The 144,179-nt window shown below is 26.9% G+C and overlaps 31 protein-coding genes across 31 annotated transcripts; 21 read left to right on the forward strand and 10 right to left on the reverse strand.

Moving 5' to 3' along the window:
- Positions 1-1,105: 1,105 nt before the first annotated feature.
- On the forward strand, positions 1,106-1,864 carry OCT59_027410 (uncharacterized protein; the record flags this gene model as incomplete). Its single annotated transcript, XM_066136946.1, has 6 exons — positions 1,106-1,123; positions 1,339-1,372; positions 1,450-1,497; positions 1,565-1,618; positions 1,704-1,769; positions 1,851-1,864. The coding sequence occupies 6 exons, from the start codon at positions 1,106-1,108 to the stop codon at positions 1,862-1,864; spliced, it is 234 nt and encodes a 77-aa protein (XP_065993379.1).
- Positions 1,865-4,786: 2,922 nt separating this feature from the next.
- OCT59_027411 (uncharacterized protein) lies at positions 4,787-5,999 on the forward strand (the record flags this gene model as incomplete). The annotated part of the gene is made up of 4 exons (XM_066136947.1): positions 4,787-5,040; positions 5,113-5,359; positions 5,442-5,814; positions 5,953-5,999. The coding sequence occupies 4 exons, from the start codon at positions 4,787-4,789 to the stop codon at positions 5,997-5,999; spliced, it is 921 nt and encodes a 306-aa protein (XP_065993380.1).
- Positions 6,000-8,810: 2,811 nt separating this feature from the next.
- On the reverse strand, positions 8,811-10,130 carry OCT59_027412 (uncharacterized protein; the record flags this gene model as incomplete). Its single annotated transcript, XM_066136948.1, has 4 exons — positions 8,811-9,173; positions 9,290-9,540; positions 9,703-9,779; positions 9,877-10,130. 4 exons carry the CDS (start codon positions 10,128-10,130, stop codon positions 8,811-8,813), a joined length of 945 nt encoding a protein of 314 aa, XP_065993381.1.
- A 5,635-nt stretch (positions 10,131-15,765) lies between these two features.
- On the forward strand, positions 15,766-17,399 carry OCT59_027413 (uncharacterized protein; the record flags this gene model as incomplete). The annotated part of the gene is made up of 3 exons (XM_066136949.1): positions 15,766-15,980; positions 16,054-16,763; positions 16,839-17,399. 3 exons carry the CDS (start codon positions 15,766-15,768, stop codon positions 17,297-17,299), a joined length of 1,386 nt encoding a protein of 461 aa, XP_065993382.1. The 3' UTR covers positions 17,300-17,399.
- Positions 17,400-19,517: 2,118 nt separating this feature from the next.
- Positions 19,518-21,132, forward strand: OCT59_027414 (uncharacterized protein; the record flags this gene model as incomplete). The annotated part of the gene is made up of 2 exons (XM_066136950.1): positions 19,518-19,689; positions 19,841-21,132. 2 exons carry the CDS (start codon positions 19,518-19,520, stop codon positions 21,130-21,132), a joined length of 1,464 nt encoding a protein of 487 aa, XP_065993383.1.
- A 1,439-nt stretch (positions 21,133-22,571) lies between these two features.
- OCT59_027415 (uncharacterized protein) lies at positions 22,572-23,651 on the forward strand (the record flags this gene model as incomplete). The annotated part of the gene is made up of 1 exon (XM_066136951.1): positions 22,572-23,651. One exon carries the CDS (start codon positions 22,572-22,574, stop codon positions 23,649-23,651), a length of 1,080 nt encoding a protein of 359 aa, XP_065993384.1.
- A 53-nt stretch (positions 23,652-23,704) lies between these two features.
- Positions 23,705-25,694, forward strand: OCT59_027416 (uncharacterized protein; the record flags this gene model as incomplete). Its single annotated transcript, XM_066136952.1, has 2 exons — positions 23,705-25,283; positions 25,678-25,694. 2 exons carry the CDS (start codon positions 23,705-23,707, stop codon positions 25,692-25,694), a joined length of 1,596 nt encoding a protein of 531 aa, XP_065993385.1.
- A 601-nt stretch (positions 25,695-26,295) lies between these two features.
- OCT59_027417 (uncharacterized protein) lies at positions 26,296-26,571 on the forward strand (the record flags this gene model as incomplete). The annotated part of the gene is made up of 1 exon (XM_066136953.1): positions 26,296-26,571. One exon carries the CDS (start codon positions 26,296-26,298, stop codon positions 26,569-26,571), a length of 276 nt encoding a protein of 91 aa, XP_065993386.1.
- A 1,552-nt stretch (positions 26,572-28,123) lies between these two features.
- On the reverse strand, positions 28,124-29,932 carry OCT59_027418 (uncharacterized protein; the record flags this gene model as incomplete). The annotated part of the gene is made up of 7 exons (XM_066136954.1): positions 28,124-28,149; positions 28,212-28,247; positions 28,328-28,348; positions 28,422-28,490; positions 28,728-29,226; positions 29,300-29,767; positions 29,858-29,932. The coding sequence occupies 7 exons, from the start codon at positions 29,930-29,932 to the stop codon at positions 28,124-28,126; spliced, it is 1,194 nt and encodes a 397-aa protein (XP_065993387.1).
- A 1,839-nt stretch (positions 29,933-31,771) lies between these two features.
- Positions 31,772-32,748, reverse strand: OCT59_027419 (uncharacterized protein). The gene has a single exon (XM_025316557.2). It carries the CDS (start codon positions 32,676-32,678, stop codon positions 32,262-32,264), a length of 417 nt encoding a protein of 138 aa, XP_025180204.1. The 5' UTR covers positions 32,679-32,748; the 3' UTR covers positions 31,772-32,261.
- Positions 32,749-36,473: 3,725 nt separating this feature from the next.
- OCT59_027420 (uncharacterized protein) lies at positions 36,474-38,316 on the forward strand (the record flags this gene model as incomplete). Its single annotated transcript, XM_066136955.1, has 6 exons — positions 36,474-36,527; positions 36,614-37,093; positions 37,183-37,981; positions 38,057-38,077; positions 38,157-38,192; positions 38,273-38,316. The coding sequence occupies 6 exons, from the start codon at positions 36,474-36,476 to the stop codon at positions 38,314-38,316; spliced, it is 1,434 nt and encodes a 477-aa protein (XP_065993388.1).
- Positions 38,317-42,841: 4,525 nt separating this feature from the next.
- Positions 42,842-44,391, forward strand: OCT59_027421 (uncharacterized protein; the record flags this gene model as incomplete). The annotated part of the gene is made up of 2 exons (XM_066136957.1): positions 42,842-43,098; positions 43,170-44,391. 2 exons carry the CDS (start codon positions 42,842-42,844, stop codon positions 44,389-44,391), a joined length of 1,479 nt encoding a protein of 492 aa, XP_065993389.1.
- A 1,764-nt stretch (positions 44,392-46,155) lies between these two features.
- On the forward strand, positions 46,156-47,704 carry OCT59_027422 (uncharacterized protein; the record flags this gene model as incomplete). The annotated part of the gene is made up of 4 exons (XM_066136958.1): positions 46,156-46,262; positions 46,322-46,414; positions 46,482-46,696; positions 46,809-47,704. The coding sequence occupies 4 exons, from the start codon at positions 46,156-46,158 to the stop codon at positions 47,702-47,704; spliced, it is 1,311 nt and encodes a 436-aa protein (XP_065993390.1).
- A 989-nt stretch (positions 47,705-48,693) lies between these two features.
- On the forward strand, positions 48,694-49,050 carry OCT59_027423 (uncharacterized protein; the record flags this gene model as incomplete). The annotated part of the gene is made up of 2 exons (XM_025316555.2): positions 48,694-48,953; positions 49,020-49,050. 2 exons carry the CDS (start codon positions 48,694-48,696, stop codon positions 49,048-49,050), a joined length of 291 nt encoding a protein of 96 aa, XP_025180201.2.
- Positions 49,051-49,343: 293 nt separating this feature from the next.
- OCT59_027424 (uncharacterized protein) lies at positions 49,344-50,189 on the forward strand (the record flags this gene model as incomplete). The annotated part of the gene is made up of 1 exon (XM_066136959.1): positions 49,344-50,189. One exon carries the CDS (start codon positions 49,344-49,346, stop codon positions 50,187-50,189), a length of 846 nt encoding a protein of 281 aa, XP_065993391.1.
- Positions 50,190-51,014: 825 nt separating this feature from the next.
- On the forward strand, positions 51,015-52,033 carry OCT59_027425 (uncharacterized protein; the record flags this gene model as incomplete). The annotated part of the gene is made up of 3 exons (XM_066136960.1): positions 51,015-51,119; positions 51,262-51,272; positions 51,343-52,033. The coding sequence occupies 3 exons, from the start codon at positions 51,015-51,017 to the stop codon at positions 52,031-52,033; spliced, it is 807 nt and encodes a 268-aa protein (XP_065993392.1).
- Positions 52,034-52,054: 21 nt separating this feature from the next.
- OCT59_027426 (uncharacterized protein) lies at positions 52,055-52,540 on the forward strand (the record flags this gene model as incomplete). The annotated part of the gene is made up of 1 exon (XM_066136961.1): positions 52,055-52,540. The coding sequence occupies one exon, from the start codon at positions 52,055-52,057 to the stop codon at positions 52,538-52,540; it is 486 nt and encodes a 161-aa protein (XP_065993393.1).
- Positions 52,541-53,458: 918 nt separating this feature from the next.
- On the forward strand, positions 53,459-54,968 carry OCT59_027427 (uncharacterized protein; the record flags this gene model as incomplete). Its single annotated transcript, XM_025316553.2, has 2 exons — positions 53,459-53,715; positions 53,792-54,968. The coding sequence occupies 2 exons, from the start codon at positions 53,459-53,461 to the stop codon at positions 54,966-54,968; spliced, it is 1,434 nt and encodes a 477-aa protein (XP_025180199.2).
- A 2,136-nt stretch (positions 54,969-57,104) lies between these two features.
- On the reverse strand, positions 57,105-57,658 carry OCT59_027428 (uncharacterized protein; the record flags this gene model as incomplete). Its single annotated transcript, XM_066136962.1, has 3 exons — positions 57,105-57,259; positions 57,448-57,507; positions 57,583-57,658. The coding sequence occupies 3 exons, from the start codon at positions 57,656-57,658 to the stop codon at positions 57,105-57,107; spliced, it is 291 nt and encodes a 96-aa protein (XP_065993394.1).
- Positions 57,659-60,447: 2,789 nt separating this feature from the next.
- On the reverse strand, positions 60,448-60,717 carry OCT59_027429 (uncharacterized protein; the record flags this gene model as incomplete). Its single annotated transcript, XM_066136963.1, has 1 exon — positions 60,448-60,717. The coding sequence occupies one exon, from the start codon at positions 60,715-60,717 to the stop codon at positions 60,448-60,450; it is 270 nt and encodes an 89-aa protein (XP_065993395.1).
- A 2,246-nt stretch (positions 60,718-62,963) lies between these two features.
- Positions 62,964-65,777, forward strand: OCT59_027430 (uncharacterized protein; the record flags this gene model as incomplete). Its single annotated transcript, XM_066136964.1, has 6 exons — positions 62,964-63,194; positions 63,278-63,350; positions 63,429-63,595; positions 63,679-64,009; positions 64,080-65,626; positions 65,772-65,777. 6 exons carry the CDS (start codon positions 62,964-62,966, stop codon positions 65,775-65,777), a joined length of 2,355 nt encoding a protein of 784 aa, XP_065993396.1.
- Positions 65,778-70,974: 5,197 nt separating this feature from the next.
- OCT59_027431 (uncharacterized protein) lies at positions 70,975-75,568 on the forward strand (the record flags this gene model as incomplete). Its single annotated transcript, XM_066136966.1, has 6 exons — positions 70,975-71,208; positions 71,284-71,356; positions 71,597-71,778; positions 71,866-72,220; positions 72,304-72,953; positions 73,043-75,568. The coding sequence occupies 6 exons, from the start codon at positions 70,975-70,977 to the stop codon at positions 75,566-75,568; spliced, it is 4,020 nt and encodes a 1,339-aa protein (XP_065993397.1).
- Positions 75,569-75,677: 109 nt separating this feature from the next.
- On the reverse strand, positions 75,678-78,275 carry OCT59_027432 (uncharacterized protein; the record flags this gene model as incomplete). The annotated part of the gene is made up of 11 exons (XM_025316552.2): positions 75,678-76,084; positions 76,155-76,285; positions 76,353-76,424; positions 76,499-76,615; positions 76,692-76,856; positions 76,926-77,081; positions 77,173-77,583; positions 77,656-77,775; positions 77,848-77,890; positions 77,967-78,149; positions 78,222-78,275. 11 exons carry the CDS (start codon positions 78,273-78,275, stop codon positions 75,956-75,958), a joined length of 1,581 nt encoding a protein of 526 aa, XP_025180195.1. The 3' UTR covers positions 75,678-75,955.
- A 6,917-nt stretch (positions 78,276-85,192) lies between these two features.
- On the forward strand, positions 85,193-87,021 carry OCT59_027433 (uncharacterized protein; the record flags this gene model as incomplete). Its single annotated transcript, XM_025325631.1, has 3 exons — positions 85,193-86,019; positions 86,093-86,327; positions 86,410-87,021. 3 exons carry the CDS (start codon positions 85,193-85,195, stop codon positions 87,019-87,021), a joined length of 1,674 nt encoding a protein of 557 aa, XP_025180193.1.
- A 451-nt stretch (positions 87,022-87,472) lies between these two features.
- On the reverse strand, positions 87,473-88,281 carry OCT59_027434 (uncharacterized protein; the record flags this gene model as incomplete). Its single annotated transcript, XM_066136967.1, has 3 exons — positions 87,473-87,799; positions 87,871-88,011; positions 88,072-88,281. The coding sequence occupies 3 exons, from the start codon at positions 88,279-88,281 to the stop codon at positions 87,473-87,475; spliced, it is 678 nt and encodes a 225-aa protein (XP_065993398.1).
- Positions 88,282-90,959: 2,678 nt separating this feature from the next.
- Positions 90,960-92,473, reverse strand: OCT59_027435 (uncharacterized protein; the record flags this gene model as incomplete). Its single annotated transcript, XM_066136968.1, has 12 exons — positions 90,960-91,012; positions 91,095-91,148; positions 91,233-91,280; positions 91,368-91,412; positions 91,543-91,548; positions 91,634-91,669; positions 91,760-91,804; positions 91,883-91,924; positions 92,002-92,043; positions 92,132-92,179; positions 92,268-92,309; positions 92,398-92,473. The coding sequence occupies 12 exons, from the start codon at positions 92,471-92,473 to the stop codon at positions 90,960-90,962; spliced, it is 537 nt and encodes a 178-aa protein (XP_065993399.1).
- Positions 92,474-104,010: 11,537 nt separating this feature from the next.
- On the forward strand, positions 104,011-104,391 carry OCT59_027436 (uncharacterized protein; the record flags this gene model as incomplete). The annotated part of the gene is made up of 2 exons (XM_066136969.1): positions 104,011-104,244; positions 104,308-104,391. The coding sequence occupies 2 exons, from the start codon at positions 104,011-104,013 to the stop codon at positions 104,389-104,391; spliced, it is 318 nt and encodes a 105-aa protein (XP_065993400.1).
- A 1,304-nt stretch (positions 104,392-105,695) lies between these two features.
- On the forward strand, positions 105,696-108,675 carry OCT59_027437 (uncharacterized protein; the record flags this gene model as incomplete). The annotated part of the gene is made up of 4 exons (XM_066136970.1): positions 105,696-105,893; positions 105,977-106,304; positions 106,376-107,245; positions 107,831-108,675. The coding sequence occupies 4 exons, from the start codon at positions 105,696-105,698 to the stop codon at positions 108,673-108,675; spliced, it is 2,241 nt and encodes a 746-aa protein (XP_065993401.1).
- Positions 108,676-119,985: 11,310 nt separating this feature from the next.
- On the reverse strand, positions 119,986-122,501 carry OCT59_027438 (uncharacterized protein; the record flags this gene model as incomplete). Its single annotated transcript, XM_066136971.1, has 4 exons — positions 119,986-120,661; positions 120,745-120,868; positions 121,025-121,477; positions 121,547-122,501. 4 exons carry the CDS (start codon positions 122,499-122,501, stop codon positions 119,986-119,988), a joined length of 2,208 nt encoding a protein of 735 aa, XP_065993402.1.
- A 540-nt stretch (positions 122,502-123,041) lies between these two features.
- OCT59_027439 (uncharacterized protein) lies at positions 123,042-123,551 on the reverse strand (the record flags this gene model as incomplete). The annotated part of the gene is made up of 2 exons (XM_066136972.1): positions 123,042-123,130; positions 123,203-123,551. The coding sequence occupies 2 exons, from the start codon at positions 123,549-123,551 to the stop codon at positions 123,042-123,044; spliced, it is 438 nt and encodes a 145-aa protein (XP_065993403.1).
- A 1,670-nt stretch (positions 123,552-125,221) lies between these two features.
- On the forward strand, positions 125,222-126,492 carry OCT59_027440 (uncharacterized protein; the record flags this gene model as incomplete). Its single annotated transcript, XM_066136973.1, has 7 exons — positions 125,222-125,261; positions 125,331-125,408; positions 125,497-125,747; positions 125,940-125,985; positions 126,055-126,070; positions 126,145-126,418; positions 126,487-126,492. The coding sequence occupies 7 exons, from the start codon at positions 125,222-125,224 to the stop codon at positions 126,490-126,492; spliced, it is 711 nt and encodes a 236-aa protein (XP_065993404.1).
- Between the last annotated feature and the right edge of the window lie 17,687 nt (positions 126,493-144,179).

Consider the following 144,179-nt stretch of genomic DNA (forward strand, 5'->3'; position numbering starts at 1 on the left):
TAACAAAAGGTGGATATTCTGAAATTTATACGGCAGAATGGGTTGATGGATGTTATTATGAATGGGATTCTAATCAACAACAATTAAAAAGATTTGGAGGGCAGTATGTAGTGCTTAAAAGATTAGAAAATGTTGAAAGTGCAAATAAACGTTGGTTTGAAGAGGTTTGTAATCTAAAAATGGTATAGCAATTTTTCATTTAAAATTTTTATAATATTTCTTTATTTTATAGGCTAATTCGCATTTAAATATATGTAATAAATGGTCAGATGCGATTGTCAAATGTGTTGGTTTAACAAAAGATCCATTAAATGGAGATTATATGCTTGTAATGAATAAATTGGATGCAGATTTAAGAAAATATTTACAACAAAATCATAATCAACTTACATGGAAAGAAAGAATTCAAATGGCTGATAGCATAATAATGGCACTTTCACGAGTTCATAAAGAGAATGCGATTCATAGAGATTTGCATTCTGGAAATATATTATTCCAATTTGGTGGAATATTTAATATTAGTGATCTTGGATTTTGTGGACCTGCAGATAAACCATTAAAGAGTGTATATGGAAATCTTCCTTACGTTGCACCGGAAGTTATTGCAGGAAAATTAACTACTTTTAAATCTGATATTTATAGTATTGGCATACTTATGTGGGAAATTTCATCTGGACAACCACCATTTATTAATTGCGAACATGATTATAATCTTGCAATGAATATTGTTAATGGTATAAGACCAAAAATTGTATCAGGAACTCCTTTAGAATATAAAACTTTAATGATACGATGTTGGGATGCCAATCCATCGAATAGACCAGACATTAAAACACTTAGAAAAAGAATAAGAGAACTTAATTTAGACTACCAAAATAAACCAAATGAATTATTAACTCAAATAGAAGAAGATAATAGTTCGGAAATAAGTGGTTTAGAAAAATATACTAATAGTAGCAGATGCTCTACGAGTAAAGTTCATCAATTTGAAAATCTTCCTGAACCAAGAAATGCAACAGAAGGTATTATTGAAATTTGCTATTTGATTTTTAATTTATATGGTTGATATTAATAATTAAAATCTTACTTATTTAATTAAATAATAATGCAGAAGAACAAGAAGGTATGAATTAAACATTACAATTTATATATATTTTTTATTTTAAAATAATTAAATAATAAATTATTCTCTTTTATTAGCATTTCACAGTAATAAATCATATAACTTTCATATTCCCAATAATAGTAAGTATATTAGACATGTTAATAGAATAAGATTCTTTATTTGATTTATTTTATCTATCATTAGTTGATGATTTTGATAAGTTGAATAATCAGAAGAATGGTTCAAAAATAATTAGCATTTTTAAAGGTAATTTATAAACATATTTAATATTAGGTCTTTAGTGGATAATAAAAAAATTAATATTTTAATTTTAAACTTTTCAGTTGGTAGTAAAAAATTATCCAAAGTATTCAAAAAGAATTCAAAAAATGGCAAGTAGAATAATTAATATTAAATTTAATTGTTTAATATTAAACATAGCATTATTTTAATTTTTAGATATTCAAGAAACAATGCAACAACAAATAAAAAAATATCATGATAATATTGACGGTATGTAATATAATTATTTAAACTGATTATAATAATTATAATAATGATTAATTTAATACTTTCTAAATAATTATTTTATTTGTAGATGATGAAATACATAACAATCCAAATCTTCATTCGGAAGAACAAGACGAATTGGAACTTCCGGATAGTAAGAATTCTTTATTTTTAAATTTGAAATTTTAATTAATTTAAAAAATCACTACTAAAGTCTTTTTTAATAAAATTTTAGATATAGATACATGATAACGCTATCTGCTAGTATATAACATTATTATTACACATAAAGTATTTTTATATAAATTATTTAAATTCTAGGACTAGAGTAGTAAGATTAAATATTTCTTAGTTGTAATTTAAATAATTTATTTATTTTATTTATTTTGTTTTTATATTATAACTTATCGATAAATTACTTTATAAAATTATTCAATTACTTATATATTATGATTAGAATTTTAGATGATTTTACTGAGAAGAATTGACATAATGAGCCTTTAATATTTATCTGAGAAATATGTTTAAATAGCATATACTGTATATCATCAAGTCGTGAAAATCACTGAAATTTTTATGAATTATGAAATCATATTGTAATATTATCTAATAAACACCGTATTATAATATATTTAAACATATATTTTTTTGATAATTTATAATAAAATTTGGAGTTTGAAAATTTTTTTTATAGTTCACACTTTAATTTCGATATTATATTAAAATTTTATGAGTGATATAATGAATAAGCTATAACAATTTTCTTAACTGTCTGTATTTTGTTTATTTATTATTAGTTTCAAAATAGCGTTCAAAATCATATTTTTTTTGTTGCTTCATCAATTTCTAACTAAAGATTATTATTAAAAAATTGGTTATAGCGTGTTAAGAAACAGAAGGCTGCTAGCGAGCGGCAAGTAGTAAGTAACGGAAATTGGCTAAGTAAGTAACGTAAAATTACTGTTTTAGGTCAATTTACGTTACTCCCCTTATATAAGGCACGGAACGTAAAGTCAATTATATTTACTTTACGTTACTCCCTTATATAAGGTACAGAATGTAAGGCAAATTTAAAAATCGGTTTATAAACTTAAAATTTTATTGCGAAAATATTTTAAAATGTTTTTTGCAAACACATTTATTCAAAATGATCGATTTATTTAATGAAATTTTATTTGCAAAATGCAAATATTAAATTTAAGTCACACATCTTCGATTTTAACGAAAAAAATCACTGTATTTATTTTAATGTAGTGATACAAATAAAAAAAACAATAACAATAATTAAAAAAGAAATGATCAAGGAGAAAAATGCTAATAAAAAAATGAAATAACAATGGAGTAATGGAAAATAATAGAAGAAGAAAGGGAGTAAAAAAGAGTAATGAGAAGTGATAGGAAACAAAAAGGAAAAATAGGACATGATGGATGATGAAAAAGAGTGATGAGAGACGAAAAGGAGTGAGTGGAAGACAAAAAGGAGTGAGTGGAGACAAAAAGGAGTGAGTGGAGACAAAAAGGAGTGAGTGGAGACGAAGAGGAGTGAGTGGAGACGAAGAGGAGTGATGGGAGACGAAGAGGAGTGATGGGAGATGAAGAGAAGTGATGGGAGACGAAGAGGAGTGATTGGAGACGAAGAGGAGTGATGGGAGACGAAGAGGAGTGATGGGAGACGAAAAGGAGTGATGGGAGACGAAGAGGAGTGGTGAGAAACGAAAAGGAGTGATGGGAGTGATGGGAAACGAAAAGAAGTGATGAGAGACAAAAAAAAATGATGGGAAGTAAACAGGAGAGAAAAAGAAATAATGGAAAATGAAAAGATGTAATAGGAGATGAATAATGAGAAGTAATATGAGGTGAAAATGATGAGACTTTAATGTTATTTTCCAGTATGTGTTGCATTCTCAATAACAATTAATAAATCACAAGGGCAAACTCTGAGCGGTTGGTGTTTATCTACCTGAACCTGTCTTTATACATGAGCAATTATATGTTACCTTCTCAAGAGTAACTGTATATACTGTATATCAACATATTTAGGTTTTTATAGATAATGGTGAGAACTGCAAGACAAGAAACATTGAATACTGTGAAATATTTCATTCTATAAATAGAATTCACATTTAAAAATAACGTTTTGTATGTATAACAATACAACAATATTTCATATGTAATATTTTATATATAACATTCATAGACAATTCACTTTTATTAGTATAAATATGTAAATTATATAAATTTATTAGATTATTTTCTTCTAACCTTATCATACTGTAAATAATATTATTAAAATACTACGCCTATTTCTAAAATATAGCCATATCATTGTTACTTTTCTGGGCAAGTTTTATTCCCGGCGCAGCGCGACGGGTTACACCTAGTTTTAATATAATAAATTTTATAGTGAAAGGGATCATAAAAATATTTAAACAAAATTTCTTTGTATTTTTTTTTTTTATTAAAAACTATTTTTTACTTTTTTTTTCTTGTACTAAAAAAACCGTGAAAATTTTTTCCAAGATAAATGTTGTACAAAATAAATCTGACCAATAAAATTCATCAAGTCACGTAACCGGAATTTTTTTGGCAGTTTTTTTTTTTTATAAAATCATTCTCCTTCCAAAGTTATATTGAATCATTTATAATTTTTCAGTTCATTAAGAAATAATTTGAATATAATATTTTTTTAAAAGTGATCAAATAATAATTTTAAAATATTCATCATGCAATCTATTAAGCTTTGACAAATGGTTATTTAAAGTATGAATGATTTTTATATTTGTTGTGATCCCTTATCCATTATATGCTCTTTCTCATAAAGAAGCCGAATTGCTTTTATACTTTACTAGGAAACGGAAAACTGTTGTAAAGTTCGTAATGCAAATATTTATTTGTACAAAATATGGAAAACGTCATCGCGTACGAACAGGACAAACTTCGCATGTGATCTTATTAATGATTACTATGTTGTTATACTCTAAACTAATAAAATTTTAAACTTTGCATTGTGAATCAAAAAATATCTGAAGGACAAAATATTAAATTGGTAAGTCTAATTTGCAAATATGGAAATCAATTTGTCATCTGATTGTCATCCAACATTAAATTGATGCAACAATTTTAAAAAAAAAATTTTTTCTCTGTATTTGCTCACTTTCGCAATTGTTAAAAATGTCCAAGCAATTTTTTTCAAGTTTAAGCAAAAATTTTATTGAAATTTTGAAAGATGATGAATATTATGATATTACTATCGAAGTTGGCGAAGATCCGAATGTAAAAATATTTCGTGCACATATGATTGTCTTGTGTTACCGTTCTCCATTTTTACGAAGAATTTTGGCTTTCAATAAAAAAAATGATAATGGTGTCTTAGCTCACATTAAGTTGTCAAATATCTCTCCAGAAATTTTTCAGATTATTTTAAAGTAAGTTATATTTACAATAACTGAAAGTTTGTTAATGTTTTAACTTAACGTAAATTTTATGTAATATCATAGATATATTTATGGTGGTATCATTTCTTTAAATGAACAAGAACCTTCAGAAACTTTAAAAATTTTGGTTGCTGCTGATGAACTTCATCTTCAAGAACTAGTAGATTATTTACAAAAATATTTAATTGAAAATAAAGTTGAATGGATGGAACAACATTTTGGACTTGTTTATCAAACAGGGATTCAGCATAATTCGTTATTAGAACTTCAAAATTTTTGTACAAATTACATGACTAAATTACCTCATAAAGTACTCAAGTCATTTGATTTTATTTCACTTTCTGAAAAATCTTTGATTTCACTTATAAAAAGAGATGATTTACAAATGAAAGAAAGTTGAAGTTTGGGATCATGTATTAAAATGGGGTCTTGAGAAAAATCCTACACTTCTTCCGGATCCTACAACTTGGTCAGATGATGATTTTAAAATAATGGAAAATACTTTGCAACATTATTTACCTTTAATCAGGTCCTTCAGTTTATCTTCCGACGAATTTATGCAAAAACTTCATCCATATAAGAAACTTTTAAAGCATCAACTATATGAAGAATTGTTGAATTCATACTTAAATTCTAGTAGTGAACCAAATGATAATATTTTACTTCCAAGGTATAGAAATATTGATGGAATCATTGATTCAAATATTGTTAATTTAAACATCATAGCTTTAATTTCTAGATGGATTGATAAAATTGATATTAATAGTAAGTTTTCTTATACAAGAGAATTTTATTTACCATACAAATTTTAATTATTATTAAGAGGAAGTCGAAATGGATTTACTCCTGAAAGGTTTCATAAATTATATGATAATAAATTTTTTACTGTAACATTTATTAAAGTGAAAGGAACGGAAGAAATTATTGGAGGATATAATCCATCAGTATGAAAATCAGCTGGTGACTATAGTAAAGCCAAAGATAGTTTTATATTTTCTTTTAAAAGTAAAGATAACTTCAAAGATTCAATTTTAAGCTATATAAAAGATTATAATAAGGCTTTGTATTTTTGTTCTAATTATGGTCCCACATTTGATAATGATCTTGACATTTATGTGGATGATGGATGTGATAATAAAAATTATGATTATATTTGATGTAAACAACAAAATTATGAAAAAAAGATAAGAGAAACAGAAGATGAATTTTTGATAGATGATTATGAAGTATTCCAAATTTTAAAAAGAAATCATTAATATTGTAAGATATTATTTTAATGAGTCACAATAAAAAGATCTTATAATATCTATCAATACATAATATAATAAAAAAAAGTTGTCTTCAAAAATAAAAGTGGAGAGAAAATTAAAACGGATTGAAATTCATCCAGATCAGATGAAAAATCAATCCGTTTTTATTTTATTTTTTTTGTATTAAATAATGATTTTCAAATTACTAGATTGTGCATTGGGATGCAGTCTTATAATATATATAAAAAAAAAAATTTAATCTTTCATTAATCAAAATCCATGTAAGATTGCCAAAATGTGTTCATCCAGATCGTAACTCTAGTTCACTCACTCAATCATCTGCAGAAAATGGAAATCTGGCGTTGCGTCAAATGAAAGTAAAAAATTATGTGAGAATTTATTTTAGAAAACAAATTATTTGAAACTTTGGGATAAATATTATGTATCAAAATATGTTGGAGTTGAGGAATGGAAAACCGAATATCGGGAAACTGAAATCATATATGAATTTTTACAGTTGACTCACGGATCACAAAATAAATTTATTTAGTTAAAATAAAAATTAGATTAGTGAAGTTAGTCTAAACATTTCAAATTTATAGATTATAAATAAAGAATAGATTTTTTATATATGGGACTCTATAGTCATTTATGTAACTTCGAAATTAGAATTTAATTCAAAATTACTTAAAAATGATTTGTAGCTTAACATATAGAAATGGTAACACTAGGTCTTTATTGGACATTTTCAGCTGTACACTATCAATAAACGGGATCAAATAAACATAGTTAATAAAATGTTAGCTTTTAGTTAATGTATAAATTTTATAAAATTTTTATGAAAAAGTATTTGTTCGAAATATTAAAACTATGTGCATATAATTAATTATAATTAACGTCTGAAAATTTGATTTTCTGGCTCACAATTTTTTAATGTTCTGTTAATTGATAAAATATTATTATAATTACTTCATGAAAAGTCGAGATAATAATAATATTTTATTGATTAACAGAACATTAAACATTGTGAGAGCCAGAAATCAAATTTTCAAATACTTTTTTTTATTAAAAATAATGTTTTAAATTTATATATTAACTGAAAGCTAATATTCTTAATAAATTTGTCTACAAATCTAAATTATTTTTTTTTTATTCATCATTAGCCACCTTTATTTATGGTGTACAACTGAAAATGTCAAATAAAACCTAGTAATACCATTTAAATTTTAATTTCAAAGTTACATAAATGATTATGAGCCCATATATAAAATATCCATTTTTTTATTTATAATTTACACAGTGAAATTCGATAAACCGGATCTATCGGTTCCACTAAAAATATCCGGTTTATCAGGATATCCGGTATAGCGAATATATTAAAAATCTATTATACTGAATTTTTTTGAAAAATTCATGCTAATAAAATTAACACACATTATATTTTAATTTTTTATCTTAGTTTTTAGTCATAGAGGTCATGAAAATATATATAAAATATTTTAATTGAATACAGTCAACTCTCGATATACCGAAGTTGCCGTTCAAGACTAAAACTTCGGTATATAGTGATCTTCGGTATATCAAATTTTTTTATATACCGAAGTTTATATATTTTTTTAGAAAACTTCGTTATATTAAGATTAAAATCATGTGACTTTATTATGCCGTTACATATTTTACGTTTAACAAATTTTACAAATTACTTGTTGCTAACCCAATTATCTAACGATACTTATTGTTTGTGCTTTTTGTAAAAATAACCAATGTTACTTTTCATATATTTTAAAGCAGCTAAATGTTTAACTCCAAAGTAACGTTAATACTGAAAAATAAAAATGAGATCATTTGATCATATTAGATATGGTTTGATCTTCGGTATAACGAACTTTTTTTTATTATATACTATTATATACGGTAAAAATGAAAACTTCGGTATAATGTTATATAAAATTTTATAGTAAAATCGGTATATCAAAAGATTTTAATTATTAATGAAAATGGTTATATAAAAATCTTCGGTATATGGTGATCTTCGGTATATCGTGGCTTCGGTATATCGAGAGTATACTTTAATATATAACTTTGGCCGAAATAAGATTTTTATAATTCTGGCCAAAATTAAGATTTACCGCATCACGTTACTTAAATTTTATTGGTTAATGATCACGTGACCCGGTTTATCGAATCATTTTTACTATAGCTGGTTAGAAAATTGATCCATTTTATCAAATATCGAGCTTTTACTAGTAAACTCCGGTATATCGAAACTATTTTAATATACGTGATTTGGTTCCAGCAAAAAAATCCGGTTTAGGCCCAAATCCGGTTTATCGAAGATCCGGTTTATCGAATTTCACTGTGTATATATTTGAAATGTTAGGCTAATTCCACACCAATCCAATTTTTATTTTAACTAAATAAATTGAAATAATATCTTATAATATTAATAATCTCTTTTTAAAATTTGGAATACTTCATAATCATCTATCAAAAATTTGTCTTCTGTATCTCTTATTTTTTTTCATAACATTGTTGTTTACATCGAATAAAATCATAATTTTTATTAACATGTCCATCTTTCACACAAATTTCAAGATCATCATCAAATGTGGGACCATAATTGGATACACAGTATAAAGCTTGATTATAATTTTTTACATAACTTAAAATTGGATTTTTGAAGCTATCCTTATTTTTAAAAGAAAATATAAAACTATCTTTGGATTTACTACATCTACCAAATGGTTTCCATACTGATGGATTATATCCTCCAATAATTTCTTCTGTAACTTTTACTTTAATTAATGTTATAGTACAAAGTTTATCATCACATAATCTATGAAACTCATTAGGAGTAAATCCATCTCGACTTCCCTTTAATAATAATTCAAATTTGTATGGCAAATAAAATTCTCTTGTATAAGAAATTTACTATTAATATCAGTTTTATCAATCTATCTAGAAATTAAAGCTATGATGTTTAAATTAACAATTTTTGAATCAATGATTCCATCAATATTTCCATATCTTGGAAGTAAAATATTATCATTTGGTTTACTATTGGAATCCAAATAAGAACATATCAATTCTTCATAAAGCTGATCGTTTAGAAGTTTTTTATATGGACGAATTTTTTGTACAAATTCATCAGAAGATAAACTGAAAAACCTAATTAAAGGTAAACAATGTTGTAAAGTATTTTTCATCATTATGAAGTCATCATCTGACCAAGTTGTAGGATCTGAAAGAAGTGAAAAAATTTTTCAACACCCCATTTTAATACATGATCCCAAACTTCAACTTCTTTCATTTGTAAATCATCTCTTTTAATGAGGGAAACTAAAGATTCTTCAGGAAGTGAAATAAAGTCAAGTGATTTAAATACTTTCTCGGGAGATTTAACCATAAAATCTATACAAAATTTTTGAAGTTTCTGAAGGTTCTTGTTTATTTAAAGAAATGATACCACCATAGATATATCTATATTACATAAATTTACGTTAAGATAAAAAAAGTTCGTAATGACAAAAATAAATGACTTATATTATTAACAAACTTTGTTGTAAATATAACTTACTTTAAAATAATCTGAAAAGTTTCTGGAGAGATATTTGACAGCTTAATGTGAGCTAAGACATGACTATCATTTTTTTTGTTGGAAGCCAAAGTTCTTCGTAAAAATGGAGAACGATAACACAAGATAATCATATGTGCACGAAATATTTTTACATTCGGATCTTCGCCAACTTCAATAGTAATATCATAATATTCGTCATCTTTCAAAATTTCAATATAATTTTGACTTAAACTTGAAAAAAATTGCTTGGACATTTTTAATAAGTGCGGAAGTGAGCGAATAAAAAGAAAAAAATTTTTTTTTAAATTGCGCATCAATTTAATATTGGGCGATAATCAGCTGACAAACTGATTTCCATATTTGCAATTAGACTTACCATTTAACACTTTGTTAAATGATTTATTGATCACTAATAAGATCACGTGCAAAGCTAATCTGTTGACGTGATGTTTTGCATATTGGTACTTTGCACTATGGACTTTACAACAGCAGTTTTTCGTTTCTTAGCAAATTATAAAAGCAATTCGGCTTTTTATATGAAATGTACATGGTGGATAGGAGGACTTTTACAAGCACTGCAAATATAATATATTGGTTTTGACATTCAAACAATTTCTTAATGAACTAAAAATTATATTGGTTTAATGTAACTTTTGAAAGAGAATGGGTTTATAAAAAGCAAAAATTTCAATAATAATGAGGTTGAACAATGGTTGAACGTATTAATAATTTTTTAAAACATATACTGTATATTTAAATTAAATGTTCTCATGTTCTCAGTTTTTTTTAATCTTAATCTGAAAAAATTCCGGGTTTTATCCTATTTTTAATAATAGAATATAAAAGGAGTTTTGTATCATATGTCTCTTTACACCTTTCTGATAATAAAATATCAAAGAATACTTTATATCTCATGTTTCTTGCTCTTTTCTAATAATAAAATATCAAAGAAATTATATCTCATCCTTTATAATAATAAGAAAGCTATTATCTCACGGATTAAACGAAATGGAAAAAAAGGATGAGGTACGTTAAATGATGGAACGGCCTTAATCTAATTAAACACTGTTCTGATTAATGTCACTAATATTTACGTGAAATTGCATGCAAGCGTGTAAAATTATGTCACAATGTCTGCCCGAGTTATTTATGGAGTGATTAATTAAAGTATAAATAATTATTTAAAGCAATTTCCTTTAATACAATGCCAAAGCTTACGTTCATGAAAATGAATGAAAGCTGATCATGATAACATTCCAATGCCATATTGCATCATTTGATAGTAATTTGATATCCGCAGTTTACATATGCCTTGCTTATTTATGGTTTTTTTTTACGTGCAATGCAACAAAGTAATTTAAACAACTTTTGAATTGCAAATCCTGTTCAAATGGAAGATTTATGACAATGTTTAAAATAATTGAAGCATTAAACTTGTTACACGATTACTGTAACGTTGATAATAAAAGTTTATAAATAAGGAATATTTAAAAGAATTTTAGAAACACTAATAATAATTTTAACTTACGCAAACCTAATTTAAAATATTTTAATATGAATAAGAAATTTCTTTATTTGTTAAAAATGAAAAGAAAGAGCTGACAGAAAGCGTTAAATTTATAAATTCTTCATAGAAAGTCGAAACAAATATTGTTAATTAGAGATTTAAGTGAATCAATTAATTTAATGCTTCCTGTCAACTCTTCTTTTCATTTTAACAAATTAAGAAATACTTATTCATATTAAATATTTTTAAATTAAGCTTTACCTCAGTTAAAATAATTATTGATGCTTTCAAAATTATTTTAAATGTTCCCTATTTATAAACTCTTATTATCGACTTTAACAGTAATTGTGTAACAAGTTTAATATTTCAGTTATTTTAAAACATTAATAGATTAATATTATATATCTTGCTAATTATTTATCAGAAAGTTATTTGAACTAATAAATATGTTTTGGCCACTAATTCTGTTTCTTCTGCTAACGGTTCTTCTCCCGTGGTGTTCGATCCTACAGCTTTCACGATTGAACTCTATTCCTAGCATTGCTATATATATCTCCAATCCCGATATTCTCTTCCTTTCGTTTCTTGGGAGTCTGGTTTAATATTAACGGCTCTCGAGGCTTTAGAATGAGTTCTGGTTATAATTCTTTTTATTTGTTTGAAATAAATTTATATAATGGGATTAAAAAAAAACTATTTGCGCAATAAAAAACATTTTCGTAGTCACGTGAAATTGACTGTAAATAATCATTAATTATGAAGATGAAAATAAAACTCAAATATAGTATTATGAAGAGCAGGCGTCATAGTATTAATGTTAAAATTTACATATTAATCATAAATCATTTACATTTTCGTTGAATCAAACTGGAAATAGCTCAGCCTAACAAATTCTTAAAAATAAAATCTTTTGTTTAAAGAACCAGTCTTTTTCGCCAATGATACGTCGATAATTTGAAGCATGATAAATAATAAAAACGTTCATTAATTAAAAAATTCTGTTGAGAAGTATCTCAGACCAGATTTGGCATTTTCCGGATTTATTTTCGCATTTTTGTATCTTCAAACAAATGCTCTGCGGAAAAAATTCTACAAATATATCAAGTTTATTATGATGTAATAATAAACTTCATTTATAACTTTTTTATTAGTTCTAAAAACATGCAGAGTCTTACCAAAGATGAAATCATGTTATCATTGGTATAATTCGCTAACGCCAAACAAACGTGATCATCACAATCGACTTAATCGATTTCCTAATACATAAACAAATATTTGTTCTAAAACAGGTTTTTGAAACAAAAATTAATAATCGTGTAAGACATAATAAGAGTCATTGCTGCAGGGAATTATTTTGAATTACAAACATTAAAGTTGATATCATAAAACGGATCGGATTAAAGAATTAAGAGTTGATTAGATACGATTTTCTTTTTAAATTTTTTAAATAAATATTTTACGTATATGTATTTAAAAAAATGTAGAAAATGGCTATTAATTCATCAGTCAAATTTGTTTTGACTATACAAATTTCATTAATCTCTATAAAAGAGTTAAAATTTTTTTGACTCATTGTGAAAATTTGTTAATTTACTTAATGCTGGCTGAATACTTATAATGCTGACGGAGAGCTTCATAGGTTCCACAAATATATAAATTGCAACAACTTCGTGAACATTTAATTAATGATGTTATTTGCAGAAAGCAAAATTATATGAATCATACGGTGCTAAACTTTTATATATACATAACATGAATGAACTTAAGTCCCTTTTAACTCTTTGTCATTTTGGCTTGGCGTAACCGCGTAAGTAATCCACATTTAGAAATCTATATTTATGTAAATTTTTCAGATTGACTGATTATATAGAAATTTTGCGGGTATTGAAGTTTTGAGAATTTTAAACTGAAGATCATGCATGTTACTATTGTTACTTATTTACGATTTTACGCAATACGCCATAGAAAATTGGCTACTTACCGCAGCGAGATACTCAACACGTGCGATCATCTTTTTATGATTAATATAGCTGCGATATCGGTAAACGATCAATGACATCAACGTGATTAATTAAAAATCGGATAATTAATTTTTTAAAAAAATCCGTAATAATTAAAATAATTTCAGAGTTTCTTAAATTTACATTTTTAACAGGATATGTAAAATATTAAAGTAATATTAGAATTAACTTTATTATATTTTTGGATAAATTTATTAATTCTTTGAATTTTTCAATACGGCTTTATTAAATTTTAATCAGTCACTTTATTATGAAGCACAAACTTATAAATTCAAAAAAATTATCTTAAAAAAAAAATTCCACTCCCAAAATTCCAAAAAATCTCTAATTTTTAAATGTTTACACTAAAAAAAAAAAATAATAAAAAATCAATAATAATTTTAAAATAGGAACGTTCTGAACGTTACAAGAAAGAAAACCAGAAGGGTTCAATTTCTAAACAAAATTCCAGTTCAAGTCCAAAAAAAAAAGATATTAATAACTGAATGCAGAAATAGTTATTAAAAATCTATGTAAGAATTCATTAACTGTCTAACGGCTACTTTATTCCAAATTTTTAAGGATTTGTTTCAGAGAAATCCAGGAGCTGTGAGGGAAGGAAATACCTTAAAAAGGAAAATTTTAATTTACCTAAAGAATTATTAAAATCGTAGTCATTTCTAAAAAAAGAAAAAGAAAAGTACATAATAGTTATGGTTGGGGTAAAATATCGGTCACCCCGAAGGATGACACTTTTATCCACCATAACCAATAATTAGGTTATTGCGTCAGTAACGCAGCTATTATTATTGTAACTAAACTGTAAAACTTATTAAAGATTAATTTGCAGTCATATTTATTAAACCGATAAAAAAAAATATCAATTATTTAGTCCGTCAAAATCAGGATCCGCATCGAAATAGGCGTAGCACACATTATTAGTATCACGTTATTTGACAGGTGATATACATAAAAAATATTTGGACAGAGTTTTGGAGAAAAATAATTGTTTTCTGTCATATACTCATGTCTATTATATTTTTGCATGATCCTAATAGACCGACCAATAAAATAAATTATTGAACCAACCGAAAATTTTGTAGAAAATAAATGCGGCAAGCCAGAAATGTGGTCAATGTACATTAATTTTCTGTTATAAACGGTTTTAATTTTGATTTCTTTTGATTATTTTGCTTTCTTTTGTTTATTTTATTTTCTTTTGTTTATTTTGTTTTCTTAATTTTATTTTATTTTCTTTGTTTCTTTTGTTTCTTTGTAATTGATGTCGATCACAATAACATATCAGCATTACGACATTACGGGTAATGCCGTAATGCGTATAATAACGTATATATCGCTACGCCACAAAATTTTTTTGTTTAGAAAAATATGTACATAATGGCAAATTTTTTGTAGACAAATGATGAGAAATTTCAAAAATTTAACAAATTGTAGTGGTTTAACAATGGACGGAAATGATATAATGAGATATATCCTTAATCCTTAGTTTCAGACTTTTTCCAAGAATTTTCCATATAGAAAAAATCCTAATTTACCGACATAGGTGTGTAACATTCCAACCGAATTTTCAGACCTTCTTAATGGAAAGAAATAGAATTCTATAGGATCGTTTCTAAGTTTCAACCTAATCCGAATAGGTTATTTCTCGGGTGTATTAAAATGCATCACTTTCAAAAATTTCCTATTTCTATTGTCCAATTACAGTTAGTTACCATTTTTTAATGTGATCGGCAATTAACCCATTCCCATTTTAGAAATCCTAATAACAATAATAAATAACAATAACATTTTTTTTTTGTGATTGACAAAAGCGTTATAAATTTACCCATTTACCCAGAAAAAAAAAAATTAAAAGCATTATAAATAGAAAACGTTTTTTCGATTTATTTTTTCTTTTCTTTCTTTTCTTTCTTTCTATTTTAACAAACAAAAACAAACAAATAGTATGCTGTCCCTTTCAAAAATTTCCTATTTCACTTAAATTACGTATTTCTATATTTTGTCATTTTAGCTAGTTTTTGTTATAATGCCATTTTTTTTAATGTGATCGGCAAAATCATTGTTCTTTTTCTTCTATTTAACGGATACGTATGCGTCACTTTCAACATTCTCTAAATTACGTATTTCTATGATTTTTCCATTACTATAAAAATGTGATTGATAAAAACATGTATAAATAGAATGCTCGAATTGCATTTTTTTTTGTTTCCATTTTTTTTTTTATTCAATAAAGAAAAAACTAAATATATATATCGTATAAATAAATAAGTAATAATAGAATTAAATAAATAACTTACTATATACATATACCTGATGATTTATGATAAACTGTTACAAAATTTATCTCATATTTTACTTGAGATGTTGAAAGATGAAAAATATTGTGATGTTACTATTGAAGTTGGTAATAACCCTTATGTAAAAATATTTCGAGCTCATATGATCATATTATGTTATCGTTCTTCTTATTTGCAAAAAATCCTGTTAACTAATAAAAAGAAAAATGATGATGAAACTTTGTCACATAGTATTAAATTACCAGATATTTTACCTGAAATTTTTCAAATAATTTTAAAGTAAGTATACAATTGAATATTAGTCATTTTGTTTAAATCGTGTAATAATTGTTTTTTTGTTTTATATTTTTAGATATATCTATAGTGGAATAATTTCATTGGATGAATATGAACCCTCAGTTATCATTAAAATTTTAATCGCTGCTAATAAACTTTGCCTGAAAGAATTAATAATTTTTCTACAATGCTTTTTGATTGAAAAAAGATCAGATTGGATGGAATTAAATCCTAGTTATATATATAGATTAAGTTTTGAAAATAATTCTTTTACAGAACTTCAAAAATATTGTGATTATTTAATATCTAAGGATCCAGATAAAATATTCAAATCATTAGATCTCTCTTCGACTCCAGAAAAACTTTTGGTCAAACTTATTCAAAACGATAAACTTCAAATGAGTAAAATACAAGTCTGGGAATATGCGCTTAAATGGGGACATGCTCAAAATCCAGAACTTCCTTCAGATCTTAAAAATTTTTCAAAGAAAGATTTTAAAACTTTAAAGAATAGTTTACAACGATGTATTCAACTTATCAAATTTTATAATTTAACTTTAGAAGAATTTTCAGATAAAATATTACCTTATAAAAAGATCTTTCCAAAAGAATTATATGAAGATTTATCAAAATATTTTTCGAATCTTGATAAGAAATCAATTAAAGAACCGGAACCTTATGTAATTAAAGATGTTAAAGAAGATTGTTTAAAAAATATTGATTCGAAAATTATTACATTTCAACACGCCGAATTAATATTAAAATGGATTAATACGAACAACTCAAGTATGTTTACTTCAATATTTTCAAAATGGATTTATAATACTGAGGATACTAATACAACTATGAATATTAATACAGATATGAACACCAATATTAATGCATCTACTAATACTAATATGTTCAAATTATTACTTCGTGGAACTCGGGATGGATTTACACCTGAAAAATTCCATAAAATCTGTAATAACAAGTCTCATACTGTAACGATTATTAAAGTGAAAGGTAGCAATGAAATTCTTGGAGGATATAATCCTAACACATGGAAATCTAATGATATGTATGATGATACTAAAGATAGTTTTATATTCTCTTTTAAGAATAATTTAGATATTGAAAATCATATTTTAAGTCGTATAAAAATCGATCAGTTAGCTACATATAATGGTATTGATATGGGTCCATCATTCAGTGGTAGTGATCTTACTTTAAGTAATAACGTGGGTAGGAGTATTAAAATTACTTATGAAAGACCGATTAGAGAAATTACTGATGATTTTTTAGTAGAAGAGTATGAAGTATTTGAAATTATAAGAGATTGATGCTCGTAGATCTATTTTTGGCTAGTTCAGGCAAACCGTCATCCAGATCATACTTTTTTTATTATTTAATAAAATATCAATCTTTTTATACACTTTTGTTAATAAAATATGTTTTTTTATTTTTTATAATATAATAATATTTTAATATATAAATTTATATACTGTAACTAAAAAAATTCGTAAGTCGTAACATGTTTAGATTACGCTCTGTATAAATAATTTTTAATTGTGTAACGTATGAACGTCTGCGCCTAGTTAAACAATTTGATTTGATACTAATAAGCAATAGCTGATTAACTTAAATAGGTTAATAATCTTTTTTCCTCTAGCTTAGTGATGACTGGGTATTACTAATAAAATTTAGTATTAATTTGTTCAAAAAAAAAAAGATAAAAAAAATATATACCGCCAACTATATTGTTATAAAAATTATTTTAGTTTACTTTTTAAAAAAGAATCTTTTCTAACAATCAAATGATTACGTGGATTTTGTAAGTGATTGATTATAAATTTGATATACATTTGATTGTACTATTTTATCGTTTTTTGATGGATGAAATTAGCTTTGTGAATTTTATGAGAATATGAGTGGAGACCTGGATTTAAATATATAATTTTATAACTAGGATAAATATTTCTTTGATTTCTGTTAATAAATAATAAATATTATAATTATATTATTTATTTGATCGGGTGGATAATCTCTAATTATTTTGATCGACGAAAAAAATTTACGTTGTAAGTTTTTTTTTTTTCAAAATGAGAATTATCTATCATAATTGTATTTATTATATTTATTAGTAACTATAATTAAATAAAAAAAAAATAAATTTTTTGATGATAATCAACGACTTTGATTTTACGTAAAGAGAGAATTTTTTTATTATGTGATTTTTTTTAAGACAATTTCATTTTCACAAAAAAAAAAAAATTACTGTAGATCAAAAATGAAAGTGATTTCCAAATTTCATTTTGGAAATTTTTTTTTTTGAATTTTCAAGACAGTTTCATTTTTACGAAAAAGAAAAAAAAATTAGGTCAAAAATGGAAAGTGATTTCCATTTTCATTTTGTGAATTTTTTCAAGAAAACTTCATTCTTGCGAAGAGAAAAAAAAAATATTTAGATCAAAATTGGAAAGTAATTTCCATTACTAATGAAAAAAAAAAATTTTAAAAAACGTTAGCTTCACTCATAGTCTCATACTAAACTATATCCGTCCAAATTGGTAATTATGGTTAGATCAATTGCATAAACTATTCTATATAAATACTAAAAATGCGCCCAATTTTTTAATTATGATCAATTCGGTACACGAATAATTTGTTGTTTTTAAAAACCTTAATAATGATCGTGACAAATCATTTACATAAAACACATATTATTAATCATAATCATATATATTGTGAAACATATTGCATTTTTTTTTATTTTATTCTTTCAAAATTATAATGATTGATAATAAACTATTGCAAAATTTATCTTGAAATTTTGGATGACGACGAATATTACGATATTATTATTGAAATTTCTTATGTAAAAATATTTCGTACTAAAGGTCATTTTGTATTATCGTTCTCTTTATTTACAAAGAATTCTGTCAACCAATAAAAAAGAAAAGCAATAGAACTTCGATATATATTAAATTACCAAATATTTTACCTGAAATTTTTCAGAAAATCTGTACTTTCCTTAAAAGAATATGAAACTTCAGATATTATTAAAGTCTTGATTGCCGCTAACGAGCTTAGTCTTCAGAAATTTTTAATTTAAAACGAGAAATACTAGACTTTGTAAGTTGTCCACGTGATATAATTGATTATTTCAACGAAATTATTACATCGGCATGGCAACATGAAATCGTAAACGTCCAACAACACATAAATTTTATTTACTTTAATGTAAATGATTGCTGTTCAGACTTCAGAGTAAAAGTTTTTATACCAGGGTGACGCAAAGTAATACATATCCGACCGGAAATTTTTTTCTTATATATTTATATAATTGACCAATAAAAAATTATCTTATAATATCATGTGATAAACCTAATTTAATTTCTTCTTCGATTGATTTGGTGATCTCAAATGAACGAAGTGATTGACAAATTAATGATGCAGCAATATCGGAGTCCTAACTCCGAAAAAGAATTTAAATTTACCACAAATCAAACTTTAAATAAAAACCTCACCTTCTCTTTCTCTCTCTTTTCACTTAAAAATATGGCATGTTCAAAAATATTTTCAGAAGGAGGATTATCCGAATTATTGAGCGATATTATGCAATATTTTCGGAATGATTTTTCAACATTACACTCTTGTATCTTAGTCAATAGATTATGGTGTCATTTAGCAATTCCATTATTATGGGAAAATCCATTTTCAATTGTATCACGTACAAATTATAATAACATTAAATATCATAAAATTCGTTTTATTGAAACTTATTTGATTAATTTAAATGATAATGATAAAATAAAATTAAATGAATTTTGTATAAATCGTTTAATTCCTTCAAATACATTATTTAATTATCCTACATTTAGATACACTTATAATTAGTGATTGTATTGAAAAATGGGTTGCAGCTGCTGTTAATACACATAATTCAGATTTCGTAAAATTCATTCATAAATCATTAATTAAAATATTTATTGAAAATAAAGCAAAATTATATATTTTTAATGGTATATATCATAATAAATATTTTGATGAATCAATTTTACAAAGTTCACATTTCATTTATAATATCAAAATTCTTTATCTTAAAATTAATATTCCTTTATTAAAATTTTTAAGTTCTAATTGTGAATCAATTACATCACTTTACATTTTAAGTTTTGTTAAACATAATACAACTATTGAATATCATTTATCACAATTAATTAAATCACAACAAAATCTTAAAAAAATTTGCTTTATTCAAGAATTTCCTCCAATATTATTAAATTCTAATAATCGTTTAAACACTTTAAACACAATTATATTTCGTAATATTGATTTTAAAAATATACATATTTTAAATGAAGTATTTGAACAATTAAATGTTTTAGAATCTATTCATATTATTAATTGTTATTCTTTAGATTCTAATTTTATTCAACAAATAATTAATTTAACTAAACCATTTAAATTAAAATCTTTATTTATAAATAGAATATTTGAGTCAATAGAATTGTTATTACAAAAATCTGGAGATTATTTAGAAAATTTTGGTTTATCATTTGAACTTACATATTGTGAAGATTCACAGCACCTTGAATTAATTAAATTAATTACAAATTATTGTACTAAAATTAAATTCCTTGAATTAACTGGATTTAATGATAATAATCAGATTATTTATTCAACATTCAACTTAATTGAAACCATTAAACAAAACCTTAATTATCTTACTATTGATATAAATTACGATTATACGTTTGGTTTAAACAATAGATATACTGAACTTAGCTCAATTGTATTGCAAAATTTAGGTCAAATTCTTCCTTTTAAATTAGAATATTTAGATTTGATTCTTACTATGAATACAAATGATCTTGAAATATTTTTGATAAATTCTCAAAATACTTTTATCAAGAAATTATTATTTTTTAATATAACAAATGGAACAAGAAAAAAAGTTGGACAAGACAATATCTTATATAATATAGAAGATTATATCATGGATATGAAAAGAGTTAAATACTTTGCTTTTCTAAATCAATTCACTGATGAAGAAGAAAAAGAAGAATTGTTTTATATGATTGATAAAGTAGAGGAATTTAAGTTAAATAATATAGTAGTCCAAAATTATAATGATTTGAAAATTGAATTTTTCGATTTGTTAAAAGAATAGATTAATTATTAATGGAAAATATTTATATTAGATAGCAGATTTACATAATAAAGATATTTATTTGCCTGTATACCTATACATAATAAAGCTGCGGTCCATCAGAATTTTATATTATTTTAATCAGATGTGTATTTTGTTTGCCCAAAAAAAAAAAGTTTCATCCAGATAATTTAATAAAAAATTTATTTTCCTCTTAAATATAAATTAAGGCAAAAGATTATAATATTATTCAATAATGTACCGATTTATTTGTGATTGCCATAAAATTTATAATTGAATTATTATCGTAATGGTTATTATAATTTTTTTTTGATAAATAATTTTATTATATAATTATTTAAATTACAAACTATTAAGAAACTTGTAAAGCATATTTTTACTACTCTAGTCTTAGGGTTTAAATAATTCAAAATAAATCAAAATATCCAAAGCATTAGCGAAAGACTATTACCATACTGAACTAGCTAGTGTTTCAACCCGTTTACCCACAATTCGTATCTACGGACGGATATCCACCATTTACGGTTATCCAGGTAGGATTTTTTAAATGGATACGGATGATAAATGGATACGGATGAGAGGATTGGAGGATATCTGTACAGATCATCCAGATTATCTGTATCACTAACGGATTATCTTCTAATTTCGTTAGATCCTTCAATTCTTTAACCACCTGGCTTCGGAGACAATAGTAGGTTAACTTTTTTTATTTCTTTTTTTCATTACCTTTTTTTGTTTTTTTCACTAATTTTGTTTTTCTTCTTTAGATCCTTCAGTTTTTCGGCCACTTAAACTTTGGAAACACTAGAACTAGCAAAATTTGGTTTAACCTTGTTTTTGTCCCTGTTACAATGATTGACAATTTTATTTCCTTTTTTTTGAATATGTATCGTATCATGATTTATATAACTCTACCTATTTTGACCCCTGAAACATGCCAAATAAATAAATGAGTTGTAGATCACGTAACACTTGCAAGTTATTGCAACGTGAACGTTTTCCATTTTCCTAGTAATATCGTTAGTTATTACCAAAGGAATATTTAAAAATTCTTTTTTACTTTATTTATTTAATTATTTTTTTTTATAAATTACTCATTATCTCTTAATAATATTTGATTCTATATATATATAAAATTACGTATTTTGATTGGTATTACAATTGCTGATCATTTTGTGTTTAATGCAAAATTTTTATTAATCAACTTAAGTAAATCCTCAGAATCTGAAAAATAGTGTTCAGAAAATATGGTACCAAAGAAATTCAGAGTTTCGGAGTTTCAGACTGCCAATCAAAATGATTTACATCAAAGAATAGTAATACAAACCTGAAACAATATGATTTCTACTTTTGGTTAAATTATTTCTTTTTAGTGCATGATATAAAAAATAAATGGTCTTAAAAAAAATTTATTTAAAAAAATTTTTTTTTTCAGTAAAATGGAAACCAAATTTGGTAAAACAAATATCTCAAATAAAAATACTGATAATATAAATACCAAAAATTGTTCACATTGCAATAAATTTTTTACTGAAAAATTATGTTGTAAAGAATATACTAATTCTTTAGAAAAATTAGCAGAAAATGGCCATTCTAATGCAATGTTTAATTTAGCTATTAGATATTATAATGGAGAAGGAACAGAAAAGAATTTAGAAAAAGCTTTCCATTGGTATCAAAAAGCAGCAGAAAATGGTGATAAAGAAGCAATGAATAATTTAGCTACTGGATATTGTTATGGAGAAGGAACAGAAAAGAATTTAGAAAAAGCCTTTCATTGGTATCAAAAAGCAGCAGAAAATGGTCATATTATAGCAATGTATAATTTAGCTATTAGATATTATAATGGAGAAGGAACAGAAAAGAATTTAGAAAAAGCCTTCCATTGGTATCAAAATGCAGCAGAAAATGGCTATTCCAATGCAATAAATAATCTAGCTTTATGTTATAAAAATGGAGAAGGAACAGAAAAGAATTTAGGAAAAGCCTTTTATTGGTTTCAAAAAGCAGCAGAAAATGGTAATGAAGAAGCAATGAATAATTTAGCTATATGTTATTATAATGGAAAAGGAACAGAAATGAATTTAAAAAAAGCCTTTCATTGGTTTCAAAAAGCAGCAGAAAATAGTAATGAAAAAGCAATGAATAATTTAGCTATATGTTATTATAATGGAAAAGGAACAGAAATGAATTTAAAAAAAGCCTTTCATTGGTTTCAAAAAGCAGCAGAAAATGGTTATATTAATGCTATGTTTAATTTAGCTATATGTTATTATAACGGAAAAGGAACAGAAATGAATTTAGAAAAAGCCTTTCATTGGTGTCAAAAAGCAGCAGAAAATGGTTATATTAATGCTATGTTTAATTTAGCTATACATTATAAAAATGGAGAAGGAATGGAAAAGAATTTAGAAAAAGCCTTTTATTGGTTTCAAAAAGCAGCGGAAAATGGTTATATTGAAGCAATGTTTAATTTAACCATATTTTATAAAGATGAAAAAGGAACAGAAAGAATTTAGAAAAGGCCTTTTATTGGTGTCAAAAAGCAGCAGAAAATGGTCATATTAAAGCAATGTTTGGTTTAGCCACATTTTATGAAAATGGAGAAGGAACAGAAAAAAATTTAGAAAAAGCCATTCATTGGTGTCAAAAAGCAGCAGAAAATGGTCATATTAAAGCAATGTTTGGTTTAGCCACATTTTATGAAAATGGAGAAGGAACAGAAAAAAATTTAGAAAAAGCCATTCATTGGTACCAAAAAGCAGCAGAAAATGATGTTAAAGAAGCAATGTTTAATTTAGCCATACATTATGAAAATGGAACAGGAATAGAAAAGAATTTAGAAAAAACCTTTTATTGGTATCAAAAAGCAGCAGAAAATGGTGATATTAAAGCAATGTTTAATTTAGCTATTAGATATTATAATGGAGAAGGAACAGAAAAGAATTTAGAAAAAGCTTTCCATTGGCATCAAAAAGCAGCAGAAAATGGTGATAAAGAAGCAATGAATAATTTAGCTACTGGATATTGTTATGGAGAAGGAACAGAAAAGAATTTAGAAAAAGCCATTCATTGGTATCAAAAAGCAGCAGAAAATGGTGTTAAAGAAGCAATGTTTAATTTAGCCATAAGTTATAAAAATGGAGAAGAAACAGAAATGAATTTAGAAAAAGCCTTTTATTGGTATCAAAAAGCAGCAGAAAATGGTCATATTAAAGCAATGTTTGGTTTAGCCACATTTTATGAAAATGGAGAAGGAACAGAAAAAAATTTAGAAAAAGCTATTCATTGGTACCAAAAAGCAGCAGAAAATGGTATTAAAGAAGCAATGTTTAATTTAGCCATACATTATGAAAAAGAAAAAGGAATAGAGAGTAATTTAGAAAAAGCATTTTATTGGTATCAAAAAGCAGCAGAAAATGGTGTTAAAGAAGCAATGTTCAGTTTAATCACATGTTATAAAGATGAAGAAGGAACAGAAATGAATTTAGAAAAAGCCTTTTATTGGTGTCAAAAAGCAGCAGAAAATGGTCATATTAAAGCTATGTATAATTTGGTCATATATTATGAAAATGGAGAAGGAACAGAAAAGAATTTAGAAAAAGCCTTTTATTGGTGTCAAAAAGCAGCAGAAAATGGTATTAAAGAAGCAATGTTTAATTTAGCCACATTTTATGAAAATGGAGAAGGAACAGAAAAAAATTTAGAAAAAGCCATTCATTGGTACCAAAAAGCAGCAGAAAATGATGTTAAAGAAGCAATGTTTAATTTAGCCATAATTTATGAAAATGGAGAAGGAACAGAAAAGAATTTAGAAAAAGCTTTTCATTGGTGCCAAAAATCAGCAGAAAATGGGGTTAAAGAAGCAATGTTCAGTTTAGCCGAATGTTATGAAAATGGGGAAGGAACAGAAAAAAATTTAGAAAAAGCCTTCCATTGGTACCATAAAGCAGCAGAAAATGGTCATATTAAAGCAATGACTAATTTAGCCATATGTTATGAAAAAGAAAAAGGAACAGAAAGCAATTTGGAAAAAGTATTTTATTGTCATCAAAAAGTGTCAGAAAGTAACAAAGTGAATCCTAAAAATGAATCTGAATTATGTAATGAATGCAAACAGCCATATACTGTTTACTGGTGGTGTCAAAAATGTAATTCTAAACGATTTCAACAAGATTTTTCAAATTGGACTAGTAAAAATGAATTTATTGATAAATTTATTCAAAGAGCACAACTAAATGCTAAAAATAGTTATGAAATTTTAGAATGGATACCTTATAATAAATTGACAAATATTAATTATTATGATAAAGGAGGATTCAGTGATATTCATAAAGCTATCTGGTCAGATGGACCTATTTATGGTTGGAATTTTGATAAAGAACAATGGAATAGACAAACAGATTATGAAGTCATTCTTAAAACACTTAATAATTCATCAAGTTTAAATAGCAAATTTCTGGATGAGGTATGTAAATTACTTATATTTAATAGTATATTTTATTTTCTTTTGTAAAAATTTAATTATTTTTATCATCTATATAGTGGAAATATCATTATAATTGCCAGAAAAAATCATTTTCAAAATTTATTCAATTCTTTGGAATTACCCAAGATCCAAAAAATTTGAATTATATAATAATAATGAGTTATGCAAAAAAAGGAAATTTGAGAAAATGTTTATCTGATATAATTAAATTTAGGTGGCAAGAAAAGTTACAATTATTGGAAAAAATTGTATTAGGACTAAAAGTAATCCATGAATCAAATTTAATTCATGGTGATTTTCATGATGGTAATATTTTAATGTCGGATGACTATGAATTATTTATTATTGATTTAGGATTATGTAAACCTATAAGTGATTTACAAGATTCTGACAATAAATTTAATGAAGTCTATGGAGTTTTGCCTTATATGGCGCCTGAAATATTAAGAAAAAAACCCTATACTTCAGCAAGTGATATTTATAGCTTTTCAATGATAATGTGGGAATTTACATCAGGTATTCCTCCATTTTATCGTAAAGCACATGATCATCACCTTACCTTGAGTATTTGTGAAGGAGAACGTCCTGAAATTATAAAAAATACTCCAAGATGCTATATTAATTTAATGAAAAAATGTTGGAATTCAGATCCTTTCAAAAGACCAACCACAATAATGCTTGAACATATTATATCTAAATGGATTAGAAGTATTAATAAATTTTATGAGGTAAACAGGGATGAAAATTATGAATTTAGAGTATCTAATATTGATAAACAATTAAGAAATGACATGTTGGAATTTGTAGAAGCAAACAAAGCTTTAGTACAAGGACAAGAATGTACTTCTATTACACAACATCATTCACAAGCATATTATACAAGTCGCAGGCTTACTGAAATTTTAGTTCAAGAAGATTCTGAATGTTTAGAATGTATAATTAAAAATTAATAATTATATTATCCATTCCTCATCATTGATGGTTTATTTATCAGTTATTGTATAGGAAACATTTTTATTATATACTTTTATTACAATTTTTATATAAATAAAGTAAAAAGAATTAAACACACTATTAAATATAAGTATGAAATTATTGAAACAATGTTTATTTATTTTTATTTTCATTTGCAATTTGTTTAGAAAATTTAAGTTTAATATCCAAATAGTATTATTGCTTTCAGTTTAATTATTATTTCTCATAAATTGTATTGCAACTGAGCATCATAAAATTAGTTGATAGTCTTTCTGAAACAACTTAGATTACTACTTCTATGATCCTTTTCTATTTGAGATTATTATGAATAATGATTATCGTGTGTTCGTGTGACAAACTTTATTATTTGATTTTATTATTTAATTTATTGACTAAACAAAAATCTATAGAGTATTTAATAGACTAAATTAATTTATAATATTTTGAAATTCAATATCCATTTTCCTAGATATTTTTTATTTAAATAAACAACATACGAATAACGGATATTAAATCCACTATACGTAGTAAGCTTCGTACGTATATTCTTTACAGTAAAATAATAATAAGTTTATAAAACTCTTATTTAAATGATTTAGTGAACACAAACATAAGTTTAAAAATATGGATTAAATAAGTGCTAGGCCTAAAAAAGATGTGTACTGTATCATTTATTTTTATGGCTTTATTGAATTTTTTTAGTTCAATGGTCAAGTTATAAAACCAATGATCAATGTAACCAATTAGTAATATCTTATGTAAACTTATTAATAATTTCACTTTACTAATAAATTAGTAATAAAAAGAAATTTGAAATTTCATAAATCGTCATTTTCATCAGATCAACATTTCCGAAAAAGATAATAAAAATATCTCTATAAATGAAAGATAATGAACATGAAAACAATTGATTGGATCGAATCACTTATTATAACTTATTAGAACTTTCTTCTTATATTCGTTTTATACTTTTTGCTCAGATTTCTTTTTTCAATTTTTGTCGATTCAACTTTATCATTTGATACTTTTATTATTGTTTCATCTTTTTGATCTTTCTTTTTGTTTTGACTTGTTTCATTTTTTTATTCTTGTTTAATTTAATAATCTTTTCATAAGTGTTTTTATTCGGTTTTTCCATTAGTTTATTTTTAGAATAATTTTCAATCAAAAATATTTCAAGCTTTTAAAACATTTTTGTAAAAAATTTCAAAATTATTTTTGTTTAAACATAATCAAGTAAAAAAAAAAAAGCTGGTAATAAAGTTATTCAGTTTAATCTGAAATTACATTACTTACTGTAATATTAAGTCTTTTACGTCAAAATAAAAGTTAGTTTAATGATAGTAAAATTAATTTATCATAAATGAACAATCAATAACTAACCAATTAATAATTTATTTTTATTAAACTAAAATACTAAATACGAAAACATAAATAATAACTGCTAGTATAAAAGAATAACTTAATAATATAATTAAACTAAATTCTTTGATTCTTATAAAAAAAAAATCATTCAGTATTATTTTCTTAATCTTGATTAACTTCATTGAAATCTACAAAATAAGTAAATTAATAAATATTAGCAAAATAAAGAACTAAAGAATAAATATCTTACCAGATTCGTCTAATTGACAGTCAAAACATTCTGAATCTATAAATTAATTAACATAATATTATTAAAAACAATATAAAAATCTATTAATTATATTTCCAATAGAAATAATTACTTACATAATGTTGTTTTAGTAGCAACTATTAAAAATAAAGTTATTAGTAATGTAAACCTTTTTTTTTGGTTATCAAAGTATAAGTTAAATTAAATTACCTGCTGAATTTACTGGTTCTGGAAGATTTTTGAAATTTAATAGTCTACTAGTATAGATTGCTTGTGGATCTGTTTGAATGTTTTTAGTTCTCTTTTCACTTGTTTTATTTAATTCGATTTTATCATTATATTCACTTATTTGATGTTTAACATTATCATTAAATTTATAATCATCCCATTTATTTAATGTTTGATACAATTATTTAGCAGTTGGTTTATTTTCTGCTTTAGTATCCCAACATTTAGTAATCAAATCTGCAAGTAATTTTGGTGTATATTTAAAAATATTTGGTCTAAGTCCTTTACATATTTTAATAGCTAAAGCATGATTATGAGGAATATTATTATAAGGAGTTTCTTCAGATATATATTCATTCGTAATTATTCCAAATGAATAAATATCAGATGCTTTTGTATATTGGTATCCACGTAAAACTTCTGGTGCCATATAAGGTAACACTCCATAAATACCTTCTTGTTTAACTGAATGCTTTTCATTATTTGCTGATTGACACATTCCTAAATCACTTATATATGGATCGGTATGAACATCATATAATATATTACCTGGATGAAAATCTTTATGAACTTTTCCAGCATTATGAAGATCTAGAAGTCCACTTACAATTCGTATTAATTCATCAATTTTTGAATAATAATCTGATTCATTATTGAGATAGTAATTTCTCAAATTTCCATTTTCACAATATTCTAAAACCATCATATAATCTTTGGTATTTGGATCTTGAGTTATTCCATAACATTGAATAACATCAAGAAGATAAATCTGAAGATGAGTTTTAATCTAATAAAAACATTGTAAGGAATTAATAAAAATAATATTAAGTAAATAAGTTAACATTTCTTATTTTAATTACCTCATTTAAAAATTCTGTACTTATACAAGAAGAATTATCCAAACTTTTTAATGCAACTTTTTTATCAACATACTTTTTCCATTCTTGATTTTCAATATCCCAATAATAAATATATCCTTCAGGCCATTTAGCTGAATAAATTTTACCAAATCCACCTTTGATAATATAAGTAATATCTTTAAAATTTTCAAAAGGTATCCATTCAAGATATTTTTTATAATACTCAGCATTAAGTTGTGATTGTTGTATAAATTCATCAATATCTTTATTTTCACTAGTCCAATTTTTAAATCTATCCTTAAATCTTTTAGCATTACAAGATTGACACCAATCTTCTCCTGTGCCAGGTTCATTACATTCTCCGCATATTCCATATGCTTTTTTTCTTTTTTCTAAATCTTCCATATAAACTATTTTATCATCTACTGATTCAATAGCTGAACCAATAGTAGAAATTGTAGCATGTAACTTTTAATGATAAATGATTAAAAAACATTATTATTCAAATTAAAAATTCAATACTATTATATATTTATATGACAAAATGAATTGTTTTACCTGATATTTAACAGGACTAAAATATTTCCATAAATTTCTTTTAGTTTCTTTAGGATTTATTGTTGATATTTCCATACTAAATTAATTTGCATTGTATATATGTAAATTACAATTTATTTGGTAAATTTAAAAATAACGTTAACCATATAATAAATGAAACGCAAAAAAAAAAATTTAAATTACAGAGTTCGGAAAATTTTATTCAACAAGTCAACCCTTGTGCATGTGTAACATTCAAAAATTTGATACAAAAATTCTAAAAAGAAAATACCTTGTTACGATATTGATCAGCACAAAAGAAAAAAGGAAATTTTCAATAAACAATCGATTGAGTGAAACCAAATAAAAATAATTTCAGTCAATAACTAGCTATAACTTGTTGCGTTGCAACAGGATTAATGTAATTTAAATTAATATAACAATCAATATTTAGGTAAATTAAATATATTAGTATTAATTATAAGAATAAAAAAAAACTTGTGAAGTAAATAAAAAAAAAATGAATAATAATAAATAAAAAAATTCAACTTTAAAAATAAAATATTTTTTAAAAAAATTGAAACTATTTAAAAAAACAACTGTAAAATAAAAACAAATTTTTTTTTGTTTGAAAAAAAACGAAAAAAAAATTTATTCGGTCTATAAGAACCGAAAAAAAATATTAATTTGCAAGTTTATAAGAACTGAAAAAAAAATATAAAAAAAAGGAAAAAAAAGCCCCATTATACTTTAACTGGATAGTTGATGATGTGATCTGCTGCGGCCAATTGCATCGTCCTGGGAGAAAATAATTCATTAACCGGAAGTCCGGAACCACAAGGATTTGTGCAAATGACCATTTTAACTATAATAAATATTGGATAAATTGGGCGCAGAAGCATCACGCATCTCACGTTGCACAATTCAAATTATTCATATTGGGGTCAATTTTTTTTTTTCAATCAACCAAGATGGATTTCTCGATCTGATTCTTACTCTCCAATAACGTTAATTAAAAAACGTTATTTAAAAAATCTTTTTTTTACGATAATGTTGTAAAAGAAATTTTACATGTGGTAAATAATAATAATAATTTATAATAAAATAAAAATATCGATATTTATTAAATTCATATATATTAATTTATTAATTACATTTATAATATTAACAATAGAGCTTAAAGAATTCAATGCAAACTTTGACTTATACAATAATAATATTATTCGATATTAATAGGGCAATTTTACATACTTTAATGATATTAATTTTATTAATAATTCCACCTAATTATAATTTATTATTCATAAATAATAAAAACGTAGTAAAGTTAAATCTTAAATTTTATTGATGATGTAAAAGTTTGAGGAAATGTTTAATAATAGATTGTAATATTTCTCTTCGTATATATTCAAATTAATATTGAAAACATCTATAAACCAATTTTCAATAAATAATAATTCCACTAAATAATCTAGATGACATTATTTGAAATAGTACTAGAAAATATTTTGGTAACATATGAAGAGAAATTGTTTACACAAAAATCTTCAAGATATTACAATATTTGAGATCGATTAAATGTTGATTTATTATATTAATTAGAGAGGATTTTGAAAATATTTATTGGCAAAACTAAAGGTTTAGGAATTAGTTTAAGGATTATTTAATAATGGCTTTAATAAAATAAAGAGTAATCAAGAATCGAAAAATATCATGATTATTAAACATGTTTCGATTGTTTCGTAAATATTCAGAACAAAATTTGGATTAACAGATATAACAAAATCATAGAATAGAAAGAGCGCACAATATTATGAATAAATGATATCGGAAGGGAAATGGTGATGAAGAAAAGTGATTTTAACAAGTAAAAGTTTGATAATAGAAAATAATAATAATAAAAAAAAATAAATAACGAAAAAAACAAAAAGAGATTGCATGAAATAGAAAACCAAGTAACGCTAACAAAGATGATCGAGATGCGTTACTAAAAATAAACTAGCTTTTATTAAATTATGATTGGTTCTAATTATTTATTATAATGATGCTATTACAATGTTAATTTCGCGAAAGTATAGTATATGAAATGTTTATAAATATAAATATATGATAGTATATAAATTTTAATTACAATATTCATGGATCAATCAGTGAATTAAAAACATAATATTCAATTTATATTATATCACGTCTTGGGCAGAGAATAAACAAGATTATCATGTCATTAATGAAAAAACTGCGCCATAAAATTATTTATGAGAAGTAAATTTTTTTGTAATAATATGATAATAATAAAACTTGTCTTTATTAATAAAGTAAATAACAAATATAAAAGTAAAAAAAATTTACAGAACAATAAAAGATAATATCAAAATATTACAGGTAAAATATGACAAGTTATAGTAAATTTAAAATAATTAAACTATTAAAACAATTTTCCCAAATCAAATGAAATTTCTCCAAAAGGAAGACTAACACCTATTTCTTTACCAAGTTTAAAACCAATACCTGCAACCTTAGCCTCTACGCCATTGGAGCCAATTGATCCACCTGTGTCAGCACTGACACCAAATTTTGATTTAAAGCCTCCCGCTTCATAATCTACCAAATCATAACGTGCTTCAACTTTAGCTTTGAGGCCATCAATAGTATTTGCTGCAGCTTTTGCTCCAAGTCCTGCATTTAAAAGTTTAAGATCTCCAGCATCACCACAGTATCTGTATAGTGAACTATTATACTTTGCTTCTGCGGATGCACCAAATGAATCACTCTTTACTCCAGTTGAGACTTCGGTGCAAAATAGATGATTGTTACCATCCTGAAATGCAGAACCTTTAACCATCGCGATAATGAAGCTTGGATTATTTTAGTTTTTTTTTTAAGAGTGAAATATTTTTTTGAAACTTTGTCTGAAAGGGATTCGAATTTGATATGCCTTTATATTAAAAAAATATCTCATATCGACCATTTAGATTGAACCATTTACAACCCGATTTAGTATAATAAAACGCGTTATAATAAATTTTCAAAAATCATTTAAGACCCAATTTAACATATCAGCTGAACAAAGTCAACAAACCGTTTAATGATACATTTTTCATCTTCTGATCCAATTTTTGATTATTCATCTGAATAATATGAAAAAAAAAAATATATTGTTTAACATAAAATGGGGTTTTCTTAAAAAATTTATACAAATTAAACCTTCTATGAAAAAATCTAAAACCTTTCTTATATTATATACGTAACTATTCTATCAAAACTTTTCATTTATGAAATACTAACATTTAAGACCATTAATTGCATAAAATAATTATATCTGAATAACCTGTTCATTCAGTTCAATCATAAACAATACTTCTATTAATCTAATCTTTCATAGTGTGACGGTATATCTATTTGGTGGATTTATTAAATTTGTTTATTTGTAATTATGCAATAGACTATATAAATTCTCTAATTTATCAATCAATTCATTATTACTATAAAAGCTTTAACGTTTTTGTCCGTTAATGAATTTTGAACGATAAATCAAGCTTAGTATTCATCAAAAAAAAAAAAATAATAATTCTTGTTTAGGTTTCAAAAATACAACGTTAAAATTGAACAATAAGATTGCTTCGTAAATTGTATTTGACAGTCTGAAATGATAATTGTCCGGAGCTGAGGCGGATGAATTATACATCTTAGAAGTAAAGTCATCTGTTTTATTCATTTCTTAAATTTCTTAAATTGATTTCCAAAAATGACACAAAATATGTATTTCAAATAAGAATCAAAATTTAAAAATTTTTGTAATTTTACGTGAAAATGATTTTTAGTCCAGGTTGACCTAGATTCCAAAATAGGATAACAATCTTTTAGCTTGCAGTAATTGATCTAAATTTAACCAAATATGAAAATTAATGATCAAAAGATAGATCGTAATCATGGCGTGTGAATTCGTGATCTACAATTTTAATGGCCTATAATGATATCACCAAATTTATCTAATTTATCGCTATATATATACACGTTAGGTAATCTACAAAATCCAATCAGAAAGCTCAAATTGATGGTACCGACTTTTTTGTTTTTGTGTTACATTGCAGTGCGACTCTAATAAAGAATTTAAATTACGTAGTTTATTATAATATACTGTACGTTCAGATATGTATATATATATATTTTTCTTTAAAAAAAGAGACTTTTTTTGAATAAAAGTGTTTTACTGCTTTATTATAAAAAATATGTTAAAAAGTATAAGAATTTTTATGTGTAAATTAAATGTTTATACATCGATAAAAATGGTAATAACTCGATGTGGCTTTGTAAGGGTCACAATAACTATTTTTTCTTATTTATTTTTTAGAAACAAGAGATTGAGAGAGGATTTATTTGATTTGGAATCAAAAAAAAAAAATGACACAAAAAAAAAGTGATGAGTTTATTATTTGTTGTCAAATATTTTTTTTTCAATTTAATATTTCAATATTTAGTCATTTTAATTAAAGCAACGTCTCAGCATCGTACTGCAATTACTGTTTGTATATGATTTTTTCATTTATGTCCCGATTTGGAATAACAATAAGCAAAATGGATTGTTTAATGAAATATGTTTTGTCACCTGATTCAATTATATGTGGCTGACTTGTCTGACTAATGTGAGAAAAAAATATCGTTAAAAACGTATTTATACTTTTTTTCATATATACATTATTAGAAATTTTCGTTTGTGAATGATGGACTATATACAACTTAATTTGGAAATATGACGAGGCTTTATTTGGATTGGACTTACATAAAATCTTTATGAGAATAAATCAGTACTGTACAATTTGTTTACTTTTCACGTTCAATCACAATTTTAATTTTAATAAAAATTATACTTCTATCAATCAAATCTTTCAGATTTACAGACCAATCTAAACCATTTATTTCGTCAAGTTAATCTGATAAAGAAAATAAACTTAGTATTCGTATAAGAAAGAAATTCTTGGCTTAGATTTCAAAAATATACTATTTACTTTGGTTTTTCAGTTAGTTGCTATTTATAGAATCAATCGATAAAGTTATTTTCCCAGAAATCTTGTGCTTTTTATTTTAGAAATATTGTTTGTAACACATTAATATCGTTAATTTTGGTAATTACCCCAGCCATGGGAAAATTCAAATCTATGAAGTTCGCAAATTCATGTGCTGTTATATCAAAATAATTACCACAGCTGGGAAAATGAAAAAGTTTTTTTTTTTTATTATTTTAATTAGTTTAATTAAAAAAAAAAATGAATTTTTTTTACGTAGTCTGATAATAATATGCGAATTGCTGATCAAGTTGCGAACAAATACAATTTCGAAAGGAAATAATTTTTAAAATTTTTAATACAAAATTCAAATTTTTTTTATTTTTAAAAAAAGTATTGTAACAATCAATTTTATAAATATGTAAACTAAAAGATGCATAATAAATTTAGAGAATACTATATTATAATATTAATATGTCCTTATTATTGGTCCTTATTATTAGGAATTTTTTTAGTTAACGCCAAGGTTAAAAAACTGCAACCAAAGGCCACAAAATTTGAATAATAAAAATTCAACTTTTTTAATAAATATAGTACGTACCGCTTGTTTAATCGCGTTTAATGATATACAAAATTTAAAAATATCTCACATACTTCAACGGATTAACGATAGTTTTTGATGATTTAAACTTATGAAAATAGATTTTTAATTTATATATCAAACTATATTTAGTTTAATTGATTAAAGTCAAATGCAAAAAAAAAGAATTTTTTTTTTTACAAATTTATTCAATACATTTTCATTTTTATTTTTACTAATTACAAATATGTATTCTAACTAATGATCCAAATTTTTTTTTTTTTTCCGAATAGAACTGTAGTATAATGATGATGATTTATTTGATTTCAACTCTAATAAAATTTCATAAAGATTTATTTGTTGTTCCCATAATTGTTTAAAATTTTTGTAAACTGTGAAAATTAGAGTTTATGATAATTTTTGTTTACATCCATATTCATCGGTATCACATGACAATTCCGCTATGGATCGACAAAATGGAAAAGTCATATGATAACGAAATTTATAAAAGATAATTCATTTAAGTAAAAAAATTTTTTACATGATAATAATTAATAACTAAATAATTCAATTTAATTTTATGGTTTTATATTCAAAGAAAAGTCCAGCCATCCTTTTCAATGCCTACTAGGATGATTTCATTTAAGTAAAAGTAGTTTATTTATTACAGGGAGAAATTATTAACTTTAATAATATTATTAATATATAAATTTTAGCAAACAATTTTAGTTAATTTATTATTATCAAAGCATAATATTGACTAGAATGATTAAATAATGAACTTAACCCATTTGCGAAAATTTTTTATTCTATGATTGCTTTCTTTTATGCCGATCAATTGTAACCCAGGTTTATACTATACTATTTATAGAAATTTTTAATGAATGTTACACATGTTGCACAAGAGTTTGTTTGGTATTATTATAAATTTACCCGAACTCCGTTACTTTTTTTTTTACGCTTCATTTATTAGATAACGTTATTTGTTATCTTTGAATTTAATAGATAGATTGCAATCTATATATACAACCTAAATCGTATGGAAATATCCAAAATGAATTCTAAAGAAAATCTTAAAAGTTTATGGAGTTACAATAGTGTATATCAGGTAAAAACAGTTCACTTTATCATTATTATTAATAACATTATTTTTTAAATAATAATAGTTTTTTTTTTAATTATTTATTATAAAAGTACCATGTCATTACAAATTCTACTATAGATTCAACTACTGAATTAATAGTAGAGGCAGCTGAAAAAGTAGTTTATATGAATGACTTAGAAAAAAGAAAACAAGCATATGGGATATGTGGAGAATGTAATGAACCTGGCACAGGAGAAAAATGGTGTCAACCTTGTAATTCTAAAAGATTTAAGGATAACTTTAAAAATTGGACTAGTGGAAATAAAGATATTGATGAATTTATACAACAATCACAACTTAATGCTGTTCATCATATGAAATATCTTGAATGGATACCTTTTGAAAATTTTAAAGATATTACTTATATTACCAAAGGTGGATTTGGTAAAATTTATTCAGCTAAATGGCCTGAAGGATGTATTTATTTTTGGAATATTGAAAATCAAGAATGGAAAAAGTATGTTGATAAAAAAGTTGCATTAAAAAGTTTGGATAATTCTTCTTGTTTAAGTACAGAATTCTTAAATGAGGTAATTAAAATTAGTCGGTAATGTAATCTATTTACTTGATTTTATTTATGTATTATTTATATTTATTAAAAATTTTTCACTTTTATTAGATTAAATCTCATCTTCAGATTTATCTTTTAGATGTTATTCAATGTTATGGAATAACTCAAGATCCAAATACCAAAGATTATATGATGGTTTTAAATTATTGTGAAGATGGAAATTTGAGAAATTATTATATGAATAATGAATCAAGTTATAATTCAAAAATTGGAAGATTATTCCGAATTGCAAGTGGGCTTCTGGATATTCATAATGCTGGAAAAATTCATAAAGATTTTCATTCAGGTAATATATTATATCATAGTGATACTTATTCATATATAAGTGATTTAGGAATGTGCCAACCAGCAAATAATGAAAAGCAATCAGTTAAACAGGAAGGAATTTATGGAGTATTACCTTATATGGCACCAGAAGTTTTACGTGGATATCAATATACAAAAGCATCTGATATTTATTCATTTGGAATAATGATGAATGAATATATATCTGAAGAAACTCCTTATAATGATATTCCTCATAATCATGCTTTAGCTATTAAAATATGTAAAGGACTTAGACCAAATATTTTTAAATTTACACCAAAATTACATGCAGATTTGATTACTAAATGTTGGGATGCTAAAGCAGAAAATAGACCAACTGCTAAAGAATTGTATCAAGAACTTATGAAATTGCATTTTAATGGTGATAATGATACTCAATCTCAAGTAAATGAATATGATAATAAGATTAAATTAAACAGAACAAGTGAAAAAAGATCTAAAAACATTCAAACACATCCACAAGCTATCTATACTAGTAGACTTTTAAATTTCAAAAATCTTCCAGAACCAGTAAATTCAGGTAATTTAATTTAATTACTTTTTAATAAAGTTATATTTAATATGTTACTAATTATTATATATTTTCTATAAATAGGTGCTATTCAATCAACATTATGTAAGTAAATTATATTTATGGGTAATTTATATAATTAATAAAATAATATTTTATTAATAATAATTTAATTGATTTATAGTTTCAGAAGGTTTTGATTGCCAATTAGATGAATCAGGTAAGAATATTTATTCTTTAGTGTTTATTTTATTGTTACTTTATTTATATATATTTACTATTTGTTTATTTATTTTATAGATCTTAATGAAATGAATCAAGATGATGAAAATAATATTGAATGAAGTTTTTGAATCAGAGAAATTAGTTTAACTAAATAACATTATTAAATTATCTTTTTATGTATGGTATATTGGTTCAAAATAAAATTTAAATTGTTGTATTTAATAAAAATCATGATTATAAATTATCCAGAATTAAAATTACAAATATCATCTAATAATAATTTATTCTATATATTTCAAAACATTTTAAATGTCTTATGAGTAAAGATAAAATCAAGAGTTCAATGTCTTAAATTGTCTTAAAGAGCAAGAAACAGTTAAATGAAAAAACAGCACATAATGAAGAAATAGAAAAGTGAAATAACTAGTGAAACTCAATTTGAAGCAAACCTTTAAAAAATGATAGTTATTGCGTCATTCAGATAAGAACATGTATAAATAAAAGGTATAGTTTAAACGTCTGTTGTACTGAAATTATTTTTCTCTGTGAAATAAAAATAGTTTAAACGTCTATATTGACGCTTTGATGTTAAACTTATTAAAATAATTAATTTAGTATTAAAAGAATTTGATATTTAGCCATTAACAAAAAATACTAGTCCGTCCGAATTAGCATTATCCAATAGACTGACCAATAATATATATCACTATCTTATAAAAATATTAAACAAATTCACTGTCAAATCCCGCCATAATGATTGATTTTTTTTTAAGCAAAAAATTTTTTGTTTCTTTAACTCAAAAAATCGGAAATTTTGGAATAAAAATTACCTAATTTGAGAATTTTAAACTACTAACTACTATCAGCTGCACAATGTAAAAAAAAAAATTTTTAATGAAAAAGCAAACATAGTTTAAAATATTTTACATTAATGTTATAAACTTGATCAAAGATTGAAATGATGTTGATAAGTTTGCATGGTTTCTTCAATAATCGAAAGAATTAAAAGAAAACTATTTTAGGTGTAAACAAAAGTTTTAACAATGAACTTTTCTATACTATCTCGATGTTAGAAGGCTAATTTGGTTATGCATCATAATTTCTTTTTTACTTATAAGCCGTCACAATCTTATAAGACTAGGAAAACGGAAACTGTTTAAGTCCTCCAGACTTTTTGGTATTATTTGTGTAATGACATGAGTGGGTACAACTAAATTACATGACAATAATATATTTCAAGGCTCGTATTAAAAAAGGAAATAAGAGTGATGTTTTTGACGGGACAAATATTAATTTTAACTTTATCAGTGCGGGAATAATTGCAAAAACAATTAATTCCAAAATCAACGTAAGTAAATACATTACGTCAAGAAAGTACTATCTATCTAATACAAAATTTGAAACTATACACTGAGTATACAGTATAATGAATTGGCCAGTTACCTTTTTGCTTCATTATATTCAATTATGCATAATTTTAAAATTTTTATGTGTTTTGTCAATAAAGAAAAAAAAAAGGTTAATAAAAATATTTGCAATGTCTATTTTTCATTTAAACTTATAATAATGGCGTAGTTATAAGTTATCAATTAAAATTTTTTGTTTCACATTTAATAATTTTAATAAATTTATTTACAGTATATTCAGCTAATCGGATCAATGAATAAATTACTCATCCCGTAAAGATTATAAACAAAAAGATTTAGCTATATACACCAATGAAAGTAGAGATTTTAATCAATCAGTTTGTGTTAAAGTTTATTTACGGTAAGTATTTTTTGTTCAAGTCTGATGTTTCACGTGATACCATTTACGTAGTAAGATTCATTCATAAAGCAATGCATATTTATTTTTATATCAATTAAATTTATTATTTTTCGTGCTCTAAAGCTCTAAAATTGGAAAAAAGTCCATATTTACATTTATTGACTGTTTCTTTACAAGATTTACCGTTACACTATTGTATTGTTATCTAAGATATCTAGAAAGTTAATTATTGTTGTGTGATCTTATAAGACCATTCAAAACTAATAATTAGTTTAACGTTCTTTCTGCTGAAAAATTTGGGAGGAGGAAATATTAAATTTAAACAAACATGTTATTTTAAACATAATAATACTTCAGTAAAATCGGAAATATTCGGTACAACTCAACTTTAGAAAAGAGGAGTGATTTAAACATATGTGAACATATGTGTTTAAATTATTTTTAAAATTTTCAAAAATAGAGGGGGAGGAGAACGTTAAAGTCGTTAAACTAAAAATTAATTTGGAATGACCTAATATGTGCATTAGGGCGTAAAAGTGATAAAATTAAGCTATCGCATAGCTTGAGTTTATTTTATACAAAATAAATAAACAAATAAAAATAAAATAGTAAATTATATTCTTACTTCGTAAAAAGTGCGATATTCTGAAATTTACGCAGATTGGATTGGCGGAGAATATTATGAATGGAACTTTACAGGACAACATTTATATGGAATGAAAATCTTGAAAAAGTTTAAAAAAACAAATAATTTAGATAACAAGTGTTTATTATGCAAGCAGTAAAAGTAAACTATACTAATTTGATAATTTACTTGAACCAAAAAAATGCAACTGAAGTCTGAATGTAATTTTAAATTTTCTTTCAAATTAAAATTATTTTTTTTTAAAAAAAAAAAATACATATAATAGAACAAAAAGGTTAGTATATATTTGATATTTTTCACTAAAAGTTTAACTTTTTCTAACATGACATTTATTTATTTTTAAAAGAATACTATAGGAAAACCTATAGTTTTAATATTTCTGAAGATAGCGAACACTTTTTTTATTTGTAATATCATTATATAATTATATATATATAATCAAAATTCTTATATACAAAGTTAAATATATTTTTTTGATTTATTATATTAAAAATAAAAATCTTGTTTATATATTATGTGTATATACAACACTTTATGATAGCAAATGAATATATAGGGATGAGTTGAACCTGTTTCAGGACTGATGTCCTCATGTCCTAGGCCCTAGGGACTAGTTTAAAGTCAAACAGGCCAATGAAGATTAGATCATGAAAATATTAGAAAAAACGAAATGGTTATTAAACTAACTAACTAAATCTTTATAATTTTTTTTGTTTGAAATAACGATTCAATTATTTATTATTTACTTTATAATTAGTAAAAACTAAAAACGGTATTTATAATATATATTTATTATGATTTTAATAATAATGACTGGATATATTGACCAATTGATAATATTAGTTTTGGACTGACGGTTCTTTTAGGACGGCCCCAGATATCAACATTATAGGACTTATTAGTCTTGGTTCCTTATATCCGAAATAAAAGAACTTACCATGTGTCATCTTAACATTTAAGATTATGTAATCAACATGTATTGATTAAATTCTAAATAAAACGATGTTATTAATTTTTTTTTCATTTTTTTTTTGTTCATATATTAACTTTTTTAATAATGCTAAAAACCGAATATTTTCATGTCTTTATAAATACTCACTACAAAATCTTAGTGGAACAATTGTTCCGAATTCAAATTCAAAATTTTAATCATACAATAATAAGGTTGTGAAATGAAATGCTGTTAAAACAATAATATAGATCGAATTATTTAACAAATCAAGTAAAGAAAATAATTATAAATTGTAAGGTTGCAACATTTTTTGAATTTTAGATGATGTGTATTATGATATTACTATTGAATTTGATAATGAACCTTAGTATGCCCACTGAAAATATTCCGTGCTCATAAGATCATTTTATATTATTGTTCTCCTTATTTACGAAGAATTCCGTTAACTAATAAAAAGAAAAAAGATGGAGCTTTAACAATTAAACACATTAAATTACCGATTATTTTACCTGAAAACTTTTCAAGTAATTTAAAAATTTTATTAATTTTGCAATATTTTTATTCAATTTAAGTAGTTAAATAAATATTGGTCGCAGCTAGAATACTTGGCTTCAAGTAAGAATTAATTATCCTTCCACAATCATTTTTAATCGAAAGCAAATCAGAATGGATGGAACTAAATTTTAAGACCAAATATTAACTCTTCTCTAAGATGTGTCGTGATATTAATCTGTTAAATAATAAATAATTACGTTCTACTAGTCTATGAATTCTCGTACCTTAACTTAGTGACTGAGTGACTTTAGGGCGTTCTACTTGCTTTTACGCTGTTAACATTTAGAGCGAATAACACAATAATATCCAATTAATGTGCATCGATTAAATTTTCAAGAAAACGATATTATTAATTCATCATGTTTTTTTTGTTCATATAATACTTTTTCAAAAATTCTATCCGAATACTTTTGTAAATCTTTTACACGATCTGCAAGATCTGCAGTATCTAAGCAGAAATTGCTTGAATTTAAAATTTAATTATAATAGATTGCGAAATTAATTATTTTTTCAGAAATATTAATTTAAACCTGTTATTCATAATAATTATATGACTTTCACCATGCAAGTACTTCCTTTTAAGAAAAAATCATCAACGGACTTTAATAATGATCATCTGACAAATCATTTACATATAAGTACACATTAATAGCCATAATTGTGTTAGCATATTGCAATTTTTTTCTTTTTCTTTTTCTTTCGTATTTTGAATTTAAAAATTACAATGATTGATAATAATTTATTACAAAATTTATCACAAAATTTACTTAAAATTTTAGATGATGAGGAATATTATGATATTACTATTGAAGTTGGCAGTAAACCTAATGTTAACATATTTCGTGCTCATAAGGTCATTTTATATTATCGTTCTCCTTATTTACGAAAAATTCTGTCAACCAATAAAAAGAAAAATAATGGAACTTTGACACATGTTAAATTACCAAATATCTTACCTAAAATTTTCCAGATAATCTTAAGGTAAAAAAAAAAAATATATTAATAATCTTTATTTTATAATATATAGTGTAATAAAACATTTTTATTCTTAGGTATATTTATGGTGGAACACTTTCCTTGTCCGAGTATAAAACTTCAGATATTTTTAGAATCTTGGTCGCTGCTAATGAACTTAGAATTCAAGAATTAATTATCCTTCTACAATCCTTTTTAATTAAAAACAAATCAGAATGGTTGGAGTTAAATATTAATAATGTATATCAAGAAATTTTTGAAAACGAACCTTTCTCAGCACTTCAAAAGTATTATAATAACTTAATATCTGACGATCCAGATAAAATATTAAAATCATTAGATCTCTCTTCGACTCCGGAAAATCTTTTGCTCGCACTTATTAAAAGCGATAAACTTCAAAAGAATGCAATACATGTATGGGAATATGTGATTAAATGGGGACATGCTCAAAATCCAGAACTTTCCTCGGATCCTACAGATTTCTCAAAAGAAGATTTTAATACTTTAAAAAATAGTTTACAAGGATATATTCCACATATTAAACTTAAACTCTATAATTTAGCTTCTTTGGAATTTTCAAACAAAGTATTACCTTATAAAAGGATTTTACCAAAGGAATTATATAAAGATTTATTAAAAAGTTACTTGAAACCTAGTAATCAAGCAATTAAAAAAACAGAACCTAATATTTTTAAAGATGTTGAAAATGTTAATGAAATTAATCCAAAGAATATTGACTCTAAGATTATCACATCTCAACACGCTGAATTAATTTTGAAAGGGATTAATATGAATAACTCGAATATTTTTACTTCAATATTTTCAAAATTTATTAAAGACAAGGATACTACTCCTGCTACTGTGAATGCTACGTTCAAATTATTACTTCGTGGAACTCGTGATGGATTTACATCTAAAAAATTCCATGAAACCTGCGATGATCAATCTCATACTGTAACAATTATTAAGGTGAAAGATAACAATGAAATTCTTGGAGGATATAATCCTGTTGCATGGAAATCTGATAATAGTTTTGGTGGAACTAAAGATTGTTTTATATTCTCTTTTAAGGGCGATAATAATATTGAAAATCATATTTTAAGTCGTATAAAGTATGAACATGAAAGTATGGCTATATTTAATAGCAATTGGGCGGGATCAAGTTTTAGTACGAATGACCTTAGTTTGGATGAAGGTGTTGGTTATTGTAGTCAATTGTATTATGAAAAACCGATCAGAGAAACTACAAATAATTTTTTGGTAGAAGAGTATGAAGTATTTCAAATTATTAGACATTGATTTTTGTTTGCATAAATTATCTGTGATTATTTTAGTATTATAGCATGTTTCTTACCAGGTATATTTATTATAAGATGCTATTTTGATTTTTATTTCGTGAAGTATTTAATTCTCTTATATTAAAAAAAATGAAATCCTACAAATAAGTTTATAGGGATGGGTTATAGAGAACTAACTTTGTTAAGTTAAAGTCAATACATAAATATGTTCTAGATCATAGGAGTTCATTTTATTGGAAAAACTTTATATATTTAAGTTATAATTTATTATTATCATTATTATTATTATTTTATTAAAGAATAAATAAAATTAACCAAATAAAATATTTAAAAATTATAATGAAATTATCATTAATTTAGGACCTTACATAGTCTTTGAGGAATAGGTTATACTAACAAAAAAAATTTAATAACATAATCACTACACGATCCGCAAAATCTAGTCTAAAATTTGTTTCAATAGACCGAGTTATCCATGGTAAACGGTATTGCCTAATAGTAAAAATTCTGATTGTAATTAATTAATAATATATAGTATTGGTGTTAATTAAAAGAAAAGAAGTGATCAAAAAGATGAAAATCGAAATCGAACTTGCAAGAAAAAAAATTTAATTTTGAAAACCCGGAATTTTTGTCTAGTAATTGATTACTTTTTAATAGTTTCAAATTTACAATTATTAAATCATAAAGATTAATTTATTTTTAACAATATGATTCAAGTATTTCATCACTTACATATAAATAGTACACATAATTCTAACATTACATTTTTTTTTTCTTTTCATTCTTCATTTCTTTCTTTCGTATTTTGAAAATTAATTAAAATTACAATGGTTGATGACAATAATTTCTGTATAATGATATTACTATTGAAGTTGGAAATGACCTTTATGTAAACATATTCCGTACTCATAAGGTCATTTTGGAAAATAATTTAGGTTATTTTGATTTGTTTTATATATTATTTAATATTATACGTTTCTTTGCTTCTTGAAGACATATTTTTTAAGATGATCAGTACTTTGATTTTATTTTAAACTATTTTTTATATAACTTTACAATTTCTATAAATTTACAATTAAATGAGAATAAATAAGTTTACAGTATAATGGTGTGATTATGATCTAGATCATAAAAATTATTAGACGCTTCATTTTATTCATAAAATAAATTGTTTTTTTTTTATTAGATATAAAATCGGTATTTTTTTTTGTTTATTATTTTATTAAAATGCAAATAAAATGAATATAGTATTTAATATATTTAAATAAATATAATAAAATTATTAACCACCAATTTAGGACTTGATTTTAGAGTTTTATACATGATAAGATTAAGTCTTGGTCTTGTGGACATTTTATAATATTGTTTTAAAGATGCTGACCATAATTTGTGTAAAATCTGTAAAAATTTTTGGGCAATGCTAAATCTCACCGCAGGAGATTCTTACGGATCTTACCGCACCAAGCATTAGCAAATATGAGTTTTATGACATTTTTAATTCTGCCCAAAATTCTACTCTAATTCTGGTAAGGTGACAATGTTGTGCCCAAGTTTACGATTGCCCCAAATCAACGATCGGCCTAAATTATTTACACAATCTGCGAAAATTTTTTTTACGTCATAATAATGATCATCTGACGAATCATTTAACAAATAGTAAGTACCACGTAGTACACGTTATTAGTAACCATAATAGTACAAATTCTAACATGCTGCATTTTTTTTTCTTTCTTTCGTATTTTGAAAATTAATTAAAAATACAATGGTTAATTATCTTGATGAAGTTGAACTATTACAAAACTTATCCCAAAATTTTTGGATGAAGATGAATATTATGATATTACTATTGAAGTCGGAAATGACCCTCACGTAAATATATTCCGTGCTCATAAGGTCATCTTATATTATCGTTCTCCCTATTTACGAAGAATTCTGTCAACCAATAAAAAGAAAGATGATGAAGTTTTTATACATATTAAATTACCAAATATTTTACCTGAAATTTTTCAGATAATATTAAGGTAAATAACTAAATTAACTAATATTTGTTTTAAGATTAAAATGTAACAAATCATTTTTTATTTTTAGATATATTTATAGTGGAACACTTTCTTTGAATGAATATGAGACTTCAGATATTATTAAAATTTTGATTGCTGCTAACGAACTTAGTCTTCAAGAATTAATTAACTTTCTACAATCATTTTTAATTGAAAATAAATCAGAATGGATGGAGCTAAATTTTAATGATATATATCAAGCAATTTTTGAAAACAATTCTTTTTCGGAACTCCAAGATTATTGTAATGACTTTATGTCTAACAATCCAGATAATATATTCAAATCATTAGATCTCCAGAAAACCTTTTGGTCAAACTTATTCAAAACGATAAACTTCAAATGAGTGAATTCAAGTGTGGGAACATGTGGTTAAATGGGGACATACTCAAAATCCAGAACTTCCCTCAGATCCTACAAATTTCTCAAAGGAAGACTTTAATACCTTAAAGAATAGTTTACAACGATGTATTCCATTTATTAATTTCTATAATTTAACTTCCGAAGAATTCTCAGATAATGTATTACCTTATAAAAAGATTTTACCAAAGGAATTATATAAAGATTTATTAAAAAGTTACTTGAAACCTAATAACCGACCAATTAAAAATACAGAACCTAATATAATTAAAGATGTTGAAAATGTTAATGTAATTAATACAAAGAATATTGACTCTAAGATTATCACATCTCAACACGCTGAATTAATTTTGAAATGGATTAATGTGAAGAGTTCAAATGATAGCTATGATAGCTCAATTTCTTTTACTTCATTATTTTCAAAATTTATTTATAATGATATTAAGGACAAGGATACTAGTTCTACTGTAAAAACTTCATTCAAATTATTATTTCGTGGGACTCGGGATGGATTTACAACTGAAAAATTTCATGAAATCTGTGATGATCAATCCCATACTATTACAATCATTAAAGTGAAAAATAGTAATGAAATTCTTGGAGGATACAATCCTATTGCATGGAAATCTGATGATCGTTATAGATATACTAAAAAAAGTTTTATATTCTCTTTTAAGGATAATAATAATATTGAAAATCACATTTTAAGTCGTGTGAATAATGAAAAATTTGCTACATTTAATAGCTTCTTGTCAGGTTTAAATTTTGGAAACAGTGACCTTACTTTATATAATGGTAGAGGTAATTGTATAAAATATTCTTACGAAAAATCTATCAGGAAAACTACTGGTTTGTTTTCAGTAGAAGAATATGAAGTATTTCAAATTATATGAGGTTGATATATATTTATCCGTGAAATAATTTAGTTTATTTTAATTTGTTTTATAAAATATTTTTAACACTTGAAGATATACTGTATTTATTTTAAGATGGTACTTTGATTTTATTTTAAACTTTTTTTTGAATTCCCATACTTAAATATGAAAATAAATTTACAATTTAATGAGAGTAAATGAGTTTACAGTATTGTATTAGGTCATACCTGTTTCAGTAGGGATGTCGGAACTAGTGTTATTGAGTTCAAGTCAGGCCAACTAATATATTCAGAAGAATCGATCGAATCAATAAATATGATCACCTATCACAAAAATATATTATAATTATTTAACGCTTCGTTTTATTCATAAATCTTTTTATTAGATATAAATCAGTATTTTTTCTTTATTTTATTATTATTTTCTTTTTTATTAAAATGCGAATAAATTAACAAAAACAAATATATCATAGTTTATGTAAAATAAAACGATAAACGGAAATATTAATTTTTTTTACGTCATAATAATAAAATACAAAAACAAAATAAAATTAATCAAAAAATCAAAAAAAAAGATGAAAAAAATTGATGAATTTAGTAACCGGAGACTAAGCAATACAGAATATAAACCAATTAGAAAATTCTGGAAAATTTTATAGCACTGTTAGAACTAGATACGACACCTAGTTATTTTTGTTCTTTATACTTAGAATTAGTTGATTAGATTAGTTTATAATTAGTCAGTAGTAATTGAAATAAGAAGATTGTTTAGTTATAGAGAATTTATTAATTAATTTAATAATTTTTCTAGGTACTTAAATAATTATGTAATCGATTATTCGATTCGATTTTAAATAATTAATAAATGCGTTAAAAAACAAAAAAAAAAAAATTTACGTCATAATCTGACGAATCACTTACATATGAGTACCACGTAGTACACGTTGTAAATTCTAACATGCTGCATTTTTTTTTTCTTTTGTATTTTTGAAATTATTAAACATTACAATGGTTAATGATAAACTATTACAAAACTTGTCACGAAATTTACTCAAAATTTTGGATGACGATGAATATTATGATATTACTATTGAAGTCGGAAATGACCCTTACGTAAATATATTTCGTGCTCATAAGGTCATTTTATATTATCGTTCTCCTTATTTACGAAGAATTCTGTCAACCAATAAAAAGAAAGATGATAAAGCTTTGATACATCATATTAAATTACCAAATATTTTACCTGAAATTTTTCAGATAATATTAAGGTAAATAACTCTATTAGTTAATCTTTGTTTTAAAATTAAAATCTAACAATTTTTTTTATTTTTAAGTATATTTATAGTGGAACACTTCTTTGAATGAATATGAGACTTCAGATATTATTAAAATCTTGATTGCTGCTAACGAACTTAATCTTCAAGAATTAATTAACTTATTACAATCATTTTTAATTGAAAATAAATCAGAATGGATGGAGCTAAATTTTAATGATATATATCAAACAATTTTTGAAAACAATTCTTTTTCAGAACTTCAAGATTATTGTAATGACTTAATATATAACAATCCAGATAAAATATTCAAATCATTAGATCTCCGGAAAACCTTTTGGTCAAACTTATTCAAAACGATAAACTTCAAATGAGTGAATTCAAATGTGGGAACATGTGGTTAAATGGGGACATACTCAAAATCCAGAACTTTCCTCAGATCCTACAAATTTCTCAAAGAAAGATTTTAGTACTTTAAGGAACAGTTTACAACAGTGTACTCAATTTGTTAATTTTTATAATTTAACTTCTGAAGAATTTTCAGACAAAGTATTGCCCTATAAAAATATTTTACCAAAGGAATTGTATAAAGATTTATTAAAATATTACTTAAATCCTATTAATCAAACAATTAAAAAATCAGAACCCAATATAATTAAGAATGTTAAAGATTCTGAAATTGATTCAAAAAATATTGACTCTAAGATTATTACATCTCAACATGCTGAATTAATTTTGAAATGGATTAATATGAAGGGTTCAAATAGCTCAAATACTTTTACTTCAATATTTTCGAAATTTATTTATAATGATATTAAGGTCAAGGACACTAGTTCTACTGTGAATAATTCATTCAAATTATTACTTCGTGGGACTGTTGCAATCATTAAGGTGGAAGATAGCAATGAAATTCTTGGAGGATATAATCCTGTTGCATGGAAATCTGGTAGTAGTTTTAAATATAATGAAGAAGATTTTAATTATAATAAAGAAAGTTTTATATTCTCTTTTAAGGATAATAATAATATTGAAAATCACATTTTAAGTCGTGTAAATGAAGGATCTCTTGCTACATATAATACCTTCTCGTCAGGTTTAAATTTTGGAGTCAGTGACCTTGTTTTATATAATAGGCGTGGGCGTAGTCATCATAATAATTATGAAAAACCTATCAGAGGAGTTACTGATTGGTTTTCAGTAGAAGAATATGAAGTATTTCAAATTATATGAGATTGATAAATATTTATCCTTGAAAATAATTTTGGTTTTGATTTGTTTTATAAATTATTTTTCTTAACAAGTATATTTTGACTTTGTGGTTACTTATTTTGTATATTTATTTTATTTTATTTTTTTTTAAAAAAAAAATTATAGCGTTTAAGTGGTTAAAAAATAAAAATCCTGGTTATATTACTTATATATCAACATTTGTATGTACCTTTAACTTGAATAGAAATGCAATAAAATGTATTGATTATGAAAAAAATGTTATAACAAATTTATAAAATTCTCAAACGATTTATTGTAATTCAAGTAATAGCGCTCGTTACACAACCTGTAAATAACATTTATTCGAATATTTCGTGATATGCTACATGATCGGCAAAATTTACCGTTAACCGAAGAATCCAGGCGATTTATAGTCTTCATTTTTATCAAAAAAAAAAAAAAAAAAAAAAATGGAAAAAGAATATGGAGAAAAATTCTTTTTTTTATATCCCTAAAAATAGCTTATGTAATACAAAAAAAAAAAATTGAAAAGATTTGGGAGTCACGCAGTCACAGCAGCAAATGTATCGTGTACGTCTGTACGACATACTATCTTATACGACATATTATGTGACATATAGAACATAGCACCTGATCGTATAAGAACGATACATTTGCGTCACGGCATGATTCATTTATGTTACACCATGTCTTTAAAAATGATCATCTGACGAATCACTTACATATAAGTGCCACGTAGTACACGTTGTTAGTAACCATAATAGTATAAATTCTAACATGCTGCATTTTTTTTTCTTTCGTATTGCTGAAATTATTAACATTACAATGGTTAATAATAAACTATTACAAAATTTATCACAAAATTTACTTAAAATTTTGGATGACGATGAATATTATGATATTACTATTGAAGTCGGAAATGACCCTCACGTAAATATATTCCGTGCTCATAAGGTCATCTTATATTATCGTTCCCCTTATTTACGAAGTATTCTGTCAACCAATAAAAAGAAAGATGATGAAGCTTTGACACATATTAAATTACCAAATATTTTACCTGAAATTTTTTCAGATAATATTAAGGTAAATAACCAAATTAACTAGTAATATTTGTTTTATAATTAAAATGTAACAAATCATTTTTTATTTTTAGATATATTTATAGTGGAACACTTTCTTTGAATTTGAATGAATATGAAACTTCAGATATTATTAAAATCTTGATTGCTGCTAACGAACTTAATCTTCAAGAGTTAATTATCCTTCTACAGTCTTTTTTAATTGAATATAGGTCAGATTGGATTGAGCTAAATCTTAATGAAGTATATCAAACAATTTTTGAAAATAATTCTTTTTTAGAACTTCAGAAATACTGTGATCACTTAATATCTATAAGACCAGATAATATATTTAAATCATTAGGTCTCTCTTCAACTCCAGAAAAACTTTTGGTCAAACTTATTCAAAACGATAATCTACAAATGAGTGCAATACACGTATGGGAATATGTGGTTAAATGGGGACATGCTCAAAATCCAGAACTTCCTTCAGATCCTACAAATTTCTCAAAGGAAGACTTTAATACTTTAAAGAATAGTTTACAACGATGTATTCCATTTATTAATTTCTATAATTTAACTTCCGAAGAATTCTCAGACAACGTATTACCTTACGAAAATATTTTGCCAAATGAATTATATAAAGATATATTAAGAAGTTACTTGAAACCTAATAATCAACCAATTAAAAAATTAGAACCTAATATAATTAAAGGTGTTGAAAATGTTTATGAAATTAATCCAAAGAATATTGACTCTAAGATTATTACATCTCAACACGCATAATTAATTTTGAAATGGATTAATATGAACAGTTCAGATGCTTCTTTTACTTCAATATTTTCTAAAATTATTTATAATGACAAGGATATTAGTTCATTCAAATTATTACTTCGCGGAACTCGTGATGGATTTAAACCTCGAAAATTTCATGAAATCTGTGATGATCAATCCCATACTGTTACAATCATTAAAGTGAGAGATAGAAATGAAATTCTTGGAGGATATAATCCTATTGCATGGAAATCTGATGACGACTATAGTTATACTAAAGGAAGTTTTATATTCTCTTTTAAGGATAATAATAATATTGAAAATCACATTTTAAGTCGTTCAATTTCTAGATTTTCGACTATACATAATAGATCCTCGTCGTGTTTAGAATTTGGACTCAGTGATCTTACTTTGCTTGATGGTAGAGGTCATTGTAAAAAATATGATTACGAAAAACCCATCAGGGAAACTGCGGATTATTTTTTAGTAGAAGAATATGAAGTATTTCAAATTGTATGAGATTGATATATATTTATCCGTGAAAATAATTTTAGTTTTGATTTGTTTTATGAATTATTTTCTTAACAAGTATATTTAAGATGTGACTTTGTGGTTACTTATTTTGTATATTTATTTTATTTTATTTTACTTTTTTAAAAAATTATATAGCGTTCAAGTGGTTAAAAAGCAAAAATTCTGGTTATATTAGTACTTATATATCAACATTTTTATGAGTGGAAATGTATCTTTAACTTGAATAGAAATGCAATAAAATGTATTGGTTATGAAAAAACATTATAACAAATTTATAAAATTCTCAAACGATTTATTGTAATTCAAGTAATAGCGTTACACAACCCTGTAAAAAAAAAATTTATTCGAATATTTCGTGATATGCTACATGATCGGCAAAATTTACCGTTAACCGAAGAATCGAGGTATTATAAACCGTGAATATGTAACCTTTTCTGAAAAGGCATTCTTTCTATGGGGCGATTTATAGTCTTGATTTTTATCAAAAAAAAAAAAAAAAAAAAAAAAAACAAAAAAAAATGGAAAAAGAATATGGAACAAACAACGTTCCAAAATCGTGCCAGCACAGAGAAATTTTTTCTTTTTTGTGTTTTATATATTCATGAAAAAAAAAATAAATCGTTCATGCTTTTTTTTATCCCTAAAAATAGCTTATGTAATACAAAGAAAAAAAAAATTAAGATTTGGGAGTCACGGCAGTCACGCAGTCACGGCATGATTCATTTATGTTACACCATGTTTTTTAAATAGTGATCATCTGACGAATCACGAATCTTACATACTGACTATAAAGTACACATGAGTAACCATTTAACATACAGTACATATATATTTATTTATATATTTCATATTTTTTTTTCGGGTTTTTTTTTTTAAAAAAAAAAAGAAAAAAAAAGTATTAAAATGGTTGATAATAAACTTTTACAAAACTTGTCTCAAAATTTACTTGAAATTTTAAAAGATGAAGTATATTACGATATTACTATTGAAGTTGGTATTGATCCTTACGTAAAAATATATCGTGCTCATATGGTAATTTTATGTTATCGTTCACCTTATTTGCGAAGAATTTTGTCAACCGATAAAAATTATAATGACGGAAGTTTGAAACATATTAAATTACCGAATATTTCACCCAAAACTTTTCAAGTAATCTTAAGGTAAGAATAAAAGAATTAAATTCCAAAATAAATATTTTCTAATAAATATATTTTAATTAATCATAAATTATTTTAGGTATATTTATAGTGGAAGAATTTTTTTAGAAGAATATGATACTTTAGATATAATTAAAATTTTGGTTGCTGGAAATGAACTTGGTCTTAAAGAGTTAATCGATTATATACAATCATTTTTAGTCGAATACGAAACAAACTGGATGGAATTAAACTTTAATGAAATATATCGAATAAGTTTTGAAAATCAATCTTTTTTTAAACTTCAAAAATTTTGTAACGACTTAATATCCAGAGAACCTGATAAGATATTCAAATCATTAAATTCACCTTCGATTCCAGAAAAACTTTTGGTTTCACTTATTCAAAGCGACAATCTTCAAATGAGCGGAATAAAAGTATGGGAACATGTACTTAAATGGGGACTTGCTAAAAATCCAGAGTTTCCCTCAAATCCTACAGATTTTTCAAAGGAAGAATTTGATACTTTAAGGAATAGTTTACAACAATGTATTCCATTTATTAAATTTTATAATTTAACTTCTGACGAATTTTCGAACAAGGTCTTACCTTATAAAAAAATTTTACCAAGGGAATTATATAAAGATTTATTAAAACATTACTTGAATTCTAATAATCAAATGATTAAAAAATTCGAACCTGGTGTAACTAGAGAGATTAATAAAGAAATTGGAGGAAATAATAATATTGACTCAAAAATAATCACATCTCAACACGTTGAATTAATTTTAAAATGGATCGATATGAAAAACTCAAATACTATTACTTCAATATTTACAAAATTAATTTATAAAGATACTGAATACAAAATGAAATTATTATTTCGTGGTTCTCGGGATGGATTTACAATTGAAAAATTTCATGAAATTTGTGATAATCAATCTCATACTGTAATAATTATTAAAGTAAAAGGTAGTAAGGAAATTCTTGGAGGTTATAATCCTATTACATGGAAAGCTTGTGGTTTTACCAATACTAAGGATAGTTTTATATTTTCTTTTAAGCGTAATGATGATATTGAAGATCATATTTTAAGTCGTGTAGTTGATAAAGAATGTGCTATAATTAACGGAGATCCATCATTTGGTTTTTGTGACCTTCACTTATTTGGAGAATGTTATTGTAGACGTATGTCTTATGAAAAACCGATTAGAGAAACTAAGGATTTATTTTCTTGTGAAGAATTTGAAGTATTCCAAATTACCGAGTGTGATTGAACAAATTTTATTATTATTATTATTATTATTATTTGTAATAATTTTATTAAATTATTAAATAAAAGTCTATGATACTCTAATATGTTTTTATTATATATTATAATAATCATTCATGATTTTTTATTGATATTGCGGATAATGTCAGTTAAAAAGAATATTTATAATATTTATTAAAGTGATACTTCGGATAAAAATAAATTATAGGGCGGAATTATTATTAAAACAGTTATATTACTGCGGAAGCACGTGAATAACAATTTTAAATAACGTGAAAAAATTCAGTTCATTATACTGAAATGCAATATATTTTATAGTTCCGTACCTAAACAATTAATAAAATTTTCAAGATAACTTTATTGTAGGTTTAGAATCATCTTTACCGTGAGAATACACATTCATAATTTGATTTATACCCAAATTGCTTCCAACACAGCATTATAACAAGATTTATATGTAACTTTCCTAAAAAAAGATTATAAATTTGCGCAATACAAATAAGGTTAAAAAAAGAAAGCGTTCTAAACATCAGTTAATTCAATTTTATGTGCTTAGAAATTCATAAAGACTGAGAGCCTTATTTTTTATTTATAAAAGTTGATGTCGGTTAATTATGTTTCGTATTTTATTAAAGATTCTAAATTTAATAATATATTTTTTAAAAGTACCAAAGTTCTTTATAAATAAAATAGCCATAGAAATAATATAATATTGTAACTGACTCTGTCATAGTCCAGCTCGAGCAGAGTAAGTCTGGTTGTGAACTAATATTACCAACTCTAAATCATCAGAGGAAAGTGGATGGACTCTTTCCTGAATGAGGTGTTAGTGACGAGATTAAGCAAAGGAAATCAGCTTCCGCCGTAAGGAGAAGTACCTACAACTTCCAATAATAGTGATGTCCCTTGGAATTAAACTCTTAAATTCTCTGATAAAAAGTATAGCATTAGAGGCGTGAAAAAATAATTGTATAAAATGTTATCAAGATAATTAAGTGGGTTATTTATTGCATATACAATATTATGGGATAAAGTCATCAATGTTTAACTATTTTTGATTGAATTTCTTGGTAAATATAAAAAGCATTTTATTTATATGAATAAGTATAAATCTCTTAATTTAATATTCAATTATTTCATTATTAAGCGGAGATTGAGTCATAGAAATGATGAGAGTTTATGACCATGTCTTTTAACAGGTGAAAAAGATCAACTACGTATGATGGAAATCTAACGAAAAAAATAACCGGAAATGATAATAAATCCCCGAAAAGTAAGTAGTATTTATAAAATTTATTTTATCATTTTATTGAAAACCTTTATTATTTTAATTTTCTAATAAACAATAATACATTTAAACGAGCATCGCAAGGCATATTTAGAATATTTTTTTTTGTTAATTAGTAGAATTTGTTTTTACAGTTTACAAAAATCCAAAAAAAAGATAATAAAAATTCCGAATCTTCTGAGAGTTACGAAATTACAAAAAAAATTCAGCTTACAATTTCTCAAGACGAACTAGCTAAAATAATTCGTATTAACAGACTCCGATTTTAATATTAAATTAGTATAAATAATTTGTCTATAGTTTTTAACAAATAAAAAACATATAAAATTTCATTTATTGCTTTAATGTTATAAGTATGCTATGTTTTGAACATACAAAATCTATAATATAAATCTTGAGTTTGGTAATACCATTACCTCCTTCCATACCAAAACCGTTACCCCATACGGATAACGTTGTAGTACCATTACCTACTACATAACGAACCTTACTAAATAGATGATTATGTATGATTAAAATTACAAAATATATATAAAATAAAACAAAAGTAAACTTTCGTATAACTATAAAAATATTAATCCTATCTAATTTGTGTTGGAAAAGATTTTTTACGTGAAATTACGTGACTTCAATAGGATTAAATTAAAATTCTTTACTTTAACTACTCCTTATCTTCAACTCTCCATCTCTTTTTATATTCTTTTCCATTTTGCTTTTTGTTGCTCTTTCAACACTAATGTTCTTTTCGTCAATTTCCCTGTTTTCTTCTTTGATTCTTTCAGTAAACTCATCGTTTAGCGTCGTAAATTTTTGTATCACACCATGTGATTCCGCCTTTTAATGAGTTGTAAATTAGCCTTCATTATCCGGTAAATATCCCATGGAGGTCACTTCTTCACATGTCTCCTTTTTAATCAACTCCCACTCCATATCTCTTCTACAATCCTTGAATATCTGCTTCAATTCATTCACCCTCAACTGCGCGTGCTCTGTTACGGTCTTAACTGCTAATGTGGAAGTATTAATCAATTCAATTATTTTTGGCGCGACATAACGTTCTTATTGAATTTTTTCTACTATAATTGTTTTCTCTTCTCTAAACTTTTCTATCACCTTAACTACTTCTCCGGTTGAACGTTATCTTTTTGTAATTGCTCAATCGCGACTTTTGTTGTTTCCACTATACTTACCATACCTTGTCTCCATTGGTTAATGTTATCCACAACTGCTTCCTCCGATATTGCTGGCGTAACATCTTTATCCAATATTATTGGTGTCGTTGGTATTGTCTTACCGTTTCCTAGCGTACTTACCTAATCACGTGATTTACCTAACGATTGTGGATTCGTTGAAATTATGTTGTCCGGATTCAGCTCAGCCTCCCTTGTTCCCAGCGCTGAACCCATCCCTGTCTCCCATGTTTTCCGTGAATTTTCGTGTCCTTGAGAGAGTATCTGTTGTTTTAATTGGCTCTTTGAAATGCCTAAAAAGCCATGTCATTCCCTTCTTTAAGCCATTTTCTACTGCATTTTCGTTCTGTGAGTATATTAATATTTTCCAAGTTTTTGGTATTTTCAGAACTTTAATGGAAACGACATTTTCTTCTCGCTGTACTCATTAAAATTCAAACTCATCTTTCTTTACTTCTTCAATTTCTTCTTCCGTTAAACTCCTGATGAGCTCCATAAGTACCCTTATAAAAACGAAATGTCGAAATGTGTTAAATTTGTTTTACATTTGTGCTCATGTGTAATAAATGTCTAAAAAGCACCATTTTTTCCAATTTATGTCATATTATAAAAAAACAAAAATTAAAACAAAATGGTGCTTTTTTAGACATTTATTACACATGAGCACGAATTTAAAATAAATTTAACACATTTCGTTTTTATAGAGTACGCTATATTAAGAATGATATACAAAATATCGGTACAGCATGTACATGATGGTCCTATAGGGCCGTATAATTATTATATTTATTTTTTCCAAAAAAAATATATATATATGTCTCAGACTGCATCTTTAACCTATAGATAGTTGTCCGATATGTTTAGTTTGTATAACTTGTGCAGAAAGTGAAAATAATCGCATTTGTGCACCCAAGACTCTTATAAAAAATCAAGAGGATCTCTTTGAACCAATTACAAAAAATGTATATATAAAATATAAGAAAGCAATAGATTATGCCTTTTTGCATGGTTTAAAGCTAATGTACCTACTATAGTTAAAGTTCCTGAGAGTTTAGATTTTGCTAACATATGCAAATTGCAAAACCTAGCATCAACAAATATGAAACTAAAACAACAAAGAAACAAATATAAATATCTCTAAAACTGCAAAGGTTAGTCCGATAGTTATATCAGAGGTGAATCAATGTAGATATCTAAGGATGAAAATCCAAAGAAATCTTGATTCACGTGACAATCCAACATCTGACATACCAAACTGGATGTCGGGTTCAAAATTTTAACTTTGTCCTGAATAATATGAAACAAGCTGTAAATTCAAATTTTAACCAATAAAATTTAGCTGTCTGATCAATAATTTTATATGTTAAAAATTTTATACTGCGATCATTTTTTTTTTTCGTCAGAATAAGAAATTTTCTTTAAAGAAATGTGCATGCGATTTAGTCAATTTAAGGTATTGTACATGTATTCAGTTTCTGTAAGAGTGTCCTTAAAATAGACCGTTCTTATCTTAGACCGCAACTGTATTAATCACGTAACGTCGTAACGATTACTCTGAAAATACTTATTTATATAGGAGGTTTAAGATAAAGAACCTGGACCCCCGGTTCAGGATAAATTTGTCCTTTCCGTAATACATGCGATTATCCCATGATATTATAAATATAAACTATCTTTATTGGCCAATTATATTAATATAAAAAAAATTTTTTTGAATATGAATGCATCGCCTAATGTGTTAATTTATTTTACGAACATTTTCTTTTTGAAGAAAGTTTAGTGAATAGCAAAAATTTTCATCAATAAAATGATCAATATATAAAAAAGTCATTTTTTGCATTTTACAAAAAAAAAATATCTGAATAACCACTATTATAATCTTAGATAAACTTTTTTCCTTATGTAAAATTACATATATTTTTACTGTTAAAATTATGCATTTGTTTCTACTTTTAAAAGGATTTTAAAAAGGCATATTCTTAAAGCAAATTTCTGTAAAATGCAAAAATATTTATAAATAATATAAGGAAAACTATTTAATTAATTTATTTATTTATTTATTTATTTCTAAAAGAGTGGTAATTAAAGTCTATTACAAATAACACGTATTTAGCACCGAAGTGCTTAATTGAACTGTCTATATGTGTAGATCTCTAACTTTCATCCCATCCAGATAGGACCACACCCTTTGTTCGGAACTATTTGAGAAAATAGGCCTACGCCATTTAAACAAATTTTAAAATAAAACAATCCAGTGACCAAAGACCATCAAGACCGAAGACCGCCAGATCCGTATTTTTCCTTCGCCCGGAGACGTTACCTGTAAATACTGTAAGAGGTAAAATGATTCAAACTATTTTTAAAAGTTGTTTAGTGCAAAAAGGTAAACTAATGTTTAGATGAAGGTCCAGCAGTTGTAGAGTCCATAAATGTATCATCAAAAGATGGACGACGTTTTCTGTTATCGTAAAGTGTGAGTGGTGTATGAAAGTGTAATTGTCAGAATTGTATAGGTCGGGAAACCAATCTATGTCAATATGAACCATCTTATCAATCGTATTCGAAAGATCAGACGTGGCGCAGATTTTTTTTTGATGAACGCGTTGTTTCTATGTTTGTTGAGGTTATGATTGATATTAACTGTTCTTTTGTTAGGACAATATAGGGATTGGAACCGTCCAAAAAAACCTTAACCGGTTAAAAACCGGTTAACCAAGGGTCTTAACCGGTTAATAACCGGTTAATATCAAAAATATTTTAAAAACTTTTTTTACTGCAAATTGTACCAATTTTTGATTTTACTTGCATATTTAGTTATAGGAAGACTATGTATCACTAAAATTATTATAAATAAATAGAAAAAAATTCGGCATTAAAACTTTAAGTTTAGGAACACGTGGCCGCAATTTACATGTCTCTGGGCCGCATTATATAAATCTGACTAGAATTATGGTAAATATAGTTTTAACCGGTTAACCGATTTTCAAAATCCTTTAACCGGTTAATTAACCGGTTAACATTAACCGGTTCCAATCCCTAGGACAATATTCGAATTCACGAGTTTCGTCGGAAGTATCGGAACTTGTCATCTTGCTGTATGGTGGAGGGACGATCATTAAAATTTTCTTCATTGAAAATTTGTTTGTAATTTCTTGTAAAAATTCTAAATTCTCGTTCAAGACGTGATCAATCTTTTCGCTTGTTCTTTTTGATTGTAATAATGTTGCAAGGATTCGGGCTTTAGCCATATCATCTTCACGTCGTTTAGCTAACATAGTTTGTGTAGGGGCGTGTCGTTCTTCTTACGTGAGTCCAAGAGCGTTAGCGTCCGCATATGAAACTACGGATGATCTATTCAGTGTAGGTGTAGTAGCGGAATTTGATGCCGAGGGGATTAATCGTAAATCCAAGGTCATTAACATGAGAGTGTGGGAATGGTCTACGTTGAGAAAATGTGCAGTCTTTAAATTCATTATTTAGAGGTAATATCGCGTGGGCCTAACCTAAGCGCGTACATGGGTGTTTTAAAAGAATATGACGAATTTGTTTGTTTTAGGACGCTATAGGTCCTAAATATTTTAAATGATGAATGGGTTTAGCAATATATTGCGATTCTAAAAATAAGAAACGGTATTTACGAGCTTGAAAGATTCTATCGTCTAACGACGAACTCGACGTTTGAGCGTTGAGTTTGAAGACTCTTCTACAATGTCGTTCGAAGCGCTCGTCTTGTTTTTTTTTTGTACGTGGTTTTAATTGTGGTGATCGTTTGAAATTATTAAGGAATTTTTTTTATACAAATAACGTGAGCCTTGATCGATGACTTTCTTATCATATCCAAGAAACGGTATAGCTAATACCGAGCCGATTTGGAAAGACGTTATTATTCCATTTGGAACGCCATCTATACCCGATTGGCGTGCCAAATTTTGTTGTTAGATGAAGGTGTGCGATCAGATTTACCAATTTATTTTGTTTATTCGTTACAACAAAATTCTCTCTCTTCAAGTATGTAAACCTTTATTTATTAAAGTCACTGAGATATTTGTGAATAAACAGATTATTTTAATGAAATTAACTTGTTTTACATTGTTTTTCAATTTTATAGCATAATTTTAGTACTTTAGTCAAATTAAATAGGTGTCAGAAGCTTAAACAAAGTTATTCACAGGCATAGAAATGCTCAAATATTAATTTTTGTCAAGATATCCTGAATATTTATGGATAATTAGTATTTTTTTACAATAGGTTTAATATTTGAAGTTATTTTCGTTAAAAAAGTGTTGTTTATTTATTTATTAAATTTAATAGTGTAAAAGAGTCATTTTTTAAATGTTCTTATAATAAAACAATAAAATTATTTAATATTTTAAAGAAAATATGGGTTTATTTTTTTTCTTTCGTTGTCTGTTTTTTCTGATAAATGTTGCCACACGACACAAAACAATCAACGAACCAATCAAAATTTGGACGCGACAAAAAACACGTGGGGTGAAAATTTTGGTGGTGTTACTGGGGTAATGATCTAATTGGTTTAGTCACGTGGAATTTTTTATTTTTTCCGGGGTAATATCAAATAAAATAAAGTAAAATGTTATAATAAAAGTAAAATATAAAATTTGTATGAATAATATGATGTATATGTCGCAGTAAAGTGGTAAACTCTTTTTTATAATATAGGGTGTAATATAAGAAGTTAGAATAAGATATCGTTGAAAAAAAAAACTTCACCTTCAGTATATTTCTTTTAAAGGTCGAAACCTTTACCATACGTATATACTTTTAGGTATAGAGTGAAGATAAAAGGGATAAAATATCCGCACTTGTGTTGAGTTTTAAGGGGTGTTATAATAACTTGAAAGTTTATAAAAAAATTTTACTGCGCCATTGTAATAAATTTTAAAAAAAAAGTGGAAAGAGTTTTCAATTCTCGAAAACTATTTAATTAGTATGGGTTAGAATTGATGAAAATGTTGACACGCGATCAATTTTGCTGATCATAACTAAAATGGCTAGAGCAGCTTTTAAAATTATTGTTTATATAGGAATGCTTGCCTTCTCTTCAAGTTTGATTATAGTTAAAAGAGAGGTTATGAATACCATTTTTAATTTCTATATTGAAATTTGTAAAAGTTGACTTTATTAAGAAATTGGTATCAGAAAAAGCAAAAATGTGTATAGGATTTGATTTTATTTTGGTGAATTTTTATCATCTATTTTTGGAAATGATCTGCAAATTTTGATCACGTGTCAGTAATTTTTGTGGTTACGGCTTTGACAAATAAGTAACACAATCTTTCAGTCACGTGATTGCGACGGCACACAAAATATAGGTCATATGACACACTGTGTAAGGTGATAATCTCAATCATATGTTGCTGCAGTAGTTTAGTGATAGCCGTACCTAAAATCATACAAATCATACATAAACGTATTATTTTAAGTAGTACGCGATAGTCGCACATTCATTTTCAATAAATATAAAACACTGTTAAAATTGACTAAATTATTATTTTCAAGAATGTCAATAGAGACGAAAGAAACAGACCTTAAAGAATCAAATATCTACATTGATTGGTTAGAAAAATCAATTGCCGATGAATACATAAACTATTACGCTTATTCAGAATTTAAAAATCTAAAACCGTTAGGAAGTGGCTTATATGGAAGTGTATCTCGTGCTAATTGGAAAAATACTGATGGATTTTTCGCTTTAAAAACTTTTAATAATGATAAAATAACGCTTAAAGAAGTTGTTAATGAGGCATGTAATCTATACTAATAACGTAATGTTAACTCTCAATTTTATTAAACTAAAATTTATTTCTTTTGTAGATAAAATTACAGAAAGAATTAATTGCTAATGAAAATATTTTACGGTTTTATGGTATCACAAAAATAGAAAATGGTACGTTATAATAACATAAATTATGTGTTTCAAGTAAGATATATGTTAATTGTTTATTTTCTTTCATGTTGTATTCAGAAAAAAAATATTCATTAGTTTTGGAGTATGCAGATAGCGGTACACTAAATATTTACTTAAAATTGCATTTTAATAAACTTGATTGGAACGAAAAATATCAATTATCATTTCAGCTAGCAAGTGCAATATCATTTTTACATGAACATGATATTATTCATCGTGACTTGGTAATAGTCTATTTTTTTTAACCATATCTATATAACATTTTTCGTAAAAAATATGCTGAATAAAATTTTTTGTACTATCATAGCATGCTGATAATGTACTCATGCATCAGAAAAAGATAAAGTTGGCAGACTTTGGATTATCAAGAAAAATTGCTAAAACATCAAGCAATAATGCATCAAAAGTGTTTGGTTTAATACCTTTTGTTGACCCAAGAAAGTTAAATGATCAAGATTACGAATTAAACAAAAAATCTGATGTGTATAGTATTGGAGTTTTAATGTGGCAAATTTCAAGCGGAAAAAAACCATTTTCTAATTGTAATCATGATGTAAGTTTATCCTTGTCCATAGTAAATGGTAAACGGGAAGAAATTATTGATAATACTCCTATTGAATATAGTAATTTATATACAGGTAGAAAAATACTATTGTTTTCATTGAAAAAATAAATTTATTTATTATATTAATTTATTTTAATAATTAGAATGCTGGAAATATGAGCCAGACGAGCGTCCAAATATGCAAAAAGTTGTTTTATTTCTTAAATTAATGCTTCCTGACCAAGATCTTGAAATTTATGATTATGAGGATAGACTATTACAAGAACTCTTAGATATAGTTGATAATTCCAGTATAAATGATGATCCAGATATAAATGATGATTCAGATATAAATGATGATCCAGATATAAATGATGGTTTAGACATAAATGATTATGTACAAAATATTCTTGACAGTTTACAAGATCAAGCAACTATCCAATCAGAGATAATAGAACCTAAAAATAATCAGTCAAATGTATCATTTCTCACAAATTCATCGAAGGATTCACTTGAATCAACGTTCAACAATATTAGTAATTTAATCGTTGATAAATTAATTAAAATTATTATTAAAAAACATGATAAAGGTTATACTTTTGATCAAATTCAACAGCTAATTGATCAAAAAACATTACGATTTAATCAAATTACAAATAATCTTATTAATTGGCTTACAAAAAATCAAGATAAATCACCTTATATTTGGCTTTTGGGATTATTTTATTATTATGGGATTGGAATAGAAGAAAATGACAGTAAAGCATTCGAATTATTTTCAAAAGCAGCAAAAAATGACTATCCAATAGCACAAGTTTATCTTGCTAAATGTTATAATGATGGATATGGAACTGAAAAGAATAATAATTTAGCATTCAATTGGTATCAAATAGCTGCAGAAAATAATAATAGTATTGTTGGACAATTTTATTTGGGATATTGTTATGAATTTAATATTGGAACTGAAAGTAGTGAAAATAAATTCATTGAATGGTATCAAAAAGCGGCTAATAATGGAAATACATCTGCAAAATTTTATCTTGCAAATTGTTACAGATTAGGAAAAGGAACAGAAAAATATGAATCTAAAGCATTTGAATATTACAAAATATTAGCTGAAAAAGAAATCATAGATGCTCAATATCAACTTGGAAATTGTTATTATTATGGAGTTGGAATAGAAATTGATAAAGTTCAAGCTTTTAATTGGTACAAAAAAGCAGCAAATAATGGAAGTATTATTGCAAAATGTATTCTTGAACAAAACTATAATAAGAAAACTAACACTAAAAAAAATAGAAGTATAGAAATTAAAATTCATAAAATAATGTATTTTGAGGGATTAAGAAAAATTGGAATTAATAATTATAATGGTATTGGGACAAAACAAAATTATAAAAAAGCATATTATTATTTTCAAAAGGCAGCAGAAGGTGGTTATAAAATTGCACAATTTGATTTGGGTAGTTGTTATGAAAATGGTAAAGGTGTGAAAAAAAACAATAGAAAAGCTTTTAAACTATATCAAAAATCAGCTGAACAAGGTCTTTTAGGTGCTCAATTTAAACTTGGATATTGTTACAATTTTGGAATTGGAACTGAAGTTGATGAAATAAAAGCATTTGAATTATATAAAATAGCAGTAGAAAAAGGCCACTTAGATGCTCAATATCAACTTGGATATTGTTATGATAAAGGAATTGGAACTGAAGTTAATAAAATAAAAGCATTTAAATTATATAAAATAGCAGCAGAGAAAGGCCATTTAGATGCTCAATATCAACTTGGATATTGTTATGTCAAAGGAATTGGAACTGAAGTTAATGAAATAAAAGCATTTAAATTATTTAAAACAGCTGTAGAAAAAGGCCATTTAGATGCTCAATATCAACTTGGATATTGTTATGATAAAGGAATTGGAACTGAAGCTAATGAAATAAAAGCATTTGAATTGTATAAAATTGCAGCAGATGCGCAATATCAACTTGGATATTGTTATGATAAAGGAATTGGAACTGAAGTTAATGAAATAAAAGCATTTGAATTATATAAAATATTAGCTGAAAAAAACCATTTAGATGCTCAATATCAACTTGGACATTGTTATGATAAAGGAATTGGAACTGAAGTTAATAGAACAAAAGCATTTAACTTATATAAAATAGCAGCAGATCAAGGACATTTAGATGCTCAATATCAACTTGGATATTGTTATGATAAAGGAATTGGAACTGAAATTAATAGAACAAAAGCATTTGGCTTATTTAAAATAGCAGCAGATCAAGGACGTTTGGATGCTCACTATCAACTTGGATATTGTTATTATAATGGAATTGGAACTGAAGCTAATATAATAAAAGCATTTGAATTATATAAAATAGCAGCAAAAAAAGGTCATTTAGATGCTCAATATCAACTTGGATATTGTTATGATAAAGGAATTGGAACTGAAGTTAATAAAATAAAAGCATTTAAATTATTTAAAATAGCAGCAAAAAAAGGCCACTTAGATGCTCAATATCAACTTGGATATTGTTATGTCAAAGGAATCGGAACTGAAGTTAATAAAATAAAAGCATTTAAATTATTTAAAATAGCTGTAGAAAAAGGCCATTTAGATGCTCAATATCAACTTGGATATTGTTATGATAAAGGAATAGGAACTGAAGCTAATGAAATAAAAGCATTTGAATTGTATAAAATTGCAGCAGAAAAAGGCCATTTATATGCTCAATATCAACTTGGATATTGTTATGATAAAGGAATTGGAACTAAAGTTAACGAAACAAAAGCATTTGATTTATATAAAATATTAGCTGAAAAAAACCATTTAGGTGCTCAATATCAACTTGGACATTGTTATGATAAAGGAATTGGAACTGAAGTTAATAGAACAAAAGCATTTAACTTATATAAAATAGCAGCAGATCAAGGACATTTAGATGCTCAATATCAACTTGGATATTGTTATGATAAAGGAATTGGAACTGAAGCTAATAGAACAAAAGCATTTGGCTTATATAAAATAGCAGCAGATCAAGGACATTTAGATGCTCACTATCAACTCGGATATTGTTATTATAATGGAATTGGAACTACAGCTAATAGAACAAAAGCATTTGGCTTATATAAAATAGCAGCAGATCAAGGACATTTAGATGCTCACTATCAACTTGGATATTGTTATTATAATGGAATTGGAACTACAGTTAATGAAGTAAAAGCACTTGAATTATGTAAAATAGCGGCAGAAAAAGGCCATTTCGATGCGCTTACACTGTATTTTTATTATAGAGGAATTGAAATTGAAAACGATTTTGAATATAAAATAGCTGCAGATCAAGATATGCAGTATGAACTTGGATGTCTTTATAATTTTGGGACTGGAAATAAAGTTAACGAAACAAGAGCATTTCAATTATATAAATTAGCAGCCGAAAAAGGGAATATTTTTGCACAAAATAACCTTGGATTTTTGTATGAAAATGGTAAAGGTACAAAAAAAGATCTAGAAAAAGCTACCTATTGGTATAGAAAATCTGCAGAAAATGGAAATAAGTTGGCACAGCATAATTTGGAAATTTGTAATAGGAATTGAAAGACATATAGTTGAATTATTTAAATAAAAAACTTTTCATGGATAGATAAAATATACTAAATATAAAACTGGGAGATTTCAATTTTAGTGGTTCATTTGGTTCAGTATCAAGTTTAAACCACAGGCTCAATAAAATAATACTAAAAAATCTTAATTATAACTTCATTTAATAATATCCTTTAATTTGCATAATTTTTTCATACAGTAACAATGCCAAGTAACTCTTATGCAATATAAAAAATCACATAATCAACGCATAAAATCAAATGTGCTGATAATTCAAAAACGACCATACAAATACTAAATCATAATTTTTAATGTATTCACAAGATAAAAATTTGCTTTTTGTTAGTCCTTTTTATATATGGTTAAGCATCAGTCTTGAAGCAAATTGAACTAGTAAATAGGGATTGGAACCGTCCAAAAAAACCTTACCCGGTTAAAAACCGGTTAATCGGAACGTTTAACCGGATAATAATCGGTTAAAGATATAAGTTTTACGTTTAACGCGTTATTTTGCCCATTTGAATATTTGATAAATCTATCGCAATTTTACTCTTAAAATTATGCATCATTTATGATAAAAACACATTTTTAACTTTATTTATAAATATTTGATAAATTGTAAAGTGTAAACACATAATTTAATGTAAATATAAATACTAGTAAAAATGATAAAATTGAAATAACGAAAACGATTGGTTGTTCTTAACCTATTTTCTCTAAAAAGACTTTATAGATAACATTTCAAGTACTTAATTATGATATTTATTTACTTATTAGTGCTAGCAACTTAAATACTTTGAATTTCTTTTAATAAAAAGAAGATTGTTGTCTTGATGACTCAGATTAAGATTCTTATACTATGTCTCTATAGTCAATATCATCCATGTTGTATGAAAAATAAAAAAAAAATAACTTAAAAACAAAATTTCGTAAAAAATTGAGCAATAAAAAAGTTTCAATCAGTTTATTTTTTTAGCTAGCTATTAGCCAATATAGGAATATCGGAAGTGCTGAATTAAAAAAATTATCTGATATAACAATCTTCATATTTAACCTAGGGATTTAGATATATGACTAATTTAATCGTAGATGCCATCAATTATAACATTAAATAAATAAATAAATATATATATAACATTTATAACTATATATACCGTACATAATATATTCTAGTGTATAAAGCGTTATTAAAAGCTATTTTCTCTAGCCATTTAATTGTAATTATAAGTAATAATAACAATTTAGAGACTAATCTATCTATATAATTAAAAAAATTGTGTTTGTGTGACTAACGTTTAGATTAACCTATATAAATAATCTTTGAATTGTCCAACGTTTTCTTATAGACATACAATATTAATTACTAATATTGTGTAACATTTAATATGATCTATTAATGTGTTTGCGCCTGATCTATGCTTACCACTTGATCGGCAAATTCATTCTAATTACTAATGTGCAGGAAAAGGAAATTTGTATAATTCTGGCCGGAATTATACCTTCGCAATTTTCTCCCAAAATTAAAATGACCCCCCCCCCACGTTATAAATTCTTTAGCAAAGATCTAAATTTGATAAACGTGAGATCAAAAATGATGATCAATCAATTTATACAATCCGATGCGAAGCAACGGGCTACTGCTAGTATACCAATTAAAAAAATATTCTGGTATTTTCTTTTTTTCGGTTACCACAATTTTTCATTATATTAACAACCCTATAAAAAAAGAAAATTCGGAATTTGTCCTGAAAAGTATGGAAAATGTCCGGAAATTTTCCGTGCGTCCGGAAAACATTTGGAAACGGTCACATTTTGGAACACTTTCCGGACGCACAAATTCCAGACATTTTCTTGACACTCCAGAATTTGTCCAGAATTTGTCCAGAATCGAGCGTCCGGAAAATGTTCCAAAACATGACCGTTTCTGAATGTTTTCCGGACGCACGGAAAATTTCTGGACATTTTCCATACTTTTCAGGACAAATTCCGAATTTTCTTTTTTTATAGGGCAATGTCATCATCCTAATTATGTAAATTGCGAAATCGAAAAAAAAATGAATGATTTAGTTACGCTTGTATGATAATAATATTAACAATCATCTTGAAAACATAAATTCTTCATTTTCACTTGACTACTTTCTTTGATTAGAAGATACATTTAAGAAAAAATTATTTTATTAACGATTGTTCTTTATATTCAGACCTCGATATACTAATATTCGATATACCCGATATATATTAAAAAACTTGATACAACGATAAAATTTTACTTCCCATTGTATATGTGAGAGAACATATAAATATCGATATTTTTCACATATCGTTATATCGGAGTTTGACTGTATTATATTGTGATTAGAGATTAGAAAATATGTAAAGTATCATATTTTTATTAATTTATCAAAAATTGACATTTTAAACTTCAATAACCTTGAAGTCTTTTCGTTAATTTTTTCCAAATTTCATGTTAATATATATATATCTGATAATATAACAATAGAAATAAATTTAGAATAATAAATTCAATAAAGGACATGACAAAATGAAAAATTATCAATTAATTATTGTCTCGCTACAACTTTTACTAATCAAATTGTACAAACTATTTTGGAAAGATTGTGGCGTAAGTATTATAGAACATTACATTACTTAATTTTTGAAGTCAATTAATCTAAAAAAAAAGGACTTTTTTAATTTAATTATACATTTATAAAATAATCAAATAATGTAACCGTCTTTTCCCGTTACTTGTTTTTACCAAATTCCTTTAGACTATCACGAATTTCTTTGTTTCTCTCTCATACAATTTATCGTTTATTATTATTAATAATAATATCTGCTTAACGTACAGTAAATTTATTACACGCGTTTCACGAAGCCTGTATTTTTACGTGTACAGTACATCGAATGTAATTTCCTTTTGCCTGAGTAATTTTGACGATGATCATAAAAAATGGAAAGTGACATTAAAATGCCCGTTTGAGGAAGTTATCGGATCACGAAGAATCTATAATAATATCTTCTTGCAGACGTAAAATAAATTTTTACATACAACAATAAATAATTTAATCATTAACATTATTTTTATGATAATAATTATCTTTAAATTGTGATTTCATTCGCTAAAATTCTCATTTTCATATACAACTGCGGAATTTTGGTAGTTTTGTAGTACAACGAACGAATAAGCATACGTCAGCTTGAGTTAATCAGAATCAGTGTTACCGACTAAACAATTGGAAATTTTGCTAATGAAGTTGTACTGAACACATTTTAATTGACATACGCACGTGCATATTACACTTTTATCAAAATTCCAATTTCATCAACCATTGTATCCAAGTTTTGCCGATCAATGAAAATCATTTAAAAATATTTCATTTGTAAAAATTCGATTGTTCTTTTTAATTTTATTAATCATAATCATAATCATAAAAACAACAACAGTAATAATAATGTTAACCGATATCGAATATAAAGACTCAAGTTGTGATAGTATTTATTGGTTGGAAAAATCAATCGAAGAAGGATATTTCAAATATTATGATTATAAAGAGTTTAAAAGTTTACAACCAATAGGAAGAGGTTCCTTCGGAAACGTGGTTCGTGCTACTTGGAAAAGTGATACTACTCTAGCTCTGAAATCTTTTAATAATGATAAAATAACTCTTAAAGAAGTTGTTAATGAGGTAATATTAGAATTTGAAGCATTATTTTTTTTAAAAAAAATAATAAATATATTGAATGTATTTTATATGGAGCAGCTAAGGCTACAACGAGACGTTGATTATCACGAAAATATTTTACAATTTCGTGGAATTACAAAATATGAAGCCGGTAAGAATAATAATGTCAAATAATATCAACTTTTTATTTAGGCCTTCCAACTTAATTGTTTGGACGGTTTAAAGGAGTTTAATAAAGTTTCGGAAAGTTTCGGAAAATCAGAATTTTTAGGGGGCAATTTATAAAATGAATAGGAAACGGCCGGAAACGTTAAAAGAATTTGAATCAAAGTATTTATATATATTTTAAAAAAAATTTTTTTTTTTCTTTTTTTCATTCTTTCATTTTCAGATGCAATACATCAAATGAAAAAATATATGTTAGTTTTGGAATATGCTGATAGTGGCACACTAAATAATTATTTGAAGGAAAATTTTGATGAACTTAATTGGACTCACAAATATGAGTTGGCACAACAATTGGCAAGCGCAGTAACATGTATACATGATGAAGGAATTATTCATCGTGATTTGGTAAAAAATAGAATTCTTATTTTATTTTCTTAACAATTTTTGAAAAAATTTCTAATTATTTTTTATTTTTTATTTTTATTATATTAGCATGCAGACAATATTCTTGTACATAGAAAAAACATCAAGCTAGCTGACTTTGGTTTATCAAGAAAAATTGCCGAAGCGTCAAGTAGCGCAAGAATATTTGGTATAATACCTTATGTAGATCCGAAAATTTTTAACAACAATCCCAATAATAACGATAATTGTAAAAGATATAAATTAAATAAGAAATCCGATGTATATAGTATTGGAATTCTTATGTGGCAAATTTCCAGCGGACATAAACCATTTTATAATGAAGACTCAAAATATGATATAACATTAGCTTTGGCTATCGTAAATGGGAAAAGAGAGAAAACTATTGGTGGTACATCTCCTGAATATAGTAATTTATATAAAGGTAATATATACATAAATATATGTACCCCTAACTATTTATATATACTAAACACGCTGGCAATTAAATTACTTTTATTTAAATAGAATGCTGGAAATACGAACCAGGGGAACGTCCAACGATAAAAGAAGTTGCTTCAACTCTTAAAAAAATTTATTGCCCTGTAAAAAGTGATATTAATAATAATAGCGATAATAATAAATATTTGTGTGTAAAAGATAAGTCAGATTTAAAATCAAGCAAAGTAAGTATAGAAGATTTAAATAGAGATTTAGAAATACCGGTATATTCAAATATTATTCAAAAGATTAAGCCCAAGGATGATTTAAGTTCACAAATTAAAAGATCCACTCAATTAAATATGATGAGTTTAAATAATAATCATCTCTCTGATGAAGGAGAAAAAAATAAAATTAAAGCTTTTGAATGTCAAAACAAGTCGGCTGATGACGAATATCTAGCAAACCAATTTAGGCTTGAATATTGTCGGAAAGAAGCAACATTTAAAACTTATAAGGAAGATATACTTCAAAATAATTTTGAAAAAGATAATGATACCGAGAAGAATTTAGAAAAACGTTATAAACCAACAGAAAATGGAAGTAAAGTTGTGCAATATAATTTGATTCATTATTATGAAAAGGATACCGAAAAAGATGAAAAGAAAGATTATAAAAATGGAAATTTGAATTTTCAATTTAAACTTGGATGTTATGATGAAGAAATTGAAACCGAAGTAATTATCAGTTGAATTAATTTTTTTTTTAATGTGCTGTACTTTCGAATTCTTTTTGAATCTTTTACATTTTTTTCAAAATTATTTAGATTCTCTTATCAAACGAGCCATGTTCGCTTGGTGAAGAAAAAAACACAATCTACGTTTGCAACGAAGTCGCAAGTAAAGTACAAGCTTTACGTAATAATATTGCCTGCTTAACACATAATGGATTTGCAGAAATCAACGATGACCTCATAAGTGGCCCATTCAAATCTTTGAGCGACCTTTTAGAAACAAATCAAGATGTATTGAGTTGTAAGAAGATGGCCGAATTTTTTGTAAATTATGTTGATTGCATCACTTCGTGGATTCAACCTAAATTGGATATTTTGAAAGGTAATCTTAACGAAGTAGATTTAGAAGAATTATCGAAAGCTAACATTTACGATCTTATCGAAGAATTTGAAGCTGTAGAAGTTGCCAGTAACAATGCCTTTGGTTTTGCCAAAACATTAGCAAATAAATTAATCGGGGAAGTGATAAATGAAATTGAACAAGATTGCGATGACAATGAAGATATCAAGGCTGATCCTGAACTTATCCATGTTAAACAGCGAGAGACTAACTCATTATGGGAAGGATTACATAAAGTAAAATCCGATTTGGAACAAACTCTTCAAGCTATTGATTTTAAGAAAAAGGTTAATGAAGTTTTAAATGATGTTAATGATATATCTAACAAAATATCGAATGCTTTGGTCAAAGACGTTACTTATAATGATATGGAGAATTGGCGAATTAAATTAAATCATTTTGAACAAGGAGAACTTTTCTCTTTAACAAAACTTATCCAAAAGAATTTGAACAAAGAAAATTTTTGCGCTTTTAACGATAGAAAATCAAAGGAACTTGAAGGACTTTTGAAAAAAGTTGACGGTGTTATTGAAAATCTAAAGAGATTGATGAACAATAAGATTAATGAAGCTGATGCATACCGATTATCACGAATTGATATTTATGTGAGCGATGTTAATGACTTGCAAGGTTGGATCGATGACTCTATCAAAATATTCGCAGATGCTAAACCTAAACATGGTATCTTGGTCGGAGATTCTAAAGCTCTTGATAAAAATAGTTTTAGTGAATTAACGTTATTATATGAACAGTTCACAAAAGAATTACCTAATCGTATAGATCAATTAGAAAGTACAAGAGAAAAATTTAATGATATATCATTAAAGGAAGAAATATCCGAACTAGAAGAAATACCAAACCGGAAATCAAATCTTGATCAATCATGGGACAATCTAGATTTAATTACAGGAGAATTTAAGGACTTTATTGAAAAAATTCAGAATTGGTACCGACAACATGATGTCATATATAATATTGAAGATAGTCTTAGTGAACTGGAAGATCGAATTAACGGATTAAGTAGTATCATAGGTTATGATAATTTAGAAGGGGAAGTAAAAGAATTAGACGATAAAATTAATATAGCTAAATTAATGCTTGATGAAGCTAAATCTAGGGCGAGTCAAATAATTTATGATCCTGATTACTTTATTGATTTAAAGAATCATGAAAATTTTGAGCATCATTATAACAAATCAACTAAACAGCTTGATAAATTATTATCTACGTTTCATAATGCTCTTACCACAACATACAATGCTTCATTATTAGCAGCTTTTTATGCAGATGCTAATCGCATATTAGAAAATTGTTATGAAGAAACCGTTATGATAAAATCAAGACATGATGATCTTAAGAATAGTAGATATTATGCTCTTCATGTTGATGCTCTTGGAATAATTATAGAAAATGCTATTAATAAATATTCAAAAAGTGAAGAAAAGTTAAATAGGTATTATCAACGAGTAAATGTCTGTTTAAAAAAAGAAGTAGATAAACTTGTTGAATTAAAACTTGCCGAAACAAAAAAGAATCATATAATGTGCATTTTTAGCAAAATTACATCAACTTTAAAACAATTTTCCGATGCCGTTGCTTTGGAACATGATGAAATTGAACTTTTAAGGGCGGTTCATAATCATGCTAAAACAGCCCATGAAATCAATAATTGGATAAATTCTTGTAATCTTGCAATAATATCAAAATATTCAATCGATCAGGAAGCTTTAGAAGAAAAGATCACCAAATTTCAAAATGTCATTCATCAATTCAAAAATCAAAATCACAAAATTCTCATATCGGGAGCTGATAACGAACCGCAAGAGACAAATCCTAAAATTGATTTTATGAGAATACAAACAAATTGTGTGGTAGAACGTTGGTATAGACTTCAAAATTTATTAGCACATTTAAGAACGAGCCTGGATACCTTAAAGGAAGGCCAAGAAATTTCACGCTCCATTGATCAACTTAAAGCAAGAATTTTGAATATTCCAACATATTTTACGAAATATGATATAGAAGAACTTGATAAAGTTCAATCCGAAGTTAATTATATCATAGAACCAAAAATCAAAGCTTTAGATGAAATGATAAACGATTTAACAGAAAATGATTCAGGATACATACAACAGCGCTGCAGAATCGCTGAAGCGTTAATTAAACTAACAGATATAATAGACAACAAGAGAACTCAACTTTGGGAGGCACGTAATTAATTTTGATTGGTACTTTTTTTTATGATATCAGTCATTAGACATAATAAGTATTTAACTTAAAATAATTATTTGTTCGTTTTTAATTAATGATTATTTAAATTTAGTATAATACTTTATAATTATTAATTAGATTCATCAGTTAGATGTTTATTTTAAAGCAAATTCAGGAATATGCTTGCTATCAAAGACAAGCCGATTTACAATTATACGTCAATGTCATTTTTGATCGTCAAGCTTAAAAAATTCAAACTAGGATATTGCAAAATTTTCTTGAATAAGTTAAATTAAAATAATAATTTATAATTTTCCTATAAATATCTTAATGATTTTATAATATTCAAATAACAAATTGCGGTTTTTTGGACTAAACCACTCTATATATATTGATTAATCCAATTCCTCTGGTTCGGGAATATTTCCTGTTATCTCTTCTTTGAAAGATTTTGAAATGTCAAGAATTGTTTCTAATTGCTCTGTAGTAATCATTGCATCCGGATTATTTTTCATAGCTAATGCCTAATTAAACAAAATATATGTATTAGTTACCTAGAGCAAAATCACGCATTTGTATAATAGTTATATTTACCTTCGCTAATCTTATAGCTGTTTTGATCTCTCTTCCATTTAGAGGTCGTTCTTTCAGATTGTCAATATTCACTTTACTTCTACCTTTTCCTTCAACGCGATCTAAGAATGTACGCCATATTTTTTCACGTGCTACGTATATAAAAGATCATGATTAGTTTGGAGTAGTATTTTATTTCGTAGTAAAAATTTATCATACCATCAGAATCTAATTCGTCATATTTCAAGGCGATCGAAATTCGAGATTGGAAAGCGGCGTCAAAACATTTTACTTTAAAAGAAAAATAAAAATTTAATAACCGATAACATTTCAGAAAAAAAAAATATCTTACAAATATTCCTTACCTCGATTTGTTGTCAAGAACAAAATCCCTTGATGGTATTCAAGTAACCTTAAAAATATACTAACAAGAGCATTACGTTTAGCATCATGATCACTTCGACGTTCAAGAAAGATATCAGCTAAAGTTAATAAATGACATGAAATAATTAGTTAAAAAAACTGATCGAAAATTACATCATATAATAACATATTTACCTTCATCAATTAAAATGACAGCATTCCAAATATTTGCCACATCAAGAATTTCGTTTAATTTCTTTTCTAATTCAGTTGCAGTTGCTCCTAATTCTCCAACACTAACGGAATGTAACGGGCGATGAAGGGATTCGGAAATTGCTTCAGCAGTTAATGTTTTGCCAACTATTAAAAATATCATGGTTAAATTTATGTAATCATTTCATAGCCGCATAATAGCTTAAATTTACACACCTCCAGGGGGTCCGTGTAACAAAAAGATACAACCGCCACCTTTACCGCTGATAATATCCAATCCTTTATGATCAGATTTGACAAGACTAGAAATCAGTTCTTTTTTGATTGGGTCCATAACAAGTTGATCGAATGCGTCATCATCAAATGTTATATCTAAAATTTTGGGAAATCGTTAAGATACAAACTACAAAACATAAAACATAAATTTTTTTTTTTTTAAAGAAAGAACATATATATAAAATACCGCTTAATTCATCAATATATATTTGACCCCATTTCTTTGACGCAAAACTAAATCCATAAACTGAAGGTGCACACATGAAAAGTTCTTCCTCTTTAACCGATTTTCGGTCAACTTTTTTTCTGGTATCCATGCCATAACCCGGATTGATCTTAAAAAATGAGACTGTATCAACCATAAGGCGGCCTTCACTTTTAAAATGGATGGTGCCGCACATATATTTGCGAAACAAACTTCCAGTATAATAAAGATAATGTGGACCGATCGCATATTTTACGAATTTTCTTCCCCTTGCTACCAGTTCATCGTGAGTTGAATCTGACAGTGGAGCAACAGGGAGCTCATCGATATCACAAGCACCTTCCCAATCATCAATAACAAATATTTTCAATCCACTATAAAACGTAACGCCATCTAAAAGTTATAAGTTAATTGAGATGCATAATCTTTTAATTATACCATCAAAAGAAATCAAATTATACAAACCTGAATCGATTACTTCAGCTTTAACGCTCATATGATTTCCCATAAAATCACTATAATATGATGCTTGAATTACTTTTGCCCCAACTGTACGTTGATGCCAAACAGCGCGTACGTGTTGACCTTAAAATATGAAATATATTTATGAATATAATGTAATGCTATTTATGATGATATTAGCAAAAAGTCAAATACCTCTTGGAAATAGATAGAATAGATTGTTGAATGTAATAATATTCTAAAGAGAAGAGATTAGAGAAATTGTAAAGAAAACGAATGAGTATTTTAGATATATAATGAATTTTTAAGCTTACGTTATCAGTCATTTTTTTGATTTGATAAATTTTTGATTCATATTCACTTTCGATCCAATCAACTAATGATTTCAATTTGTTTGACCTATTAAATTTTTTAGGGGTGTTGTCTTTAGAATCAGAAACGCCTTTAACAGCATTTTGAAGTATAGGTAAAATAGAAAACAATTCATGTGCTGGAATCTATAATATTCAACATAAAAAAAATTTAGTAAAAAAATTTTTATGTTATTTTGTTTATAAAATATATACAACCTTGGGGTTGATTTCAAACGCATTTTCACTTTTCAAATATTTTTGGACGATCATTGTAAGTTCAGGATCCGATAAAAAAACAGATACATCTGCACCATCATCACTACGTTCTATTCTGAAGGTTTCAGGTTCTTTGTCATTGCCATTTGTTAATAAAGAATCCATAATTTTATTGTTAATGTATATAAAGCGGTAAAAAAAATATAAGATAAAAAGAATTTTAATAATTTGTTTTTTTTTTTGAATGAAAGTATTTGACTTTCTTTTATAATAATTTGAATATCTAGTAAATCAATGCTCTTAATGATATTTAGAATTAAATTAACCTTATTTGTGACCCACAAAAGCGCAAAATGAACAAAAGAACCTGTTATTGTAAATATAAATGCTAAACAATAACCGATAACTTTCATTACGCGCAGAAAAAGTAATGTCAGAGCTTGCGCGATGAAATTATTATAGTAAAAGTAAAAGTAAATTATAAAATGACCTTTTGTTTGACATAAACAGGTAGTATGTTCCAAATTTATTTAGTGATATACCCAAAGGTTATTATCGATTTATCGATTGTAATTGTTGCTAAAACATTTAAAGCATCTATAAAGAAAAAATTAGAATAACTAAAAAGTAAAATATTGACAAATATGGCAGTACAAATACTGCAATGTGTCTACACTCTACATTATGCACAGCAATTTATCTGCGGTAGTAACAGGATTTAATGTCAAAAAGGAATCATACACATGTTATCCCTGATCGGCACCATTTGTAATGGTGCCGATCAGATTACTATTCAATTTTAATACTAACTTTTAAATTACAGTATGATTTCTCGAATTTTTTTTCCTTTTTTTCTAATATTTTTTTTTATATGAGCGTCATTAAATTAAAAATGAAGTCAACATTTCTTCATAAATAGAATCATTTTTTTAAAGAATTTTTTTAATTTTATAATTTAACATTTAATTTTATAATTAGTAAGATATTTTGTTAAAAACAATATTCGAAGTTGCACAAAAATACAAAAATGCAAAGTCGTACTATTGTACGAAAACTCAAATTAGTACGAAAATTTTAAAACTTTCGTACGTACTAGACGTACGAACAAAAAAAACACACGTACGTACTAATTTGCGTTACCGTACGCTGAAAATTTGATTACATAATGATTGACATTTACCGAAATCTTCCATCCGTTTTTTTTTTATTTAACTGATAACGGTAAAAGAATAGATAACCTATTTTTTTAATTAAAAAAAAAAGAAAAAATAATTTTATTTATTTGTGATATTATTTTATGGTAATAAATATTTTTTTTGATGGCTCTTTTTTTTATCATAGTAATCATAGTAAATAAATTATTAATAAATAAATAATTTTTTTTTTTTAAAAAAAAAATTTCATGGTTAGTACAGTACGATCAATACGATCTAAAAACAATGCTACTAGACACATTACACAGGCTTTTCGGCATTCTAATCTCCAAGCCAATAATTGCGAAAATCATATCGCATAATTTTCAACCTGTATCCTAAAAAGAGAAATGTACTACTTAAACATATTCAAGAAATAGAAAAAACAGAAGCACTTATAATTGAAGAAGATATTAGAGGATTAGAGGATAGTGAAATAACAGCTAACAATTTACGGATAGGGAGTTTGAAAGAACACTGGTTTTACATTTATTTTTTCCCATAGGTGTAAACTCGGCTTTGTCACACGACTGGTTTTATAACTTCTATATACTTTCCACCCTCTCTTCTTTTCTTTATAATTTTGCGTTAACGAAATCAGATTTTCTTCCAATACCACAAAGTTCATGTAAAACCAACCATATGAATAATCGGATAAATTTATTAAATAAAGAATTTTAAATCAAAAAAATAATAACTCAAAATCATGTACTAAAAATTATTAATAGTTACTACTTAGTACTTCAATAATTTTCTGATAATTTACTTTGAATAATTTATTAAATTTTACGTTAGAAAATTTACAATAATTAATAAATTTTACAACTCAAAATTGTAACAATATTATTTATTAATAAAATATTAGCAATTTTTTCTCGAAAGATATATTTTCGAATAATTAATAATTTAAAATTTAAAATTCTTTTTGTTAATTGGATTTTGAAAACATAATAAAATAATCATGAGTAATTTTTATTGAACATTTTTATCCTAATTATGAAAAAAAAAACCAAGAAAATAGAAATAATCGAAAAATAATGAAATGTAATAATTAAAAAAAAAATGAAATGAAATGAACTAAACTTAAATGAAAAGAAATATTATAAATAAACTAATTAAAGTTGAACTTTCATTTGTAAAAGCTAAATTTTTTATATTACTTTCATATAAAATAATCATATTGATAAGGACCGTTTGGTTATGCTAAATTTTTTATATTACTCTCATATAAAATAATCATATTGATAAGGACCGTTTGGTTATGTTAAAAAATTTATAGTAATGTTAGATTAAAGCTAATTTAATAATTTAAAATTAAATATTTTAGCTATATAAAGAATAAAAAATGAGTTATCATTCAAACCTTAAAAGTAAATAAAAAAAAAAGAGGAATTAGTTCGTTTATTTTACTCAAAAAATGTATTAATAGAGCCCTTAACTTTTAGGAAGAATTCTGTAATCCATCTTGCATACTGTAAGAAACAGTTCCGTTTACTAAAATTGAAGCTGTAGGTATCATTATTTGAATATACTTGGGAATTAGATTGAGTATTATAGTTGAATATCATTTTACTGATAAATAGGATACTGGACTTGTTGCTGAATCTGTTGTTGAATTAGGATTGTAAATTATAATGATGCGACCAACTGGTAATTAGGAATGTGAGATAGATTGATTCTATCATTCAAGAGTCTCACATTTTCTAATGGGTGTAATTCGGTATACTGATATGTATATACGTTTCTCCTAAGTCCATTTCACCGGAAGACTTGTCGCAGAAGTCATTTCATCAAAAGGATGTTTCGCCGAAGGGTCCGAATGGAAATTTCTCTGAATGGACATTACGCCGAAACTTTTCCCGAATCATCCATTCACCGACACCAAATAGGTCGGTCATTCCGAAAATGTCAGCGATTGACATTCTATCATTAAAATTCAATCTAATACCCTATTTTTTTTTATTAAAATATATTAATGAAAATTGCTAAAGCTCACCGTCACGTTATGATGTACTTTCGGCCAGAATTAAAAATCAAATAAAATACTGGCCAGCATTACATCATAATTTCACCACCGGTGATGTTTAGCAATACCCAATATTAAATTATTAATAATGTTTTTAGTAACAAAATTTTCGTAAAGAAAATTGTCATTTATCGCTATAGCGACATATCGCCAGTCTATACAGATCATGTGATTTATTGATTTAAACTCGTGATTTGCTTTTTTTAAACTATAATTAGATTATGAAAAAAAGATTATCGTTATTTTTTTCTCACGATTGTCTCTCTCTTTTTCATTTACCAACAATTTTAAACTTTCATTAATAACGACCAATACATCCTTGCTTATTTCACTCCTTTTACTCATAAACAAACTTTTTTTTTACTCTTTTGTATTATTTTTATATGGTAAATATATGATATGGACGAAGAAAGTAGACATGAAAGTCCTAATAATGGTACGTTAATAATAAGCATTAGGCTTATCTTTATATTGGTGTTGGGATCGCGTTAGGGTTAGGGTTAGGGTTAGTTTGTTTAGGATTAGGATTTAGGGTTAGAAATTAGTGTTAGGGTTAGGTTAGGGTTAGTTTGTTTATAGTTTATAAGTATCTAACTCTTCCTTTTTTTAGTTATTTGTAGTGGGCAACCTATATTATTCAATGAACATGATACTGTATCTTTGTATTCAGGAAAGACCTTTATGTCGTGGGAAGAATGTGAACAATTTTTGAATGAATGGGCAAAGAGTCAAGGTTTTCATATAATTAAAGATCGTGTAACCCGTTGCCTTTCAATCGTACAAAGTGGAATAATTTGCAGACATTACTTTCAAGTAATGTTAGCTACCAAAGAAGCTTTTTTCATATTCAATTTATTCCAAAGCGATGGTATAATATAAACAAAGATGGATCGCAAGAACCATTCTTGGTTGCTGATAAATTTATACAAGATGATCAACAACATTTTTCTTATGATTTTAATGATTCTTCAAGTTTATGTTTATTTAATCGGAATAATAGGGAAATTGATGAAGAAAAATTGACAATTCTTGAACAAAAAATTAAATATGGCAAATTACACGGAATGTATAAGAAGGCTCTGAACAAGGCATTGCAGTCTAATTCTAAATCAGAGCAACTCATCAATTTATTACAAAACTTTGCAGAGGAAGAAGAATCAAATCTATCAGGTTCTGATGAATTAGAGTTGCAACAAGAAATCATTACAGGTGATAAGGAAAATTTTGATCCTTCAATACCAAAGTTACAAAATCCTAAGATACGTCGTGGAAAAGGCTGACCATTAGGCACAAAACGCTTTAAGTCTTCTTGTGAAGCAAATAAAACCAAATCAAGAACACAACGTCATTGTAAAAGATGTGGGTTGGCCGGTCATTATCAAAAGAATTGCAAGGTATTTTCGTATAGCCTTTTTACGATTCTTTTGCTTTTTATTTATACTATGATTATCATTATGCATTTTATTAGGAAGAAGCAGTTAATAACTAGTTGATTTTTTTATTGAGATATAATAACGCTTACAATAATGCATTATTTGCTTGTTATATTATTTACTTGTAAATTATTTATTCGCTAATAATTGCTAATATAATAAAAAATGTATAATTAACGATAAGTCACATGCCATGTAAATCACGTGATTATATGGACTGGCGATATATCGCTATAGCGATAAAAAATAAAACCCTTTCGTAAATATCATTTGAATATTTGGAAAAATATGATTTAAAATTTTTGGCAAAATAACTTCAGTAAAAAGTCCTTTGGAGAAATTTCGTGTGGGAATTTGTAAGATGAATATTTAACTTATTTTATTGTGCATTTATAGGTAGGTTATAATATTATGTCATTTTTTTAATTAATTTTTTAAATGACTCCCTATAAAAAAATTTCCAATAAATGATCATTTTTCTAGTTTTTATTCAGACACGTACCCATTTTCTGAAAAATTTTTTATAGGGACAGCGTAGTGCAATTTATTAATCAGGTTTCGTGGAATTACAAAATATAATTAAATTATTTTTTAATTAATCGATCAATGAAAAATAATTAAATGTTAAATATCTTAACAATATTTAATAGAAAAAAAAAATAAAGGAAGGAAATGAATTTATCATACTATGAATCCCTGTCACATACACGCATGCACGTTGTTGATCACATATACTGTATACTTGCCGCCCATTTAAATGGGGTGATGGGATGGGAGTCCCATCCATTCCCATTCCCATCCCAAATCCCATTTCCTATAATTTCAGCCAAATTTTATAATTCCGGCCAAAATTTCCTTTTTGGGCACTTGAGTAACGTTACACAATCCAAAAAAGGCAATTTTGATTCTCATCAAAAACGGGGGAAATGAGTTGGTCTGCCATATCTATGAGGTCTGCATTGATATCCTCAGTTTGGATTTGTACGAGAAGTGAGTCTGTGTCTGTATAACATAACTGGATTTTTTCACCATATCGTACTTTAAGAGTATCATAGTAGAATTGAGGTTGAGCACACTCATACCCATATATGGGGATGCCTGCAGCAAAAGCTGGGGCTCGGCAAATCACATAATTTTGTGAAAAATCACAATTTAATATTATTGGTTAATTTAGTAAATCGCAATTTATTTTATCATTTTTAAAGATTTTTAAAATCAGTTTTTTGCAAACTAGGGTAAAATTTTGCAAGGAATTCATTAAAACATTGGTTTTTTTTCTAGCAAGTTTATATTATCCATTAAATATAATAAAATAAAAATACAAAAATCATAAATTATAAAATATTATATTTTTTTAATATACTATGAATAAAAAAATTTTTTTTTCTCTAAAAGATTGGATTAATAAATATATAATTATAATAAAATTTTAAAATCAAAATTTTGGCCAAGCCCCGGCTTTTGCTGTGGGCGTCCCCATATGTTGGACGGTTAAGCATTACCTCCACTTTTCGTCAGTCGATTGTGACAAGATTTTCTGAGAATATTTTATGACCTTTGAATGCAGGATCTGAGGTAAGCTTTTTATATTTCTTGGGATGGATTTGGGGCTGTACTACTGAGACACGTACACGTTTCCTGAGATTTTCCATAATTTTACCAAATACACTATTATTCATGAATTTATAGAAGTCCTTCTCAAAATCGTTCTTAGCCTTAGCACGTTCGGCAATATTAAATTCTATATATGGTTTCATCCATGGAGCCTGCTCGAATTTTATAGCTTCATAGACCTTCTTGATTACTAAGCCTTGGCTAACATAATACTGGAGATTTCTATAATGAACTACATATTCATCCTTATCGAATAGGTTAGGGATGAGCTTATCTGTGGGTGTGTATCGTTATCCTGAGCGTGCTATTATTTTCTGCTGCTTTTTACTAAGCCATTCCTTCTTGACCTTCATTCGTTCTGGTGCAAGGGGGTAATCTGTGTGTTTTGAATGGAGGGCTTGGGGATATTCCAGTTTAACTTTAAGGATATATCCTTCAGAAGAATCGTCTGGTATTTCATTACTTTCTATTTGTTTTTGAATGTTATTAGGGTTTTCAATAAATTTGATCTGCATGAAAATATCGTAATACACAATATGAACACAAATGTGAACACAAACTGATCACAGATCACATGATTAACACAAATTAGCCAATAAAGTTACACAATTATAAATTTAAATTTTATATTCGAAGATATAAAAATTTTTTAAATTTTCATTATTTACGCATTTTTACTTATTTAAATACGCGTTTTTTTATTCTATGAATATACAAAAGCCAATTGCAAGGAACTATCAGCCTGGTACCTGTTACTTATGTCAACTTTATTTGACTTGTAACAAGAGTCTTGCTTTTGATACGTGTAAATGTGATGCAACTGAAAAACCCAAAAATAAGCAAAAAAAAAGAGAATGCTATAGTAGGATTTATAATTCGAAAGATAATGGAAAGCTTATACAATTACAAATTGATAAACTGAAGGAATGTGATAAGTATTTTGGATATTGTTCTAATTTTGATGGATATTTTCATTTTTCTTTATGTACAAAGTGTCACAATATATTTGCAAGGTTAAAGAGAAATAATACAAAAAAAAAACAGACATTTGAATTAAATTTAGATCCATATGATTCCACAACTACTACACTTCCAGCTTCATCACATTCGACTTCTCCAATATTGATTTCTCCACTATCGACTTCTCCACCAAGTTCTCCTACTCATGCTGAAGATTCAACATATTCAAGCAGTGATTATGATTGTGATATTACAGAATTCAATTTCAATTTTATTATAAGACCTTGTAATGAAAAAGCGAGGCCAGCAAAGTGGGAATCTTTTAAAGTTTTTACATTTATAGAATTTGAAGACGAAATTTTAGAATTAGTACAAAACCAATTTGATACTTTTATAAAAAAAGATAATTATATCATCATTTATAAAAGTTCAATACACGGAATGGGTATACAACTAATAGATAAAAGATGTTGGAAGAAATTTTTATTAGATTATCAAAAAATTTTATCTAGCAAAAAGGAATTATTTGTTATTGTAGAAATAAAGGAAAAAAGAAATAAAAGATTGAAAAGGTAAAGTATATAACCTAATAATATAAATTATTGTTTAATATTTTTAATATTTTTATATTTTTATTTGGAATAGCGATGTAGATTTAGAAATTAGTCAACTATCCGATCAAAGAAAAGTATCAAAATCATCTAGTAATATTGTTCCTAAGGAGAGTAATATTGATGAAGAGAGTTCAAAAAAAGCCGCTATTATAATGGAATTGACTAAAAAATGGTTTTGTCAAGAATATTCTCGAACTTGTTTTATTGATACAACAAGACATATTCAATTAACTCCCCATCATCTTACTAGTTGGGCTAATGCAATTGTAAGTTTTAAAATTTTAATTTTTATGATTGCAATTAAATTAAACCATATAATTAAATCTAATTTATTTAAATAAATTTAAGGAAAGAGGATTTGCAAGCGTTGATGACCCTCCAGCTGTACCTTTATTCAATTCAACTAAAAAAAAAGAAATACCATTAACACAATATAATCCTCAAATTTCTCAAAATTCTCAATTTTCTCCTTTTATTAATCCTTTATTATATCAACATTTGTTTAATCAATTTATGCAAACAAATTCTTACTTTTTACCATCATCTAGTAGCGAAAATTCTCATTTTTTGTCTAATAGTAATCTGACACAAATGCAAAATTTTACAAATACAAAAATTGCGCAAGAAAATTACGCAAATGGGAACACAAATACAAATATGAACACAAATTTTTTACACGAAGGTAATGCAGGGACAAATACAAATACAAATACAAATATCATACAAGATAACTCTGTAAATACGCAATTACAAAAGATAACTATAGAACAATTTTTGGAGGATTTAGATAAAGAGTATGGTGCCAACACGTTTACAAAATATCTGGATGCTTTTAAAGAACAAGAGGTTGATGTATTAGATATTATCAATTTTAAAGATAATGACTGGATTACATTAGGAATTGAAAAAGTTGGACCAAAAAGTAAGATCATTAGAGCGTTAGATAAATATAATAAATAGTTATAATGTTAACATTGTAATCCATGTTGTAATACAATATAATTTTCAGAATAAATTCTAATAAAGTTTTATTATAATCAAAAATAAATTGAAGATTTATAAAAAGCTTTAGCCATATCAGGAGTAATTTGTCCACAAGCTAATAATAAAGCAAAATAAGGATCTAAACAAAACTCTATATAATCCTTATTTTTTTTCAACCAACTTTTAATAACTGAAAATGCCAATTCAATTGGATTATAATCTGGCGAATAAGGAGGTAAAAAAACTACTTTACAACCAACACTTTCAATAATTCTAATTAATTCTGCATTATGATGAATTACTGCATTATCCATAACTAATACACTATTCTTTTGTGGATATGGATTCATTAACAGTAACTATAAAAAATTAGAGTTATAATTAATAAAATTAATAATCAAATTTACAATTTTCACGTTAAATTTCCTTAATTAAAGAAATATACACTTACGACTTGTGATAAAATAAACGTACAAAATCTTTCTTTGTTACAACTGCCTACCATGATATCTACTGCTAAGATACCATCTAAAGAAAGTGCAGGTAGTATAGTGTATCTTGTTCCTCTTAAAAATACTACTTTTTGAATTGCAGAAGTATTTTTAGGTGAATAGCCATAACGTCTAGATAAAGTTCTTTCATCTTTTGAGCTTTCATCAAGAAAAATTAATTGTTTTGGATTATAATAAGTTCCTATTGTTAAAACATAATTGGCCCTTAACATCTCTGATCTTTCCTTCGCAGCTTTTTCTAACTTTAATAATTAAATATTATAAATAATTAATTTAAAAAATTTTAGAACCCATAAATTATTTATCAATATACCTTTTTTCTCGTAATACCACAATAGTCTAGAGACCGCCACAAAGTTGGAATAGATACAACTTTCGAAGTCCTTTTAGCCATTTCCGCAACCAGTTCATCCAAAAACCAATCTTTTCTTTCATTTATCAATTGCATCAAAATCTTATATAAAATGTTAGTTATTGTATTACATAACAAAAATGACAGACGAAAAATACTTACATCCATATCATTAGCATTAAACATCTTTTTCCTTCCTTGCTTTCTCCTAAAAGGATTTTTTATGCAGCTCCATAATTGATAGAAATGTAAGATTCTCTTAACTGTTGCTTCGCTAATATATAGTAATTGTGAAATTTCCTTTGGCTTATAGCTATCAAGCCATAAATAAACAACTCTCCATCTTAAATCTTCACTCAAGTGGTTGGTCATATTTGAGAAAAAAAGTATTTGAATAATATTGAAAATTACAAGTGTGATCTCTAAAAAAAAAGTGTGATCAAACCGGGTTACAAGGTGTAATCGCGTAAATAAAGAGAGATAAAGGCATAAAAGTTTATATAAAGTATATACAAAAGTTATTTTACAGCACTTCTAGAGTCTACTTTTAACGTAAACAGAAAAAATTTTATATTTTAAAAATTGAAAATAGTTAAAATAGTTAACAGTCAGTAAAAAAATTAGTATGTATGTATGGAAATTTTTTATGCAGATCAATTTTTTTGAAAACCCCAATAAATAACTCGGTTTCCTCCTTTACCCAGTGGAAGTTACCTGTAGGTAAGTATTGCAACATGGCCCATCAATATAGGTTATTTGCGTCTAAGTATAGAATAGATGACTTGGGCTTATCTGTGATCCATTTACCTTCTCCTATATCTGGGTTATTTGCACGAGCATATCGTTTACTTACCATAGAGATTCCACCACGTAATCCTTGTTCTACTATCATGTACATACCCTGGTCAGTTATAAGATCCAATCTTTGCCCTGTTATGAAGAATAGTGCATCCCATGCAAAGCCTGGTGTTGAGTAATACCAGAGAGGATCTAACCCATATTTTTTCAAGGCCATTTCTCGGAAATTCTGAAATATATCAGCTAGTAGGAGGACGTCAGTTTTGAGATAAAAGTCATGATAATCTTGCATTGTTTTACATCCTGCTTTTTCCCATACATACTGTGCATATTCGTATTCTTTATCACTAATGTGGGTTTCATTAAGTTTGCTATAGAATGCTCCTTTAGATGGTAAACTAGTTTTCTCGAACTTTTTCCAGTCATCCATGTATTCATCATACAGGTAGACACCTTTCTTAAGATAAATCTCGAGTAATTCAGATGGTATTTGACTTCGTGTTATCTTAAAGTTTTTAGGATGTGCAAAGCATCTACCTGCATCAATTCGCCATAAGTGTTGTGGATTACTACATTCTTGTGCTCTACATTTTTCTGCGCCTAGGTTGGATGCTAATTTGTCGAGACTTGATTTTATGAATTGTAAGCTGTCTATAAATCGAAGAGAACCTAACTTGAATGCCATATACTTTTCCATGTTATAAGGGATAGAATCAATATCATAATCACATTCCATTGCACCAATTCCTTGCATAATCATGTGTCCATCATATCCTGATAAATTGTGAAAAATTACTGGGATATGCATTTCGCGAGGTTTTATGGATAAGTCAAGATTACATCCTCTATGTGCTGCACCTTAATACCTTCCTGTAATATGGCAGTGATCTCTTACTTTATTTCCATCTAAAAGGTTACAACATATCCAGCAGTTTATTGCATTATCATAACTTGCTTGCTCTTGGATTGTTAACAGCATCATTTCCATTGGATTTCTGAATTTGTTACGGATTGCTTCAGCCTCATTTAGCACTTCGATTACAAATTTTTGTGCTGCATTTTCTCCTGTAAATATTTTCTGTGATTCACTTACTCATATCTTACCTTAATATACAAGTATGAGCAGGGATTTGCTCTTGTACTTTCTTGGTTTTCTTATCTTTATCTGCATCTGTGGGTGGTATGTCCATTACTAGGGCTTCAAAGTCTGCAACAAAGTAATATGGGACTTGCATGCGGCATTTCCAGTTCTTGAATTCATATATATCATTTCCTTTCTTTACTGATGGCATGCGGTCTGCTTGTGGGGTTTTATTTAATCCTCGACATATTGCTACATATTTGTCATGGATTTCTTGTTGATGTGTGAAGTGGGAGATACACCATCGGCAGACAAATGTAGCATGTCCATCTTTATACGTTTATTTACTAAGCGACTCATATTCTTAATCCAGCAATAGTGCTGCTTTTCCCCGTTACTAATAAGTACTAAATCTATTATTTTACAGCCCTCTGCATCATCCCTATCGGTAACATATATTGGGCATAAGCGGTGATCACACCATTCACAGATGCAGAGGGCAATAGTTGGATTCTGTCACTCAAATCTTTTTAGAATTACCTCATCAGCTTGTACTGGGAACTCGATACTTTCAAAGTTTAACTCATTTACATACTCCTTATACTTGGAAATTCTTTTTGCATTCTTTTCTACTGGATGTAATGCTGCTAGGATTGCCCGCTAGAAGCATTTGTCATCATCATTAGCTGGATTTACTACTCCCTTTTTCGTGGCAAGATCTTTTGGGAGTGGTATGTGTCCTGCTCCTGTAGGTGGTTGGAATTGCAAGATTTCTATGAATATTTTTTCTACACGATAGCACTAGTCAAAAAAGGACAATTTGACCTAAATTTGACCAGGTCGAATATAGGTTGAATGATGATCTAATCTGTGTCAAATTGAGGTCAAATTTTTGGGCACATTTAGGGTGCCAATCGTCTCAAATTTGGACAAATTATTCGACCATTATTCAGGCTTAAATTGACCAATATTCAATATTAAAACTTTAAGCTGAATTATGTTCTAATAACAACCCATTTATTTATGAATTTATTTTGATTTTTTTTATCAAATTTATTAAATAAATGTATTTATTAATGCTTAAATACTTTATAATTATATTATTATTATTGCATCTATCTAATTTACAAAAAATATTGCTAATTCAAATACAATTCCACAATTACATGATTCATGTATTCGTATATACGAATATTTGATTGTTCTTTAGCAATCCGCCTGAACCTATAAAAAAAAGAAAAGAACGGTTAGTAACCGTTCATAATATTAAAAAAAAATAAGAAAAAAAACCAAGATTCGTACTTACTTACGAATCTTTGGTTTTTTCCGTTCTTCAGAAGACACCCGAGACACCTAGGACCTAAAAAGAAAAGAAAAGAACGGTTATTAGTAACCGTTCATAATAATACTAAAAAAAATAAAAAAAATAAACCAAGATTCGTACTCACGAATCTTGGTTCCACTTTTCTGAAGATAGGAAGCCAACTCGAAGCTTAAAAAAAAAGAAAGAACGGTTATTAGTAACCGTTCATTAATATTAAAAAAAAAATTAAAAAAATAAACCAAGATTCGTACTTACGAATCTTGGTTCCACTTTTCCCAAAGGTCAGAAGTCCACCCGATCCTAAAAAAAGAAAGAACGGTTATTAGTAACCGTTCGTAATATTAAAAAAAAAATTAAAAAAAAAATAAACCAAGATTCGTACTTACGAATCTTGGTTCTTCTTTTCCCAAAGGTCAGAAGCCCACTCCACCCGATCCTAAAAAAAGAAAGAACGGTTATTAGTAACCATTCATTAATATTAAAAAAAAAATTAAAAAAATTAAACCAAGATTCGTACTTACGAATCTTGGTTTTTCCACACAAAAGCCCACCTGAACCTATAAAAAAAAGAAAGGAACAGTTAGTAAACCGTTCCAAAATGATAAAAAAAAATAAAAAAATATATATATAGAAAGATTCGTACTTACGAATCTTTATCTTTGGATTTTCATTCTTTAGAAGTCTATCTGAACCTATAAAAAATAATAAAGAATGGTTAGTAAACCATTCGTAATAATAAAAAATAAAAAAAATTAAAGATTTGTACTTACGAATCTTTGGGTTTTCGTTCTTCAGAAGCCCACCTGAACTAACTATAAAAAAAAGAAAGAATGGTTAATAAACCATTCGTAATAATAAAAAATAAAAAAAATTAAAGATTTGTACTTACGAATCTTTGGGTTTTCATTCTTCGGAAGCCCACCTGAACTAGCTATAAAAAAAAGAAAAGAACAGTTAGTAAACCGTTCATATATTAAAAAAAAAAACAAAAAAAAGAACCAAGATTCGTACTTACTTACGAATCTTGGTTTTTTGGTTTTCCTTCTTCAGAAGTACCCACCCGAAACCTAAAAAATAGAAAAGAATGGTTATTAGTAACCATTTGTAATATTTTTAAAAAAAAAGAAAAAAAAATAAACCAAGATTCGTACTTACTTACGAATCTTGGTTTTCCATTCGTCAGAAGTCCACCTGAACCTATAAAAAAAGAAAGGAACGGTTAGTAAACCGTTCCATAATAATAAAAAAGAAAAAAAAAATTTAAGATTCGTAATATAATACTTACGAATCTTAAAAAAATACTCCTTTTTCCGTTCCCATTCACTTTCATTTTCCCCTTTTGTTTTACCCTTTCCTTTCATTTTCTCTTTCCCTTTCGTTTTTTCCTTTGTCTTACCCTTTTCCCTTCGTCTTACCTTTCCCTTCGTTTTACTCTTTCTCTTCGTTTTACTTTTTCCCTTCATTTTACCCTTTCCCCTTCATCTTACCCTTTCCCTTCGTTTTACTCTTTCCCCTTCATCTTACCCTTTTCCCTTCATTTTACCCTTTCCCTTCGTTTTCCTGAAACCTATAAAAAAAACACGAACGGTTAGTAACCGTTCCATAATATTAAAAAAAAACTACTAAGATTCTACTTACAAATCTTAGTTTTTTTATTATCACGAAGCTCGTTTCGTCTGGCAATACCTGCAAGAAAAAGAAAAAAAGAAACGTTAAAACGTTTCTAAAGTAAAAAAATGACTTTCCCTTCCCATTTACCTTATTATCCAAAGTCCAGTGCGTAGTTTCAACCGGCATTCCCATAGAATTACTACGAAAAGGGAAAGGGCCACATTTAAAATTTAAAAAAAATAAAATAAAATAATTTTTTTTTGTTTTTTTCCGCACCTATAGGGCCAAAGGACGAGGAAAAGAAGGAATAAAAGTTTAAAAAAAAATGCATAAGATTCTTTTTTAAACTTTTGATATGCGTAACACGTGATGTGGCTATTCGACCAGCATGGTTAGTTATTCGACCAATGTCTAATTGTAGATCATTGCTAATTAAAGTTGAATTTTTAATTTTAGTCGAATATAGGCCGAATTTTACTAAGACTGAGTGAATATTCCTTTTTCGACTAGTGTAGAATTTCCAACCTGATCCGTAATTTACATAGTCTTCTACTTTCTGCATGATTCTTGCTAATGCAGAGTTAAATGTACCATTAATATCTGTTGATGGTAGGATTGGCATATTGCGAGTTTTAAATGGTATATTATATCTGTAGATATACTCTACTCCATCATCTTCACTAAAGTTACAATCTCTGAATAATCTCTCAAGGTAAGAATCTAAACGTCTTATTGTGGCAAATATTCCAATTCTTACCTTTATTGATTCCAATCGATTTCATTCATCCTGAAGAATATTCTGGATTGTTTGACTGTGTGCTGTAAGAAATGAAGCATAGTCATGCTAGGATCCCGAAATATATATGTAGAGGTCAGGTCCAGAAGTGGTCCAAAATACGCATTCTTTCAGGGCCGGAATTACGATAATTTCAGCCATTATCTAAATTAGGAAATATTATTTTGGCTGGGATTATCCATAAAAGGAATGATCTACATGATTTTTTTGACTCATTATACGCAAACTCTGACCTGACCCTTTTATGTATATTTCGGGGTCCTGTCATGCTCTCCAGGTGTTCCTATAGCAATATCGGCCATAAAATTTGAGTCTGTTAACTCCTTTCCTATACGTACCTGATCACAATGTTCAAAGACTACCTCATAATGTGAATCTGGGTTGATTTGCATCATGGGGTTATCTCTTTATTAGTTGCCGCCATTTGTACTTCACGGATTTGGCAGATCTCATCCTCATATTCCTGCAATTTTACATTTGAGCGTGGATATTGGATGGACTTGACAGATACCTGCTTAAGTTCAGCTAGAACTGATCGGATGACTTATCTGTGTTGGACACTTCTTGCTTGATGTGTTGATATCTTGTAAACTTTTTAGGTTCCTCTTTTATTCAATTAGATTTTTTCTGAAATAAAAAATTAATTGTCCGCCTACCCTATGAAGGTAAAAAAAGAAGGAGACAGATTAGTACTGTCTTCCTAAACTATTTATCACCATCTGAGTCATCATCATCCAAGTCACCGAACACATCCTTATCAGGAGTATCCCCATCCTTAAATAACTCGAAGTTGCATATCATTCAGATGTATTCTCCCTTATTAGTTTCTTCTGATATAAAGCTACAATGGAGAATAGTAGCTTGTTCTATGACTACCATTTCTATGAACCTGGTATACTTTTCTTGAATAACTTTCTCTATTTTATCGGTAAGTTTATCAAGATTTATACCACCATCTGCACAATCTCACCAGTAAGCCCTTTCAGCTTTGTTACATATATTTGCCACCTGTTTATATGTCTCCTTGACTTGCATGTGCCACTTCCAGAGTATTCGTTCAGCTTCGGCTCTCCAGATTGGATTGATTTCTAGAAGATGTGGCCTGAAATTGTTACTTGGAATGTATTCCAGGATGTGGCCTACAAGTTCAGGGATTTTTAACGGGGTTTGCTTTCTGCATTGCTCAAGAAGTATTCTCCTATTGATAGTCATAAGATCGGAGACTGTACAACTGAAGATTGTTGCTAACTTTTTTGCGGTATATGCCATGTTATGTACTGTTTATCTGTATAGTTACTTAGTACCTACCTTTTATTCAATTACATTTTTTTCGGTATAAGAGTAATTGCTTGCCTTGCTATTCCGCTCTATTGACTCCATGGCTGGTTTTCTGGATGGGTTAATATTTCCTTACCTTTTTTGGCTCTGTTGGTTTTAAAATCCTATTTCTTGTTCAGTTGGGGTAAGTAGATGAAAATATAAATAGGATGAATAAAAAGTAGATAAAATAGGTAATGTAAGGAAATAAGTAGATGAAATAGGTGGTATAAATAGGTAAAAATGGTGATATAAGTAGGTGAAAATATAAAAAGGTAACCAGGATTGGACCTACAGCCAGTAGGAGAGTAACGGAAATAGCAAGAAAAAGGTGACCAGGATTGGACCCACAGCCGGTGGGGGAGCAACGGGGTGGTAGCAAGAAAAAGGTAACCAGGATTGGACTCTGAGGGAAGTGAGCCAGAACTGGAATTTCTATACTACTCGCAGTATCGTAAAATACAAAATGCTGATTTTTGACATTTCGCTCAATATCTCAACATCTAGTGATCGTAGAAAGACAATCTAACCACCATTTGACTCATCGTTATGAGATGATTCCAACAAGCTATGATGGTGCATCTTTCTACGATCATTAGATGCTGAGTTATTATATGAAACGTCAAACGGCACAGTATCGCAAAATACAAAATACCAATTTTTGACGTTTTGCTTAATATCTTGGCATTCAGTAATCGTAGAAAGACAATCTAAGGGTTGATCACCCTTTCTCAGTGGTAAGTGACTAAAACCCTCATTAAGCCTGAGTATAGTGAGGTCGCAGGTTCAATTCCACCGATCACAGAAATTAAACAAATTATACTGCGAATGCTACAACAAATAGCGTGAAGGTACAGGGATTAGCGTAGTTAGACTGCATCATTATGAATTAGTGTGTACAGTTAGGCCGCACATTTCAACTAAAGGTCATGGTATCTTTCTAACGTTCCCTATGAGGCTATTGGCATGTGCGCAGTCCTGTCCTTGAGGTCACTACTATACCTTAGGGGGACTTCCTGTCTGGGTGGTCACTCTACGATACCACTTGGGGTCAGTAATGGCTAAATGGTCGTCCTAGATGGTAAAGCTGAGGGTGCAATGTCTTAGTTGTAGTTTGACCTTCTGTTAGGTCTTAGACCAACCAAGTAGAGGTATGCTCCGAATCCGGTCAATCCGGATATCCAGTCATCCATCCGAAATTTGACCAGATTTGGATTGATCCGGATGATTCATCGGATTGACCGGATGGATCATCGGATATCCGGTCAATACTTGCTCACCAATTTGACTGGATGGTTGACCGGATATCTGAATAATTCAGTCAATCCGGTGAATCCGGTGAATCTGAATTCAGTTTTTTCTACTTAATACTTTTTATTAATATTAATTAACAATTAGAAATTTTATAATAATAAACATAGTATTTATTTTTACGTTATTACAAATGATTTTTAACAAATTAGTTGACACAATATTTATAAAAAGTTTAAGATTTAGAGGTCCAAGAAGGTGTCTCCCTAAAAAAAGAAGCAAAAGGAACGTTAATTACGTTCCTAAAAACAAAAAAACAAAAATACCTTTCCCCCAACTTACCTTTATAACCATGCCGAAATCCAGGTCCAAGAGGCGTCCTCCTAAAGAAAGAAGCAAAAGGAACGTTAGTTACGTTCCTAAAGACAAAAAAAACTCAAAAATAACCTCCCCAACTTACCTTTATGAAATCCAAATCTGGGAGGGCGTCTCCTAAATAAAAGAAGCAAAAGGAACGTTAATGACGTTCCTAAAGACAAAAAAAAAAGATAAAATACCCTCCCCAACTTACTTTAATAGCCCAAGCCGAAATCCAGGTCCAGGAAGGGCGTCACCTAAAGAAAAGAAGTAAAAGGAACGTTAATTACGTTCCTAAAGACAAAAAAAACCCAAAAATAACCTCCCCAACTTACTTTAATAGCCCAAGCCGAAATTCAGGTTAGGAAGGGCGTCACCTAAAGAAAAGAAGCAAAAGGAACGTTAATGACGTTCCTAAAAAAAAAATAAGCAAAACACTCTCCCTCAACTTACTTTAATAGCCCAAGCCGAAATCCAGATCCAGGAAGGGCGTTACCTAAAGAAAAGAAGCAAAAGGAATGTTAATTACGTTCCCAAAGACAAAAAAAAACCCAAAAATAACCTCCCCAACTTACTTTAATAGCCCAAGCTGAAATCCAGGTTAGGAATGGCGTCACCTAAAGAAAAGAAGCAAAAGGAACGTTAATGACGTTCCTAAAGACAAAAAAAAAACAAAAATTAACTTCCCTAACTTACTTTAATAGCCCAAGCCGAAATCCAGGTCCAGGAAGGGCGTCACCTAAAGAAAAGAAGCAAAATGAACGTTAATTACGTTCCCAAAGACAAAAAAAAACTCAAAAATAATCTCTCCAACTTACTTTAATAGCCCAAGCCGAAATCCAGGTTAGGAAGGGCGTCACCTAAAGGAAAGAAGCAAAAGGAACGTTAATGACGTTCCTAAAGACAAAAAAAAAAGATAAAACACCCTCCCCAACTTACTTTAATAGCCCAAGCCGAAATCCAGGTCCAGGAAGGGCGTCACCTAAAGAAAAGAAGCAAAAGGAACGTTAATGGCGTTCCTAAAGACAAAAAAAAAAGATAAAACACCCTCCCCAACTTACTTTAATAGCCCAAGCCGAAATCCAGATCCAGGAAGGGCGTCACCTAAAGAAAAGAAGCAAAAGGAACGTTAATTACGTTTCCAAAGACAAAAAAAAACTCAAAAATAACCTCCCCAACTTACTTTAATAGCCCAAGCCAAAATCCAGGTTAGGAAGGGCGTCACCTAAAGAAAAGAAGCAAAAGGAACGTTAATGACGTTCCCAAAGACAAACAAAAAATCAAAATTACCCTCCCCCAACTTACCTTTATAGCCCAAGCCAAAATTGAGTTCCAGGCAGGCGTCCCTTAAAGAAATGAAGTAAAGGAACGTTTAGTGACGTTCCCAAGACAAAAGAAAAAGAAATTTACACTTACTTTTCGAAATTCAAGCCGTCCAAGTCATTCCGAAGTCCAAGTCCAAGTCCGTCCTAAAGAAAAAAAGGTGTTTTTTTTAAAAAAAAAACATTTATGTTAAAAAAAAAAAAAAAAGTTATGAATTTGACCAGATTATCTGATCAATCCAGTCAATTCGGTAATCCGTGTAACATCCGATCAATCCGATGTTATCCAACGGATCCATCTGGATTATCCGCAATCCGTTCATTCTTAATCCGGATGATCCGTTTTTTGATCGGATCGGATGACGGATTGAACGGATTTCACTGGAGCACACCTCTACAACCAAGGTGTTTGTGCACAGAACAGATAGCATGGTTATGGGTTCGATTCCCTACTCTTTGGGTCCTGGTTGGTGATCCCTGGTGGTTGATACCCACCATAAGGGGTGATCCTGGACAGATGCCTGCTACTTCCTGTCTGAGTGGTCACTACAAAGTATACCACTTGGGGTAAACAACTGTACTATCAGTGCTAGGTAATTGCGGGCTGTAGTGGCCTTTGAGTGAGACTTAATACCTAAAATGGTGGTATGGAAGGGTACTAGATGGTTGATGTTACCTGTCGAAAGTCCTCCATGAAAGTAGGTGCTCTCTAAAGGTCATAAAATAAATTGAGTATCAGTATCATGCAATGGATATAGGATGAGTAGGCGGCGTATTCCTAGCTTCAGATCACATCAGGAGTTATATTCTATATGGATTTATATGAAAAAATGTATGTAAAATCTACATACACTATTCTATGTAGTTTTAAAGACCCAACGTGGAATTTATGTGGGTTTGATTTTATGTGTAAAATAGATTTATATGGAGTCTATATAAATTTTTTGCATTAATTTCAAATAAATTTTATGTATTTTTTGAATAGATAATATAATATTTAATAATGTAAATTATAAATTGCAAATTTATTATTGTTTACTTTTAATATTGTACAATAAATTACAAATTTCTTTAGTTATCAACTAAAATTAATTGTAAAACATTTAAACGATGCAAAGCCTTCAACCAGCAGGTTTCAGAACTTACCGTTACTATCCATGTTGACAAAGCATCAAATCCGAAGCTGATCCTATAAAAAAATGAAAAATGGTTAAAAATCATTTCTTAAATAAAGAAAGAAGTTTCAAAATTGAGTAAATTTCGAAACTCACCTTTCACATAACTATATTCACTCCTCCAAAGTGCAAAACCTACAAATAATTAAAGAAGCAGTTAGTAGTAAACTGTTAACTTTAAAACTTTAAAATTTTCTTTTTTTTTTTAATTAATTAAAGTTTCAAAACTTACATATTCATTCATCCTACAGACAAATTTTTATCTGAATCCCACGACAGGTTAGAGGCTTAAAGCTAAGTCCTATAAAAAAAAAATCATTAAAGAAGAACACTTAAATTATTTTTAAAATTTTTTGAAATTCATCAAAAATTCACAATTAATTCAAAAATTGGATGTCGAATTTCTACAAAAAATAAAAAAATGTTAAAGTTCTTAAAAATTATGAATTTACTCAAAGATTTAAAAAGGAAATTTGCATTTTTGTTAAAAGAGTGAATTGAAGCTTACCTCACCCTAGGAATTTGAAATTAGAAAAAAACATACAAAAAAGAAAGAAATATTTTTAAAGAACATTTTTAAAGGTGGTTGAGCAGTTTTCTATAAGGTAGAAAGAAAGAAGTTACAAATTGACTTTTGTTTTAAAAAAAGTAATGTTTTCAAAATGAAAACTTGCCCAGGAGTCACCTAAAGAAAGAAAAAAAAAACTGAAAACTATTTGCTGAAATACATAAATTAATAAAGAAAAAGTGATAGTACACGTCCAAAGATATCCAAAAGAACCAGAAGAAAGAATAGAACTGCAAGTACAGTTCGTTAAAATAAATAAATTTTAAAGAAAATAAATACAATAACTGAAATACCAAATTTCCACATGTATATCTAAAAATAAAAAATCAAAAAAAATTTCACTGGATCTTGCGAATTACTACACGTCCAAAGACCCAAAAAGATAACTGTTTAAAAGAAAGCAAGAAATATAAATCATCATATAAAAATTAAATGATTTAATGAAACCCTAACTGAAATTCTGCACGTTCATAGACCCAAAATTTCAGCCGCTTAAAGAAAAGAAAAAAGAGCCATTTAGAACTGTTAAAAAAATGAAAACTTACAGAAATATCGTGTTCAGAAGACTAAAAAAATCCAAAAAAAAAAAATTGAGTTATAAAATATTTTTAACGAGAAAGGGGAAAGAATAAAGGAGAGGTAATGGAAAAATGAGGAAAAGGAAAAGGGAAGAATGAAAGAAAGGAAAGGAAAAAAATGAGAAGGAAAAGGGGAAGAATGAGAGAAAAGATAATGACAAAAGAGGAAAGAAGACTTCATTGAAAAAAAAAGTTTAAAAAAAAATTAACTGTTAACTGCAAGTAAATACATTATATCACGTGATACATGTGATGTAGTTTACCTTTTTTGAAGTGGAAAAAGTTGTAAAGCTATTGAAAACGTGAAGATGAAAAGGAAGAGAAAAAAATTGATAACAAGAAAGAAGATAGTTGAGAAAATATTAAAGAGTTTATAGAAGAAGAACGAAAAAAGAAAAAAAAGTGATAATTTCACGATTAAGCCTAAAAAAAATTTAGGTCGTACAAAATCATGTAATGTAACTAAATAGTTTATAGTATAACTGTATAACCAAACTATAATAGTTTGTTCTAGTTATTTCGAATGAATTTACACTATTAAAAATTAACTTATATAATCCATATAGATTTATATGAAAATTTTAAATAAAATGTATATTTGAATTTTATATGTATATAATCAGTATATAAAATGTTTGTATAATATTTATTTGATTTTATATTATACATGGATTTATATTTAAATAGTTCTGTATTTGTATAATTTTATTTAAAATATTTGCATCATATTTATTTGGCTATAAATTACACATGAATTTATATTTAAATAATTTTATATTTATATGCATATTATATAGAATATTTATAATATTTTTACATTTATATAAAAAATAAGTAGATTATTTATATATATTACAGATTTATAAAAATTTATGTAACAAATTTATATTGGATATATATAAAGTTATAGATATTACATAGAATCTATAAAAAATACAACTCCTGATGCAGCCTTAAAAGTGTCCTGATGGGGGATGTCTTCTGTAGTGGTGCTGTTACCTGAAAAATTAAGTACTCGGTATAATGGTTGCCCAATGAAGATGATAGGATACTAGCCAGAGAATGCCTCAAAAAGAGGTAGAGGGAGGCTTGGCTGTAAACACTAGCAAAGTAGAAAGACAATCTAACCACCATTCAACTCATTATTATGAGACGATTCCAATGAGCTATGGTGCATCTTTCTACGATCATTGGATGCTGAGTTATTACGTGAAACATAATATTTTAGGTTTCAACAATTTCGACATGTCAAAACTATTTCAGCATTTTGACAAATCAGAGAGCTAATGTCAAAATGTCGAAATAGTTTTGACAATTTCGACATGCTGAAACTCCCTAATTTTGGCAGGCAACTTTAGGTAGTATACAATACATTTACAACCAAGAAATTTTGTATACATGGCCAATTTCTTATTGATTTGTTGCCCTATAAAAAATTTTTATCTGAATATTTCCATTATTTCTCTGTGTCTTCCATAAAAATTCCATGAAAATGATACATTCATGGATATCCGTATTAGCGAGATGAAAATTTCCATAATTTAAGGCTATAAATTCCATTAAAATGATACATTCACGGAAAAAATATGGAAAGATAAAACACGGATCAGATTTTTTACAGGGTTGGTAATTTCAACTAAATCCTATTAAAATGTGCATCATGGAATTTAGTTGTAAACTTGTCCAATTTCCATGAAGTTTATAGGCCTTTTGAAACTAGCAGATTTCCACTACAATAAATTTAGCTTAAATTGTAATTATCATAAATCTAAGTAAAATTTTGTATATTATAAAGAAATAATAATAAAATCTTATTTAAATTTAGTATAATTACAAATAAATGCCTGATTTACACTTTATTTGCTAAATAAAGAATCACAAAAAGTATTGAATTTACTGTACATTTTCTAATGTGTTCTTCAGTTCAATTATGCCCTGTATAACAAATTTCTGTAATATATTACAGTATTAAAGTAGAATTAAAATTAGTCTAATTTTTACAAGTTGCATATCTAAAACAAAAAACAACATATTAAACTTACCATTATTAATAATTCCTTACTTTTCTGGTGTGTTTCTCATTGTATATTATGAAATTAGTCCACTTTACACATTTGTAGCTGTATTTGACATGTACTTTATCTAAGACTTACTCAAAGTCCAAAGTTAAAATCAAAACCAAAGTTTAATAAGAAAGTTAAGATAAAGTCAAATTTAAATGGGGTTTCTTTATTCATGTCTGGTGTCAGGGATTATAATAGTTTTTATGATCTTCCTTGGATTTCTAAATGGAACAGCATAGTTATAGAAAATCTTTAAGAAAGCTAATAACATTATTAAACAACCAATACGAAAAATTTGGAAAGATTTTTAAATTTAAATAGAAATGTTAAGTATAGAAAATGTGAAATAGATTGGTCAATTTTCTTTAATAATTTTTTGGGAGAAAAACAAAAATTATACACTGATTTCAAAGAATCAAAATTAGAAGACGCAAAATTCAGTTGATGATTTGAAGAACTTCAGTTCCTTGCACTGAACAAATCAAAAGAACTTTATTTTCATTATATAAAGAGAGGTTTTGTCCTAGTATGTGTGAAGAGGATGAAGAAGATTTCAATCATATCTAGTTTTGTGAAGTAAGACGAGAGGACATGGATGATTTAATTTTAGGAGTACAAAATTGGCTTCTTTTAGAAATTAATAAAATGTTAGATCCTATTAATCATATTACTCTTGAACACATTAAAATCAATGATATTTGGAAACTTGAAATTTTGAGGATCACATAACTTTCATAGATTTAATTAAAGGTTTCTTTCCTTGTCTGTTAATTAATTTTTTTAAACAATTATTATCTACAAAATCAAAAGTTGAAATTTTGTCATATAATTTTAAGAATGAAATTTTGGATAAATGTATGATTTTTTGGAAAATGAGATGTAATAAACTTAATGAAATTGATAGAGGTTTGGGAATTGATAAAAATGTTAAAAAACAACATTTTGGTAAAGAGCAGTTTATTGACAAAACGCGTAAATCAAAAAATAAGAATTACTCTAATCTACAAAGTCTTCAAAGTCATATTTTATTTTGGGTAATACAATAAATTATGGTAGTGTTTCGTAGTATTGTTTTTATTATTTTTGATGTAGTAGTAGTTGAAGAAGTTGTGGCGGGTTTTTATATAACATTACCGAAGTTTATACGAATAGTAGTAGTTATGCGGATAGTTTAGTGAACCTATTTGGGAGCAGGATGGTAGCTAGATAGTTCTTTTGAACATAAAATCTTAAATCCCTAATAATATTATAGTATAGTTCGATCGTGTTCTTTACTAAATGTTATATAATGTAGATCATTTCCTTTTTTGTAATTTTTCTTATTTCTAATTTCTAAATACTGAAAGTAATAATTTGACTTCGTAAAAAAAAAATTATAAAGAACAAAGAAAAGTATCGGTACATGTTACATCGTTTTATTGATCGTGAAATGGGACATAGAAAATTTATCAGTACAGGCAATTATCAGTATATCGGCCTGACTGTAGATCTTAAACAATATATATTATAACTATTTTATAAGAATTTTCTTTATAACGATTTTTTTACATATCAAAGATTTGCTAGTAAATTTATTATAAAAAATTAATACCATTTTTCATGAAATCATTCTTAAATGAATATTTTCATGTATTTTATTATGGTTTATGATATAACATATTCTACCAGATTTCCTATTACAAACAAATTTTGTAGTGTGGCACAGGTAAATTTTTCTCGAGTTACACCGATAGGCACTGGCGCTAGAATGTCACCATAAAAGGTTAAATAGTATGAAAATCACGAATATTTTAATGCAGTACAAGGTAGTTTTATGTTTCAACTGCTGTTAAAAACTTGACAAAAAATTATTTCAAAGAAATGGAAGAAACCGGCCTTAAAGAACCAAATTATTATATCAATTGGTTAGAAAAATCGATTGCAGATGAATATCTCAATTATTATGAATATTCTGAATTTAAAAATTTAAAACCGATAGGAAATGGTTCATTTGGAAGTGTCGTTCGTGCTAATTGGAAAAATGCTGGAAATTTTTTTGCTTTAAAGACCTTCAAAAATAATTGTAACACAACACTAAAAGAACTTGTTAACGAGGTAACTAATCTCGATTCTTATATTCTAGTTTTTACATATTATAAGTATTTTTTTTTTTTTTAGATAAGATTACAAAAAAGAGTTGACTTTCATGAAAACATTATACGGTTTTATGGAATAACGAAAGTAGAAAATGGTAAGTTTTAAGTTTGGTATACAGTGTGGGACAAAAAAAATGAGAAAACTAGTCACGTGATATAAAATGATCTACATCGCCAAAAATAGATTGTTTTTGTACCACCTTAATACATAATAAATAACACGTTTGTGGCGACGTTTGACAACCTTTGTGTTTACCAACACCCTTTACTTAACGAGAAAATTCCCACATAAAATCTTGCGCAATGACGAAAACTTACGATGAAACTCTATTAAGATTGTGGAATAACGGTATACATGATGCTAAAAAACTACACAAGCTTACGAACATTTCACTATCCACAATTTATAGAAAAATCAAAAAAATCAAAAAAAATGGTTTGTTAGAGCATGCTGGAGGGAATGGTAGACCTAAAAAGATTATCGCAAGCGCCTCCCGTGTACTTAGCCAATATGTAAGGCATGATTCTTCTCTTTCCACAAGGACTTTAGCGAGAAAATTACAAAATATAGGTGTAGAGGCATCATATAGAACTGTTGGAAGGCACCTTTCAGGTGTTGGCTATTTAAAAAGACTACCCAAAGCAACACCAATGCTGACCGAAGCACACAAAATAAAACGGGTAGAGTGGGCAAGACAACATATTAATGACCGATGGAATAAAACTTTGTTTACAGATGAAACAGCATTCCAGCTTTTTAGGAATACTGTAGAACGTTGGTATAAAGGAGAGAGGCCGGTTCGGCGTATGCCTAAAGATCGTACAAAAATTATGGCGTGGGGCGGTTTCAGCGCAAAGGGGAAAACAAGCTTATTTTGTTTCAAACAAATCATGAATGCCGAATTTTATGTGGAAATTCTTCGTAGACATGCTCCTGAGATGTCCCAGATGCTTGGTGATCATTGGCGCTTTCAACAGGACAATGATCCCAAGCATACGAGTCGTCTTGCAAAGGCCTTCCTCACAGAAAATTTCCCAGTAGTTTTAGAGTGGCCATCCAATAGCCCCGACTTAAACCCCATTGAAAACTTATGGTCAATTATTAAGAATAAAGTAGAGAAACGGATGCCAAAAAATCTCGATGATCTGGAGAAATTTATGGTGGAGGAGTGGCAAAATATACCAAATACCGTTCTAATCAATCTTTCAAAGTCAATGAAACGACGTTGTGAGTTAATTATTGAAAAAAATGGTGAACGTATACCATATTAATTTTTTTTTAATAAAATTGTCTGGTCTTTGGCTTTAAAATAAAAAAAAATTCACGTGATTTATTATAATAATTGAGCGTGTATGACCTATGTTTTGATTCTCATTTTTTTTGTCCCACACTGTATATTACATTATTTAATGAGCTTAATTTTAATATACTCTTTGTATCCAGAAAAATATTCGTTAGTCTTAGAATATGCTAACAATGGTACATTAAAAACTTATTTAAATGAGCATTTTAATGAACTCACTTGGGCCGATAAATATCAATTAGCATTTCAACTAGCCACTGCAGTAGAATGTTTACATGATTGTAATATTATTCATCGTGATCTGGTAATAATAAATTATTAGCTTTGTAATTTGTTATTTTATTATTTTATTATATTCTTACTAAATAAGATTCTTTATAATAATAGCATGCAGATAATATACTTGTACATCAGAAAAATCTAAAACTGACGGATTTTGGTTTATCAAAAAAAATCGCCGAGGTATCAAGCAATGTATCAAAAATACTTGGCGTAATACCTTTCATTGACCCCAAAAAGTTACATGATCAAGGTTACAAATTAAACAAAAAATCTGATGTATACGGAATAGGAGTTTTAATGTGGCAAATTTCAAGTGGCCGTCAACCATTTTTTGATTATAATTATGATGTAAGTTTAATCTTATCCATAGCAAATGGTAAACGAGAAGAAATTATTGATAATACTCCTAAAGAGTATAGTAATTTGTATACAGGTAATTTAAATTAATAATTTTATAATTTATAAATTTCTTGAAAGAAAGTTTAACAATATTTAAATAACTAGAATGTTGGAAATATGAGCCAGATGAACGTCCAAATATACAAAATGTCGTTTCAATCCTTTATGCACTAATATTTCCTAAACAAGATGATATAATTATTGATACTGTTAATAAAGAAAAAGAAAACAATCAACTAATAGAATCAATTGGGACCATGGATTTAAATAATGCATTGATGTCAAATACTGGATTAAATTTAATGGACACTGAGAAAAATTTATCAAATACAACAATTCAAACAAATTCATCAATATTTCCATATGGGTCGACATTTGATAAGGTAAACAATATAGTTGTTGAAAATTTAATTGAAGAAATAAACAGCAAACATGATAGGGAAGGTATTAATTTTCAAGATATTAAGCAATTTATTAATCAACAAGTATTAGAATTAAATCAAAGCTTGGACGATCTCATTAAATGGCTATCTAAGCAAGTAAATCCACAATATGTTTATTTACTTGGATTACTTTATTATTATAATATTGGTACAGATGAAGGTAGTACAAAGGCATTTGAACTATTTTTAAAAGCATCTGAAAATAATTATTCATTTGCACAAGTTTATCTTGGAAAATGTTATTATGATGGTGGATATGGAATTGAATGTAATCATAATTTAGCATTTAATTGGATTCAAAAATCTGCAGAAAGTGGTAATATTATTGCTCAATTTTACTTAGGGAATTGCTATGAATTTGGTATTGGAATTGCACAAAATACTATAAAATCAGTGTATTGGTATCAGAAAGCAGCTAATAATGAAAATACAAATGCAAAATTTTATCTTGCAAATTGTTATCGATTCGGAAAAGGGGTTGATAGAAATGAGAAAAAAGCATTCGAATTAATAAAAGATTTAGCTGGAAAAGGTAATGCAGATGCCCAATTTGAGCTTGGATGTTATTATGATAAAGGAATTGGAACTGAAATTAATAAATCAAAAGCATTTGAATTATATAAAGTAGCAACAGAAAAAGGAAATAATGCAGCACAATATAATTTAAGTAGATGTTATGAATTAGGAGAAGGAGTTGATAAAGATGAAAAAAAAGCATTTGAGTTAATAAATGATTTAGTTGAAAAGGGTAATGTAAATTCTCAATTTGAGCTTGGATATTATTATTCAAACGGAGTTGGAACTGAAATTAATAAATTAAAAGCATTTGAATTATATAAAGTAGCATCAGAAAAAGGAAATAATGCAGCACAATATAATTTAAGTAGATGTTATGAATTAGGAGAAGGAGTTGATAAAGATGAGAAAAAAGCATTTGAGTTAATAAATGATTTAGCAGAAAAAGATTATTTAAATGCTCAATTTCAACTTGGAAATTATTATAATGAAGGAATTGGAACTGAAATTAATAAATCAAAAGCATTTGAATTATATAAAGTAGCAACAGAAAAAGGAAATAATGAAGCACAATATAATTTAAGTTCTTGTTATCGATTAGGAGAAGGAGTTGATAAAGATGAGAAAAAAGCATTTGAATTAATGAAAGATTTAATTGAAAAAGATTATTTAATAGCACAAGCACAGCTTGGATATTATTATGAATATGGAATTGGAATTGATAGGGATATTAAAAAAGCTTTATACTGGTACCAAAAAGCAGCAGAAAATGGTGATAGAGTTGCACAGTATAATTTAGGAGAGTGTTACGAATTGGGAAAAGATGTAAATAAGGATGAAATTAAAGCATTTGAGCTTTATAAAAAATCGGCTGTAAATGGATATATAGATGCAAAATTTATACTTGGATATTACTACGTAAATGGAATCGGAACTGAAATTAATAAAGAAAAGGGGTTTGAATTATATAATGAGGCAGCTGGCACTAACATCCAAATTAATCTTATTAAAAATGATGACGAAATAGTAAATGATTTAGACAAAGTCAATTATTGGTATCATAAAGCTGCAGAAAATGACAATAAACTTGCATTATATAAATTAGGTGAATTTTATGAATTAGGTAAAGGGGTTGGTGAAAATGAAACAAGAGCATTTGAATTCTATAAGAAATCGGCTGATCAAGGATATATAAATGCTCAATATAAAGTTGGGTATATTTATAATTATGGAACTCAAATCATCATTGATAAAGAAAAAGCATTTAATTATTTTACAATGGCTGCAAAAGGAGGAAATGTTGATGCACAATACAACCTCGCATCTTTATATGAACGAGGAGATGGAACCGAAAAAAATGTTGAGAATGCCATTTATTGGTACAAAAAGGCAGCAGAAAATGGATGCCAAGAAGCTGAAAAAGGTTTAAACTTATTATTAAAATAGATAAATAAACATGAATTCTAACCTTAGTTGATTAGACTGATTGCTTTATTATTAAAGAAAATGCAATAAAAAAAGTTTCATTAAATTATTAACAACTTATTACTTTATGTCATATTTGAATTATTGTTACTATATCTAATATACTAATATACGTCATTCTAAAAAAAAGAGATTTTGTAAATTGATCCATACATGTGACTACAATGTGAAGCACGTAATTAAATAATCTAGTAATTTTACAGCGAATGTGTAGGCTGAATTATTTTAATCGTTTGAAAAGCGCTGATGAAGAATTATTAGTTAATTTAAATCTTCTCTCCCGGCAATACTTGCCAAATAAGGATTAAGTTTATTTTTTAAACTCCCAAAAAACTTTTTCCTCCTAAAATTATTGACAACTATAAACAATTATTTATGTTAATTTGTTATAAAATATGATACAAATATTAAACAAAAAATATTATCAATATAAAATTTTATACGGAATAAAAATAGTAAATAAGTAGGTTAGATCCATATAACTTACTCTTCATAATTTTACTTTGCTTAGCTATGCAATTTTACAATACAAAATTTTAAAATGTAAAAAGTAAGATAAATGACATCATTTCTAACGTTTACAAATATTTCAAATATAATAAATTAAATATTTTGTATTCAGTTCCATTAATTCTATTTCCTATTATCGACTACATGGAATTTTTTTTTTGATAAATGTAAGACAAAAATAAAATATTTTTATTCTTTCATGGATGTCATAATTTTTCGTAGCATAGTTCGACTCAAAAGTCTGTGGTTCGTATCAAAATACAAGATAGGATATAAGTGGCAAAAATACTAGTATTGTTAAAAAATAACAGTAGCTAGCTCAACGTTCTTATCCCAATTTTTCAATTTCACTTTAAAACACAGTATAAAGCATAAACTTGTTATATGCGACAAAATAATATTTTAAATTCTTTAATAGTTCGGAGAGCGTGAAATAAAAATTTGGCCGTGGCGCTAAACAAGTTTAATTGTTTAGTTGGTTTTCAATGACTTTTATAGTACTTATTCATTACTTATGGGCAGTGATCACAACAAGAAAAGTTTTGACGAAAATTTTCACGACGTTGCAAAGGTTACTCCAACTAGATATCTTCCCATTAAAGCAAATTCATTTTAAAGTATAAAATATAAATTATGCGAAACTTAAAAAATTTGATTTTACGCCAACTGTTACTTTAATCCAAAACTACTTATAAAAATGTTTAATATTTAAAACCTTTCGTAAAGTAGATATGTTGTCAATGTTATGCCATTACTTAATACCATTTTTTTAATATTACTTATATATAAATTCAAGTATCATGTATGTAATTTTATCTTTAAATATACGATTATTAAAAAATACGTATAACGCAGATAACTTTTTCTTAAGTTATACCGCGTTCATAATAGGATTAAATCGCATGAAATTGGAGCAATAAAATTGGTAACAAGATATCGGCACCCATTTACTATTAGCTCTACGCGTCTCTAAAAATTTTATATTCTTATATATAATGTCTAATTTCAATAGTATTATTATTCGTCATTCGCAAAAATTTATATGCCAAATTTCTTAGAATTAATGAAAAAATCCTGGAAATATTTAAAAAGTGAAAATGAAAAATTATTTCGAAATTGTTTCACATTTATCAGAAGAAACAAGAAATAATTTAATGTTAAATAAACATCATAAATTTTTAAAAGTTAATATCAAAAGCCTTTATTCGATTATATTAATTTTTGTAAACATTTAAATTTGAAACAATAATTAATTTTATTATAGATAAAATTATGAAATTTAATCTTAAAATGAAACTCTTTATTAATCAAAATAAAGAACTTACACACCTTTGTTTAATTGTGTATTTGGTTATAAAATACATCTTATTCCTGGAGCAGGACCCCGAAATATATATGTAGAGGTCAGGTCCAGAAGTGGTCCAAAATACGCATTCTTTCAGGGCCGGAATTACGATAATTTCAGCCATTATCTAAATTAGGCAATATTATTTTGGCTGGGATTATCCATAAAAGGAATGATCTACATGATTTTTTTGACTCATTATACGCAAACTCTGACCTGACCCTTTTATGTATATTTCGGGGTCCTCCTGGAGCCAAACATTGTTTATCAGGACTTCAATACTTCAATTTCTTCGTTGTCATACTACAATAATATGTAAATATATTATAATTATTGGATGAAATAAAAATAACAAAATATCGGTCCACTAATATTTCCTAATAATGTTTAATATCGGACGATGCGATCAACCGCAGCAGAACGTTATTTTTTTTTAAAAAAAAAACTTTTTTCGGTATCAATTTCCCCCTTTTTTCCTAATTTTTTTTGTTCTCTTACCTTTAGTTCATATCAGGTCTATGGTCTATGCGTGCTGCAATAAAAAATATATATATTTTTTTATTTGAATATTATATTTATATGTTTTTTAGTTAGAATAAATATGAATATCCAGCCAAAAAAAAAAAGAAAATTATTATTAACTAGGTAACAGGAACTGTTGGAGTGTCCGAAGCGTTATATTCTTCACATGACCATCTAAAAAAATATATCACTAAAAAATGTATCACTAAAAAATGCTTCACTAAAAAATGTATAGTTAAATGTATCACTGAAGTTAAAAAATGTATAGTTGAAAAATTTTTGAATGCCAAACCATTTGAAGACTGATGCCATATGACAAGAATATCAAGCAATGATTGATTTCAAGGGAGGTGCGTTGCAAACTCTAATACATCTTGTGAAGGAAATATACCAAATGATGGGAAATATCTGGATGATTAACATTTCTTCTAATAATTCCTCTGGAACTTCGCCCAGGTCCATATTATATCTGCAGAAACTTTTTCAATGTATTGTTTCCTGTATTGTTCACCTTCCTGTTATCACTATGGCAGCATTGACAACATTCTCCTTTTATAAGTTCAACGGATGGAAATCATTTATTACATTTAAAGCAAAAAGTATGTTTAAGTTTATTCATCTCTGTTCAAAACTTATACAGAAGTTCTTGATCAGTTTAAAAAGGCTGCTGGTTGTCAGCATCCTGCTCTGGTTTTCATTCTGTCTATTGATGCCCTATAAAAAAAAAATGTCCAGTTTTTGTTCAGAAATTGTCTGCCTATATTTTCCAGACAAAAACAGGATCTATAAACATCCAGAATATTGCAATATTCCGGACATTCATAAATAAGGAATTCGTCCGGTTTTTGCCATATATTTGTCCGTCATTTGTCCAAATTTTGATTATTCATAAATAAGTAATTTGCTTATATGATTTACTTTATAGTTTTTTTAGCAGTATTATTAGTATTATTTATTTATTCAAATTAAAAGCATAACAATAAAAATCATAGACTATTTATTATATTATAAAAACAATAACTTTATTATAAATTAATCAATTAATACGATATGCTCCACTAATATTATAATCTACTTTCATTAAAATTAAGATACAAGTAATTTTAACCTTGCTGAATAATTTTACTTAAGCATAAAAGAGTAGTTTCATTTGAATAAAGTGATGAACTTACGTTCTAAAGTTGGAAAATAGAAAAGTAAAATTCAAAAATTAGTATTCAATTAAAAAATGCAACTTACTCTACGAATATTGTACCTATACTTATGAAAATCTAAACACAAGTAATTTCGACCTCATTGAACAACTTTACTTAAGCACAAAAGGGTAATTTCATTTGGTGAAAGTGGTGAAATTACGCTCTGAAGTTTAAAACAGAAAAATAAAAATTTTGAAAACCAGTACTATTATAAAAAATTATGATTTCCTCTATAATTATCATACCTATGCATATGAAATAAGTATAATTTAACATTGCTGGACAACTTTGCTTCATAAAAGATAGCTTCGTTTGGCCAAAGTGGTGAGATTATGCATGAAATTACGCTTCAAAACTAGAAAATAAAAATACAAAAGTAAAAAGAAGAAATTAAGGTACTATATATTATATAAAATATTATAACTTTACAAGAACAAGTAATAAAAACTGAGTTAAAAGAGTTTATTATATGTTAGTTCTTTGCTGAAACTTGGAGTTTACAATCGATATTGATTAGATATCGCAATGATATCATTACGATATCATTTGCGATATTTTGATAAAAAATAGATTCGACATCGTTAAGTTAGTCGTAACTGTATTTATTCGATATTGATTAGTTCGATATCTCTGCGATATCGCTGCGATCATTATGCGATGTAAATATTATCATGTAACCACATCGTAGTGATGTCGTATTAACATTGAATTAATATTACAAAAATATTTGACATTTATTTGATATCGTAACCACATCGTAGTGATGTCATATTAATATTGAATTAATATTACAAAATATTTGACATTTTATTTGATATCGTAACCACATAGTAGTGATATCATATTAACATCAAATTAATATTGCAAAAATATTTTACATCTATTTGATATCGTAACATCAGGAAATTATATAGTGCGAAAAGTTGCGCAAGTTTACACATCATAATATTTCGTAAGCTTCCAGACCCGCCACAAGTTTGCGTAAGCGTAATATTTCGTAACTTTTTAAAATATTTCGAAATATTACGATATGCAAAGCTTCGTAATTTTACGATTTGTAATATTCCGTAATTTTGCGGTTCGCAATATTTCGTAATTTTACATAATATTTCGTAAGTTTTCAGACCCGCCGCAAGTTTGCGTAAGCGTAATATTTTGTAACTTTTTAAAATATTTCGAAATATTACTGTATGCAAGGCTTCGTAATTTTACGATTCGTAATATTCCGTAATTTTACTGCGTAATACTTCGCAACTTTTTAAAATATTTCGAAATTCTATGATGCGTAATGTTCCATAATTTGACGATTCGTAATATTCTGTGATTTTACACAACTTAATATTTCGTAATATTTCAAAATATTTCGATAAATAATACTTCATTTTCTGTACTATAAGTTTATATAATGTATGTTTTATTAGATATAATCATAAAAAATTACAAGTATTTATTAATATATACAGAATACATAAAAGTAAAAAAGAGAAAGAGTAGAGTAACAATATTATTAGACGTAAAAAGAAGAGAAACAGCTATAGTAACGTTAGTATTAGATATAAAGATAAAAGAAATATTGTTATTATTGTTAGTATTAAGGTAAAAAGAGTTAAAGAAACAGTAAAAGGAGTAAAAGAAACATGGATATTATCGTTAGTATTAAAGTACAAGTAAAAAGAAATAAAGGAAACGTAGATAGTATTGTTAGTATTACGACATAAAGTAACAAAGAGGTAAAAAAAAACGCGTTAATATTAAAATAATTAGTATTAATAAATAAATATTTCTATAACTGCAAAGTAATTGAACAAAAGAATAAAGAAATAAAGAGAAAGGAAAAAATAAACATGTTGTTAGTATTGTTAGTATCGTTAGTATTAAAGTACAAGTAAAAAGGAATAAAGGAAACATGGATATTATTGTTAGTATTACGATACAAAATAACAAAGAGGTAAAAAAAAATGAAAATAATTAGTATTAATAAACAAATATTTCTATACCTGCAAAGCAATAAATTATGAAATATATGTAAATATATTGTATATAATTAAAGAAATAATAGAAAGAAGAGACAAAAAAATTAAAAATATTGAACAAAAGAATAAAGAAATAAGAAACAAAAATAAATAAGACAAAAACGCGTGCATGATTAAATGATTAAATGATTAAATCACATGCAAGGATCAGCCTAATTTTGATTGGCCAGAAATCATGTACATCGTATAGCGGGTGTGACATAAATAAATTGTGACTGAAATTTGTGTTCAATTTGTGTTCAATTTGTGTTGATAATTCTGGTAAAAAATTTGTTAATTTTGGCCAAATTTCATTAAATTTGTTAAATTTGTGTTGAGTTTGTGTTGAATTTGTGTTGCGTAATTTTTTATTTATCACAAGGGGATGATATTTAGTAATTGCATGTACGACGTACAAGATTTTTTTTATGATTTTTTTAAGAAATGTACGCAAAATATTTAATCAGAATATAATTGTTTTATTTTTAAATATGATATATTGATGATTTTTTTTTAAAAATTCAATAGAATGTGCTAATAATAAATTGTTTTATTTTTAAATATAATATATTGATATTTATATTTAAATAACCAAAACATGTACATGATTTTTAATTATTTTTAATTGAAATCAAACTAAGATTTTTTTTTAAAAAAAATTAAAATAAATTAAGTGATTTATATCTATATTTAGAATCATGATATTTATATTTAGATAATCCATATCCGCATGAGATTTAATTAATATGTTTAATGATGAAAAGTCTAATAAATTAAATTTTAATTGAAACGAGAAATAAAATCAAACCAAAGAGGTATTGTTCAAATTTTATTTAAAGTGACATTTTACGACTTTCTTTCAAATTTTTACTCATCCCAAAATCAAATTATAAAAATAAAATCAAATCTAATAATGCCTCGCCAAACACGTCGTCGTTCCTATAACGTCCATTGGAACTGGGCTATGATGGACGAACTTGTCGACATACGCCGCGACAGAAACCGCGCCTACCATAATATTAATGGTAGAAGCCGCCATGATTTTTGGGACTCTGTTGCCAATAGGTTCATATGACTAATATCTATAATTTTCTTTAAGAAAGAATTTAAATTCAAATTAACCAATCCATTTAATTGAATCAGAATAAATAGAATATTTCGAACGAGGGTTTCCGGGCAACAGTGCAGCCAAAAGTGGAGGAACCTCGTCAGGGATTACCATGTAAGTAAATAAATAAAATTACATTCATTTAAATTAAATGTATTTACCGAATATTCAAACTGATTTTGATATTTAGAACTATGTCCTTTATCGTAATGGTACCCCTGATCGGCCTGGGCGGCGGCTGTAGACGCGTACCGGCCAAAGATATTATCGCGAATTTAGAACGAGATTTTGGGAGAGGCCGGGTAATTATACTATAATAAAATTTTATAATTAATATTACATTCTATTTTACGTTCACATTTTAAATTTGATAAATTTGATTAATTTTAGATACGCGTGATGATCGTAGGAGAAGGAGAAACTTACCTACGTATCGTAGAAGATAATTATTTTTATTTTTTTATTTATTAAGTGAGTAGCTAGGCCCAGTCCGTACCAAATATCGGCTGGAGACTCACGTTTTTTTTGGGCTGTGACTGATACTGACGTCCACGCCGTACAGCCTGGGTACTATTTTATAAAATAGTAGCGAACAAGTATCAAATGTATATTTTTTTATTAAGTTATAATAAAAATTAGAATTTACTTTAATTTTTAACATAAAAATTGTAAATAATAAAAAATTCGTAAATAAAAATAAATTTGCTTTCCCAAACTTAAAAAAAAAAGGTGTTTATATAAAAGAAAAGGTGTTTATATTATTTTTGATTATTCAATAGTATCACATGCCCCTTGTATACGTTCTACTGCATACGCAGTTTACAATCTCGTAAATTTTCGAAACGGAATATTACGCAGGTTTACAGTCTCGTAAATTTTCGAAATATTTCAACCGTAATATTACGCAGGTTTACAGTTTCGTAAATTTTCGAAATATTTTAACCGTAATATTACGCAGGTTTACAGTCTCGTAAATTTTCGAAATATTTCAACCGTAATATTATGCAGGTTTACAGTCTCGTAAATTTTCGAAATATTTTAACCGTAATATTACGCAGATTTACAGTCTCGTAAATTTTCGAAATATTTCAACCGTAATATTACGCAGGTTTACAGTCTCGTAAATTTTCGAAATATTTCAACCGTAATATTACGCAGGTTTACAGTTTCGTAAATTTTCGAAATATTTCAACCGTAATATTACGCAGGTTTACAGTTTCGTAAATTTGCAGAATATTTTGACCGTAATATTGCGTAAATCTTACGATATTGTAAACTTACGTAATATTTTAACCGTAATATCACATAAATCTTACGAAATTGTAAACTTACGTAATATTTTGAAATTTTTCGAAATATTATGCCATAAACTTTCATAAACTTACAAAATCGTAAACTTACGCAATTTTTCGCGCTATAAAATTTCCTGATGAACCACATCGTAGTGATGTCGTATTAATATTGAATTAATATTACAAAATATTTGACATCTGTTTGATATCGTAGCCACATCGTAGTGATGTCATATTAACATTGAATTAATATTACAATTTTATTTGATATCGTAACTACATCATAATAATATCATATTAATATCGAATTAATATTACAAAAAATGTTTTACATTTATTTAATATCGTAACTACATCGTAATGATATTATATCAACACTGAATTAACATCACAAAAATATTTTTATTGTAATATATGTTTATTATTTATTATACATTAATAATAATAATTTTTTATTAGTGGATTATTATGGGTGAGTGGAGTACGTTTCTTTTCTTCCTTTTTTTTTTATTCTTTTCTTCTCTTTTTTATTCTTTTCTTTTCGTATGTGAGTGGATGGATACGTCATTTTCAATTTTAAAATATATATATATATATATATAAAACAATCATGATTAATAAAATGTATTATTTGTAAAATATATTTAAAATTTAATACATAACCTTGGGATAATAGTTAGAGCAGGTAATTCCAGGATTTTGTAAAGAATAATAAAAATGATAATATTTTTAAGTTAGTTCTTTCTTTAAATTTTTTTGAGAGTGTTTTGTTTCTTAAAATCATAATATTGTAAAAAAATGCTGGTTGCTACGACTGACGGACAATGACAAATTGTCAGGCTACCCCCAGACAAAGTAATTGGAAGGCGGAAAATGCCATAAATATCCAGCCCTATTTTACAACATTTTCTTCCAGGCTAAAGCAAATATTACAAAAGAAATTGCAAATATATTTAACAAGCAATAGATACATGGCCATTGAAAAATATATTCACACTTCATATTGTAATACCACAGTCTAACAAAGAAATTGCAAATATATTTAACAAGCAATAGATACATGGCCGTTGAAAAATATATTCACATTTATACCACAGTCTAACAAAAAAATACTCAACCCACAACATATTGTAAAAAAAATATGAAAAATACGCGTATATCCTATTTTCATACCTTGCTTAACAGCTCCACTATTTATTTAAAAAATGGCTTTTTTCTCTTTTGTATGTGGTTAAGTGGGTACATTTTTCCTTTCTTTTATTCTTTTCTCTCGTATGTGAGTGGTGGGTACATTTTCTTTTCTTTATTCTTTTTTTATTCTTGCTTTTCGTATGTGGGTGTTTTACTATGTTGAATATATAAACTAAAGTGTCCCAAAGTATTGTTAATATTGTAAAAAGATAATTAAAGTATACTTTAAAAAGAGAAAAGAAGAGATGAACAAAATACCGTAAAGTGTTAATATAAAAGACAAGAGAAAAGTGTATTTTTGAAAATAAACAAAAAAAATCTCATTAATAAACGCGAATTTTAGCTATTTTTAGATATCACATGCATGTAATTAAAGTGATTTTAATTGGTTAATTTTAATTTATTATTACATCATGCATATGATTTTATTGGTTAATTTTAACCAAAATTTTATACGATACAAATTAAATAATTATTTTATTATATTTATATAATTAATATAATTATATGACTGTAAAATAAAAATTATTTTTTATCCAAATTCTATTTGTAGTATCATGATTTGGTAGTTGGCACCTTTCTGAATTACAATTATGAATAAAGTGTACTTTTTGAACATTATCTATTACAGTAATTGGAAAAATACGTCTCCATTTATCTTCTGTTGCTTGAAGACGGTAAAGTGGACATTTTAATACTGAATGTTCAACCATAGTATCTTCAAACCAATCTACAACAATAAATGCATAATATTTGTTATTATTACCCTTATGTTGAAAGATACCTTTGATTATTGCATAAGATTCTTCATGATCTTCTTCATAAATTGTGATAAAATCACCGAGATGTAGGTGAACTTTTGAAAGAATACCATTTTTTTCTTCAATTGTATATGATGCTAATTTGTACCAACTAATTGAAGAATTTATAAGTGCCGCCTCAAACTTCATATCCACATAAGATAAAAACAATTCAATTTTAAAATTATGCAAAGTCAAGAGAAGTTTATCATGTTCCTGCTTTGACATTCTTTTTTTTAAGGAAATATTGGAAATAAAATTTACTGGTGAAGTAACTAAATTAAAAGATTAGTAAATATTATGCATATGTGAAAAAATAAATATGAAGTACTATAATATTTTGCTATCTTACCTTTTACGTCATCATTTTGAATTTGTTCCTCAATTAAATATTTATCTTCTGTAACATACCAATTCGAAAATAATTGATCAAAATTTGAACTTGTGAACCCAGTACAAGATCTATTTAATCTTGGATCTATACCTCCATCTGCTAAATGTCGAATTGCAAATAAAGTATTGTAACGTTTTAATAAATCCAGGTCTATAGTTTTGCAATTAGTTTTTGGTACCATTCCTTTAAAGATACGATGAACCATCTCTTTTATACCAACCTGAAAGTTGACAAGTGTACCAAAAGTTTTAGCATGCATCAAAAGATGCATATTAATATGTATATTTGGTAAGTTAACAAAACTTGCAAAAACCTACATCAGGAAATTTGTTTAGGCGTAATTTAGTGTAATATTTCGAAGGTGGTGTAAAATTTCGAAATATTACACTAAAAACGTAATATTACAAAAGTTTACGCTCTTAAATTTAAATAATTATAGTAATTTAAGAATATCTCGCTATCTACTGATCCAATCAAGACGATCTATAGCTCATTGGAATCAGCTCATCAAGACGAATCGAATGGTGGTAAAATCGCATCTTTACGTTCGATAGATGGCTTTCTATTAATTTAGAACTTTATTGTATACTATAGAGCGTTCTATCAACTGTAGAAATGCGATTTTACCACCAATCGATTCGTCTTGATGAGCTGATTCCAATGAGCTATAGATCGTCTTGATTGGATCAGTAGATAGCGAGATATTCTTAAATTACTATAATTATTTAAATTTAAGAGCGTAAACTTTTGTAATATTACGTTTTTAGTGTAATATTTCGAAATTTTACACCACCTTCGAAATATTACACTAAATTATGTCTAAACAAATTTCCTGATGTATAAAAAAACAAAATATTGTTAATTATTGAATTATTCCATGTTCTGAATTTCAAATTTATAATTATACCTTTGGAAGAATTAAAAACTCTTCTTTAAGACATAGCTGTAATTCCTCATAGCTATCTAACGTAAATTCCTTATTAAAAACTGCTTTCATAGTCTTTGCAACTTGTACCCAACAAGATATAATAGCTTTTAGCACTAAGCTAATTTGAGCCACATCAATCCTTTGTCGAATAGTGGCTGCTTCATTATTTTTGAGGCTTGATTCCTTTAAAAATCGATTTAATAAAAATGGCATAATCATAGCTAGTCTAAGAAGATCAGACATCATAAAGCTATTGTAATGACTAATTGGATTTGGTAGACGAGACCACTTTTTTGGAATTTCAAAATTTTTCCAAATTTTAACAAAATCATCCTCTCCTTCTTGTGAAAATAATTCACAGGTTAGTTTTAGTAGCCGCCCAATCTTTCCTGCGGTGGCATGATAAATATCCTGTGGCGTCTGTAAATGTCTCTCACGTTTTAATTTATCCAAAATACTAGGTAATGATCTTAAACCATATTCTGTACAAAGTTGTCCTCTTTTTGAACTTACAGATTCTTGAGAAATTTTTGAAATTTCTTCATCTGTGATATGATGATAATGTAATGTTGTCACACTATCCTGATTATAGGTACTCAATGATTCCTTTTTAGTTATACAAGTACGGCAACCTTTATTTGCATTATGTCTAAATTGATTTTTAAATTTAAATCATTTTAATAGTTGTTACGAAAATATATTATTAAGATTAATAATTAAATTGAAAAATACCTCAGTACTCCTGCCATATCATTACCTTGAGGTAGATCTGCTGTAACAAGGCCCAACCCAGCAATAACCCATGCATCTTGTCCTTGAACAGTCATAATCTTTCCTTTCTCAAATTTTTTTATTTCTGAAACAAATGGTACCATAAACTCGTTAAAATTTCCACCAAAAGGAATAAATCCAAGAACAAAATGGTTCTTGATTAGCTTTCTCTGATGCGTTGACATGTTACCAAACTGTATATAGATGCCACCTAAGGAATGGTATACATTTCTAAATGTACCAAAATCATCATAGTAAAGATCTAAAAACAGCTTATAAACTGGCATAGACAACGGTGGATTTCTGACAGAAATGTAATCTGAAGGATGTTGGTATGAAAGCTTTGCATCACGAACGTGCCAACGGTCATTACATTTATAAATTATTTCAGTAATTCGTAATGAACCTTCTGGAATAATTTGGTGTTTATACGTCATCATTATAGTTACTTTCTCTAAAATTTGAGAGGTAATTATGGTTATAAATGGTTCATCCTGAAACCATACTTCCCCAGTTAGAGAACGACGTTGTCTTGATAGCCCTTTTATATTTCCAGGTAAATCATCATAATTTAAAATTAGTTGAACTCGTAACTCATAGTTTCCATTTTCATCTTTTAAAATTGCTCTCAACCTTCCAAGTTTTTTAAGACCATTATCATGATAGTAGACAAAATCACCAGATTGATATATTACTATTTTATTAAAATAAATATTTTAATGTTAACAAATCATAATTATACCAAAGTATATTGTCCTATTACCTTCTGATATTATTATTTCATGTTGTCCAAAAAGTGGTGATTCTCCCCATAAAGTTCCATGCCAATATTCTGACTTTGTTTCAGAATTAACACTGGGTCCGAAATACATATGCTTCATCAGCATTGGATTGTTGAGAACATGCCATATAATATCACTAATTGAGAGTTGATATGAAAGCTTCGAATCTCGCGAAGTTGACAGAGTTTTTTTTGGTAAAATTTGAATAGGCTTTGTTATTATTGGTAGGAGAGGAAGACGTTTTCTCCATGATTGGAATCTACAGATATTTTTTACTACATGAGTAGGTTCGAATTGAGGATTGTGAATGATATCAACAAGGTCTTCATATGCTTTTGTAGAAACATTATGCTTCTGAAGCCAACAAAATAGTGCCGTAGTTGTATAATTATCAAAGTACGGTGCAAATTCACCATTGCAGGACGGTATCTTGTCTTTATCCAAAGCTTCAACAATTTGATGTATTTCTTCCTCTTCATTGTCATTACGTTCCTCTTCATCATTGTTACGTTCCTCTTTCTCTTCATTATTACCTTCCTCTTCCTCCTCTTCATTATTGTCTCCATTATCATCATCTTCCTTCTCATCCCTATTGTATTCATTGTCATTTTCCTCTTCCTCTTCACTATTGTATTCATTGTCAGTTTCTTTTTCCTCTTCATTATCAAATGATTGATCATCATCTTCCATCTCATCATTGTAATACTGAGGACCAATTGATCCATATTCATTATCATCATCATTAATGTCCTGAAAACTTAAATCATTATCTTCGTGATTATACTGAAAGTCCATGTTATCGTCATCATTATCAGGTGAACGTATAGGTGAACGTCTCTCACCAGAAGTAGTTGTCTCACCAAGATTGCTGTAAGAAAACCAATTTCGAATTCGAATTGGTTTTATTGGTTTGGCGTGACTATATCGTCTCCTCATCTTTATAACAATTACAATTTAAATTAATTTAAATTTAACTAGAATTTTATTAATTCAATTAGAACTTTAAATTTATTAAGCGTGTTGGCAAAAAAAAAAAAAAAAAAATGCAATTGCCAATTAAGTAATCACTTCGGTTAAATTAATGCCGATTTGGCTATTAATGGATACACAAAATTTAGGGTCAATTATACTGTATATGGTTAATAACAATTGATTGGTATGACAAATAATATTATCGAATAATGTCATTTATTGAATAAAATAATAAGTATATAATAAAATAAAATAAAACATAATAATAAAATAAAATATAACATAATAATAAAATAAAATAAAACATAATAATAAAATAAAATAAAACATAATAATAAAATAAAATAAAACATAATAATAAAATAAAATAAAACATAATAATAAAATAAAATAAAACATATAATAAAATAAAATAAAAAATAAAATGAAATAAAAATATTAATGACGTCGGTGACGATGAGATCGAGAATGAGAGCGCCCGCACTCTCGGTGGTGATAGGGGGATCAGGAGCGAGAGCGCCTAGAGCGCCTGCGCTCTCTATACTCGTATGTCCTACGATCCACCCTATTTCTCTGGGAGGACCAGACTAATGCTTAAAACAAAGCAATTATTAATATAAATGCAATGAATTAATGAAAAAATCAGTTAAATAATAAATACTTACGCTCAACTCTCCAGAACTCGTCTGAGAGTTCTTGGTGGAACCTCTCGTCGTGTAAAGATGGGGTACGAGTAGGGTAATCATCAGGATTTCTATTGATTAGCCTCTCTAGATTCTCGTACCCCACCTTTAGTGCATTCCACTTCTCTCTGCATTGTTTTCTAGTTGGCCTGAATGTGTGGTTGTTTCGTATATCACGAGCAATTCCACTCCATAATTGTTTTTGGTCATGTAACCTCGTTGTGGTGAATAAGGGCTGATAGGCCCGATGACGCTGAATTAAGGTCAAAGCAGCGTCATCGGGCCATTGAATGTATACTGGAAGATTTGCGTTTAAGTTTAATGCTGCCATTATTAAATATTATTAGTTTGATGGGGAAAATGTCAAGAAAAGGCTCTATATTTATAATAAATTTATTATGATTTCTTTGAGTTTATTTTTACGATCTTGTCTAAATTTTTTAGTTCTAATGCAATCCTTAATTAATTTATTTAACATTGAATACACACATAATTTTTTTTTGATTTCTTTGAGTTTATTTTTACGATCTTGTCTAGTTCTAATGCAATCATCTTTAATTAATTTATTTAACATTGAATACACACATATTTTTTTTTGATTTCTTTGAGTTTATTTTTATGATCTTGTCTAAATTTTTTAGTTCTAATGCAATCATCTTTAATTAATTTATTTAACATTGAATACACACATAATTTTTTGATTTATTAATTTATTTTAAAAATATAGTTACAGTAATACTGCATCACGGCGTTAATTAATATATATAAATAAAAATAAATAAACAAATTCTATTAATAAAAAGTGAGTTAAAAATGTTATTTATAATTATACATTAAAAAAAGCAATAAAGAAGACGAAAGTAATCTGCAAATTATATTTAAGGTAAAAGAAAATGTAATATTTTAAACCACGCATGTCCTTCCTTGATTATATTTCATATTACACTGCGATGATATATTACAATTATACTGAATTTTAAGCTAACCTTAATCTACACCGTAAGGAACTTAATTCGATCTTAATTTACTCCGTTTTAGAATATTACCGAACAATTAGACAAATGATTAGTTGCACATGACTTGCATTATTTGTATAGTTGATACTTTATATACCGATATTTGATTACACCAATATGTATTAAAACTCTTTCCTACAGTATAAAATATCAATATATCGGTATTTTTCAAATATCGTTGTAAGTTGACTACTGTAGATCCCATCTATCTATTTAAAAAATTCTTTTATGTAATCAATCCAGGGGCTTACACTAAATAAGGCTTAGATATGGCTTAGTTAGATAGGATCATCACATGGTTCAGTTTAAAAATAATCGATCTTTTTTATTGATTGGTTTTTTTCCGATCATATTTTATATTTTATCGTCAAGAGTATAATTATTTAAAAATTTAATTTTTCTTGCATGTCATCGTATCACACATAAAAATGGAAATTCAAAACGTAATATTCCATTAATTTCTTCTCACTTCTTTTTCTTCTACCGATCATTTTTCTTCTCACCCCTTTCCATTATTTTTCTTCTCATTCCACGTATAGCCTGAAAATATAATAAAATTTGGAACCGTAAAATCGATTTGAGGTAATCTTCCATATAAAAAAAAATGTCACTGAATGAAATTCGATATTGTAATAATTTATTTATATAAACTAAATTTAATTTCCGATCCTCTAGAAATCATAGTTTTTTTCCATCTTTCAACATTTTCAACTGATCCCGCATTCCCCTCAATTTATACGGTACACAACGATATTGAGATCCTGCATACTTTCCAATTACGTTCTATAATTAAAATTACAGTAACCAAGATTTCATTTATATCGTGACAACCTCGTTTTATATCCCATATTTGATCAAGGGTTATATCGACAATCTCGCTCTTTTGATCAAGGAGATCTCATTTATATCATGACAATCTTGCGAGAAGTTTACTTCACTTTTTTTCTCGTTTTCTCATTTTCTCTTATTCTCTCATTACGATATTATGACTAAACGTAATAATAAAGAAATAGAAATCGAAACAGGTATATATATAACTCTTCCGTAAAAGTTTTGCTTATATGTAAGAATAATAACCAAAATATGTATAATAGGATCAAAAAAAAATCAAAGGACCTTACCGAGAAAGAGGAGAGAAATAAATATTGAAGAAACTAATCAATTATTATTAGGTAAATATTAATTTATATAGGCTTTAGCTCTTTAATATTATTCTATTAATTTTTAATTGAAATAATTGAAATAATATATTACATACAGATATGAATACCAGGCAAAAACATAACGAAAGTGAAAAGGAAGTAATAGTAGAAGAGGATGTAAGGGATAAAAGTGAAGAAGAAGAGGAGGAAGAAGAAGAAGAAGATGATGATGATAATGACAAGTTAGGCGCGGCTAAAACAATTCCGGATCCGTTTCAGTTTTGTACCAAATTAGACATATGTAACTGGCTTGTAAAAAATCCAGAAATCTTACGATTAGCGAATGAGATGAACGAATCATCTTATGTTGTTAGTTAGAAGAATACTGAAGTTAGTATTAATACAATATGATAATATTTATTATGTCTAAATCTCAAATAACGTATCTCAATATTTTAGGATAAAATATGACTATGGGATGAGTCGGTAAAGTGCTTATTTTTACGAGTGAGGAATCCGAGTAGTGAAGCACTCGACAATTTGGTTGTGAAAATTTTTCAGTTTAAAATTTACACTAGCGAAGCTAGAGGATATCTAGATAAAACTCGTAAGTCTTTAACAGACTTCAGGAATAAATTCAACCAAAATATTCTAAATTTAGTGAGGGAATAAAAAGAAATCAGAAAGAGCAGGTATTTGTTTATTTTATTGTTTTATAGTCAACAAAATAGTGCCATTTGTATAATTATTAATTAATTAATTATAGGGGTACGACTGGAAATCTTTCCCAAAAAGAAATTAAAGATTACGTTGACGAAAATGTGGTGCAGAAACTTCTAAACCGTCAACTCGCAGCTGTCAATATTTTGGAATTGACAAATAATGGAGGCATGGATACGTTAGTTGAGTTTGTTAAGGAAGCCGTCCGCGTTTCTTGGGACGGTAAAAACTTACCTGGTATAAAGGAGTTGGATACCATGACTAAAAATATAATTATCCCTTCCCGAAGTGGAAGTGATATAGTAAATACCCTAAAACAAGTAAGTTATTTTATTTATTTCGCACATCATGCCTTTGATAATAATATATTAATAAAATTAAATTATAGATTTAGGTGCGTTCTTATAAAATTATATGACGAAGAAGAATCATTAATAAATGATTTTATAAAATTTTAATAAAAAAATAAAATTGAGTTTTATTGAGTATTTCTTTTTAGTTTATTTAATTATATTCTTTTAATGGTATAGACTTTAATAATAATTAGCTTCAATCGAAAAATCACAAAAAGTTTTAAAAGTTTTGAATATCTGTTGAGATTCAATCATATTTGAATTTCTTTAACTTGTTGTGTTATTACCATTAAATAATCAATTATCTATATAAACTGTGTAAAGTTAATTTGGCTCTATTTTGATAATATCCACCTATAAAGAACTCATCTGTGCATTACCTAAACAATTATTGGTTGATCAAGTTCATATAATACCAAATTTATAAAATTGTCTGATTAAATGATCGCGTAATTAAATGATCGCGTATATTAAATGATCACGTATAAGACCTATTAATTCCTAAAAAGTCAATTCAACCACCATTTTATTTAACCGCTATTTATTTGTACGTTTTTTTTTTTTTGAAAAAAAAAAACTTTCTTTCTGAAAAGTAGAGTCTTCCTCCTATACCGTTTGCCGTCGTGCATAGTGTATTATAGGAAAAGGCGGACTTGTTTGATTGATTATATGGGCATAAGCTTATGTTATATAGGCGTAAAACTTATATAATCAGTTTGATAACGCAACGAAAATCCTTTAATCAAGGGTTAAAATAGGCATGATGGGATATTCTCATATATCATGAGCTCTGTCTGTTCGAAGTGTCGTTTTATATATAATTAAGTAGGCTTAAGTCATAAGTAACTTTTTTATAACATTGATTATTGGAGAATTAAGTGGCAAAAATAATTTTTAGTTTGTAAGACTTTAACTCCATACCAACTTGTGTGTGTTTGGGCGTTAATTTATTCCCTAACCCTTAGATCCACTCGTGGGTTGGTAGGTTGCTTTGCACTTCTTGCAGCCTATCTTCTAATGGGTTTTAGGTCCACGTTTGCCCATTTAAAATTTATTAAACAGGATGTCATTCGTCCAAACACATTGCAACGTTTGTTGATGAAGCTATGGTTGTCTAATAAAAGTTCGCTTTGCCTGGCAATTTATAGTGGATTCAATGGATCAAATTACAAACAACAATAATTTAGTCATATGAGAATTCCAGGCCAATGAATAAGGGTGCATTGTCAAAGTTGAGAATATATTTGTATTTTTTTTTTTAAAGCCGTCATTCTCATGAACTTTTTCATTGTATCCCTAAGTTCAATGATTTTGGTAATGATGAAACTGCAGTTGTTTATAGGGGTTTCCCGCCAAACTTCTGAGGTGAATTTATGTCTGGTGTTTTCGAATATACTTATCCTTTTTGCAATAGAGTCGTAGCGAGTCTTCTTAAAGCGTACCTGTGACACCCCATCCAACTTGGGCAGTGTCGCTGAATTTAAAGCAAGGTACCCGGTTAATCCTCAACTTTGGGTTGATGAGTTATGATTCTGGAGTATTAAGGCATAATGTTTTGACTTACATCACCAATTTAACTCATAATTCTAATTTATTGAATTAGTTTATTATAGATTTATTGATATTTTTTTTATCTGTTATATAATATTTAAACTAATGTATACTTTATCTGTAATTAAAATTGTTATTGTAATAAATAACCGGTAACTTAAATCTATTGAAATTAACTTTTAAATTAGATTACAAATTATTAAAATATTATAAAATTGAATTTAACGATATTTGATTGATTTGATATTTTTATAGATAATATCATTTTGATATTATTTTGATACTGAATTAATATTAAAATAATATTATATTGATATTGCATTTATTAAAAAAAATCATTATTGTTATAACAATATCAAAATGATATCGTTTCGTTATTTGTCAATATCGATTAGATAATTATAAAGTGATATCTTTACGATATCATATTGATATTGAATTAATGTTAGAACGATATCATATTAATATCGTATTTACTTTCTATTTTTCATTGTTGTTATAACAATATCGAAATGATATCGATTTGATGTTTCGTCAATATCGTTATGATGTCGATTAGATAATTATAAAGTGATATCTTTACGATATCATATTGATATTGAATTAATGTTGGAACGATATCATATTAATATCGTATTTACTTTCTATTTTTCATTATTGTTATAACAATATCGAAATATTGATATGATATCGATTTGATGTTTCGTCAATATCGTTATGATGTCGATTAGATAATTATAAAGTGATATCTTTACGATATCATATTGATATTGAATTAATGTTGGAACGATATCATATTAATATCGTATTTACTTCCCATTTTTCAAAAAATTCATTGTTGTTATAACAATATCGAAATGATATCGATCTGATATTTTTTCAAACAAATATCTTTACGATATCATTTCGATATATTGAATTAATATTGAAATGATATCATTGCGATATCATAATGATATCATTTGCAAATCGATATCGCCACGATATTTATTTAACATCATTATTATATCAATTCGGTATTGTTTAAAAATTCAAGGTTTCTGTAAAGTTTGTACTTTTGAAAAAAAAGGGAAAAAAGGGGAAAAGATTTTTTTTACAGCTATCACGTAAACAATAAACAAATAAACAAAAAGGTAATCACGTGATATTAGTGACGATCATTTGAATTTTGATGTAAAGCGAAAAAATCAACTGCACGTGATACAGTAATTCTATAAAATTAATTTTTTTATTGTTCAACCATTAATTATTGAATATAATAGAGAAAAAAGTTGTGAGATATTTTGCTGTAACTGTCAGTTATATACACTACATTCTCGTTAAATATGGTGGATGATCAAAAAAATTCTGGATATTTTATGGACGAATTCTGGACGATCAAAAATATCAAATTCCAGATGATCAAAATTCCTTGGACATTTTCCAGACATATTCTGTACATTCAAAAAATTCCGGACATTTTTTTTGGGCAAATTCCAGATGATCAAAAATTCTAGACATTTTTCTAGACAAATTCCGAACAATCAAACATTCAGAAAATTGGTTTTTGTCCTAAATCCTGCAATATCTGGACAATTTCCAAACATTTTCTGGATGCACCCAGACATTTTTAGATACAATTTCCAGACATTTCTTTTTTATAGGGACGTGGTTATTATTATTTTCTAAAACACCTCTCATTCTTTTACTACGCTTTCATTTATGTTCTCTGCTTAGCCATGCATCAGTCACATCACGCTGATCTGGTGTTTCTGAGCATAGCGGGCTTTCTCATTTATCATGTTAATTTGCCGATCATTTTCTGATTTTATCATATGATATAAAATGCCGTTACAAGACATTGCATAAAATTCTACATATTAATATGACCTCAAATATTGCAAATAAATTTATTGCACTTTAAATTTTAATCATACAAAGTTTTATTCAAATTGAATTATTATTGACCGATTTTTACAAGTAGTAACTTTTAATTTAATGCATTTTACGTAATTTTTTAATATAAATGACTGGCAGATTTAAAAACTCACATAATAATCGTACTTTAAATCTTGCAAACTAATAAATATTATGGTGATTTTAATGCTCACCAGTGGTGAAATTCATCCAAGGTAAAGTTCACCTATATTACATAATTTATTAAAATTTAAATTGTTTTGTTTTGAAAAAAATAATAATTTTATTAATAAAAATATTTATATAAAATATATAGTTTAAATATAATAATATATTATACAATAATTCATAAGTTAGTATTATTATAAAAAATGAATAAATCCTACAATATTAAGTAGATTTTATATTGCTAAACAACTTTCAATTAATAAAGGAAGTAAATTTCATTTGACTGAAGTGGTGAAATTACATTCTAAATTAGTAAATGGAAAAAAGAAAAATTTGAAAGTTAGTATCGTTATGAAAAATGTAGATTTCTCCATATGTATTATACCTACACCCATGATAATTAATATACAAGTAGTTTCGACCTTGCTGAACAATTTTCAATTAAGTTAGAAAGTTGATTTCATTTGACTAAAGTGGTGAAATTACGCGCTGAAGTTAATAAACAGAAAAAAAAAAATTTGAAAGTTAGTACCTTTATGAAAAATGTAGATTTCTCCATATGTATTATATCTACACCCATGAAAATTAATATACAAGTAGTTTCGACCTTGCTGAACAATTATCAATTAATTTGGAAAGTCGATTTCATTTGACTAAAGTGGTGAAATTACGCGCTGAAGTTAATAAACAGAAAAAAGAAAAATTCGAAAGTTAGTACCATTATGAAAAATGTTGGTTTCTCCATATATATTATACCTACACCCATGAAAATTAATATACAAGTAGTTTCGACCTTGCTGAACAATTTTCAATTAATTTAGAAAGTCGATTTCATTTGACTAAAGTAGTAGTAAAATTACGCTCTGAATTAATAAATGAAAAAACAATTTTGAAAGTTAGTACCATTATGAAAAATATGGGTTTTTTTATATGTATTATACCTACACTTATAAAAAATAATATACAAGTAGTTTTGGCTCTGTTGAACAACTTTTAATTAATAAAAGAAATTGAATTCATTTGACTAAAGTAGTGAAATTACACTCTAAAGTTATTAAATAAAAAATATAAAACTTTAGGAGTTAAACAGTTAGTGGTGTTATAAAAACACAAATTTCTCTATAAATTTCATTTCTAATTTATGAAATTGAGTTGTAAGGGTTTAATAGTATGTTTGGAAAAAAAGTTACAGTTTAAAAAAATTCATAAAAAAATTTTTATTTACGTGTATGAAATTGTAAAACGTAATACAAACAAAATTAATATAAAACTTATAAAACTAAAATTATCATATTACTGGTGAATTTCACCAGAGGTAAATTCACCACTGGTGAATTAATTTTAAATTAACCACTGGTGAATATAAAATTAATCCTAAATATTAATAAAATATATTTGCAAAAAAAATTTTATTAGAATCTGAAATAAATTCAAGAATTTTAATATGTACCTTCCATATAAATTAAAAATCCATTATAATTCCTGTTGCAAAATCATAAATAACTCAACATATATGCATGCTAGAAAAATGAATTTATATTTATTTGAAAGGAGAGAATGAGATCTATCCAAAAAGTTAAAAATCGCATTTATTGAATCATTGGTTCCTTAATAAATACACTCAACACATTTACTATCAATTTGACATAAACTCTTGCATTTGAACGTAAATATCTCCTTATCTAATGATTCAATTTGCATGATTTTTGATTCCAAAATTAGAGTCCATTTACACCTTTCAAAGGAATATAATATTATTCATTTAGCATATGTGCATGTTGATAAATTAACGATAATGTCATTACAATCAAAACCTGACACAAAATTTAAATTATAGTTCTTACCAATAATTGTAGCCATAAAACTCCTTTCACTTTATTTAAAGGATGTTGTTTAAGCTTTTAATAGAATATACTGATGAAATTCATAAGTCAACTCCTAAAAAAGAGAAAGAAATAATTAGTTTATTAATAAAGGAAAAAAAATTCTAAAAATCCTATCTGATCCTTTAAATGGTAAGGAGTTCTATCAATAAAGAATTTTTTTGACACTAAACTTATTTAAAACTTTATAACTTACACTTAAGAAGAACCTGGAGTGTCAAAACATATTTTTATTTGATTCCAACTATTTTTTGTCAAAAATTCTTTGTAAAGCCAAATAATATAAATGTACTATACTTATTTTCATTTTATAAGAAGGTTTCAAGTGTTTATAACTTCTGGATTCCACCTCTAATAGCCAGATTCCTTTGTAATACGTTTAAACAAGACCTGAAGAATCAATTTTTTTATCGTCCTTCGCTATTAAATTTTTTGTTGCACAATTAAAATAAATTAGTACAGCTATCACATGTGCAATACATATGATACCCAGCCAATAAAATACATATCTATATACAAACAATTATGTCAGTGTTACGTTATTTAAAAATTACTAGAAAATGTTATTTATTATGGCGCCATAACAGATAATTTATTAATAAAAAACTAAAAATAATACATATGCTGATCATCATGTGATTATTCAAAAATCGAAAAGCCTGCTATGTTGTGTTTCTGGTGACCTTTTCATTTGTTTATTTTCTCAATCTTTTGAATGGCATATTTCATGATGTTTAACAGTTTCATTTTCTCTGGATTTACATTTACGAAGTGTTGATAGGTTTGTCATCTGTTCATTTGCTTTTGCTATTTATCGAATTGTTTAATTATTTTTTATGGTTTATTTATTAATTTTTTTTTTTGAATGTACAATTTATAGACTGACACTTCAAAAGCAACGGTTATTAGCAAAAGAGATATTTATTTTCAAATTTTATTATACCAGTTTTTCTACATAAAAATTATAAAAACATTAGTTTAAAAAATTTATTATATATAGTACTATTATACTATATATTAAACTATTTAAACTATTTTATAATTAATAAATTATTTACGCGTTTATCTGTAACACTGATCCTAAAATTTCATTGGTTATATACGCGGCGTGACAGACAGACATTGCATGATATCGAGTTCAAACAGTATAGTCCTATGCTACGCTTTGGACAATTATTCTAATTTATTTTATTTGATATAGTAAAATTTTTATTTTCACTCAAATTATAATCCAAATTATAAATCTAAATCAATATTATGTAATAACCAATTTTCCTAAGAAATTTCATCATGATTTAAATTCATTAATCCTGTTGCAACGCAACAGGTTACAGTTAGTAAATTCTTAAAATTGTTCAGTTCTTAAAAATTTTATAATTATGATAATCAAAAAATAAACAAAATTTTTCATTTATCTTGATTAGCTTACTATTTTTTTTTTATTGATATCTGTGCAAGATTATAAAATTGAAACTAGTAAGTCGATCCTTTTAAACTGATAAAACAATTTTTCTGACTTGGCAGCTAATGTATGACAATCTAGAAGTGTTAAATTGCATGATTTCTATTAATCTCACTTTTTTAAATTATTTTCATTAATAAAAAATGTACAAGTAACTAATATAATCATAAGAAAGATATTATTATGTATTTATATATATATTATATATAATACACAATAATTTTAATAATTTATTTTTTTATTAAATCAAAATTGATAATTTGCTTAATTACTCTTGCTTACTTTTTCTATTTAACTTGGTTTTACTATTTAGAAAATTAATATATTACAATTTCTATATTAAGTATTTTTTGTATACTATAGAAGTACTGAAGATATCAGTTCTGATGGGAAAAAGGAAAATTAAAGCACACAAGTGATATTATTTGGATATCATGCAATGATTGCAATGTTATTAGCAATCTGATGAGATTTCATAATTGCGATTATTTTTTCTGCGACAATTTTGATTAAATAATCGATTCATTTAAATAAATCATTTAAATCGATTTTGGTAAAATTGATTTATAAAAATAATTCGTTATATTTAAGTATTGATATAAAAAATAATTTTGTTTGTGAGTTGTGACGTCTTCTGCCATAAAAATTTAAAATATTTTTATTACTGTGGATTTATAATGATTCACTGGAATTTATACCAGTTAGAAGAAAAAGTTTGAAATGATTTTGACTTAGTATAAAACACAATGCGCCATGCTTAAAGTATCCTCCTGATATCCAGCGGAAAATGTGTGAGGTGTCACAATCGGATCGGATCTCTACAGGGAGCGAGATAACTGTTTCGCTCATATAATAACTTATTTAATAAGACTTATTGCAAAAAATATTTTTTTCATTTTATAATCTCCACCATAAAGAGAAGTTTCTACTTCAACATAAATCTCTTTAAAAAACCAAAATAAATATTCTAACTTTATACATATAATTCTTAGATATGTTTGTTGATCATAAACTTGATTTATGTTGCATCAGGTGATTTAAACTTTCATTTAAGTGAATTTTGCGGTGACGAAAAAAAACTCTTTCCGCAAATTTCCGGTACAATTTTTTTTTTACACAGCTGTTCCCTTCGTCACAGCCCAAGGGTTTTTACACATAAATAAACGTTTACACAGGGTTTTCACTTTTCATACCTTTCATAAACACTTTATTATATTTTTTCAAATCGAGCTACATTATTACGACTCAAAATAATTTTATATAAATTTTATAAACAAATTTTTTCTCGACTCGTTTACCTTGTCCTTTTTATCCTAATAGCAATATTTTTTTTTTCGTTTCTAACTATGAACCCGACTATAACCCCTAATACACCGACCTACCCACTAAAATGGACCTTAAACTTTATAAACCTATAAAATTTCCCCACTTTCATTCGAGTTTCGCTCAACTTGTCAAGTCGGGCACAAGACAGGTGGAGTCTACACATTGTACAACAACAAAATCGCCAGATATTACCTTTTACGCCTAAGACCAAAACTTTTGATTCGTACGATACTCGTTTTATGGTGATCACAAACAACGAAGATTTAAAAACGCCACACCTAAAACAGTATTTCTCATCCTAAAAGTAACCAAACATAAATTACATAATTAGTAATTATCTCAACCATCAATTCCTAAAGCGGCTATAGAAGTAAACATAGAAATTTCAACCAATGGGTGCAGCTATTTGCTGAGCTCAAACTATATCAATTATAAAATAGATGAGAAAGTAAAACGATTCCCAAATTCTCAAAATTCTAGAGTTTCAAAGAGACCGCAAAAAATATATAATTACCGTATTTTGCGGTCCCCGAAAATAAGCACCCTTGCCAGAATTATGGCGATTTTGCCAGAATTATGAGAACCTTGGCCGGCATTAAGCGCAAAAAAGGGTGCTTACTATTGCTTATATACCGAAAAATACGGTACATGGAAAGTATTATCAGTCAAAGTTTAATTACCCAACTAGAAATGTAACCGATATAACTGCGAAAATAAAATCGGTTAAATAATCAAACATTATCCAAAAAGAGAAAATACGAAGATTCACGATATAGAAGTGGCTGTTCTTAACGTGTCTCAATTGCGGAGCTTGAAATTGAGGATGTCAATATATTCGCAGACATATGTCTGTTAAATCATATTTTGACATTTCGATGCAGAAGAACAAAATCTAAAATTGAGCAAGAAAAAATTGAGGTTATAACCCAAATCTTAGTTATTATAGAAACTTGGCGAGATATCTTAAGGACAGCGCATATACTTGATCAACTTGAAAGTAAACATCCGATTCAGTAGAAAGGCGATTCAAGAATCTAATTAAAATTTGAATAATTAATTAACAAGACCAGCAAAATACTCGATGATTTGGAGGAAATCTTGACTGCTTGTGACGCAAAACTTGATGACGTCACAATACTACTATATGATAAGGCATCACTATTTTAAAAGCTTGCTAGTTAATCATAATTTCAAAAAAAAATTCTGGAAAAAACTCCGATAAATGATCATTGGTTTCAGGAGGTGGAAAAACATCGACAGCATTTGGAATCTCTATACAAAATTGGTCAATATATGTTGATTTTTCTCCTATTGGGGCCGGGAGCTTGAAAAAATCAGAGCTAGACCACCAAAGTATGACCAAACTGAAGAACAGAGTAAAGTATTTGACATGCTGGTTTCTAGTTTTTATTCCGAAAAAACTCAAACACGTGATAATTTTTCTGAAAAATTTTTTATAGGGTTGTTTATCTGTTAAATTAAAGTCTAGTGTATAGTTTCTATGTAATTTGTACTGTAACTTAGTTCACGTTGAAATAAAAATAAAAATAAATTATATGATGTTTTCGTTTATTTATACCTTTTGTTGCTATTTTTCGCAAATATAAAACCTTTTTTTTTAACTCGATCAGATTTGTATGTATTACGTACTATACGATATTTTTACACATTTACGATTAATATTATAATGCGGGCCAAATTTATAAGGGCAAATTGGAACCAGATATAGTAAATTTCCATATTTTAAAAATAAAAGCCTATAATTTTTGATCAATAATCCGATTTTAATTATCTCAGCGTAGTTAGATAAAGTTTATTAAGAAGTATTAATTAACGTTTAAGATTTTTAAAAATATCATTTCAATATTTTTTTATTAACATTTGAAATCGTCAATTTTATTTGGTATCGCTTACTATACTGTTTATTGACTTTATTCTTTATTAAAATATTATTATTATCTCAATTACAATTAAGGTCACATGTCGATTCTATATAAATCACATGACTGCTAATCTTAAATTTTATGTTAACTTTTTCTTAAATATTTTATTGTTCCAGAACATTAAAAAAAAATTGTAATAGGTTGCAATGTTTGTTTGTTCTCATATTACAAAAATTTTTAAGTTTGAAATAAAATCACATAAAAGGCAACTCTCTAATTTGAATACTTTTTTAGAGGTCATCCATTTGTCCAGTCTCTAACTTTAATTTTATTCTTTAGGTTTATGGTTGGACTCTTTAATAACGACGGTAGATATTTTAGGTTTTTAATTTATTTTTTCGTCCAGCCACTAATAACTCTCTTATTTCTAAGACACTTTGAGGAGGCAAGTAAATATTTTCATATTTATTATTTTTTTTTTCATTCTCTTTATCATCTCATTCCTTTTGTCTCTTACATTTTATTTCTTTAGGTCTTTTGGCTGATCCTTCGTGATGATAGGTAAGACATCATTTTCTTATCTAATTTTCGTCTCTAATATCTTATAGGCTTTTCTTTAAATTTTCTTTTTTTTCCTTAAAAAACTTGCCAGTTAATAATTCTCCTGTTTTGCTCGCTATTATAATTGGTTAGTACTATTCCAATTTCTATCCTTTGACCAGTATAAAGAAAGTTGTAGATCATGATCTCTTTAAAATCATAGATTTTGACAATCGAAACTTATAAAACACAAAAAAAAAACCCCCTTTCTCCTCCTTTTATTACGCGATTAAATACTTATTCACGCGAAAAATAGAATTTATAATATTTAATAAACCTTTTTTAAGTAAAAGAGATGATATCGAGGGAATCCATTTTTTTTTAATTATTTTAATCGTTGAATAAAAAGATTATAAAAGTTAATAAGTTTCTTATTTTAATAAACAATATGCAACATATCTGAAAAATAAAAATTTTATAACACCAACAATCATGTGTTTTTTTTTTTCTGCTAGATATGTTCAAATATTCATTAGAACTGATTATGAACATTTTATTTATTCATTGAGTTTCAAACATACAGTAAATTTATCATTGAAATTGGGCTATGACGTGCATATGCGCATGCGCATGCTGATTTCGCGCAGTTTTAATATCAGATATGCGTGAATTCATTGTATAAACCATTTAATTAATTTATCTTTTAATATTTTAAGAAATGCTTGATATTTGGTAAAGTATTTTTTAAGGCACGTTTGATATAAAAATTTTAATTAAAAATTTAATAAATTTATTTAAGCATAACAGATAATAATTCATACAAATTAATTATCTTTAATAATAGCAACTATATCTGATTATCGCAATGTGCAACAAGCGTAACGCCTAATAAGAGACCAAACAAAACTTTGAGTCATAATGATTATATTTTGTGTACTAACATTTTTATTTTTTTTTTTACTTTATTTTACATATGTAATATTCCCATTTATTTTACAATAAATGAATATATGCCACTTTTAAGTGCAAAACTAAAAAAACTAAAAAAAAAATGAATTTACCGTATTTGGCATATTTATTATTAATACTTCCGGATTGTTTATTCTAAAAAGAAATTTTAAAAATTCGATGTTACAATATTAAAAAAAAATTTTGTTTTTTATTAGAAGTATTAGATAAAAGTTTTTCATTGGCCGAGCGACCTTTCTTCTGGCGTTCACAAGGAAGATTACGGGACTTGATATAAGTTTTGGAAGTCTTTATCGTTCAATTTTGTTTGAGCTCAACATAGAATGCGAGTATTTTGGCCATAATTTTTTTTTTTATTTTATATCTCTTTTTGTCGCAAATTTTTTTCATTTATTAAGAGGTTCATTAGTAAGAACGTGTATGCTAATATGCTATCGTTAATACTTAATATGGGGTTATACTAATTTTCGCCCCTAGTTCCATTGATTCCGTCTGGTGAATCGGGTCCGATTGATCAACATCGGGGCGAAAATTAGTATAGCCAATTTTATAATATCTGATATGCAAATCGTTTAGTAATTACTCTGATAGAAGGGTCTTATTTAAACATTCTAACATGTATAAAAAAAACTTTGATTTATTAAAAGAATAATATGGAAAAGTGAGAAAAGGGCTTCAAACTGTTTCTTTTAATAGTTAAATTAAATATTTCTTTTTTTTTGATAAAAAATCATTTATCGTTCCTCCCTGATTTCACAATTTGATTCCGTGCTTATTCATTATTACTGCTGAAACTACTTAAATAACTAGATAAAAAAAATCTTCAAATTAAATAAGTACTGTACATTTAGATATAAAAAAGGTATCGGGACTTTTCGCCGATATCCATTTCGTTGAAACCCATCTCGTCGAAACCATTTCGTCAAAGGGATTATTTCGCTGAATGAATATTTTGCCAAATGAATATTACGCCGAAAAATTATTTATTCCATTTGGTTATTTATTGTTTTTATCCAAAATAGTACATAAAGAAATATCTTCCAGAAAATTTTTTGAATTAGATGATTTTTATTAAATTTATTTCGGTATAATACATTAATCTATTTTTTACTTGCTTTTTTCAGTTGTGAATAAATGTTATCAGGAAAATAAAGTTATATATTTATTGCTTAATAATAATTAATATCAGTTACTTGAATGTTAAAGTAATAATATCCTGGAAAAAACTAGAAATAATCATTGCGCGATGAATATTTTTTATAAAAATGTTAATCGCTACCATTTTCGACGTCGGCGAAATGGAATCCGGTGAAATAGATTCGATAAAATGCACTTTCGGTGATCTGTGAAACATCTCTTCAGTGAAACATCCCTGTACTGTAACCATAAAAAAAAAATATATTTTTGTAATTTGATAATTTTATTTCATCTTATTTTATTTATTCATTTTAATCTTTGTTAGTTACAGGACCGAATGATTGAATAAAATTGGCCGCGCCAACCCCGACGCTTTTGATTATGCTATGTTAACGATTGCAGATCTATCAATCCGAAGTATTAAAGCTGGCGTTAAACATTATAGCAATAGGAGATGGTCTTTTATGCTATCACAATAAAATACACGTGAAATGACAGAGCTTAGATTGATAGTAAACCGAATTTTTGACTCGAAGAGTTCAACATGCGGGCCGAAAACCGATCGTAATTTTACTCGAATGAGATGGAAAATATTATCGGCATATTCATAGATTGTGATGATCATACTTTATTACTTTATTCGGAAACTTATTGTTACACACTATTACTGTACATGTTTAAAAAAACAATTTTGTAATTTTTTTCCGCAAGAAATGTCTAATTACTCCCTAAACCTGTTTATGTTCCAAAGATACTATATTGGGAGATTTTGCCTATTTAAATTTGGAACGATATGATTGAGTTTCGGACATACGGCAAATTTATTATTTAATTTGGGATACAACATGCATATGCGCATGCGCATGATTATTTCAATATGCTTGAATTCATTAGTACATAAAAAAATTTGGTTTTTTTAATCTTTTAAAAAATGTTTGGGCGGACTCGCTTGCTAAATGGTTTGTAAAATTTAATAAATATATTTTGGTATGATAATTTATAAATATAATTTTTTGTTTTTTTTTTTGTAACTATATCTGATATAATTAAATTTGGTTGAGCAACGTGCAACAATAGTGACGCCTAATGAAACCTGAGTCATACAGATTGTTTTTTGTGTACTAAAAAAAAAAATTTGATTTACTGTATTTGGCATAATATTATTCTCGGATTTACAATATTCATAAATCCTTTGTTGGTGCTCATGTAAAGGACTACGATACTTGATAGATAGAACTTTTGTCGCCCAATTATATTTTAGTCCAATATAGAATGGGAGTATTTTGGTTATAATACGTATTATTATCAATTTTTTTTCATTTATTTAAAAAAATTCATTAGTGAGAACGCGTATGCTAGTATGCATGGTATTGTGAATGCTTTAATATGTAGAAGTTTATTCGTATGAAATGATAAAATACAGTATAATACTTTCATTATAAGGAGGAGGGGTTTATTAAACATTCTAACATGTAAACATTATTTACTTTTTTTTTAAATAAATCATTAACATGCGTAATATTTTATGAAAAAATAATAAAAAAATAAAAAAATCTTTTTTTTTTTTTTTTTTTTTGAGAAAAAAAATTATTTTTTTCGTAATTTTTTTTTTATCAAAGAAATAAGCAAGGGGAAGTTTATATTTCATATACACAAATTCATCGATCTTATATAAAAACGTCAGAACTTAATATTTTAATTTAACTTTTAAAAGAACAATAAAGTAAAAAAGAATATATATATATTTTTTTTTCACAAAAAAAAAGAAAAAAAATCTTTTATCGTTACTCCCAGAAAAAAAAATTTATTCTGTAATTTTGATTCCTGTTTATTCCACAATAATATAAATAAATATATTTACTAGTTTAATAATAGTGAATGATTATTATTGTTGAAAGATTATTTTAAAAACTCTAAAAAAAAAAATAAGATTAAATCAAATATTTACGACTAAATAAAGAATATATTATGTGTATTTGTATTATTTATTATTTATTTTTATTTTATTGTTTATTTATTTAAATCTTTGCTTCTTTTTTATTTATTAAAAGTTCTATTTGCATATTTGCATAATAAATGTATGAAGTTGAACAGTCACAGGACCAAATGTTTGGATGAAATGAGTCACGAAGTGGCCATTTCACCAATCAATACGCTTTTTAATTATTATTCTATATTAATTACAAATTTGTCAATCTGCAATCCGCAATAAACGCTATATTTTGCAAAATGAAGATGATTTTTTATGCTATCATAATAAAATACTACCTAGAGGACTGAGCCAACCTCGAGTAAAACGAATTTTTTGACCCAAGTCGAAGCTGAAGTGCGGGACAAAAACCCAATCGTAATTTTTACAGTGCCAGCCGAAGTTGTAATAATCATAAAAATCAAGTTACACGCAGCACAGTGTGACCTCAAAAAAATATGCATTCGGCTTCTCTATAAAGAACTTTATCCAAATATTTCTCGTTATTTCTCCTCCAAATCATTAGATTTTGATGATCATTGTCTCACTTCTAAAAATAAAAATTTATAATACATCATTCATTCTAATCAATTGACGCAACCGTCTTGATACACCTCGTTTGTCATAGACCGGTCTAGGCCTTTCCTTTTTTGGTATAAGTTATATGTAGATCGCTGGCTAAAATATATGTCGCACCTATCACCTTTGGTTGATTCCACAAATTGGCCGATATGCACAAACCTGTTTATGTCCAAAACCTAACTAGATTAAGACATTTTACCTATTTAAAGTATATCTGATATGATTGAGTTTCGGAAATACAGCAAATGTCATTAGGCGACGTTATGGCGGACATGCAAATGCGCATGCGCATGCGCATACTGGTTTTCGCGTTAAGTTTATATGTGTGAAATATAATAAATTTGATTTTTTAAATTTTTTGAAAAAAAGGGCAAAAGCTTTACAAACGCTTGATAAATAATTTGTAAAAAATAATTTAAAATTAATAATTTATAAATATAGAAAATTTTATTCTTAGTATCCGATTGTGTTAAATTTGATTGAGAAACGTGCAACAATCGTGATGCTTATCAAGTGAAAGAGACCAAATAAAACTTGAGTCATATTGATTTTTTTTTTTTTGCATTCTAAATCGAGTACCTAAACTGAAAAAAAAAAAAAAAAAAAAAGAATTTACTGTATTTGACATATTTAGGCGTAAGGAAATATTATTACTTCTGGATTGTTCATTCAAATTCCTTTTACTTTTTCATTAGGAGTACAAGATAAAGAGTTTTCCATCGGCCGAGTCGTCTCTTTTGAGGAGGAATATGGATGGGGATTTGATTAGAAAATTCTAAGCTTTATCGCTTGAGTCTAACATAGAATACGGGTATTTGAATCATATTCTTTATCTCTTATTATTGTCACAATTTTTTTTCATTTACGGTATTCCCATTTATTAAAAGAAATTCATTAGCGTGAATTCCAATATGTCACCATGAATATTTTGATATGCAAAGGTCATCTTAAAGTGTGCCTCTCTTTCGATGATCACAAGAAGGATTACGGACGTGATAAAATCTTTGGACTGTCTTTCTTAGCTTTTATCACGCAATTTAACATATGCGGGTGTTTTAGTCACAATGTTTTTAAAATTTTCGCAATACAACCATTTCAATGAACAATCTGTATTTATAAGGTACAATGATTTCTCATAGATTAGCTCATCAACATTTAGTATTTTTTTTCATTTATTAAGAGATTCATTATTGTTATAAATATTATATTATGAAAAGGTTAATTTGTTTAATTATCTTATAGAAGTGATGAAATTGCGCCCTCTCTTTCGATGATCACAAGAAAGACTACGGACGTGATAAAATCTTTGGATTGTCTTTCTTATCTTTTATTACGCGATTAGCTTTAATCTAGGGAAATGTGAGTGTTTTGATCACAATTTTTTATCTTATATATTTTATTATCGCAAAATTTTTTCATTTATTAAAAGAAATTCATTAGCAAGAACGTGAATGCCAATATGTCATTATGAATATTATAATATGCAAAGGTTATCTTGTAGAAGTGATGAAAGTGCGCCCTCTCTTTTTCGATGATCACAAGAAAGATTATGGACTGATAAAATCTTTGGATTGTCTTTCTTAGTTTTTATCACGCAATTTAATATATGCGGGTGTTTTAGTCACAATTTTCAAAATTTTCGCAATACAACCATTTCAATTGATTACTGTGAAACGCCCTCGAGCGAACAATCTGTAGTGTAAGGTACAATGACTTCTCATGGATTAGCTCATCAAAATTTACGGTATTTTTTTTTCATTTATTAAAAGAAATGATTCATTATCGTTATAAATATTATAATATGAAAAGGTTAATTTGTTTAATTATCTTATAGAAGTGATGAAATTGCGCCCTCTCTTTCGATGATCACAAGAAAGACTACAGACTTGATAAAATCTTTGGATTGTCTTTTCTTAGCTTTTATCACGCAATTTTTTTGAGTTCAGGGAAATGTGGGTGTTTTGATCACAATTTTTTATCTTATATATTTTATTATCGCAATTTTTTTTTTCATCTATTAAAAGAAGTTCCTTAGCAAGAACGTGAATGCCAATATATCACCATGAATATTATAATATGTAAAGGTTATCTTATAAAAGTGATAAAAGTGCGCCAAAGATCATAAGAAAGATTACGGACTTGATAAAATCTTTGGACTAGCTTTTATCACGCAATTTAACATATGCGGGTGTTTTAGTCACAATTTTTTTAAAATTTTCGCAATACAACCATTTCAATGAAACACCCTCGAACGAACAATCTGTATTGTAAGGTACAAATGATCTTATGGATTAGCTGCTGCAGCTTATAATATTTACTGTGTCGTAATTTTTTTTTTTATTTATTAAAAGAAATTCATTAG

This window comes from Rhizophagus irregularis, chromosome 7 (assembly GCF_026210795.1).
Source record: "Rhizophagus irregularis chromosome 7, complete sequence".
Classification (NCBI taxonomy): domain Eukaryota; kingdom Fungi; phylum Glomeromycota; class Glomeromycetes; order Glomerales; family Glomeraceae; genus Rhizophagus; species Rhizophagus irregularis.

What these genes read in the sequence shown, in the direction of transcription:
- OCT59_027419 (XM_025316557.2), bottom strand. Translation starts at nt 32,678, where the DNA reads ATGGTTAAAGGTTCTGCATTTCAGGATGGTAACAATCATCTATTTTGC.